Genomic DNA, 123,149 nt, shown 5'->3' with positions numbered 1-123,149 from the left:
AGGGGGAAAGGTGCTCAGCAGCCCCTCCAGCCCATGCCCTGGGCTGCTGTCCATCAGTGCCTGGCAGTGCAGGTTCCCTCCCCAGAGGCTGAGATCTGGCTGCTCTGAGCAGCTCTTCTGCTGTGGAGGAGCCAGGGGATGCTCAACATGCTGAGTGCATAGGGAGCATGAGCCTTGGGACAGGGAGAGAATTCCCTGAGGGAACGGCTGGAGCTGTGCCAGCAGAGGAATAGGCTGGATATCAGGAAAAGGTTCTTTTCCCAGAGGGTGGTCAGGCACTGCCCAGGCTCCCCAGGGAATGGGCACAGCCCCGAGGCTGCCAGAGCTCCAGGAGCGTTTGGACAACGCTCCAAGGCACAGGGTGGGATTGTTGGGGTGTCTGTGCAGGGCCAGGAGTTGGACTCATGATCTTTGTGGGTCCCTTCCAACTCAGGATATTCCATAATTCTATGCTTTGTCTCATGGAATCCTGCTCTCTGAGCTTGTTAATATTGCTTGGAGTTGCCTCTGCAGCAGCAAAGGTGGCAGACTTGGAAGGAAAGAACGGAAGAATGGAGACTTCCATGTCCCTGTCATTCTGAGTTGAAATAAGCTAACACCATATTTTATATGAGAAAATGTCTGGGATGTTTCTGGCAGGATGTGCTGATACTGAGGTGTTCATTGCTGTTGGATCCAGGGTGGCCAAAGGACAAACAAGGATAAGATGCTGGGTTTGGAGGAGCAGTGAGTTTATAAAACATCTCTGGCATAAGAAGACCTCAAGATGCTGACAGCTGGATTTTCTGGGGCTTGATTTGCTTCTGCCAGTGTGGAATGGTCCCAGGTGATCATTGACATCTAGAGACATGGCCTCTCCCCTGAGGAGCTGCCAAGGACAGAGAAGGTGGCACCACCTGAGGAACCGGGACAGTGTGAAGACTGCTGGGGAGATGGGATGCTGTTTGGAAACATGGAGTGTGTCTGCTCTGTCCCTCTGCTCTGTCCCAAGGATCCCAGGAGGGACATGGCGAGGTCTCTCCCCCTTTCTGCCTTTTAAAGACAGTGAAAAGGAATGTGAATATCTGCACAGCCAATGTGGAGCTCCAGGTGTTTGTCCCAGCTCACGTGCCTTGTCCTTGTCCCCATCCCTTCCAAAGGGCAGCAGGATGAGGGAGCCAGGCCTGGGGGTGCTCTCCACTACAGCCCCCAGTTAAAGGTGAGCTTTAATCCCTGCAGCTGGAGCAGAGGGGCAGAGCTGGACATTGTGCACATGGGCAAAGTGTAGAAGTGGAAGATGTCACTCTAGAGGTAGGAATAGTTCATCCTGAAGCCGTTCCTGGGGATTATTTTTCTTGTGGGATCCTTAAAGCCCCAAGCAGTGGAGACCCTTGAGCACGTGGATGTTTTACTGCAGGAGCAGCAGCAGCCCTGGGCTGTAGTTTCTTACATCAGAAGATGCCCATCCTGGGGCTTCCCGGGGACAGAGTGACAGTGCCGGGAGCCCTGCCAACCCAGGGACTTGGGCCCTCAGGCCAGATTTGGGGCTAGGCTGGCATCCTGGAGGATGCTGCGCAAGTTCAGCAGGGCTGTGGTGAGCCCTGGAGGCAGGATGGCTTTTATCCACCTTCAGCGTGGCACTGGGGAGGGCCGAGCCTTGCCAATGGCCTGGATCCTCTCCAGCTCCATTCTGCACAAACATCCCCTCGGCACCTCCACTGCCCTGCAAGGAAACTGGTGAGCTGCCGCCCTGCTGACAGCCAGGGATTCCTCTGGCCTGAGATGAGGGCAGGCAGACCCGCATCCTGTCCGTGGTGCTGGCTGCCAGACCTGCTGGGGCTCGGCGGCTCCGGTGTTCTGCATGCCAGGGTGAGTTGGCACAGGCTGCGGGAGGGAACCTCCACTGCCCTGCCAACCACATCCCTATGCTGGCATCCCTGGTCGTGCCACAGGCTGGAGAGGCAATGCCACGGGACTGGCTGGGGAGCTCCAGAGGGGTTCCCAGCCCCCGCACTGACCTACTTGGGACTCATCCCAGGGTAGCTCATCCCTACCTGGGACTATCCCAAGGGACATCCCAACCCTGCCTGGAAATTTCCTAAGGGACATCCCTGCTTTAGACGTTTTCTAGCACAAACGGTGAGAGTGGGCAGCAATCACCACAGGCAACTCTGCTGGTTTATTTGTGAAGCCCCCAGTCCCTGCTCTGCCTCAGAGAGCACCCACTGCTGCAGATCCCCATGGCTGAGATGACTCTGCCGCTGCAGTGTGGGAAGCAAAGACTAATTTCCAGCTGTGCTGAAGTTCCCCTAATTTGCCCCAGGTGTCTGGGCAAAGCGCAAAGGGATTTTTTAACGCCTTCGAGTCCCCTCTCAGGATTGATGGGAGTGAGCCAGAGTCCTGCCAGTCACTGCAGGTTTGGGGGCTGTTCCAAGGTGGCATTTAATGGGGCACATCCAGGGCTGGTGTCTGTCTGTGTGAGCCCCCATCCCTCTGCCCCACGCTGGCCTGGTCTGGTGCCAGCCCATTGTCTTTTGGCTTTTCCTGCAGGCGCCAAGCTCACTGCTTTGGGAAAACCGGTCATGAGAATGTGAGTGTGACCCCAACCCCACAGTGCATGGGGCTCTGGGGAGCAGGAAACTGGCTTGTTTGGGATCTTATATTCAGAAACACTTCTTTCAGTGAAATGAGATATTTTGAGCAGATGTTTCTGTGGTCTACTGACTTTATAGAAAATAGGCTGATCCTGCTCAATAGAAGGATCAGCAAAGCTGGAAAAGGGGTAGGAGGGCTCAGCATCTCATCCCTGGTCCCCCGTGTACTTAACCCATGAACTGAATAACGGAGCCACAAAGCAGCACAGCACCAGAACAGCTTTTCCTTTAAATCCCTCCCCTTGGGAGGGCTCATGGGAAGCCACGAGATGCATTTTCCATTGGGTCACCTCTTGCCACTTGGCAGTCTGACCGCAGCACCCATGCTCGGGGTTTGGGAGGGTCTGGGAGAGTTTGGAGCAGGCTGCACACCCCAGAGTACACTCCCCTCTGCCTGGCACTGTGGGTGGGCTTTCATCTCTGCTACTGCACCCATGGGCCCCTGCTATCTTCGAAAGAGAGACTCAGACACTGGATTACGGGGATGGTTTTTCTCCTGAAAGTGAAGCCTGGGAGTGTGGGGGAACATGGGCATCTCCACAGTCGTTGCTGTGGGCAGACATCTGCCTCAGCACATGCTGTCCCCATCTCAAGATCTCCAGCAGAGCAGAGGTGACTTGTTCCAGTGTCCCCAGGGGACACACCAGGGACCCCCGTGAGCCTGAGCCTGCACCTGCAGAGCCTCATCTTCCCATTTGGCCTGTCTGTCTGTCCGTCCATCTGCTCTGCTTGGCTCCTGCTCATGGGGCAGTTTGCTGGTGCTGGTGGTTCTCAGATTGTCCTGGGTGGAGGGGCAGGATCCATGCCAGAGAGGCTGGGCGGCTGCTCTCCTTCCCACTGTTGGATATCAGAGCAGAACCACCAGCACTGTCCTGGCTGCTGCATGCTGCCAGTTGCAGCTCCTCAATAAATACAACTGGTAAATCTATTAATTTTACAGCTCTAATTGATGTATTGCTGTAATTACCTTTTATAACAAGGCAATTAAACCCTATTAAAGATTATTAGCTAATTAAAACTCCTCTATGCACACATCCCAACCCCCTTAATGTGCACAGATTGTTGGATGGGGGGAACTGGAAGACCGTTGCAGCTGGGTGTTGAGGTCAGCATGATGCATGGCATGATGTGATGGGTCAGGATGCTGGATGGGGAGATCATGGAATCACAGGCTCATCTGGATTGAAAGAGACCTTAAAGCTCATCTCATTCCACCCCCTGCCATGGGCAGGGACGCCTTCCACTATCCCAGGTTGTTCCAAGCCCCGTCCAACCTGGCTTTGGATACTTCCAGGGATGGGGCAGCCACGGCTCCTCTGGGTAACCTGTGCTGATGCCTCACCACACTCACAGGGAACAATTTCTTCCCAACATCTCATCTAAACCTTCTCTTTTTCAGTTTAAAGCCATTCACCTTTCTGCATGTCCCATTCCTGCCTGTACCACTATCTGTCTCTTCACACTTGGGCATGTCACTTAGCCAGGGCTATAAGGGATTGGGACTGCTGCATGCATCCAACCCAGCAATTTTCAGCTTTCTGGGATCAGATGGGAAAAAATTTTGAGGCTGGGGTCTTCTCCTCCTGGTAGTGAGGTGGGTGGAGGTGTAGGGCTAATGATGCTAGGTCTTCTTGGCCAGAAGAATGGGCTTAAAAGAGAAAAGCCCCGCTTGGAGATGGGGTGTGTCTGCCCTGGAAAGGAGAAGTGGCCCTGTGCTGGGAGCAGGATTGAGGGGAGTACATTGGCTAGGGAGAGAACTTGGAAGGTGTCTGGGGGACTGGGGTGGCTCAGCCCTGGGTTGTTCTGCACCTCCAAAAGCTGTGCAGTCTCTAGGAAGTGAACCCCAGGGTCCTTGCAAAGAGCCTAAAAGACCTGAAAAGCCATCAGAAAAGCAGCCCACAAGGGTTGCCCCAGGGACACTGCCTGACCCCATGGCTCATCCCCTTCCTGCACCCCTCCATGTGGAGCAGCCAGGGAGTGGAGGTCCCTGGAGTTGCAGTTCCTCTTGTCACTCCCAAATCCAGCTTCATTGCTGCCCACGTCATTTGTATCATAATGTTTACAGGTCCCAAAACTGCGCTGTTCTTGGAGGCTAAAGAGCTGGAAGTACATTGAAATTCCAGAGATGTGGCTGCTTTCTGTTTTCTGAGTCACGAGAGTAAGATGCAGCCTCTGCTGAGAGCCTCTCCTCAAGCCCCAGCCTCCGGTCTGTCCCTTGCCCCTCACCTGTCCATTACTCTGCTGCAGTGTTCTGCACCCCGGGTTCCCTTGGTGCCCACAGAACCTGGAGAAATCCATGTTAGTGGGTTGAAGCACAGCGCCGTGCCTCTGCCAGAGCTGTGGAGCACAGCCAGTCCTCCTGCTCATCTGGTTTGTGTTAAGCCCTCCTGCCTTGCACAAGTGCCAAGTGCCTCTTTGGCAGACCCAGTGACCAGCTCAGGGGTGTGCTAGCGCTGGGCTCCCCGTCCCCATGTTGGGTTGGATGCTCTTGCCCCTGGGGGCTGGTGGAGAAGCGGAGCAGCATGGGGCTGTCTGTGCCCGGGTTTGCAGAGGCGCAGTGTGGGGCAGCACTGCCCACCCCGTCCCGGGCCAGCTGTGTGTGGAGCAACTACTGCAAAGGAGCTGAAGTCTGACCCTCCCTGGGGGCTCTCCACTCCAGGCTGCCAGCAGCCCCCGCGGGCTCCAGAGCAAGCAGGCTCCCCCAGGTCCCCCATCCTGTCCTGCTCGCCCAGCCTGAGGGAACCCCCGGGTTGGATCCCCCGGGCAGTGAAGCGTGGGACACCGACTGAGCCGGGGTCCTGTCCAGAGCAGGAGCTTTGTGGGGAGCATGAGGAGCCAGGAGGCGCCAAGAGTGCCAGATCAGGGACAGGCTGTGCCAGTGACCCTTAGCTGTGATTTCCAGCTGTTGCCCAAGCTGGTCCCTCCCTGCCTTTACCCTGGATGCTGTTTCCCACGTTAAGGCAAGGAAGCTTTAGCCCCGCTGTTCGCGTCCCTAGGAACGCTCTGGTCCCCCTGGGTGCTGTGGACCGTGGCAGGCACCTCCTGCTGAGGGAGCACCCTCAGGCCAAAGGCCCTTTCGCTTTCCCTGCCACCCAGGGTTACTTTTAAAACAAAACAGAGCTGCGCGGTGGCGGGCGGCCCGCGCGTCCCACAGTGCCCCGCGGCCTGGCAGCCGGGCCCGCCCTCTTTGTGCCGTGGGGCCTGCGGGGGCCGTGGCTCGCTGCGGGGCCGGGGCCAGGGCCACCGTCCCTGGCTGTTCCCTGCCTCATGGCCGGGCCACAGCGTCCTGCATGCTCTCGCCTGCCTTGCCGTGTGACACGCATGGGGGTTCCCAGAGCTGCGGCGTTCCCCCCACCAGGGAACGGGCTGTGGGCATGGGAGGACAAAGGAAAGGTGTGGGGAAGGAAGGACAGCCCGGGACAGGCAAGGAGGCAGGAAAGGAGGAATTTGCGTGGGGCTGAACAAAGGAGTGGGGTGAAGGAGAACAGATTCCCCCTGGAGACGCAGGGAGACCGGTGCTGGGTGGGTGGTGGCACAGTAACCCCTGCCTACAGCACTGATGGGGGCTTCTCCATGCAGGGGGCTCCCCTGCGAGCCAGGCTGGGGAAGGGGATGTGGCGACGGGGGAGGAGGGGGAACCCCAACCCCTCTGCGTGGCAGTGCCAGGAGGGCTGTGCCCAGCTGACACCCCCCTCATCCCCCCCTTTTCCCCCCTTTCCCCTCGCCTCTCTGACGTGGCGCTGGGGCAGATTCCCGGCACTGAGCTGTTGCTTTTTGAAAGTTTGACCCTGGATTGTGGTCGGGGTCCCTTCCCTACCCCGCTACCGAGCACCGGCAGGCGGGACTGAGCGGCTGCCAGCGGGTTAATCATTGACGGAGAGGGCGAGCAGACACACGTGTGTCCTGTGTGTGCTCTGCGTGTTTGCGTGTGTTGCTCCGTTGCTGTGTGAGTCATTCTCAGCCTGCCTGGGGCTGTGCTGCGCTCCCTGAGCTCAGAAGCAAATTGAGCTTGGATTGCAGCACGGACAGGAGGAGCCGGGCGGCCGTGGCTCGGGTTGGCTGTGCCCTTGACCTTGGACCCCTCTGTTCTCAGGGGATGGTTGGGGGAGGTTGTGCTTTAGGGTGCTCCGGCTCTCACCAGTGTCCCCAGCTGCGAGGTGCAGCTGCCTTTCCAGCTTTCCTTGCCGCAGAGCTCAACTTTCTAAGCAGGAGCTCACAAGGAGGAAGCTGGAGCCCCCGGGACCCCCGCCCACCCCTCAGTTCTAGGGTGTAAAAGGGTTGCTTTTCCATTCCCGTTGACATTTTATTCCCATTTCTCACACGCGGGAGGGTTTGGCTCCACAGCACAATGCAGGGAGGGGGATGAAGTCCAAGGAGGGGACACCCTCTCTGTGGTAGCACTGGGAGTTCCTGGAAGCATTTGGCAGATCTGGAAATCACGAGGTGCCCGAGTCTTGGCAGCCCTTCGAGAGAGGCAGAGCAGTCCGTACCCGCTGGGAGGACTGGGAATCACCCCTGCTGGGAACCAGCGGTACTGGAAGGGTGGTTGAGTGGGTCTGGGAGGGGCTGGAAGTAGGAGGCAGGAGAACAGGAAACAGTGCAGGGAATCGGGCTGGGGGCTCAACTGGTGCTCAGAGTTTGGGAAGTTACAAACTGGCACAGCTGGCACTGAGGAGAGCTGGGAAATGGAGACAACCAGTGCTGAGAGAACTGAGCAAAACCAGTGCAGGAAAGTGGGTAGGTGGGTGGGGATATTCTTTGGTGCCCCAGAGCTCTGTGTTTGGGATTCCTCAGGATTCAGGGAAACCCAGACCAGGGTGTTTTGGGTGACCTGGGACTGTATTTGGGTCCCTGGATCCCAGAGTCCTGTGCAGCCTGTGGCTCCTGCATTCAGGGTGTGCCAGGACCCCCCACACCCTGGGGTCAGCTGCTAGGATGCTGCCTGCCCTGTCCTGTGGGACAGCGATGTCCTGGAGGTGCTCAGCCCAAGGGCCCTGGGGGTGCCTGGCTGCACCCCCTTACTGCAGCCCCTCTCAGGATGCACTTTACCTTGGCCAAGTCCCCCCAGTCTGCAATCCAGCCTCTGCCGGGGGAATCGCCCTAGAAAAGAGTGTGGAAGGGGGTTACCCCGGACTGTGCCCCCAGAGACACCCTCTCAAGGCCTCTTTACCCAGGGATGCTTTCCCAGCCTTTCCTAAGGAAGGGCTGAGCCTGATGCGAGTTGTCTCCACCCAGGTTTTGGATAACTCCACCCGCTGCCGCCTCGCAGCTCCTCCTCCCAGTGAACAGCCCAGCTGGGATATAAGCAAGTCACTCAGACACCAGGAGCTGCCGCGACAGCTGGGCGGGTGGCGTGGGACATCGCGCCGTGACCTGTGCCGTGTCCTTCGCCTCGACGCCGGACCCCATGGCGACGCCTTCCCAGAAAAGGAGCACCCGCAGCGGGGCTTCGGGGACCCCCTTGTCCCCCACACGCATCACTCGCCTGCAGGAGAAGGAGGACCTGCAGGAGCTCAATGACCGCTTGGCCGTCTACATCGACAAGGTGCGCTCGCTGGAGCTGGAGAACGCCGGCCTGCGGCTCCGCATCACAGAGTCCGAGGAGGTGGTGAGCCGTGAGGTCTCGGGCATCAAGGCTGCCTACGAGTCGGAGCTGGCAGATGCCCGCAAGACCTTGGATTCAGTGGCCAAAGAGAGAGCCCGGCTGCAGCTAGAGCTCAGTAAAGTCCGGGAGGAGCACAAGGAGCTGAAAGCCCGGTGAGTGCCCTGGGGATGGGGGGGGACTGCAGTGGGACGGCTGCTGTCGTCATGCTTGGCAGGGAGCCGGGAAGGGAACAAGGAGCGACCTGGAGGAGGCAGGGAGAGGAAAAATCCGTGGCCTAGCCGGGGAGGAGTGTCTGTGGTAGGCACCGAGAGAAGAGAGAAGCTCTCTCGTCATTCCCCCTCTCCCTCCAAGCGCCATCTTTGGCCGGGATGCCCTTGGAGAGGGGATTTGGGAGCAGAGCTGGGGACGCTTGGGGCTGGGGCTGAGCAGACATGCCCTGGGCCCCCGGAGGGTCTGTGTTATGCGGGGCACAAGCGCCAGGCTGGCGGCCCCTCTGCCTTCGTCATGCTGGAGCTATTCCTAAACACGCTCCGGCACAGCCCGGGAAGCGGTGCCAGCCAGCTGGCTCTGTCCTGCCTACAGATTTCGCTTGCTCGTCCTATTTTTCTTTGCTGTCTTTGGCACCGATTAAAGAACCTGCTCCAGGTTTTGTTTGCCTTAACTCTCCCTGTGCCAAGCTGCTCCTACTCTGTGGGGTCCCTGGCTTTGGGGGAAGCAGTGTGTGGGCAGCACCCATGCCTCCCTCCCACCAGCTGTCACTGGGTGACGTGCTCCCAGTCCGCATTGAGGCACGAATCCCTCCAGCCGCTTCCCATCGGGTTCATTTCTTTCCCTCCCTGCCATCAGAAATGCCCCCCCTCGTGGACCCCTCCCTGCTGCCTCTGGGTACCTCTGCCCTCCTCAGGGCTGTCACCGGTTGCCAGCACAGGTCCCCTGAGGACGCGGGGCTCCCTGGCCAATGTCACTGCTGGCCAAGCAGGGGCTGGCACTGGGCTTCCCCCGGGCTCTGCCAGCCCGTGCAGCGTCAGGACGTGTCCCTATGGCACTCAGTTCCCCAAATCCCGTTCCACGGACGGAGCGAGCGGATCCCTTTCCGTCATCAACTTTGGCTCGCAGCCGGATCCGGGCTGGGCAGTGGCGGGACAACCCCTTCTTCTTCCATTTGATCTTTTGCCTCTTATTCTGGACGCCTCATTTTGAGCCTGTACCAAAAGAGGCTAAAATTAACTTCCGTGGTAGATGCCATAAATACTCTACCTGGGAGGGAGGGAGGAAGGGAGGGAGGGAGTGTGCTGCCTGTTTCAGCTGTCTCCGAAAGCCATGTGGGGTTATATTTAGCTATTTCCCGTGCTGCAGCTCCGTCCTCAGATAAGGCGGTTTGCGGCTCGCCAGATCCCTGCTCCCGGATCCCAAGGATCCAGATGCTGGTGAGAGGAGGAGCTGAGCTGTCTAAAGGCTTTTTCTGCGTTATGCAAACCCAGAACTATCTTGGCCGCGATCTTTCAAGGGCTGGAAAAAATGCCCGGCCCGCAGCCGTGGCTGGAGGGGAGCTGGGAGCTGGCTGCGCTGTGGAGCCGGCCGTGTGGAAAACGGATGTGGAATTTTTCCCTGCTATGGGCTGCGCTCCTGGAGCTTCTGTGCTTGTTCCCGAGCTCTGACAAATCCCCTGAAAAAGTGCTGTGACTCGCGGGGGTTCCCGAAGAGTAGCTTGTGGTTGAGAGATGGGTTTCAGTGGGTTTTGGAGAGCAGTTGGTGCGCGGGGCTCTGGGGGACAGGGCTGTTTCTGTGTTTAGTCACCTCTGAGTCACGGTCGATGAGATGGAAGCGCGGAGACGCGGGGGAAGCCAGTGTTGTTCATTCCTGCCTCTAGCGTGTCCCGTCTTCCTAGGGTGTGGTATGAGGGCTGCTCTCCAACCCCCAAAACCTTTGCAAGGAGGCTGCAGCTCATCTTGTGTCCCTGGGGACCTGCTTGATGAGGCAGGGCTGCTGAGAGAGGAGCACAATTGGTGTCTGAGCTGCGATGTTGCTCTTTGGGCTCAGTTTGACTGGGGTGTCCCGAATCTTTGGGGCATGAGGGAATGGGGCAGCCACGAGCCCAACCCTGTGGAGGGGTCAGAACTGTTGGCAGGATCAGGAAGGACCTGTTCAGACCTTGTTCTGCTGCCTGCCATCCAGGTGGGCAGGGATAGGCCTGCTCTGCCGACTCTCCCCACCTACCCTGAGCCCTTGGGTCACCACTTGGTCTGGGGCCACTTCACTGTCCTTGACACAGGGACACTTTGGCTAAAAAGTAACTGGCAGCCCTCTGCACCCATCACTGTGCCCGTCAGCCCTGGGGAAGCACCGGGTATCTCCCGCAGGGCAGGCGCCCAGGGCTGCGTTATCAGCACCCACAGCATTGCCACTGCCCGATGCAAGGGTTGTCTTAGCAGCACAGAGGGAGGGTGGGGGGCCAGGAAGACAGGGCATGACATGTCTGGATGGACACAGTCCTGGCTGCTGGATGCTCTGTCTGGGGAGGGGAAAGAAGTGCTGACTGGAGGGGGACAGGGTGTGCAAACAAGAGACCAGTCAAACCAGTACTGACGCACGAGTGCAAGAGCTGCATGGGTGGAGGAGGGTCTGAGCAGAGCTGAGCTGCCTGCCCTCTCTCTCCTGCTACCCCTCTGTCCCTGGCCAACTGCTCTTCCTTTTGGGGAAGTTCCCAGTGGGATCTTCCCACTGCCTGTTTGGCTGCTTCCAGTGGTGATCCAGGAGGAGTTTCCCAAAGTGCTCACCTGGCTCTTTGCACGGGGACCCTCAGCCCTGTGCAGCCTGATACTGGTTGTGCCCTGGGACAAGGGACCCCTCTGGGCAATTCTGCCTGTCCCGGTGCCACATGTGTCCCCAGCTCTGGATGGCCTCTGGCTATGCCGTAGCCACGCTTCAGGCAAAGCAGAGGGTGCGGTGAGGGTGGCTGGTGACTCAGGGGTGCTGGCAACACTGGCATCATCCCCTCCCAGGCCATGGGTAGAGATAGAACTAGTCTGAAATGCCCCTGTCCCCGGTGTCCTCAGGCTTCTGTCCCTCCTTGGAGGACACCTGGATTCCAGCATGGCACCAGAGGTTGGAGAGATGCTCTGTGCTTGGCCCATTGCCCCCTCTCCTTAAGCTGGCTTCTGACTCACAGGGTGAACAGGAGCCACAGCCCTTGCCTTGTTCCATGAGAATTCATCCCATCCCGCAAGTGGGAGACATTTGTCAGTGCAAGCCCCAGTGTGGTGGTGCAGGGATGTAGAATACAGCTCTTGGGCGCCTTCAATCCTAGGAGAGGCCCCCTGAGGAATTCAGTGCCCACTGCATGGGTGAGGAGCGGCCATGCAGTGGCCATGTGGTGGTCAGCTCCCTTCTCCAAGGCAGGAACCAGCCCTTGTTAGTACCAAAGCTGATGAGCGATGCCTTCCTGAATTGCAGCCCCTAACCTGATTAAGCCAGTGCCTTGGCAGGGCCTCTTCCTCCTGGGGCCCAGATCTCATCCCTGACCCTAATGAGGACAAATCTCTTATTTCCCAAACGTTGTTGTGGAGGGAGGAAGCTCATCCAAGGGCAGAGCAAGAGAGGCAGCATTGGGGTGCCAGGAGGTGAACCCAACCCTTCCCCAGTCCAGAGGGGTTTTACCCCATGCTTTGTTCAGCGATGACCCCTCCAGGCAGGAGCAGGTAAAACAAAACCTGTTTAGTTGAAAAAAAGGGAGGAAAAAGAATTAAGGCTCAGTGCTGCTGGGAGGCCGGGCACTTCCTTCAGCAGCGATGAGCTTGTGCTGGAACATTTTGCGTGGGGTGAAACTTTGGGCTCCTGGGCTGCTCCCCCGTCTGCCTCATGAAATCCCTGCCAGGGAGGGAATGCTTTGGGTGGGAGGAGGCTTTGCCCTTTCGGAGCAAACAAAGAGCAGCTTGTGCAGCTGAGGATACTTTGGGGGAGTCAGCAACACAGAGCTGGGCTGGTCCAGACCCTCGTGGCCCACTGGGACCCTCTTAAACACACCAGCCTGACTCTCCAGCCCTGCAGACACATTGGTTGTCCCTTGACATCTGCAGCCAGCAGCTCGGGCTGGCTGGGCATGCCGGCCCCCCTGGCACACTGCGGGGCTGGAGGGCTCCGTGGCAAAACGTTTCTTCGAGGTGAAGGTTTTCATTAGCTGTTCCCAGTGGAGAGGAATTCTCGCCTGTGCAAACATCCAGCCCCTCTTTTTCCAAGAAAAATTGTGGCAGAGAAACATGCTCCAGCACTTTTGGTGTGTTTTCTCCCATTGCTGTGTTTGCCATTGTCTTCCAGCCACAGCTCATCCCCTCACTTTTCCCAGGGATGAGGGGAGTGAGAGGAAATCCTGTTGCCTTATATATATTTATGATGATAGGATACACTCTGGTTAAATTAAGGACCTTATCCTTGGAGCTGAGGATTAAGGAGAAGTGATTGCAAAGAGAATCAGGGCTGCGTTTGGTGTGGGAAGGGATCCATCCCTGACAGCCCGTCCCAGCCTGCCCCGGTCCCACATGCTGCCACAAGTGTTTTTCAGCCTTGCACGTGTCACTTCACTTGTCTGAATCCCATCAACACTCAAACTCTGGAGCTCAGAGGACGGGGAGTTGTTCTCAGTGTAGTGCTCAGGGATGCAGACAGAGAGGGTGGCACAGCCAGGGTGGGACATGTGGGGTAGCTGCCAGCTCCATGTTCTGCTGAATTTGTGCCCTTTGGGAGGTGCAGTTTCCTTTCATGCTGCTGGCAACCAGGAAAGAACTCACCAGAGTTCTTCCTCTAGTCCTGGCCAAAATTAGGCCTGACATGGAGGATTCCCCAGGAAGTGTCAGCTCAGTGGGTTCAGGATGAGCTGGGAATCACCTTCCACTGTCCCATCACTGGCTGCATTACCTGTTTCGCCATCCTGCTCTTTGTGAGGCTGTTTGCTGAGCCTGTTCCTTTGTGACCAGCTCAGCATGTTCCCAAACAGCTGAGGCTGGTGCCATGTAAAACCTGTCTCTGTCAACAGCTGCCATCAGACAGCATGATGTCGGGGCTGGGTGCCCACCTGCCTCTGCTCCCTTCCCCTCCCTGCCCAGGGTTGAATATCCCCAGTGTGAAGCTGAACAACTGTGGGTGCTGGCACAGCCCCCCAGCCCCACCTGGTGCAGTGGCAGCTGCAGCCCTGACTGCAGAGACATCTGTGTGACAGCCAGGCTCTCGGCCACCCAGGAGAAGCCCTATCCTTCCAGGGATAGGGCAGCCACAGCTTCTCTGAGCAAGCTATGCCAGGGCCTCACCACCCTCACAGGGAAGAGTTTCTTCCTAATACCTTGTCTAAATCTGCCCTCTCACTTTAAAGCCATTCTGCTTTGCCCTGTCACTCCACGTCCTTGATAAGAGTATAATAAAATACACACATTTTTCCTTGTTCCTGTATGTGAAGGATGCCGCAGCGTGTCCATGAAACACGGTGGGATCCAGGGGTGTGGGTGCTGGGGAAAGCCAAAGGGTGTGGAAGTTGGTTAAAGAAGTGCATTGAACTCAGCCCACAGAGATACCACAAAACCCAGCTGGGGTGGGGCACCTCCGTTCCTGGTGAGGCTGAACATTTCACGTTCTCTACCATAAACCAATTACCTTTTTCCAAGGAAGGTGAAGGTGCCCTTGGCTTGGGGTGTCCTCCAAGCTGCAGCCAATGCCCTATTTCTGCCTTCCACGGTTAGTAGAGCTAGGAATTGCAACAGCAGCAGGGACAAAGTTCCCCAGCACACAGGGTGCAGGGTGGGTGCTGCCCTGCCTCTACTGTACCTTCCTTAATTATGGGGTTGCACCATTGCAGGCGTTGGCGCCGTATCCCTGTGGAGAGGTGGCGGAGCCAGGGTAGAAGCAAACATGGGCTCTCCTGAAGCTGTTGAATTTTTGTGTCGGGGCTGTGAGTGGCTCAGAAGCACCTCTGTAGGAGCAAGGTTCTGATAGCAGACGTCTCTCCTCCCTCTTGCACAAAAGCCATCTCCAGCCACTTGCTCTGGCTACTGCTTTCCACACCCATGTCCTCCTGCCATCCAGTCCAGTGCTGCCATCCTGGTCGGACAGAGCTTGGCATCTCCATGCTGCTCAGCTGGAGCTCAGAAGTTCCAGTTTGTTGGGGTTTTTATTCATTAACAGCTTCAGGACACAGTTTTTCTCCCTAAAACCCCACATGAGTCACATGAGCCCAAACAAATGTCCAAGCTCTGGGTGTGGATGTGTAATGTGGGCTTCAAAGGGGTGGGAGCCCAAAGAAAACGTGGCCCCAGCTCCCACGGGCACTGAGGGGTGGCCAGTTGCCCCACTGCGAAGAGCCGCGTGTCCCCCTCTCCTTGCAGTGAGGTGGGCTCGCCATGGCTGTGGCAGGGCTCTGGATGGGCCCTGGCAGAGCGGGGAGATGAGTCACGCTCAGCCGTGTGTCTCTGGGCTGGAGCAGGGTGCGGCACCGCGGGGCCGCGCTTCGGGGGGGCCCCGCCGGTCCGGCAGTCACGCTCTGCCCCTTCCTTCCTGGCGTGACAGCCGATAACCCACTCCCCAGCAGCATCTGTGGGGCGCAAGGATGCTCCCCGCGGGGCACCAGGCTACACTGGGACAAACTGGGGGTGTTTTCTAAGTTGAGCTTCCATGCCCGGGGGCTTCAGGGGAGAAGGGGAGCACTGAGGAGAGCAGCCTCCCCCCTGGGCATCGTGCTTTGCTGTTTGGGTGGCTGCCAGGCCCCTGTTTCAGGGCAGAGATGCTGCTTTGTGCAACCCAGCCTCAGCTCTGCAGTTCCAGAGCAAAAAGCCACTGGACTGGGTTTTCCTGGTGGTGAGTGTGTTGCAGGGACGTGAGGCTGAGCGGAAGGGAGGTGGTGGGGAGGCTGGAGCGTCTCAAGGTGGTCCTGTTCACAGGCTGTTCTGTGCAGGCAGCAATTGGGGCTAAATTGTGCTTTCTAGGGATGCCACAACCGCAGTCCTCGCTCTGGGGAAGTGCTTATTTCCTGCCCACGTGCCAAGCAGGTCTGGGCTCCATCCTGGCACAGTGCAGGCTGGCAGGGAAAGTGGGCAGAGGTGTGCTGGCAGCTCTGCACATGGCACAGCACAGCAAAACATAGGCATTCACCTTGGTTGCTGCTCATCCCTACACTGAGCTGCATTTTCCCAGCGGCATCCTATCTGTACCCATCCCTGCAGCCACTCCAACAGCAGCTGGAGCTCCCGGTGCCGGCAGTGACTCAATATCGGCGGTCGGAGCGCGCAAACAGGCGGCCCCAGCGCAGCCCTTGCCGGCCTCGCTGCCACCGCCACACGCAAACAGACCTTGTGCAGTGTAAACACCTCGTCTGCCTTTATCTGCGCTGCTGGAGCCGGGAGAGCAAACCCTTTTGTTCCCAGGAATACGTGTGGCATCTGGATCCAACAATCCCTCGCTTTGTTTCTTAAGCAAATGTTGCTGGCCGGAAGCTTTGCGTGCCCAATTTATGAAAAACAGGGTGAGCTGCTGCTGCTTCTGAAGAGAAAAAGGAGGCCTTGAACTCCTGCCCTGTTTTGTCAGTCTTGGCTCCTTTCTGCCTTGTCCCGCCTTGCACAGGGACCTGGTTTCCATTGTGGATCAGGATGCAGCAGGTACAGAGCGACATCCTCATCCCTTCCCATCACCCCTTTGTGCTCAGGAACTGCACATGTGAGCAGAGGAAAGGGGAGCTGCAGCCACATCTGCAGTGTTGGCAGCATGTTTCCTTGCTTCTGGGGCTGGGATTGCATCCCTGCTCCTTCTCCACTGCTCCACATCCTGGCTGTGTTGCCAGCTCCTAGCAAAACACAAGCTTATGGCCGTTTTCCGCCAGTGCTCCTGGTCCTGAAGATATGACTAATACAAGTGACTCAGCTCCTTGTTTTTAACTCCATTTGTAAGGCTCCTGCCATGCCCAATCTCCCAGGGAAACACCGGGAATCTCTGCTTTGTCTTTATCCTTCGAGATAGTGGTTTATGGGCTTAGCATTTCTCGTTCATCCGGAGAAGGATGTATTGAAGTGAATGGAATGTTCTGGGGTTTCCATGGAGGGGCAACACTCGGAGCTGTTCTAGGTAGAAAAAAACCCAACCAAACCCACAAGTTTCCCGTTAAGTTTTAGCCCAGTTATTAAAAAACTGGCTTTTGCTGTGTCGGAGTGAGATAGTCAAGGCTGGGCAAAACGCCTTAAATTTCATCCAGTCCAAAACTTAATTGTTAATTTGTCATTACATATAATTTAACTATAATAATGATACAAAACTCACTTGTTACCATGGTGAGTGTTCAGAGTAGTGCCATGAAGACTTGGAATTTCCTTCTTCCCTCCTCTTCCCAAAGGCTTTGGCTTTATTCAGCAATAGACAACTTTGCAAACTGTTAGCAAATTCTGGGTTTGAAAATAAGCTGGCACCACCCTCAAGCACGTGGTGGGATTTTTGGGGCTGTCCTGTGCAGGAGTTGGAATCAATGATCCTTGTGGGTCCCTTCCAACTCAGGATATTCCATGATCTCAAAGTATTTTTCTCGTGTCTCTCCTACCAAAACCTTGTCCTCAGAAGGTGGAATTGAGCAGTGTGGAAGGTGGTGTATTGACATATTTGAGTTGTGTCTAAAAGAATTCTCTTTCCAGCACAACTCCAAGCTTTTTTTAGCAAGTTTCTTTTCCTTGATAAAGGGTGTTATTGCTTTGATCTATATTTAGTATGGTTCAATTCCAGACCATCAAGTATCTTTTAGGTAACCCAATTCAAGATTCCATGGGAAGCTAGGAAAAGGCAGGCTGGCATGTTCAAAATGGATGGGTTTGGGTTGTGCCAAGCCTGGGCTGCGAGTGGGGTTGACCAGTGTTTGATTGTGGTGTTCTAAACAGCTCAGATTTTAGGATTTATAAAGAGATAGAATCAGATCATAGTTTCAGTTGGAAAAGCCCTCCAAGATCATCAAGTTCTCCCAGCCCTGCCAAGGCCACCCCTAAGCCATGTCCCCAAATGCCACGTGTCTGTTAAATCTCTCCAGGGAAGGCAACTCCACCACTGCCCCGAGCAGCCTGTTCAAGTGTTTGGTGACCTTTTTCAGTGGACAATGCAGTTTTTTCAAGCAAGGAACTGGCCTCCCTCTGGAAACCCTGGGCTCAGCCCATCCCCTCAGGACCTGCACAGACACTGGCCAGGTTTTCCCAGTGCCATGCAGACAATTCTCAAGCTCTCCAGGAGCAGTTCTGGTGACAGATGTGGGACTGGGCCAGGTTTGCCCAATCAAGTTTCAACTGGTAGCACTTTGCATGTCACCCCAGTCTGGAGGCTTGTTCCAGGTAGCCCAGGGTTTGGTGGTGGACATTCCCCACAGGGAAATCCTGCCCTCATTTTGCTCAGCCACAAGCAGTGCTGGGCTCTGTGTGCTCCCAGCTCGGGGGTCTCCAGTGGTTGATCCTCCTTGCACTTTTCGTCCTCTTTGCATCAGTCTCCTGGGGCTTGCTGCACCCTGGAAAAGCTACAGGCAGCTGGGAAAAGGGGTTTCACGGGTAACGAGGGGGTCCTACAGGCAGCAAATGGGGTTCCACAGGTTGGCAGGGGGTCTCACAGGCAGCCAGGCACTGTCAGACCTGCTGGAGTGTTGTGATACATGCTCCAAGCTGGGACACTTGTCCATGGAGGATAAATCCTGCCCTTTGTCTGTGCAGACACACAGATTTATGCCTGATACAAACCTCCCCCAAAAACATGTGGGCTGTGGAAAACCAAGTCTTTCCCATTCCCCCCGATGAGTCCCACGTGGCAAAAGGGCAAAACCTCCTTTTCCAGCTCCAAAACCCCTCTGGTAATGCCATCCACCCTCCAAAACCATGGACAGTCCTGTTACTACGGGGGACTCAGCCCAAACAGCAGCGTCAGTTGGTGACTTGGGATTTCCATTCCGAGCTGCTGGTGGAGGCTGGGATGAGTCACCAGCTGGCGTGACAGCCCGGACAGGGAGTGAGCAACTCTGGGGCTCCCCAGACAGCACCAAGCTGCAACATTGTTAATTCTAAACAATTAATACACTATCTATTCTCAGAAATGTGCTGTGAGCTCTTAAACAGCACGTGGCTGTTGGTCCATGCTGCAGCCACCTGCATCAGTTGGTTGTGATGCTGCTGAAGCTGAAGTGCTTCTCCTGTGGTGAGAGGGGAGGCTGAAGGGTGACAGGTCTTTGCTCTGGTGCATCCAGGAGAAGGAGAAAAGCTCCTTCAAACCTTCAGAGGGGTGTGTGTGGCTGGAGGTATTGGTATGGTCAGGTTCCATCACACTTGAACACTCCCAGCAGTGTTCCTGGTGAGGGGAGTTGTGGAGGGACAGGAACATCTTGGGTTTGGGGAATCCTAGACTGGGGGTCCGTTTACCTCCCCATGAAAGGCTTTTTCCTGGCTCCCAACGAAGCAGCAGTTTTGGTTCATTTTAAAGGTGCAAGGAAAGGCCAGATCCCAATTCCAGGAGGGGAAGCCCAGCTCTTGGGAGATGCCAGTGAGCTGTTTTTGCTCCACTGGGGCCACGTGGAGCTGGACAAGCCCCTCAGCCCCATGGATGAGCATGTCAAGAGCGTGTCAGGAGCTTGCGGCGGGGCCGGCACTGACCCTGGCACCAGGAGGGGTCTTTGGCACCACTGATGCCAGAGGGTGGAAGCTGTTTCCATGCATCCGTGAGCCCAGCTGGTGCTGGCATCCCCAGCTGCCTTTGGCAGGGCTCTGGTGCCCAACAGGATGCCGGCTCCGTGCAGATGTTGTCCTCACTATACATCATGCTGGCTATTTCCAGCTCCCCTGCTAGGAGACCGGCCCATGTTTATCCTGGTGATTTGGCAGAGGCGCTGCGGCACAGATGAGTCAGAAGCTGGGAGAAGCTGCTTTGCCACATTCCCATTGCCCCACTGCAGAGGTTTTCCAGGTCCGCCTCTCCTCATGCTGTCTCTGCTGCTTGTCCCGTGGGGCCCTGGTCCCTGGGATGGGGGAACAATCCTTGATGGGGAAACAGTCCCTGGGATTGGGGAACAATCCCTGCAACGGGGCAGTGATCCCTGGGATGGGGGAGTGATCCCTGGGATACGTGTGGTGGTCCTGGGACAGATCCCTGGCACTGGGGGCAGTGCCACAGAGAGCAGCCTGCCCAAGGTGGGGCAAAGCAGGTTTTCTGGGTCCTCCCAGCAATCAGAGACTTCCATGGGCACACACTGCCACTCCTGCCTCAGGTTCCCAAGCTGTAAACATGTCAAAGCCTTTTCTGGGATAGCGTTCTCAGCCTGCGTGGCCGGGAGCCGGGAGTGGCCCCTGGCAGCCAGGTGGGACTGAGACCGGCAGTCCTGGGGAATTTGCAATGTCCATAAAGATTTATGGGTGGGGCAGGAGCCAGCGAGTTCCCTGAGTTGGCACCTTCTCCAAGCTGGGGCAGCTGCGATTTGGAGGCAGGGAAGGAGGGGAATGCCTGCGCCTCCACCAGCTCTATCCCACTCATTGGTCCTCTTCCAGTGTATGAAGCCCAGTGCTGCCCAAGCTTCAGGAACACTTACGGGGTTAATAGTGGAGAGGGAAACCAAGGAGTGTTTCATAAAAATGCATTGAGTGGGCTCTGGCATCTCGGAGAGGGTTGGCATCTTTCCAGCAGCATGGTGGGCTCATGCCTGGAGCTGTTCCAACGAGCTCTGATGACTCTGTCCTGTCTTGACTTTTCCAGAGGGAGAGCCCAGGCCTGCCAGGTTTCCTGGCTGGGATTTTGGGGCAGAGTGGGGGGAAGCAGTAGCAGATGCTGCTCTGCGGGGCTGTCCTGAGCCCTCTCTGAATCCGTCGCGTCGACTTCGCAGCCTCATGTCTGTCTGTGCTGAGCACAGCCAGAGCAGATCCAACTTTCCATTAACATTTGGATTTTCTGGCAGCTCAGCTGCAATTTTCAATCTTTTTTTTTTTTCCTTCTTCCTGCTTTTAAAAGCTAAAAATAAAACGTCTTGAGGCCCCTTTTCCCTCCATCTTTTCTCTTGAGACATTTGTTTCTTGAGGATTTGATGCCTCTGTTGTTTTTTCTTCTCTTGGATTGTTTTTACTCATGGCTCTCCCAGCACAGGGGATCAAATCCTGTGGGATTTGGAGGCACCCAGCCCTCCAGAATGAGTCTCTGCTTCCCTTTTCACTGGAGAATTTGGGATCTTGTAGGCTCTAGCAGGCAGGATGGAGAGGCCAGTGAAAGCCTCTGGGGAGGAGGAGAAGGAAGGTCCGGCTTCGTCCTCCTCTCCAGGGAAGTGGGAGCGACACGGCTGCCATGGAAGTTTTTATTTTTAGCCCAGCGCCAGCTGGAGCCTGTGAGGCTTCCGGGGAATAAAAGCAGGACCTGAGAGCAGGAGAAGGGAAAACTCAAAGCTTGACTGGGCTGGAGCGGGGATCAACAGGGCTGGTGTGAAGCGGTGGGCTGGGGGTCCCCAGGGCCAGAGAGGGCTTGCCTGTGTGCTGATCCCTCATCCAGAGGCTGCTGCCACGTTCGGGGTCAGGGTGTGTTTGGAAGGAGTATGGGGGGAGATGCTCGGGTCCCAGGGAGCCGAGTTCTGCAGACCACTGGAGCAGAGGACAGAAGAGGATTTGTCTCACCCCTCTCCCTCTGGCAGAACTACCCCAAACAGCCCCATGGCTGGAGAGCTCTGAGCTTCTGACTCTGCTCCTCGTGGTGGAATCCAGAGTTGAACACAGGAGGCTTCTAAGGAAAAAGGATTTGTCCTCGAATCATCTGGGGTTTACTATGGGGCTTTCCAGGCGCTGATGCCCAGAGCCCTGGATCCCTCTGGTCCCTGGAGAGGGCAAATCTGCTGCAGACACAAGTGTAACCATCAGGATTTTTCCCTCCGTTTGTCACTTACCAATGGAACTGCTGTCCCTTGACAGAGTCATACGATTCAGGTCTTGCCAGAGCCCCATCCCGAAAAGCCAGTGTGCTCTAGCTGTAGCCAAACCTCCACAGCTGACACGGCGAGCAAAGAGCAGCAGCAAAACACCAGGGATGAGCTCTTCCTGGAGTCACATGGCAGTTCATTCCATCAGGAAGGACAGGACTGGACCCCATCAGGAGTGCTGGGGTGGCCACGCTGGCTGTGGGGATGAGCCAGGGCCAGATGGGAAAACTCGGCCTCAAGCGCTGGTTGCAGTGAGCCTTGGAGCCTCGGATCCCCTCCCAGTTGGCATTCTTGTCCTATGAGTCACTGGCACAAAAGGAGTGGGTTGAACAGGAAGAACCCAGCACAGAGCTCCAGCAGCAGCTCTGGCAAGCGAGACTGTGGTTCCCTGGAAAAGGGGGACCAGCAGCATTTCTTGGTCAGTTATTCCACTGTGGGCTAAAGTCCAAATTCTCTAGACTGCTTAAATGCTATTTAGACATAAAAGAGGCTATTTTATGGAATTTATGGGCTGTGAAATCATACTCTATGCATATCATTGAGACCCTCTTACCTGAGAGTCCCAAACATGAAAATAGAAAATCCAACCACAGAAACATTCTAGAATTCATTACAGATCCAGTATGTTATACTGAGCCCTTTGCACCACAATAAAGAGTGTTCTGGGCTGGGAAAGGAGCTTTCAGAAATGGAAAGAAAGGCAGAAGATAGGTCTTCACACACTTCCAAGAAAAAGTCTGCAAGCTGTTCCTGGATTCCCAGAGGCTCTTGGGCTCTCCTTTTCCTGACAGCAGCACTTTAAGCGGTTCTGAATTTCGTTACTGTACATGTTGAATTGTTACTTTCTTTAACTGTCCTTTCTCAAGTGGAATTCCTACTCTTTTAACATGGAATATCCTGGGATTTGAAGCAAGGTTTTCCTAACATTAAGGAACATAAAAAAACCAACATCACAATACATTCGTAACAATTATGTAACATGCGAAAAGCCAACATCACAATACCATTTATAACACTGTACATATAGGAATTGTTACTTTCTTAAACTGTCCTTCCTCAAGTTAACATGGAATATCCTGGGATTTGAAGCAAGGTTTGCGCTTAAAAACAGTAGCCTAGGATTCTGAAACCTTTGCTTTAGTCTGCAAAATAACAGAATAACTTCTCCATGCTGGCTCGGGTCGGGAAACGGAAAGAAATGCAGGAAAATCTGCTGTTGGCCAATCTAGGAGCTTCTGACATCCCACATCTGCGAGTCTGGGAACACCGTCCCTGCTGGTCCCGGGTCCCGTTGCTGGTGGGTCTGGAGGCTGCCCTGGGATGGGCCGGGTGCCGGCGGTGCCGCAGCCGCTCCCTGGTGTTCGTGAGCCGTGGTGTCCCGGTGCGGGCATGCTGTCCCTGCCCCGGGCGTGCGGCCAGTGCTCCCCCACGGCCCTGGGGCTCCTCGGCTGCTCCTCGGGCGCCTTCCACCTCCGCCAGCCCCACACCCCGTTCTGAGGGAGGTGGGGTAACAATCCCACCCGGGGCTTGGTGGCGGCTGGGGGCCGTTGGCCCTTTTCTTTTTATAGGACCTACCAAAATAGCTCCAGGCTGTGTTTTGGTGGTGCAGTCAGATCAGATTCCCTGGTCACACGGTGGGTCTGTAAGGAATGGCTGTGACCTGCTGTCAGAGGGCTGGAAGAGAGAGGGGAGCAGTGGGTGCTGGGATGGTGCAGGAGTGTGCATGGTGATGCCAGAGGTTGGACTGGGGGGCTGAGGCACCACAGCTCTGCATCCACTGAGCAACAGCTGAGCTCATGGCGAGGCACAGCCACACCAGCGCGGCCCCCAGACCCCACTCATCGCCTGGTGCCCCCTGTCCACTCCAGGAGAGGCACAGAACTATTGGCACTGGCAGGGTGCCACAGACTCCTCTGCCTGCCCACCTCAGGTGGGCAACACTGGCTATGGGGCAGTTTCAGCTCCTCCCCAGCTGCTGCTGCCCCATCCAGCCCCGTGTCACACAATGCCATGCCATGCTGAGCCACACTACACCACGTTTGACTCTATCATGCCATGGGGGGCTCTGCCACACCACGTAGTGCTGCTCCATGTCACGCTGTACCACATTGTGCCACACCCCAACGCGCTCCACAATGTCCCAGTGCACTGCACTGTGTCCCACCATGCCACACTGTGCCACTCCAGCCCCAGCCTCATCAGCACTGGTCTCCTGCGATGCAGCCATGCCGTGGGTGTGCATATTGCCCATGGGAGCTGCACCCTGAGGCTCCTCCTGCTCCCCCAGTCATTCCCAGCCCTTCCTGCTTTCCAGTATCCAAACTAGGGCTGGGTGTGCCAAGTGGCTGGGAAATGCTGGTCCCCTTGGTGGGTGGTTGTTAGGGACAGTGGTGCAGCTCTTTCGGGGGCAGCGTGCCACTCTTTGTGCTTGGGGTACAGTGCACAGGCTTTTCTGAGAACAGCCCTGAGGAGAAGAACTTGGAGGTGTTGGTGGATGAGAAGCTTGACATAACCTTAAGAGTCCCTTCCAGTACCTAAAGGGACCCCAAAATTTCAAGAGGGACTTTGGACAAGGGTCTGGAGTGACAGGACAAAGGGGAATGTCTTCCCACTGCAAGAGGGCAGGGTTAGATGGGATATTGGGAAGGAATTCTTCCCTGTCAGGGTGATGAGGCCCTGGCACAGGTTGCAGAGTGCTGCCCCTGGAAGTGTCCAAGGCCAGGTTGGACAGGGCTTGGAGCAACATGGGATAGTGGAAGATGTCTCTGCCCATGGCAGGGGGTGGAATGAGATGTGCTTTAAGGTCCCTTTGCACCCAAGCAATTCCATCATTTCCCGATGACTATGATTCTTCCTGCCATGCCACTCACCTGTGCCATCCTTTGCCCTGCAGGAATGCCAAGAAGGAAGGGGATCTGCTGACTGCCCAGGCACGCCTTAAGGACGTGGAGGCTTTGCTTAATTCCAAGGAGGCTGCGCTCTCCACGGCCCTGGGTGAGAAGAGGAATCTGGAAACTGAAGTGCGGGACCTGAGGGGACAGGTGGCCAAGGTGAGCAGTGGCAGCTCTGTCTCCAGCTGACCCAGGGGTCCCTTTTATACCCCCCTACCTGGGGGCTGCCAGGTCCTCGCCATGCCAGGGGCTGTGGGGCAGATGCAGGTGGGTGGTGGGTCCCCAGCCGTGCCGGGTGCAGTGCCCAGAGCCCGCTGTGATGGTCCTTCTCAATTCCCTGCCAGCTGGAAAGTGCCTTGGGTGAAGCCAAGAAACAGCTGCAGGATGAGATGCTGCGCCGCGTGGATGCTGAGAACCGGCTGCAGACGCTGAAGGAAGAGCTTGAATTCCAGAAGAACATTTACAGTGAGGTGAGCTGTGGTGTGCTGCAGTGGGGCTGGGATCACTTGTGATAACCCCCACTGCATGTGTTGTGTCCCCTCCCTGAGGTGACACAGTGTCCCCTGGCCTGTCCCCAGGAGCTGCGGGAGACCAAGCGGCGCCACGAGACCCGGCTGGTGGAGATCGACAATGGGCGGCAGCGCGAGTTCGAGAGCAAGCTCTCCGAGGCCCTGCAGGAGCTGCGCAGCCAGCATGAAGCCCAGATCAGGCTTTACAAGGAGGAACTGGAGAAAACCTACGGGGCGAAGGTGAGCAGCCTCCCCACGCCACTCTCCTCTCCCTCCAGCCCCACAGAGCACAGGGGGGCTGTGGGTGCTGAGATGCTGATCCCTGTCCTGTCCCCCAGCTGGAGAATGCCAAGCAGTCAGCTGAGAGGAACAGCAACATGGTGGGTGCTGCCCATGAGGAGCTGCAGCAGACCCGCATCCGCATTGATAACCTCTCCTCAGAAGTCAGCCAGCTGCAGAAGCAGGTGAGTTGAGACCAAAGGGTTCCTTGGGATGTCTGCCCTGGGGATGGTCCCCTTCTGGGCACGGCCCCGGGTGGAGTGGCCGCCCTCACCTTCCCTCCCCGCAGTTGGCTGCCAAGGAAGCGAAGCTGCACGATTTGGAGGATATCCTGGCCAGGGAACGTGAGACCAACCGGCGCCTGCTCTCCGACAAGGAGCGGGAGATGGCCGAGATGCGGGCACGCATGCAGCAGCAGCTGGATGAGTACCAGGAGCTGCTGGACATCAAGCTGGCTCTGGATATGGAGATCAACGCCTACCGCAAGCTGCTGGAGGGCGAGGAGGAGCGGTGAGCACAGGGTGCTGTGCCCAGCTCTGGGCTATGTGAGTCCCAGCCCTTGTGTCGCCCTGGCTTCATCTCCTCTTCTCCCCCTGCCAGGCTGAGGCTGTCCCCCAGCCCTTCATCCCACAAAGGTGCATCCCGAAGCCACCTGTCCACCCCAGGCTCCTCCAAGAAGCGGAAGCTGGAGGACAGTGAGAGCCGGACCAGCTTCTCCCACCATGCCCGGACCAGCGGCCGTGTTGGCGTGGAGGAGGTGGACTTGGAGGGCAAGTTCGTCCGTCTCAGGAACAAGTCCAACGAGGTGAGTTTGCCTTCGGGGAGATCCGTAGAGTCCCTGGGGTGAGGTTCAGCCCTGCTTCACCCTACAGGCAGGAGGTGAATGGGACAAGTTGGAGAGGAACCGGGGTTCTGAGGGTCTCTACTCTCTCTCACAGGACCAGGCGATGGGGAATTGGCAAATCAAGCGGCAAAATGGGGATGATCCCCCCATTACCTACCGCTTCCCCCCAAAGTTCACCCTGAAGGCTGGCCAGGTGGTCACGGTGAGTCACTGCCTGGTGGAGGATCCAGGCAAGATCCCAAACCCTGCCAGGCCACTGGTGACATGGAGTGGTTGGTGTGTCACTTTTTGTGGTGATAGACCCCTGTCCCTGGGCTGGAGTCTGCAGACCTGAGAAGTCCCTTTTCTCCTGCTTTTCTCCCTAGATCTGGGCCTCGGGAGCTGGAGCAACCCACAGCCCTCCCAGCAATGTGGTGTGGAAAGCCCAGAGCAGCTGGGGCTCCGGGGACAGCCTGCGCACCGCCCTCATCAACTCCAATGGGGAGGTGAGAGCCAGAGGCAGCTCGGGCGTGGGCCAGGGGGGTGGCAGGCACTGAACCTCCCAACTCACCTCCTGTCCCCCGCAGGAGGTGGCCATGCGGAAACTGGTCCGCACTGTGATCATCAACGATGATGAGGATGAGGACGATGATGAAATGAGCATCCACCACCGCCATCACCATGTGAGTAGGGCGCTGGGGATGCTGCTGGTCCCAAGGGGTCCGAGGGGATGCAGGTTCAGTCGCAGTCAGGGTGGGAGGCAGCTCAGCATCACACAGGATCAGGCACATAGGAGCAGGCAGCGGGAGGCTGCTGTGGAAACAGCTGCATGAGAGAAGCCAAGAGACCTCTGGCACCTGGAGGAGATTGCTGTTCACTAAAAAAGCTCTGAAGACCTTGCTGGAAGTTGTCTCCAACCCTAAGCAACCCTGACATGCCGTGAAAAGGGCCAGAGGAGTCAGAGGGAGGCTGAGCTGGTACCCAGCATTGCTTGGAGGATAGGATGGTGGGAAGTTGATGGACAACACTTCTTGTCAGCAGCTGCTCTGTCCTCTCTGCTTCATGAGGGTGCTGGAACAAATCCAGAGGTGGCTTTGTCCTTCCTCTCAGCTCATCATTCCTCATACGGAGCTGAAACATGCACCAGGAGGAGCAGCAGGCAGAGAGCAGGCAGTGGGCAGAGAGCAGGCAGCATGCCAGGAGCAGAGCTGCAGCCACTTCTCCCAAAGAAGCATCCCTGGCTGCAGCCCAGCATCCCCCACCAGCCCATCCTGCGGGGTGTGTGTGTCCTGCACACGAGATGCCCACAGGAATCACCTGCAGAGAGGTGCCATCGTGGCCAAGCCGTGCCTCAGTGATGATGAAAAATCTTCTGGATGCCACTTCCAGAGCTCTGCAGGAGCAAAATGGGGCGTCCCTCATGCACTTCCCTTTGAGTTCTCTGGATCTGAAGAGCTGTGCCAAGACTGGTATCAGCAGGTTGAGCTAGTGGATTGTCCCCCTCTACTCTGCCCTTGTGAGACTCACCTGCAGTGCAGGGTCCAGTTCTCAGGCCCCCAGCACAAGGACATGGAATTGCTGGAGCAAGTCCAGAAGCAGCCATGAAGGTGCCCTGAGTCTGGTGCTGGAGTCTCTCTGCTCTGGAGACAGGCTGGGAGAGTTAGGGGCAGCCTGGAGAAAAGAAGACTCCTGGGAGACCTTAGAGTGCCTTCCAGGGCCTAAAGGGGCCCCAAGACATCTGGAAAGGGTCTTTGGACAAGGGCCTGGAGTGACAGGACAAGGGGGATGGCTTCCCACTGACAGAGGGCAGAGTTAGATGGGATACTGGAAGGAAATTGTTCCCTGTGAGGGTGGAGAGGCCCTGGCACAGGGTGCCCAGGAAAGCTGTGGCTGCCCCATCCCTGGAAGTGTGCAAGGCCAGGTTGGATGGGGCTTGGAGCAACCTGGGATAGTGGAAGGTGTCCTGCCCATGGCAGGAAGCTGAAATGAGATCAGCTTTCAAGTCCATTCCAACGCAAACCATTCCATGATTCTGTGATTCTCTTCTATATTGACTATCCCTGGACAGAGGAGCCAAGCTCCTGCAGCCAGTGCTGCCCATTCGTCTGGAGGCTGAATCCTTTCCAAGAGCAAATTTCCCATGGGAAAGCTGCCAGCTCACAAAGTGGCGAGGAAGACGATGTTTTCAGGAGCACAGTTCAGGTGTCTCCCATGTGCTGAGAGCTCAGGGTGCAAGGCCAGGGCAGAAGGGCTGGTCACCCACTGGTAGTGTGCTGGCCCCAGTCACTTGGGATTAGAAACACATAATAAGGATTCTATTTTATTATTTTTAAACCATGTGATGGAGAGGACAGGTGAGTCAGACTCTCTTCAAGGCCTAATGTGAAGAGCTCTCCTGGGTCACACCACTGCTGCCACCATCCTCAGGGCAGGGGCTCAAGGCAGAGGATGCTCTGGCAGGGGCTTGAGGTCGTTTTGTCTGTCCCCCCCATGTCTAGGGTAGCTGCAGTGGCTCTGGGGATCCTGGTGAATACAACCTGCGCTCCCGCACGGTCGTCTGTGGCACGTGTGGTCAGCCGGCTGACAAGTCGGGCACCCAGAATGCCGGCATCAACACCATGTCCTCGGGCTCGTCCTCCTCCAGCGTGACCGTCACCCGCAGCTACCGCAGCATGGGCGACTCTGGCATCGGTCTCGGGGACAGCCTGGTGTCCAGGAACTACCTCCTGGGGAACTCCAGCCCCCGCAGGCAGGTCAGTGCCATTCCCAGTCCCTGGCACTGTCCTGGTGCTGCTGGGTCTCCACCCTGTCCTGGCATTGTCCTTTCCCAACAGTGCTGCAAGGGTCCTATCCTGTCCCACCTCTCCTTCTCCCTGCTTTTCCTCTTCCTCTTTGGGCTGGCACGGGCCTTTATAAGGGATGGGAGATTCTGAGAGGGATTGGAAAGGGATGTTGGCCATAGCAGCTTCCCACCCCATTCCATCTTATGCTTGGTCCCCTTGGCACCCCAGAGCATTCCCCATCCTCCACATCACTCATTCCACTGCTGCTAAGTGTTGTTCATGCTGGTAATGTGAATATTTCAGCACATGAATATATATTTTATATCTGTGTATTGGATTAATATATAATATATTCTATATTGATACTCTTAGTCAATATTATAATCCTCATATATCACATACCCCTAATTCTCAAATTTTAGAGTTATGGACATCCCAGCTTTGGAGGATTCTTTTATCACACCCCAAGGGCCAGGATGGAGGAGGGCACTGTGGGCATCCAAAGGATCCCACTGGACACTTTGCAGTCAGAGCAAATTGATGGTGACACTGAGGTCTTCTTAACTCTCTTTTTTTTCTTTCTCCCTCCTAGGCTCAGGCTGTGCAGAACTGCAGCATCATGTAATTCCGTGGCGCATTCCTGTGGTTCCTGCCCGTCTCCAGCTAGGTTTTTTTTTTCCCAAAGCAAGAGAAATTTTTTTTTTCCCTTGAAAAACAAGATATCAAAAACCAAGGTTGGTTTTTTTTGTTTTCTATAGCAGGAATTTTATATATATATATATATTAAAAGTGCTAAAAGATGCTTTGATTTTTTTTTGTAAAGAAAAAATCTATTTCTATATAAAAAAAACCAAACCAAAAAATAGCTTTTCAGCTTCAAATATTTTTTAGAACTTCAGCCAAAGACAGCAAAGAATTGTGTTTATGGAGCAGCCATGCAGGAGGAGTTCGTAGTTGAAATGCTCCTTAGATTGTACCTTTTTTGCCAAAGCTTTTTACATAGGACAGGGAGAAGTGCAGCCATCCCCACCGGAGCTGCGTGCCACAGGGGCTGCTGTCCTGTCTCAAGTGGAGCACAGTGCCTTTACAACCCTTTTTCTTGGGATCTGAAGCCAAAATTCCCTTTTTCTCTCTTTTTTTGAATCGTGATTCCCGGCGGTGCTGGCGCGGGGGCCCCTGGCAGCTCGCGGGCGATGCCCATGTCTCTCCGTGGCCATTGCCCCCTCCCCAGCCTCCTGCCCGCCTGCACTCCCGGCGCTCTATGTACTGTATTCCCCACATTCCCCATCCCAGGCACCTCTTGCCCTTTGGGTTCCCTTTTTCTTAATCAGCCGAGTTGTGCCTTAGCTGAGGCGGGGGCCGGGCTGGGAACCCCCTTGGACCCCACACGGCATCGATTGGAGATGGAGATGGGGAAGTGAAAACCCACGGGAGCTGCATTCGGGGACCAGATGGATTTGACAGCTGAGGTGATGGACCTGGGTCCCACAAGCTCAGCCCCAGTGGGGCCCCCCAGGCCCCCTCTTTGGGAGCCACTGCATCCAGCAGGGTTCACCCTAGTTTATCTTGGCTGCGGTTATTCGGGCTCACGTCTGGTGGCCAGAGCTCAGGAGCCGTTCCAGGGATAAGGCGAAAGATGCTCAGTCCAGGTCAGAGCTGGTTTGCCAGGAAAGCACCTAGGAAAGCTTTTTGTTCAAGTGAGGTGGATTTTGGGATCTGGTAGGGGCAGTTTCCCCCTTTGCAAGAGTCCATCCAGCCGTTGACGGATATCTTGGCTTTTTGCCTCGATTGGGAAATGCCCACAGCCCCCCCAGCCTCGAGTGCGGGGAGGGGGGCGGGGGGCTGGAGCAGGTGCCAGGACAAGCCCCCCACTCCAGTGGGTTTTGGGGAGGCCGTGTATGTATCCATGCTTGCAAAGCTTCTGTATTACTGCCTATATTTTCTTCCAGAGTCAAAATACAGCTGAACCCTTCCCACTCTGTGTGCTGTCGTCATTGCTGTCCAGGGGGATTTGGGGGTGCTGTGCTGCACCCCAGCAGCAAAGGGACCTCCCCCAGGGATCTCTCTCTGCCCCACAGCCAGGGCTAGGGCTCAGCACCCACCATGGATGGGGGGAAGCAGGGTGGCCCCTTACAGCCTGGCTCACCCGAGGGTGGGTTGCTAAGAACTGAGCCAGCCAGGCAAGGAGCCCCCAAGAGAGGGGGGATGGAATGTGGGGTAAGGACTCGGAGATTCCTCTTGGGGTTTTGGGGACCAGACATTCCCCAGGATGAGATGGACTGGGGTTGGGTGCAGAACTTGAGTGAGCCCCTGAGTGAAGGTTTGCTCCTACCATAGGGATGACCCCCACACTCTGCCAAGGGGACCCCCTGTGCCCCCGGGCCGTGCCAGGCACCGGCGCGAGGCAGGAGGGGATGCTGGGGAGAAGGAGAGCTGTAAAGCCGGTGCATAATCGGCTTTACCAGGCACAGCGCTGCGGAGCCGCGATGTGAGGGACGCAGGCGGGCGGCCGGGGCGCAGGCACAGCCAGGTAGGTGCCCGGGATGCCCAGCTTGGGGGTACCCCCGCCCCAGTGCTTGGATGCCTGAGTCCCCCCATGCTGTGCAGAGCCACATCGCCCCAGATTTGGGTGCAGCAGGGCCGAGGCTCGGGAGGGCAGGGGGTGCCAGGGGGTCGAGGGCATCGCTGCCACCTCCCAGCTTCAAGTGAGCCTGTGGACACCCAGCAGGGTGCCATCTCCCCTCCCAGGAGAGGGGTACAGGGACGTGTCAGAGGCAGGTGCTGCCAGCATGAGAGGGGACACGCTGGCCCCCTCTCTGTGCGCTGTTTGTCTCCCATTTCTGCCAGCTCAGGGATACCCATGCCACAGCGCTGGGGCAGCTACCCCACAGTGCTGCAGCCTGTCCCCTTTTGTGGGGATTCAACCCTACTCCAGGCGTGGCACTGCCAGGCCCCAAAAGTCATGAGGTTGTGCCCAAAATAGTGGATTCCAGAATGATGGGGGAAGTCAACCATGCTGCTGGGATCTCGTGCTGCTGCCTGGACGTGTTCTTGGGAGGAGATGGGTCAGGAGACACGGGAACTGCTATGGGGAACTGCCATGGGGAAATGCAACAGGGAAATAATGCCCTGGATCCCCCCCCATGTCCCCCACAGGACCCCAATGTCCTGGCACTCCTGGGCTGGGTCGTGCTGAGCAAAGGCTGAGCTGGGGACCTATGGGGGTCCCTGCACGGCCCCCAGGTGACATTGCAGAGCCCTGTAGGGACAATACAGACATTGTGGGTTTCTTACAGAGCCACTTGAGGTCTGTACACTCTCCACAGGGACCTTGCACACCCCTGTGTGGACCTTGCATAACCCTGTGGGGATCTTTCACATCCCTGTGGGGCCATGTGCAGCCAGTGGGGACCTCGCGCAGCCCAGCGGGGAGCCACGGCCCACAGAGACCTCACACATCCTTATGGGGACCTTGCAAAAGAGCCTGTGAAATGGCTCCAGCCCCACTTCAGCCAAAGCACTGACTCAAGGTTGGGTTTCTCCCGTGCCTCCTGTTGTCCCGCGGAGCTGAGCCCTGCTTCGGGTCCCCCAGAGTCTGGCAGGAGGGAGATGGGATCCCAGAGCAGGGGCCATGGCCTGGCCTTGCTCACTTGTGCACTGAATGTTGGGGTCTCTTCAGAGACACCCTGGGTGGGCAGGAGCACCGGGGTTTGGGCACATGTTGAGGACCACCAGTTTTGTGGGGGGAAAGTCTAGCACAGGAAGCCTTGGAGCAATCACTGGGATGGGGTAGAGCTGGGACTGACTCCAGTGTCTGGCAGCCACCAGGGTTTATCAGCCAGGGCATGGCCGAGTGGGTGCTGGGGGCCCTGCCAGCCCCACACTGGCCCCTCCAGGCCCCTGCGTGCCCAGGGGGATTAAGGTCAGGCCACCCCGCTAATCCCAAGGGGGGGTTAAGATGTGAGCTTGTGCCCACTGCTACCCCCCAAAGCTGCACCCCAAGGTGCTGCAGGTCATAGGACCCCCACAGGGCACCCTGGGGGAGCCAGGGCAGGGCTGAGGGGCTGCAGCTCAGCCTCGGGGTGGGAGGAGTGTCCACAGCAGGCTCCAGCTAAGCCTCCAGCGCTGGTGGGCACTAGGCACAAGCTCCTTACAGATCTCTATGAAAGGCTCCAACCTCCCGAGCCCTGTGGGAACTGCAGGGGCACTTGGCTCTGCTCTCCAGCCCTGGCAGAGCAACTACCCCAGGCAATGGGCCTGGTGCAGGCTTGCAGCTTTTGGGGGTGCTGGTACCACACCCCAGCTGGTGCAGAGGCCGGTCCCTCTCCGGTGCCTCGGCTGCGGCTGTGCAAGCCTGAGGCCATGCAAGGTGGCTGCAGAGCAGGGAGGAAGTAGTAGCTGGGGATCCTGTTTTGGGACTCATGGCACCCTGCTGTCACACAGAGAGAAGGGGAAGGGGGCAAGTTCCACAGGAGAAGTGGGATCTGCAAGCACCAGCTAGGCCAGGCTTTCTGGCAAAGGAAATTCCAAGGGTGGAAATGCCATAAACCAAAGTTTGTGGATGCTGGGTGGGGGGGACACGCATGCAGCCTGGTGCCAGGACTGCACCCCAAGCCCCCTCCTGGGATCCCCAAGACCACGTAGCACCGGGAGCCAGAGCCAGCAGCACTCATCTGGGACGGGTGAAGTGGGAGGGCTGAGACAGGGATGGGGTGCAGGGATGGGGTGTGGATATGGGGGCACAGGGATGGGGTGCAGGGATGGGGTGTGGATATGGAAGTGCTGAGATGGGGGTGCAGGGACTTGTTTCCAAAAGCTGAGAGCAAAACCGGGGTGAAGGGCCCCATTGTAGTTATGGGGGCACAGGAATGTGTCAGGCAAGGGGTTGGACGGAACACGTGTGGGGGCACAGGGGTGTCCCTGCACCTCGTGGGGGTGTCGGGGGCGTGTGTGGGGTGAGGGGCGGTGGTGTCCACACGTTTACCGGTGGGCGCCCGCCCTCATACGCGGGGCCGTGTCCATCTCCCGGTGCGGGGGGGCTCGGGGTCCGCAGCCCCGTGTCCGTCCGTCAGGGTCTGTCGGTGCGGGGGGGCCGCGGACGGCCGAGGTGCAGCCGTAGCCATGGCGACGTGAGCCGGATGCGGGGCCGGGGGATGCTGCTCCCGCCCGCCCGCCCGCCGCAGGTCGGTACCGCCGCACCGCGACCGGGCCCGGGGCTGCCGGGGGGCCCGGGGGGGTCTGGGGAGGCTCCGCGGGGCCGGGGGGTCGAGAGGGAAGGGGGAAATCGCCACAGTGGGGCTGGGCGTGGGGGACCCTCCAGCGCTGATGCTGCCAGACAGCAACAAAACCGCTGAGGTGCCGGCCCTGGGGAGACCCCCGGCACCCCCCGGCAGTCCCCCGGACTCCCTGCCCTCACATTCCTCCCAACCTCCCCTGTCCCCCATCTCCTGCGCACTCCTCCACTCCTCCTCCACCCCTCCACTCCCTCCTGCGCATCCTCCTCTCTCTTACCTGCACCCCCCCAGCTCTCCCCACCCTTTGTATCGAACACCCCCATGAATCGTCTCCCATTTCCTCTTGCACACACCCCCCAAATTCCTCCCCTTCATCCCCCCATGTCCTTAGTCCACCCCCGCTCCTCCCTTGCTTTCCATCTCACACACACACACCCTGCTCTGGATCTGGGGGGATCAAAGGAGCTTCCCCCAGGCTGAGCTGCCCCAGCCCCTCCTGGGATGTGACATGGGCAGGGGATTGGAGTCCAGCTGCAGAGGACCGAACTCTTCTGTGCTGTGGGAAATTGAGGCACGGGGAAGGTCTGCACAGCTGGGAGAACAGTGCCACAGCTTCACACCTGCCCTGCGCCCGTCACAGCTCAGCTTGCTGAGCACAAGGGCTGGGCCTGGCTTCATCCCGTGGCAGGTGACATGCTCTTTGTAGGGAGTGTGGGTGTTCATTGACAGCACAGTATGCCCTGGCTTAGAGGGAATCCTCCAAGAGGAGATCCAAGCAGGAGCAAGACCCATGAAGCCACAGCTGTGGTCAACCTGAAAGCACCAGGGGAAACTAAACCACCCCAGTGTTGAGAGACCCTTGGTGGCACTCGCTCCCATACACAAATCGCATGCAGGGAGGCTGTAAATTACACCTCCCCACCATGTCACCAGACCACTGTGACCAGGGGACCCATAAAAGAGGAGAGATAGGGCTGAGAAGGGATTCTGGCTTCCCACACTGCTGGAGCAGCCTCGAGGCTGCTGTCACCTCACATCCTGTGTCAGCCCTGGCTCATGCTGGGGAACACTCTGGCGGTTTTCCTCAGCCCCACCACAGCCCCCACCAAGCCTTCAGCCTCGCCAAGGAGCCTCTGCTCTCTTTCCCATCCCTCCTCCCCCTCTGTGGCCTCGGTGGCTCTGGCCCAGGGCAGAACAATGCAGCCGGTCCAAGGCTCCGTGCGGCCCCGTCCCTCAGCCAGCCCTTGGCCAAGTGGGAAATCCGGGGCAGAGTAACCTACTTTCTGTGCTCACAAGGAGCTTCTGTCCCAGCCAAGCAAGGTGGTGAGGACAGCGCTGCCCTCACAGGGCTCTGCGTCCCGGTGGGCTGCTGTGGGGACGGGGGAGGCAGGTAAGGAGGCCCCAACAGGGCGGGATGCTCCTCAGCCTTGTCCACAGAGGGATATTGGAGTACCTCAGGTATGGCTGTGATGCTGAGGAACTCCAGGGCTTCAGCTTTGGGGGGTCTCTTGCCTACAGCCTCCCCAGATCAGCCTGGGGTGAAGGATGGAATCTCCAGCGAGGCGGGTTCCTGGAACAGCTGCGGGAGCTTTGTGGGGCCGATGCTCGGCCCTGGGGGACTGTTTGTGGGGATGATAGCCCCATGGGGCTGTTTGTGGGGAGCAATGCTCAGCCCTGGGGGCTGGTTTTCTGGGCGATGCTTGTCCCCATGGGGCTGGTTTTGGGGCTGATGCTCAGGCCCGCTGTTGGTCCACACAATCCACCGAAAAAATGCCGCTGCTTTCCTCACCCCAAAGATTTCCCCAGCAAGCAAACCCAGGCATCTGAGCACACCTTTCTCCCCCACGTCACCCCCTGGGCACCCAGCTGGAGGAGCAGAGCTCCCTGGTTCCCATCCCAGCTGCCTCCGCCAGGCTTCGCTGCTGTCCCTGCGGGGGTGCGAGGCAGGGGAGGCGGGCACAGGCACCCACTGCCCCAACCTGCCGAGGCTCGTCCTCTTCCAGCAGGACTTTCAGGTTCCCGCAGTCCCGGCGGAGCCACGCAGGGTTGGGCTGGGCCGGGCTGCAGCGAGCCCAGCAGGAGCCGGGCTGGCAGCACGGCCACGCTGCAGCCGGGTGCAGGGCATGGGCCCACGGGGGGCTCGTGGCCACAGCCCCCAGGGCCCGGCGCCTGCCGGGTGCCCGTGCTCCAGGGCTGGAGGTGAGCGGCTCTGTCCTCGCCCGCCAGAGAGGTAATGCCGCTCGCTGGGGACGCGGTGGCCATCAGAAGGGGTCCTGGGCACCGCGAGGTTCTCGAGACGTGGCTCTTTCCCCAGTGCTTCTGGCATGAGCTGCAGAAAGAGCTGCAAGAAGGGGGTTCCCGTGTGTGTTCCCCCATTTTGTGGACACTCTGGTAACTGATGGAGCCAGACAGAGAAATCCCTGATGGGGATGGGCTCTGGGGGCAAAGGCAGGAGCATCTGGTCACCTCTGTGCCGGGGTCCCTGGTGCAGGAGCCCCAGAGGGTGAGGGGACATCTCTGACTGTGCCAGAGATTTTGGTGCAGGAGGCCCGCAGGACTTCTCTGACTGTGCCGGTGGAGCAGTGGGAACTTCGTGCCCGTACTGGGGGGCCACGTGCGCTGAGGCCCCCCCATCCCCCGCCTCTGCGCCGGGTGCTGCTTCCCCTCTCTTGTTTCCGCCGGGTGAAGTGACACGGCAGCCCAGCAGCCTGTGCCCTCACCCTCGCCCTCCCCGCAGGGATGGTTGTGGGACCCTCCTGGGGCGCATCCCTGCCGCCCCCCGCCATGCCCGCCGCCCTTCGCCTGCTCTGCGGGGTGGTGGTGCCGGCTGCCGTGCTCTGCGCAGAGCCCCTGCCCCGCGTCACCTTCCCCAGCGGTGAGTATGGCACCGGGAGCAGGAGGACTGGGAAGAGCTGGGACAGCTGGGGAGGGGGACACACAACATCTGCCTGGGAGAGTGTCCATCCCCAGGGTTGAGCATCCAGCATCAGGAACCTTGGGGTGCCCCCATCACAGCCCCTCCGCCCCATCACTGACCCTCATGTGGGGCTGGAGACAGTGCCAGTGGCCGCAGGTGATGCAGTGGGGGATGAGAGTAGATGAGGCTGCTTGGCACCCCAGCACCCGGTGTGCCAGACCCAACAGCCATTTTGTCACCCACCTGGCACCCGGGGTCTGCTCAGGGTCGCCCTGGGGGGATGAAAAGCTGTCTCTGGAAGGGACAAGGCATGGCATGTCCAGCTGAAAGGCAGGTGGCGAAGCAGGAGCTTGGTGGGGGCTGTGCTGTGGCAGTCGGGCTGCAAGAGGGTCTGTGCCCTATGGTAGGGTCGTGCCATTCCAGCCGTGACTGCACTGTCACTTCCCCTTCCCCATGTAGCCATGCCGAGAATTGCAAAAAATCCCCCACTTTCGGTGCCTGGTGGGGATGAACTAGAAGCTGAAGTCCCTGGTGGCCCCCCCCAGCCTGGCACCTCGGGGGCTTGTAATCCCTCCAGGGTGTCACCCTGGGGCAGTGCATCCCCCAATCGGAGCACTGCCCTTGGCCATGGCCCCAAAGCATCACAGGCACAGCTTGGGGGAAAATGCACCCCATTTCTGGGGCTCTGCAGCTTGAGGATGTTCAGCTCTTGCAGTAGGACCTGGAGGGGACAGGGGGAGGTGGGGACCTGGAGGGGGAATGTGGTGTGGGAGCTGGAGGAGAAGAACTGCACCCCATTTCCTGTGTGAGATGTGACACAAGCCGCAATGGCAGCTGCTGCCACATCCGCCCACGGCTGATGGTGGTGGTGTGTGTGTGTGACCCTCTTGGCCCCGTCACCCCCTCTGCTCCTGCCAGGGGACCCCCGGCGGACCCTCACCCACTTCAGCCAGGACAATGTCTCCCATTACGACGTCTTCCTCCTGGATGAGAGCAAGGAGGAGCTGTACGTGGGGGCACGCGACCGGGTGCTGGCCCTCGCTGTCGGCACCCCCGGCAGCATCCGTGCCAAAGCCTCGGTGAGCAGCCACCACTTTTGGGGAGGTGGAAGTGGGGAGGCCTCCGCTGTGTTTCAGTTTCCCTGCTGGGGCTGGGCCCAACAGCCCAGGAACATCTCCATTCTCTTTGCAGATAACATGGGGACCCACAGCTGAGAAAACCTCCGAATGTGCTTTTAAGAAGAAGAGCCAAGAGGTGAGATGGCCCTGTGGGGGCTCAGGGGTCCCACAAAGCTACTGGGGTGCTCAGCACTCAACTCTGCTCTTTTCCCCTCAGACCGAGTGCTTCAACTTCATCCGAGTCCTGGTGGCCCTGAACCAGACCCATCTCTACGTCTGCGGGACCTATGCCTTCAGCCCCGCGTGCACCTACATCGTGAGTGTCCTCCCCAGGACAGGGCACAGGGGTCTCTGTGCAGGTTGTGGTGTTGCTGTGAGGACCCACAAAATACACTCCCAGAAGTGAATTGCATCATGGGGTGTCCCCAGGAAGGGGGTGCTGGGTGTCCCCGCCAAGGGACATCTTTGTGTCCCATCTGCTAAAGGAGCCCGCGGTGATTCTCACTCAGCTGCCAGCAACTCTTCCTCTGGCAGGGAAACCCCAATTCTGGGTCCCCTCAGGTGACTCCAGGCTCTCTGTCCCTGCCTCAGTTTCCCCCGTGCTGAGCACATGGTGACTGCCAGTCCCCAACAGGAAAATGAGGGAAGGTGACAGGACCCAGGTACCCTCGGCATCCTCTGTCATCACCCCCTGTCATCATCCCTGCACCCACCTTGAAAACATGGACCACCCATGTCTGCAAGATGTTCCGCAGTCATTCCCTACAGATCTGGGGTTGTTTTCACTCCTTTCGCTGATTTTTCTCCCCTTTTCCACAGCACCTGGAAAACTTCACACTCATGTCCAGTGGCAGAGGACAACCCTTCCTGGATGGGAAGGGCCAGTGCCCCTTTGATCCGCAGCACACCTACACGGCCCTGCTGGTGGGTGAGTATGGGGCCAGTGGCCTCACGGGTGGGCACCCACCCCTGCGATGGAGTGGAGGATGAGGGTGGGGGGTCCCCACCGCAGCTCACTCCCCCCACTCTGTCCCCGAGCAGACGGTGAGCTCTACGCCGGCACCATGAACAACTTCCAGGGCAACGAGCCCATCATCTCCCGCTCACTGGGTACCCGCACCCTGCTCAAGACAGACGCCTTCCTCCGCTGGCTCTCGGGTGAGCAGAGGGAAGGTCCTGGGGAGGATCCCCCAGTGCCAGGGGTGCCTGCAGCCCCCCACGGCTCCAGCTTCTCACTCACCTGCCCTGGCTGTGCCTGTAGCCGACGCCGCCTTCGTGGCCTCCTTCAGCATCCCTGGGGACGACAAGGTCTACTTCTTCTTTGAGGAGACAGCGGACGAGTTTGACTTCTTCGAGCGGCTCCTGGTGCCGCGGGTGGCCCGTGTCTGCAAGGTGGGTGCAGGGATGGCAGCAGGGAATGAGGGTGGGCTACAGTGGGGGTACGGTGATGGGGGATGATGAGGATGTGGGACAATGATGGGAGACAATGGTTGTACTATGATCGGCAACGATGACAGGGGACAATGACACGGGATGATGACACCATGATGGGGACAGTGACAGGGGACAAAGGGAGTAACCGGATCTTGTCACCTTGGTAATGAGCACCCTCCGGCTCTGCAGAGTGATGTAGGGGGGGACAAGGTGCTGCAGAAGAAGTGGACAACTTTCCTGAAGGCGCAGCTGGTGTGCTCCCAGGCCGGCCGCTTCCCCTTCAACGTCATCCACCACGCCTTTGCCCTGCCCCGCCACGACGGCCGCGCTGACTTCTACGCCGTCTTCACCTCGCAGTGGTGAGTGCCCAGGGGTGTGGAGGCAGTCGGGGGCCTGTGCCCTGCTGCTGCCCACCTGGCTGTCCCTCCCTGCAGGCAGGCGGGCAGGGCGGGCAGCGCCGCCATCTGCGCCTACAGTCAGGAGGATCTGGAGAAGGTCTTCGAGGGCAAGTACAAGGAGCTGAACAAGGAGAGCTCTCGCTGGACCGTCTACAGTGGCGCCGACATGACTCCCCGGCCTGGCAGCGTGAGTGCTGCCCACTCAGGGGGGCTGGACTCTCTGGGGGACAATGCTGGTCCCCAAGAGAGGGGCCTGTCTATCCCAATTTGCCCTGTGTGCTCGCACTGCAAGCAGGATGAGAAAGGAGGAGGGGCCCTCTGCACCCCACTGACGCTGGCACAGGGCAGTGCAGTGATGCAGCACATCCTCCCCTCCCCATGCCTCAGTTTCCCCACACCAGCACAGACCCCTCTCTCCCCCCACAGTGCGCCATGGGTCCCTCCTCAGACAAAGCCCTCAGCTTCATGAAGGAGCATTTCCTGATGGACGGGAAGGTGTCACCCATCCAGGGGCGGCCTCTCCTGGTGAAGTCAGACGTCACCTACACGCGCATCACAGTGGATGAGACTCGCGGCATCTCAGGGGTCACCTATCGTGTCATGTTCCTGGCCACAGGTGGGCTTTTATGGGGGTGCACGCAGGCTCACCCCTCCGACCCTTCCCTTGGCTCCAAAGCCTCAGTGATGTCCCCTGTGCCCCGCAGCGGAGGGTTTCCTACACAAGGCAGTGGAGCTGCCCAAGGGTCCCCACATCGTGGAGAGCATCCAGCTCTTTGCGATGCCAGAGCCGGTGAAGAACCTGCTGCTGGCCCCAGGGAAGGTAGGGCAGATGCGGTCACCCAGGCCACCCAACAGCCATCCAACGGAGGCTGGGGGGAGGCTCAGCCCTGCGCCTCTCCCTCCCCAGGGCATCCTCTATGTGGGCTACTCCAGAGGCGTCCTGCAGGTCCCGCTGGCCAACTGCAGCCTGCACCAGAGCTGCGCCGAGTGTGTGCTGGCACGGGACCCCTACTGCGCCTGGCACAGCTCCGAGGGCTCCTGCCAGCCTGCCCGCCTCGCCACCGAGGACACGTGAGCAGCGGGACGAGGATGGGAAGGGGGTGTGGAGGTCACCTGGATGCTGATGCTGCTCTCCTGGCCGCAGGAGTGCGTGGCTGCAGGACGTTGAGACAGGGAGCCCGGTCACCACGTGCCACCACAGGAGGAGTGCAGGCATGCCCCGAGCCTGGGGGGCACCAGAGGATCCCACCGTGCAGGGTTGAGTATGGGAGCACAGCGGGATGGGGGCACATGGGGTTGGACGGGGTACATGGGGTGCACCACATCACCCTGCTCTCCACGCCCACAGAGCTCAGCCCTCAGCCGAACACCGTGGTCCAGCTGCCGTGCCCCCGCAACTCTGCACTGGCCACCTACAGCTGGCAGCAGCCCAGCAGCGGCCAGGGGAACATGGTGCTGCTGCCTGACCACACGCTGGTGGTCATCATGCAGGAGGATACGGCTGGCACCTACAAGTGCCAGGCCACAGAGAACGGCTACACCTGGACCGTGGCTCACTACCAGCTCAGGGACCCTGACGAGGCGGCCTCAGGGGATGGGCTGGATGAGGAGGAGTTGGCCGGGGGGCCATCGGGCCCTGGCACCCCCCGGTCATACTGGCCACAGTTTGTCGCGGTGACAGTGCTGCTGGCGGGGACGCTGACCGTGGCTGCCTGCCTGGCCCTCCTCGCCTACCGTGACCAGCTCAAAGCTCGGAGCAAGGTGCGGGGCTGCAGCACGGCCCACAGCCCCCCGTCCCGCCACCGGGAGAAGGTGCCCCTCAATGGGGGCAGCGCAGAGCCCCCAGCACCTGGAGCTGCCACCGAGGAGGAGGAGGAGGATGAAGGCTCCCAGGCTTGCTGCCTCCAGCTTGATGGGGACATCGATGTGGATAACAACCGACTGCATGTGCCAGCGGGGGACACGGCGTGACACTGCCAGCGGGTCAGGGAGACCCTGGGGAGGGGGGATATGGGGAAGGGTGTGAATGTGAAAGGGTTTTTGGTTTGTTTTTTTTTTATTTAATACACCTGTTTTAACATAAGGTTCACGTTCTGGGGGAGGAGGTGGAATGGGCCCTGGGAGCAGCAGCATGGGGCAACAGGGTGGGATGGGGCAGGGGAGTGGGATGGGGAGAGAGTGGAGGGCAAAAGAAAGTCGTAGGGACAGGGAAAGGATGTGGCACAGAGGAGAAATGTGGCCGTGGGGCAAGGACGTGGGGTGGAAATGGTGAATGCTGACACTGGTATTACCCCAGAAAAAACCCCAGGTTCCATAAAAAGCTCAACATGGGACAAAGCGGTGCTCAGTGGGCTCCGTAAGCCAACCCCATGGGCACCCACCCCGCACTGCCACCCGCTCCTCAACACCGCATGATCCCGCCCCTTGGGCCCCCCGGGTGGCAGAGGCCCCCGCCTCTCCCTAGCTGTCCCCCCGACCCCATTTCCAATGTCTTTGATCTGCCTTTTTGAAGTCAAACCAGCTGTACATTTTCCTGCTCTTTGCTTTTTTATTAAAAAAGGAAAACTCAATGCCTCACATTGCTGGGTCCATGGAGCAGCCCCGGGGGGGCTTTTGGGCAATGTGCGTGGGGGCGTGCAAGGCGTGCGGGATCAACACGTGTGCGCACACGAGTGCGTGCAGGGATGCGTGTTCCTGTGCGGTGCGTGCCGGGCGTGCACGTGCAAGGAGAGCGGGAAGCGGGGGACAACTCTCTCACACTCGCCCATCGCTCCCTTCCACTGGGTGCACCCGGGCTGTTTTCCGCTCCTCGCCGTCCCCCGCCCCTCCGGCACGTGCCGCGCAGGTCCCGCACGCGGCCGCTGACGGGCGCTGGCCCTTTAAGAGCCGGAATTCGGCGCGGTCCCTTTAAGGCGCGCGCGCCCCCTCGCGGCTGCCCCGCGCCCCGCGGCCGCCGCCCTCTTTACTGCGGCCGGAAGCGCGCGCGGGGCACTTCCGGCGCGGCCTCTGCCCGTGCCCAAGATGGCGGCGGCGCTCGGGTGCTGACGCCGTCGGGCACTTCCGGCCGGGGAACGGCCATGGGGCGGCGGGGCCGGGCCGGGCCGGGCGTCCTCGGGGGTCCCTCCCGCCGGCGTCAGGTGAGGGGGTGGCGGGGCCGGGCCTGCGGCGGGACGGGGAGAGGCCTGGCCTGGGCCGGCAGCGGCGTGGCACGGCCTAACGGTGGTGACCCGGCCCGGCCCGGCCCGGCCCCGCCGGTGCGGGCGGCGGCGACTGAGCGGGGGCCTGGGCAGGTGTGGAGGCTGCGCGGCCGGACGGGAGGGCGGCGGGTGGGGGAGAGGGGGCGGCTGGCGAGGGGTGCCGGTAAGCCGGGATGGGGGCGAGGGTTGGTGCAGCCCCACTTGGCCTTGAAGGACCCCAGGAGGAGGGGCCGGAGGGTCCCGGGGCAGACGGGGAAGGGCCCGAAGCTCCCCCTCGGCGAGGCCGCCCGGGGCAGGCGGAGCGCGGCTTGAACGGCGGCGGGGAAGGGGGCTGGAGGTCCAGGGACCCTCCCCAGGACAGAGGCCGAAGTCCCCGCAGGGTGGACGGGGAGGCGGCCGGAGCCCCCCGGGGCTGCAGGGGTAAAGCTGCCTCGGGGACGGTGGGGACACCCCGCGATACGGAGCCGCGTCTGGCCCGGCAGTGACCTTGAGCGGATCCCGGACCGAGCTCTGCCCCTGTTCGCGGCCTCAGAGCACGGCCGAGGTTTTGGGGACCAGGGATCAGAGTTGGTGGTTTCGCTCGGGAGGTAGGAGGGTGAGGGGCTCCTGCCCGCCGGGCTGGGGAGAGAAGAGCTGGCATCAGGGTGCCTGTGCCACATCGGTTCCAGAGCGACAGCTGCTCCTCGGAGCTGCGGGCTGTCAGCGGGGCTGGGGTTATAGCCACGACTGCCTCGCGGGTTTGTGTCCGCTCCCACCGTGGGCTGAATTTAAGGAGGGAGCAGTGGATTAGCTTAGCTGGGTGAGTTGGATATGGTGCTAATAACACCAAGGTCAAGGTTCGATCCCCGAATGGGCCATTCACTCCAGAGCTGGACTCGATGGCCCTTCTGGGTCCCGTCCAACTCTGACTATTCTGTGATCCTTTGCTGAAGGAGATGCCAGGCAGCCTCGGTGCTGGCTCCGGATGGTTCCCAGGCGGGTGCTGAGGCATTAGCATGCTGGGCAGGACACATCCCTGGCTGGGGGACACAAAGACCCTGTCTGTGTTTGCCAGAGAATCATCTTTAGCTCCAGCTGCAGCAAAGAGTGGGTTGGGGACCAGGCTGACAGGGTAGCATTAAAAAGACATAAATTGGGGGGGTTTCTACTAAGTTGAGTTCTGTGTATAGGACACTGAGGCTGTGCCCAGACGAGAGAGCAGGGGCAGGGGCAGCCTGCTTGGTGCCCCCTGCTTGGATTTCCAGGCAGAAGTTCAAGAAATGCTGCTTTGTGCATGGTGGGAAGGAACCACTGAGGGATGGTTTTGGCACGGAAGCTGCTCCAGAGTTTAAGGAAGCGTGAGCTGCAGGGAAATCTGGTGCACTTGTACCTTGTTTTGGAGGGCAGGTCAATTCTTAGGAGATGTAGCCATTACTTTTATATCAGCCTCTCTAAAATTGCTTGAAAGATCATCAGAGAGTTGCTTAATGAGTGTGACGGGATCCCTGCCCTGAGCAAGACCTCGGTCTGAATTTCTGGAAGGGTAAATGCTGTGAGCAAAACTCTTTATGTTGGCAAAGTAAGAATTGTGGCCATGCTGGTCATCCTTCGAGCTGCCAGGATGCTTTCCTTCTTCCACACAGGAGGGACTTTGAGCACCTCAGAGCCATGGGGTTAAAGTGACTTTGTCTAATTCGGATCCCAAATGAGAGGAGTTATTGCTAAGAGTCCAGAGAAAGTACAGCTGTTCACTCAAGAAGTTGTGGCTGAAATTCTAAACCCAAAGCACTAGAGCACATAAAACTAAATAAAGATCAAGGATACTTCATCGTTATTTTATTATTTTGTTTTCCATATTGCAGTAATGAGGATGTTTTTTGCAGGCAGCCCTTCCCTTTCCTTTGTGGGGAGCTGAATTCCGTCCCTGGGTGGCAGAGGAGTTTGAAGTATGGACCAGGCTTCACCAGGGAACCACATTGGCTAGACCCTAAAATATTAAGCTAGTGGGACTCCTAACAAGAGCCAAGTCATGTTTTCATAGGTGCTGTGTGCAGATCATTCCTGTGCAGGAAGCTTTGTGTGTCAAATCATGCCAGAATTAGCAAACCCAGTAAGGCTGTAATTGTAACTAAAGCAATCCAGGCTTTGTTTAGCCAGGCTGTGGTGTTTGTTGTGCCTTAACTGTCAAGGCAATTGCCTGGGAGGGTGAAGTGTAGCTCTCTTTGCAATGGTAAAAATGTTGGTGCCCTTGGGGCTTTTTAACTCCCCTGTCCATCTGCAGGAGCTGTGGTAGCCTGCAATGCTTTTGTTGGCCGACAGGCAATGAAATGGTCAGTTAACGGGACACCCACCCCTGATCTGCCATAATTTCATAACGCCAGAGGAGAACAATTTCCAGTTTTGTTATTCTGTTTCTAACAGAATGTCTCTGGCCTCTGTGAGCTCTTCATGAATTCTGACATGTGGAGACATTTCCCCAAGAATCACAGACTGGTTTGAGTTGGAAGGACCTAAAAGCCCATCCCATCCCATCCCACCCCCTGCCATGGGCAGGGACACCTTCCACTAGCCCAGGTTGCTCCAAGCCCCGTCCAACCTGGCCTTGGACACTGCCAGGGATCCAGGGGCAGCCACAGCTTCCCTGGCCAGTCTGTGCCAGGGCCTGCCCACCCTGACAGGGAAGAATTCCCAATATCTCATCTAACCCTGCTCTTGGTCAGTGGGAAGCCATTCCCCCTGTCCTGTCACTCCAGGCCTTGTCCCACGTCCCTCTCCCTTGGAGCTGCTTTAGGCACTGATGTTGTGGCTTGGTAATGGAAAGTGCCCCCAAATCGGTGTGTGGTGGTGACTGCCCGTCCCTTTGAGTTCTCACTTGGTGAATCTGTTTTCAGATCTCAGGGTTTGGCCCCCCTGTTCCTGCTTCTTGCTCTAGCTCTGCTCTCCAGCAGTTCAGCTCGTGCCTGGGCACACGCTTCCAGTACCCATTTGCCAGCGCCTGGAATATGTTATGATCCAGCTGTAGTGAAGCCTTTCCCAAAAGTTTAGCCACCCAAACACCCCAGGGTTTTTTATTTTGATGTGGAAGGTAAGTCCTTACAGGCAGTGAAATGGTCAGTATTGCTCTGGGTGATTCTCTGAGCTGCCCTTCTCTTGTTGCCTGGCCCTGTGTGTAGGTTCCCTTAGCCCAAGCTTGGTTAATCGTGCAGCAAGTTAATTTGCTAATTACAGTAGCTGGAAGTACCAGGAGCCTGGTTGTGGAGAAGCAGTTGGTGCCTGCTGAGACATGGTGATGAGCTGCAGCAGTTGGGGCTGGGGGAGGCTGAACCAGCACCTTCCTCCTCATCCCCCCCCATTCCTGGTGCTCAGCACAGCCAGCAGTGGCAGGGGGGTTATCAGACCAGGAGCAGCAGTGGAGTGTTGGAAGGGAGGGTGAACTTTGCTCGATGTAGCTGACAAGCAGCTCAACAGAGAGATCCTGGGCTGTGGTTTAACCCTTTCTTTTCGGGGTCTTGGTCATCAATGTGGAGACTACATGACTGTTTTGCATGAGCCTTATTTTCCCATTATTGTTCTTCTTTTCACCTTCTCATCACCCTCCAGCTTTAGGAAGATCAGAATGGAAATGCCCAAAGAAATGTGTCTAATTCATGCAGGGAATCTAAGAACACAAACAGAGACTTGTCACTTTCTTCTTTGTACAGATCCCGGAACTGAAAAGTGACGTCCTGACACCTGGGAGCATCACAGACCTGGAATGACCTGGGGAGAAGCTGCTTTGGTTGGCCATCCCTGATCTTGCGTGTCCATTAAAAGGTGTGTGTGCTGCTGGAGTGGTGCTCATCTGCTGGCTCTCAGCCTGCTTCCCAAAGCATGGGAGCTTTGCTTTTCCACAGAGCAGTCTGGGCTGTGGTGAGAGCTGCCACGTGTGCCAGCTGCTGCTGGAGCTCAGAAAACGGCCACGGTGACATCAGAAGGTGTCACCATCGGCCACATGGTAGGGCCCTGCCTCTGGAGGTTACAGTCCCTCTGCTGAGTTGGCACAATGCTGTGCAAGGGCTTGCTGTGTGCTCGAGGAGAGTCAGCAAAGTTTGAGGTGATGTGGGCGGCCGTAGCAAACGGGGGCTTTGTCCTCTACCCAAGAGGTCTCTCATTTCAGGTGCCAGCACTTGCAGTCTGGTTGGTCAAGGCTGGAAGGCTGGGCCTGGATCTGCTCTGTACCTTTGAGGGAGATCTGGACCTCTCCTGCCTGACCCCAAGGAGCCATGGAGGACAAACGCAACATCCCCATCATTGAGTGGGAGCACCTGGACAAAAGGAAATTCTATGTGCTTGGGATTTGCATGACTATGATGATCCGGGTGAGCGTTTACCCCTTCACACTCATCCGGACGCGGTTGCAGGTTCAGAAGGGCAAGAGCCTTTACAACGGGACTTTTGATGCCTTTGTGAAAATCCTGCGGACAGAAGGGATGGCTGGGCTCTACCGTGGCTTTTTGGTCAACACCTTCACCCTGATCTCAGGACAGTGCTATGTGACAACATACGAGCTCACTCGGAAGTACGTGTCACGGTACAACAAGAACAACGCTGTGAAGTCTCTGGTGGCCGGCGGCTCGGCCTCCCTGGTGGCCCAGAGCATCACGGTGCCCATTGATGTCATCTCCCAGCACCTCATGATGCAGAGGAAGGGGGAGAGCATGGGCAGGTTCAAGGTGCAGAACCAAGACGGCAAGCGGCTGCTGGTCTTTGGCCAAACCAAGGACATCATTGTACAGATTTTCAAGGCCGACGGTTTTAGAGGCTTCTACAGGGGCTATGTGGCCTCGCTGCTCACTTATATTCCCAACAGTGCGGTTTGGTGGCCCTTCTACCACTTCTATGCTGGTAAGTGAAAGGAGACTTGAAACGTATCTTATCCCAGGAGACCCAGAAGCCCCTCGGATCGACTCTTGACACTGTGGATTCAGCATGATTCGCTTTCTCTCTCGAGGTGGGAGCAGAACCTGTCCTGAGCTAAAGAGCTGTGTCTGGTTGTGTAGGAATTCTGCAGGTGTTGGGTGGAAGTTTAACAGAGCAGCAGTGTTTCAATGCAAATAATGACCAGGGGTCCAAGTGCTGGAGGATTTTAAACTGGATGGCTCTAGGCAAGTGGGGCTTTATGCATCTGCTTTAACTTTCTCTTCCACTGATCCCAAATAATGCCTTCTCCATGGGAGTGGGCAGGCTCTTGTGTTGGGCAGAGTTTAGGAGCCACCATGTAAGTATAGTTCATCTTTCAGTTCATGTGGACTCAGCAATCTCATATATGGCAAAAGGACTTCTAGAGCCACAAATCTCATGGCAAAACCAAACAACAGGCAGAGACAAAGGCCAAATCTTCCCTGGGTTTCTGTCAGGTGTTGCTTCGGTTTTGGCAGCTTTAAAATTGGCACCAAGTCTTGGGATGAAAAACTGCACTCAGCAGAATGTTCTTTCTCCCTAGCTCAGTTCTCATACTCCTTAAGGTGTTTCCAAAGGCTAAAGGTATTGGCCAGCTAAGGTTTATTTCCACCTCTGGTGATCCTTTAGGTTTCTGCCATACAGCATTGCACATGGTTTTTCTGCGTCTGCTTACCTAATTTCTGCCAAAAGGTGGTGGGAATGAGCAGTTTGGGTTTTTGCTGTACTGGGCCTAAAATATATCTTGGAGGTCACCTGTTCTTCAAAATCCAGATGTCTCAAAGGTCCTGTTTGCTTTCCAGAGTTCTGGTAGCTACAGGGAATGTTGGTTCTGCATTCGGGCTGCATTTAAATGGCAGTGGCAGCTTGGCATGTTGGTCCAGTGTGTACTTTGCGGGAGTGCTCCCATCAGTCTCCATGTCAACTAAGACCAAAACCCACTGTATTAACTGTAAGATTTTCACGCCAAAAGGGCTCAAAGGAGGGCATGTAAGAACAAGGCAGTTGATATGGAGAGACCAGAGCTCTCCACTTCCAGGTGTTTGCTCTTTCCCTGTCTTCTCAGTGGAAATCTAGATTATGGGAAACATAAGCCCCAGCTGTCAGTGAATCTCTGCTTTGGCTGCATTTCCCAGTCCTCTGTCCCTGGAGCAGCAGCGGGGGTCACTGAACCCTCCTCGGGTTCAAAGGACACTGCTGGCCCTGATTCCAATCAATGGACAGAGCTGCTTCCTTCCCTCCTGCCAGGCAGGCTTCCTCATCATCTGAAAAAAATGGGGCTTTTGAACAGTCTTCTGTCCAACTTTAACCATCAGAAGTGTGGGAGATTCAAATCCAATTGGCCAAGCAGCAGGAGCAGAGTGAGGAAATCTGGGATGAGCACTACATGGTGCTTTTCTCCTTAGGGATCCAGAGTGGGATACCAGGGTACCTCCTGGACAGTGTGCCCAGTAGTGACAGCTTCCTGTGCAAATCTCTGCAGACACCTTCCAATAGGGCCTTGTCTTAAGGCTTCCCCCACCTTCCAAAGAGGGTGGGTGTTTTTATACCCTATTTTGGAGACATAGAAGCTCATTCTGTCCAGTTTGCCCCACAGGTGTGGCAGCTGATGGGAGGCTGTGGAAGGAAGCATGGGGAGTGTCCTGAAGCCACTGGTGTGATGAGTCTTGCTCCCTGTGCTGTGCCAGCTTTCTGGTTGGTGTAGGAAGCACCGCCTCGAGATTCTGTGGGAGGAGGTGGCAGGCAGAATCAGGGATTCTGCCCACTGCAAATCGGTTGGAATTAGGGGGTGGAGTTAAGGAAATGGTAAGCGGCCACTGAAAGTCTGAAACTTTCCTCTCTCTCCTGTTCCCAGAACAGCTTTCGAGTTTGACTCCTAAAGACTGTCCCCATCTCCTTCTGCAAGCGATATCGGGGCCGCTTGCGGCTGCAACAGCTTCCACACTCACCAACCCCATGGATGTGGTGAGGGCTCGGGTCCAGGTAAGAGCTCAGCCTGCTTGGCACAGTCCGGGGTGGGGTTCAGCCTCAGCTCCCGGATCTCTGTGGTTTCAGGTGAGCTGCTTCTCTGCTCTCCCTGGCCCTTTCATCCTGGCTATTAGCCGCTTAATTAACCCTCAGCATTAACAAGAGCAGCCCAGGGAGCAAGGCTGGCAGTGCTGGCCTGGCCTGCTCAGACAGGCTTTCTCTTCAGAAAGGGAGAGGTGCTTCCTGCTGCCTCCTTAGGACTCTGTGCTTTTTTTGCTGCCCTCCTCAGGGAATTCTGGAGACCAGATCAAGGCTGTTGGACAGGCTGATCTGTCATCTCCAGAGTCTTCAGTTGCAGCAGAGCCTCAGAGCAGCTCAGTATGGAGTCTGGCAGCTCTGTCAATGTTTGTTCTGGCATTGCAGGTGGAAGGCAAGAGCTCCATCATTCTCACCTTCAAACAGCTCATTGCAGAGGAAGGTCCCTGGGGGCTGACTAAAGGCCTCTCTGCCCGCATCATTTCGGCCACTCCTTCCACCATCGTCATCGTGGTGGGGTATGAAACGCTGAAGAAGCTGAGCCTGCGCCCAGAGCTGGTGGACTCAAGGCACTGGTAGAGGCAGCTGGTGGAGGAGAACCTTCCTGTGAACCCTCTTGAGTTTGGACTGTCACAGGGGAGAGCCTGGGAGGCGGCGCAGCTGCTGTGCCTTTGTCTCTGGCTGGTTTCACAGCACAAGGCAGATGCAAAAGCAACTGCGCTTCACCTCTTTTGATTTGAGCGTCATGCGATGCTCTGCTGCTGGTTTTGCTTAAACCGTGACCTTTGGCAGTGCCGTTTGCCTGGGACAGTCCATTCCAGGTGTGTGAATGCATCCTGGCAAGTTATTAATTCCTTTTATTTTTAATTAAAGACTTACTGGCTTAAGCAAAAAGCCAGTTTATTCTCTTTAAATTATTTTCATCTTTGCCAAACTTCCAAGGAGAGGAGTCTCACAGCCTGCAGCAGGACCCTCTGGTGGGATGTCTCTAAGTGGCAGTTGTGCTGTGGGAAGCTGGAAGCAGAAAATAGACAAGTGAATTTCTCCAATTACCTGCATTTATTTCTAGAAGATGTGAGATGAGAGTAACCTGGAACCACTTCAGACCTGATTTCCTGCGTTTTGAATAGATCTACATACTTGTTTTGTATATTCTTGGAGAACGTGCCCTGTCTCTCATCCTCCAAACAGCAAGCTGGCTGATAGCGAGTCAGGGGCTGAGCTGGCTGTTTGGAATTAGCTGATGGCGGTTTTGACACCTAACCTGTGTTTTTAATCTGTTGTAATTTAATTATTTTAGGGAAGCTTATTCTGATTTCTGGGGAACTGAATGGTTGTCCTGTGGCCTTGTTCAGTGTGTCAATCCTGCATGTTCAGAGTGGCTGCGGCCACTTCCCACCTTAGTTAGTTTAAGCCCAGAAATGCAGTTTGGAAGTGTCCTATTGTGGTGCTGCCGGCAGCTGCATGAGAACTGAATGGGGTTTGAGCTACAATTAGATGCGAGGTGGGGAAGGAAAAACCTTGTGCTGGCTTTTGATCTGGTTCAAACCTGACTGGCATGTTCATATTGAATAAGAAGTGATGGTTCACTAATACTTAATGAGTTTAAATTCTGCTCATCCTGTTTGGGAAGGGCAAGGATAATGTTTTGCACAATTGCTGGATCAGAATCCTGAGCTATGGTCTGTGTATTTTACCAGGTGAAAACTTCAGGAGGATGAAACCAGAGGCTGCTTTTTGGGGAGGGGGAGGGAAGGGATTGTTTGACTGTACTCTGCTGCTCTTGGTGGTTGAGATTTCCCTTTCATACTGCCAGCCCACATGTGGTGCTCAGCCCAGTTAGCCATGTCCAGGGGGGTTTGGGATGCACCTCCAAACAACAGAGTGCACCACCTCCATTCCCCTGCTGCCATAACCAGGAATTTTGGTCGAGGTGTTGATCCTGCCGACCTGCGGCTGTTACTGGCTTCCACTTGGCTGTCTCCTCCTGTGGGGACTCACCATGTGTGGCTCTGCCCTTCATCCCAGTGTTGGCCCTGCCCAGCAGGGACTGGACATGCCACCATATCTGCTGGAGATGGAGAGTGTTGAAGCTGCTGCTGAGGTGGGTTCTCTGCTAAGCGCAGAGCGTGATTCTAAGGTGTGGTGCTGTGATGGGCTGCGGGTGACCCATCAAAGCTCTCTTCATCCCATTCTTGTTTCCTGCAGTGCTCAGAAAGGCACTGGGTGCTGGAGCCACTGGTGGAGCTGTTGGAGCAGCACCTTCTGCACCTGCTCTGGTCACCTGTTTGTGGTTTATAAGTTGACACCAGTCGGCTCTTGCTCTAATAACAGATTCTGCTCTGAAAGGCAGAACAACAGCACCCCAAATCGCAGGGCAGCAGTAACGCTAACATTAACAGGAACAGTAACAATCGACCTCTGCCGAGTGCAGCAGGGCCAATCCCAGTGTGCGGCGTGGAGGGGCGGCAGCACCGGTGTGGGGAGACACTGTCAAACTTAATGGTAACCAGCAACGTTCTTGACAACTAATAAACTTCAGAGACCTTCGGCTTGGTGCCTGCGTTTAAAAGCACATGACTCTCCATGCCAGGGGAGGCGGCTGCTTTGTGTCGTGTCACAGAAAGGTTTCAGCCTTTGCCTTTGGACTAGGGAGTAGGAGAGGGACGTGGCCTGCCTGAGAGCGCAGGGACAGGCGGCTGCTCGGTGGCTGAACGAGCCGGGGAGAACGGGCTGGAGCACGTGGAGCGCCTGCAGTCAGCTGTGACCCAGCCCCGCCCCGAGGTCCTGGTTGGCTGTTACGTGGGAAATGTCGCTTTTTTTCTCCTCTATTCGAGCTGAACTTTGCTGCTGCTTTCCTCGTTGAATTCTTCAGGCTTGATCGTTTCACTAAACGGTCGAGAGCCTCAGTCGCTGGGGGGCAGGGCGGGCATTTCCACGGGGACAGGGGAGGGAAGGACGGTTTCTCACGCTGCTCCGCTTCAGGCCGGCAGCTTCTTGGGGCGGTGGGGTTTGTGGCGGTTTTGTCACGGTTTTGTCGCGGTTTGGGGGCGGCCCCGGGGGCGGCCCCGCGCTCTCCTCGCTGCGCTCTCTTCCCGCGCTTGCGGCCGGCGGGGGCGGGGCCCGGCGCCCCGGCCAATGGCAGCGGCGGCCGCCGTGGCGGCAGCCAATGGGCGGCGGCGGCCGCCGTGGAGGCAGCCAATGGGCGGCGGCGGCCGCCGTGGCGGCAGCCAATGGGCGGCGGCGGCCGCCGTGGAGGCAGCCAATGGGCGGCGCGGCCGCCGTGGAGGCAGCCAATGGGCAGCGGCGGCCGCCGTGGAGGCAGCCAATGGGCAGCGGCGGCCGCGCGCGGGCCGGGCCATGGCGGCGGCGGGCGGCGATGGCGGCGCGGCGGTGGCGGGGGACGGCGGTGCCGATGGCGGTGGAGGCCCGGCCCTATCGGCGGCCCCGGGTCGCGCCCAGGTGTTCACCACCGTGGTGGACACCTTCCTGGAGAAGCTGGTGGCCGCCGGGAGGTGAGGCGGCAGCGGGGTCGGGCGGGGCGGAGCGGGGAGGGATCCCTGATCCCGGTCCCAGCCCTGCCGTGACCATGGGCCCGCCCGGCTCTGAGCCTGGCCCTGACCCCGGGCCCATCTCTAACCCTGCCTCCGACTCCACCGTGACCCCAGTCCTGATCCTGCCCCCCTCGGTCTTGCAGCTACCAGAGGTTTGTCAACTGCTACCGCTGCTTCTACAAGCTGCAGCCCCAGCTGACCCGGAGCATTTACGATCAGTTCGTCTCCCAGCTACAGGCGTCCATAAAGGTGAACAGGGGAGCCACCCGGGTGCCTGGGGGGCTGCTTAGAGAGGCTAAAGGAGATACAAAACCCTGTGAAAAAGTGCTGAACAGGTTGATTTTAAGGGCAGCAAATACATTTCCTAAATGGCAAAAGCAGAAAGCTGCGGCTGCTCTCCAGAGCGCTCTGTCTTCCCCAGAAAGAGCTGTAGAATCATTCAGGTTCGAAAACACTGCTAGGACTGTCGAGTCCAGGCATTTCCCCCGCACTGCCAAGGCCACTACTAAACCATGTCCCTAAGTGCCACATGCACGCATCTGTTAAATGCCCTCAGGGATGGTGATTCTCAGGGCGTAGGCCCTTCATCCAGGACAAAGCTGGAAGGACTTTGGACAAGGACCTGGAGTGACAGGGCAAGGGGGAATGGCTTCCCACTGCCAGAGGGCAGGGATAGGTAGGATATTGGGAAGAAATTCTTCCCTGTCAGGGTGGTGAGGTGCTGGCACAGGGTGCCCAGAGAAGCTGTGGCTGTCCCATCCCTGGAAGTGTTTAAGGCCAGGTTGGATGGGGCTTGGAGCAACCTGGGTTAGTGGAAAGTGGAAAGAGATGGGTTTTAAGGTCTCTTCCAACCCAAACAATTCCCTGATTTCATGACCAGCGGGGGCTCACAAGCAGAGTGGTGCCTGTGTTTGTTCACTTCGGGTCTTGCTGAATCCCTGTCATGTCCTTCCTTTGCAGGAGGAGATCCAGGAAGTGAAAAATGAAGGGAATCTAGAGGGACTCTTTAGTTCATTGGATAAGGTTGTGGAGGAGGCAAAGGACCGGGAAGAGCCAGCATGGTATGGATGGCCAGGGGCAGGGCTCATGTTCCTGCAAGGGCAACATCCTGGGTGATGTTTGGGTGTCCTCTTGGCCTCATGCTGCAAGGGAGGGTCTGAAAGCTGCTGTATCTTTACAGCAATGTCACTGGGTGTCACTGGGCCTGAAACACACAAAAATCAGTTTAATCTGTGCATCTCTGGGTCCAGGATCCATTTCCATTTGCTTCCTTAGTGCAAGGAAGTCAGTGCCACTGAGACGGGGGGACAAGCCAATTCTGACCAATCTGTTGGGCAGAGCTTCTGTCCAACAGCAGAGCCCCCCTGGGTGCTCTTTGTGTTCCTGGCTCAGGGCCTCAGCAGATGCTGCAGGTGCTGTTTGGCCACCTGGGAGACAGACTGGGGACTGTAGCCAGAAACACCAAGATTTTGTGTTTCTGTGCTGAGGGGGCGAATGACATCCTGCCTGCTCCAGGCTTCCACTTATGGCCGGGTTTGAGGAAGGGCTTCCTGTTCCCTCCAGTGGGGCTCCTGCTCTGGCTGTCCTCAGTTCCCTGTGCCAGAGGAAACTGGGGGAGCCGCAGAGCCGATCCCACCTGGCAGCAGTTTGGCACCCGATGGGGCTGCGTGGGGCAGTGTGGGACTGTGTGGGGTTGTGTGGAACAGTGTGGGGCTGTGTGGGACAGTGGGGGGCTGTCTGGGGCAGTGTGGGGCTCTGTGGGGCTGTGTGGGACTGAGGGGGGCTGTGGGGCTGTGTGGGACTGAGGGAGGCTGTGTGGGACTGAGGGGGGCTGTGTGGGACTGAGGGGGGCTGTGGGGCAGTGTGGGACAGTGGGGGGCTGTGTGGGACAGTGAGGGGCTGTGTGGGACAGTGTGGGGCTGTGGGGGGCTCTGTGGGACAGTGTGGGGCTGTGTGGGGGACTGAGGGGGGCTGTGTGGGACTGGGTGGGGCTGTGTGGGGCTCTGTGGGGCTGTGTGGGGCTGTGTGGGACAGTGGGGGCTGTCTGGGGCTGTGTGGGGCTCTGTGGGACAGTGTGGGGCTCTGTGGGGCTGTGGGGGACTGGGTGCGGCTGTGTGGGGCTGTGTGGGGCAGTGTGGGGCTCTGTGGGGGCTCTGTGGGGCAGTGTGGGACAGTGTGGGGCTCTGTGGGGGCTCTGTGGGGCAGTGTGGGACAGTGTGGGGCTCTGTGGGGCTCTGTGTGGGGCAGTGTGGGGCTCTGTGGGGGCTCTGTGGGACAGTGTGGGGCTGTGTGGGGCTGGTGCCGGCCGGGATCCCGGCCCTCCGGCTGCTCCAGGTCGTGCTGTGTGCGCAGGCGGCCCAGCGGGATCCCCGAGGACGACGTCCGCAGCGCCATGGTGCCGTACTTCCTGAAGCACCGCTCCTACCTGCGCAGAGTCCTCAGGGAGAAGGAGGAAGAGAACAGGAAGGTGGCTGAGTCTGTGCTGATGGGGAGGGACAGGATTGCGGAGTTGCAGCAGCTGATCCAGGCTCGCCAACAGGCCTGGCAGGTAAAAACAGATCCAACCAAACCAAACCAAACCAAACCAACCTCCTCCTTGTAGCACCCGCTGGAGGGGGCTCAGTGGGGCCTGGAATGACATTCAAACTCTCCACTTCTCCAAGACCTCCCCAGCAGCCAAGTCCTGCTGAAACTTTAGGCCTGGGCATTTTCTCTGGAGGTCTCAGGTGCTTTTCCCTGTGGAGTGGGTGGGCTGTGGCATGTTCCTGAGGGAGATGAGGGGGTTATGTTCTGTGCATGCAGGGGACAGCAGTGTGTGACACACTCAGCCCACTTTCCTCCCTGAGTGTGGCAGGGTGGGAGAAGCATCATGTTGAGGTCTGTGGGTTGTGTTCCTTCCAGGCAATCAGTAAGGAGCAACGAGAACTCGTCATGACATTCCAGGAGCCCCAGTGAGGCCTCAGAATGTCCCACGGGCTCTGCTGAGACAGTTAATTGTCCCAAAGCACCGATGGGACAGGGTGTGCGCAGAACCCAAACTGAGAATCACCCCATCAGGCCACTGGAGACTGCAGAGGAACCGGAACAGCTGCTGGACTGGCACCATTTGATCAGATTTGGCGAAGAAACAAAAAAAACATTGGGATCTTTGGAAATGGATGGCAATTCCCTATTTCCTACTCAGCTAGACAGAGACAAGGGGCACAAAGTGTGTCTGTGCTCTCATCTGCTCCCCTGAGTGCTGTGACAGGCCTGACTCCAGTTTCCAAAGCCACATTTGGGGTTTTGTAGCTATATTAGCTGTGCATTAGACAGAATTCAGTGCCATAAGCCCCAAGCCACACCGTGCCCAGACCTGAGGAGCCCACGAGCAGGAGCACACATGTTCCTGCCTGTGCTTGCAGGTTCATTCAGTCTCCATGTGCTCAAACCCGTTGCAGATGTGGCAGCAGCTGCTGCACCAGGTTCCTCATTACCATCCGTTCTGTTTTCCACGTTATTTCCAGCCCTGGTCCCCTCCCAGCAGCCTGAGGTATCTGGGGGTCTGTGCAGAGGTTGGAATGGCCCTGCCTCCACTTTGTGGGCTTGTGGCACAGGGGTTTAATGTTCTGTTCTGGAACCAGACTGGTTTTCCCCACCCAGAGTCATCTGTTAAGGGCCTCATCGAAAGTTTGCAGGCTGGGGAAGCGAAGGCTCCCGGGATCTCTCTGCCAGAGCCCCACGAGTGACGTGTGCCTCCAGAGTGAACAGGTTGTTTCTGGGGCTGGCAGGGAATGAGGAGAGTCCCCTCGCACCTGAGGGAGACTGAGAGAGGTTCTGAGTCCAGCAGCCACTGAGGGCAGCAGGTTCCGTGGTCTCCACCCCAAGGAGAGGCCGTGCCCTGTGGCAAACTGGGGAGCAGCAGTGGCTGCTTGCACCACACCCCAACCTCTGTTTGCAATTAGAGCCTGCGACAGAGCGGCTGCAACCATTTCCCCTGTGCCTGCCCTTGTTGTGCTGGAATCTCAATAAATTGGGGCTGTTGTTCCCAGCTTGGCTCCTGCCACGTCCTTGGCCCATGTACTCTATACTTTACGGGTTTGTCTGACAAAGGCTCTGGTTCAGCAGTTCTATCCTCCCTCTGCCCCAAAGCCTCCAAGTTCCGCTTTTCAGGACAGGGCTGGGATTTACAGGATCAAAAAGTGGTCAGGATCCCAAAGAGGAATGTTATTCAGGGGCTCTGACTGCCCTGGCCACGCAGCATCTGCCATGGCATGTGGCAGGGAGGAGCTGTGCGGAGACCAAGGGCATGGGCACCTGCTCACCCTCCTCCAGGGGCCCGGCATGACAATGCCACAAAGGAAGCCTGTGCTGGTCCCTCAAAAGTGGGTCAACAAGTCCCGACCACTGGCCCTGCACATGGACGAAAATCCCAGTTTTTGGCAGGAAAGTCTCCCCGTGTCACAGAAGACAATGCTGGGATCCAGCAGTGGGAACTGGGGCAGGGCAGTGGGTGACTGGGGAGTGCATCAAGGAGCCCCCAGTGCCCCCTCACCCATTCCAGTGGGGACTGGGTGCTGCCATGCCAGCAGGGCTGGGCCCACCAACAAATCCCCCGCTGGCCCAGGGCCACATTTCCCTCCCTTTGTGGGCTCTGGCTGGGCATAGGGGGACCAAGTTCATCCCAAACCACAATTGCCACCTCTGCCGGCAGCTCCAGCCATGGCGGATGTGCTGGAAATAACCCTGGTGGGGCCATGCACCCCCCTTGCCAAGGCCACAGCACCCTATAAAGACACCCAGGGAGCTGGGGCTGTGCTCAGCCCAGCACAGGAAGGCACCATGAAGTCCCTCGTCCTGCTGACCCTCTTGGCCCTGCTCACCCTTGGCCTCTGCCGCAGAGGTACGGGGCTGATGGGGACAGTGGGGGTGGTTCTGTGCCCTGGGAAGGGCTCAGGAGGGAGCAGAAGGACTGGGAGAAATTTGCTGAGCCTTGGGGTGGGGGGGCATGGGGCTGCAACAGGGAGATAGGGAGCAGGACATCCTTCAGCAGTTTGGGGGATCTCAGTGAGGGATCTGAGCCCCAAAAGGAGTGTGGTGAGAGGAGAGCCCACATGGGGCTTTCCTGAGCCCACCCACCCCTCCGTGTCACTCGCAGCTGCAGATGGCTCCACCAGCACCAAGGACTCGCCCAGCTCTGAAGGTGAGTGACCGCAGCTGCTGGGCCCCGCTGCCCTGGGGAGAGGGGGCCATGACCCCCCTGACCCACCACCCTGTCCCTGCAGCCTTCGTCTCCAGACGCGCCAGCGCCGAGGTGGTGCAGAGACAGAAGCGAAATTATGGCTATGACAGGTAGTGCTTGGTCCTGCTGGCCGAGGGATCACGCCCCCCACATGAGGGGAGGCCTGCTGGCTCAGCCCCTCCCCAGGAGCCCCCAGCTCCCATGGGACCTCCCAACACCCCCTGAGTCCCCCATTTGTCCCCAGCAGCACCTATGGAGCCCCGCCTGACCCACTGGAGGCCAAGCGTGAGGTGTGCGAGCTCAACCCCGACTGTGACGAGCTGGCCGACCAGATCGGATTTCAGGAGGCCTATCGGCGCTACTACGGCCTCGTGTAGCCCCAGCCACGCCCTGCTGTGCTGTGGGGCAGGGGCTGAGCTCCCAGAAACCTCCGTCAGCTCCCCGTTTACACCTTCACCCTCTCACCCTTTCTGTTAGCCCTGGAAAGGAATAAATGCAAATGGTGGAGCCAATTCCTTCCCAAGCTTGGGGCGTGGGTGGGTGGGAGGCTGCAGTGGATGTGCCCCATGTCACCCCACCCCACACAGCTGAGGACTCCTGATTTCCTCCCTGTCCCCCCCCAGGCTCCAAGGAGAAGCAGTGCTACCACCCCCAGATCCTGCTCCCAGCAGTGACGAGCCCAGAGCTGCACCATCATTATTCCAGTTTAATTTAAAGCTGCTTCTCCCAAGCATGGGGTTATTGGGGAACAGCAGAGCTGCTCCGTGCACCCTGAGGCCCTGGGGCCTGACCAAGGATATCATCACAAACCACCTTAATTACTCATTAACCTTGACACACACATGCACGCATGCACTGCTGGGTCCCCACATCGGATGACATATTGTCCCTGCCCCAAATTCATGGAATCATTACTGGTTTGCATTGGGAGAACTAAGGCACAGTCGGGGTGCAGAGGGATGAGGTGGGGGAGAGGGACATTGCAAGACACCCGACAGCAGGGTCCACCACAAAGAAGCTGCCAGGATGCTGCGTCCTCCCAGGCTCCGCAGCCCAGCCCCTCACACGGTGTCCCGGGTCCCTCCAGTGCCCAGCCCCAGTGGGGACGCCTGGGGGGGCGGCCAGGGCCACCGGGGGTCTTGGGCAAGGCCACAGTCAAGGCGCTGATGATGGCGGTGTTGCCCACAAGGGCCAGCCCAGCAGTGCTGGAGGTGTTTGGGATCCCATTGGGGCTCAGGTGGCCCCACAGCCAGGCCTGGTGCATGCACACATCACAGAGGATGGCCTCCAGCTGCAAGGGGGGGCCCAGCACAGAACAGATGTGGAACAGCTGGTGGCTGTGTCCTGCCAGGCTGAGAGGCCAGCACCCATGGATGCTGGGGATCCTTGTGCAGCTCCTGCTGCAAGGGGCTGCTTTGGGGGCAGGGGACAGGAGCCATGGCAGTGGGGGGCACGGGGGGTTGCTGCTCACTGGTGCAGTCAGAGCAGCTGGGCACAAGGCACTTGGGCAGGTGAGATGTGAAGAGGAAGCTGGTGAGCAGCACGAAGAGCAGGCGGTGGCAGTACCTGACCACAGCTTCACTCCAGGCACAGTCACACCAGCAGCAGCAGAGGAGCTGTGGGGAGGAGGGTGAGAACCACCCTCTGGAAGCACCCTGGCCACCCCTGTAGTGGGGGCACCCTACTCTTGCCCTGGGCCACCCAACCCACCCGGTAGAAGAGCAGGAGGCTGTCGTAGAGGAAGGGGCACACGAAAGCCGCCTGCAGCACTTTGCTCAGCTGAGGACGCTCCAGCTCAGGGAATTTGTGAAGGGGGAACGGGTGGAGGGGCACAGACCCCTGTCAGCTCCCACAGCGAGGACCCTGCGAAAACCTTGGCTTTGGGCCTCAACAGGGGGAATCACCAAGACAACCAAAAATCTGAGAAGGAGGAAACCTTCAGCACCAGTTTCCTCATCCCAAATGTGCTGGGAATAGCAAGAGAGGCCAGTGCAGATGAAGGAGTTCAAAACAGCCACAGGGACAAAACAACAGTGCCAAACATCGCTGAGCCAGGAGTCTGGCATTGTGTAGGCACCCACAGGCAGACGTGCAGCCTCTGACAGACACGCTTCCATGTCATGGGGCCTGCAGCTCCCTGTCCCTGCCCCAGCGCCATCCCTGTGCCAGCCCGAGATCACTGAGCCTCCCCCAGGCTGTAGAAGCTGAGAGCTCCACAGTCACAGATGCAGCAGATGTGGTGGGCAGGTACCAGGAGCTGAAGAGGTGGGCACAGCTGGGGGCAAAGGGATAGGGGCAGACAAGCAGCAGGCAGATAAGCAGTGGCCAGTGCTGAGGCTCCCAGCAGATCTCCAGGGAGGACAAAAGCACCAGGCAGTGCCGCATGAAACAGCTGCTGGCACAGCATGTTTTGTGATGAGCTGTGTCCCTGTCCCTACCCCCATCCTTGTCCCCATCCTCATCTCCATCCCCTCCTTATCCCTATCCCTGTCCCTGTCTGTGTCCCTAACCCCATCCCTGTCCTCAGCCCTCTCCCTAACCCCATCCCTGTCCCCATCGCCAGCCTTTCTTTGTTCCCATTTCCATCCTCTTCTCATCCCCAACCCTGTCCCCATCTCCACAACCTCCACAACTGTCCCTGTCCCCATTTCCATCCCATCATTTCATCGCCCCCATTCTTGTCCCTGCTCCCATCCCATCTCCATCCCCATGCCCATCACCATTCCTATTCCCATTCTCATCTCCATCCCTGTCCCCATCCCCACCAGGTCAGCAGGAAGTGTGTCCAGATGTTGCCTATCTCATTCATCCTCTGAAAGGAGCTGAGGACACAGTCAATGGCCTAGCTCTAGGGGTGCCAGTACCCCAACATGATCCCATCCTCCCAGAAGATCTGTGGGGACAGCGGGGCTGGTCAGGGGACACCCCAGAGGAAGTGGGGCAGCCCAAGAGCTGCTTTGGAATCGTGGTGGGCGGGGAACTGAGACAGAGTGGTCTGGGAGTATCTCCCCGCTAGAACAAGGTTTCATGGGGAGTCCAGGGGATTTCCCACCTTGGATGAGGGAACCGGGGGAAGAAACCTGGGGACAGAGCCTCCCCTTCCCCCAGCCACACATACCCAAGGCACCTGGTGGACCCTGGAGACCTGCTCCAGCTTTACCTGCAGCATGGTGGGGCCACAGCACTCAGGGTGAGAGAGAGGTTGGGTCTTCAGGACCAAGCCCACCGGGGGATGGGGATTGTGGCTGCAGGAGCCAGGACAGACACACCCAGGAAGGCTCCTGGCTTTTTCCAAGGTTGTAAGCGGCAAAGCCTGCTTTCTGTTTGACTCTCACAGAGAGCTACTGACTGGACAGGATCAGGACCTCAGGCCCAGAATGGGGGAGCAGATCAGGGTCAGGGGCTGGTCAGGGGTCCAGGGTGCTGCAGGAAAGAAGGAGATCCTGCTTCATCCCCCACGCCACTGTACACCCTCCCCCCAGAGAGGCTCCCAACCCTAGGGATGTCCCTGGCAGATGAAGGCTTAGGACCATCACGGCAGGAGCAAGCCCCCAGAGACACCCTGCAGCCCCCCATTCCCCAGCCCAGCAAAGTTGTTATGCAAGGCCTGATGAAGGACACTGAACTGGGCAGCTGGGGAAATTGGGGCAACAGGAGAGCAGCTCAGCAGCACGAGGGGTGCCATAAGCATCCCACTCACCCCTCAGCCCAAAACTCACACAGTGGTTTAGAGGGAGGAAAACCCAAAATGAACCAAAAGTATCTGGAGAAACTTCCTGCTGCTCTGCCCCCAGCAGAAGCCAGAGCAGTGCTGGCGAGAAGCACCAGTGGTACGGTGGCTGCTGCCGTGTGGGCATCCCCTCCTGCAGCTGCCCTGCAGAGCCCCCTCCTCACCACTGCCATGGGCCAGAGGTCTCAGTCCTGCCACTGCTGCTGGCTGCCCTTCTCCTGGCTCCATCCCGGGTCCCTCCCCGGCAGCTCCCACTCACTGCAAAAGGGGCAGACGGGGCCCCTGCAGGGCTCAAAGGCAGCTTTGTGCTGGACAGGTCGCCTACCCTGCCACAGCCTTGCCTTGGCTGAGATCCCCTCAAATTCCTGCTGAAGACACGACCCCTTACCGTGCACGGGGAGCACACGGGAGCCTCCAGCGCTGGAGGGGCCACTGGAAGGCGGTTCTGGGCACTGGACCTTAAATGCCACCAAGCTTGGGAGAGCCAGGGCAGGTGACAAAGCCAAGTGCAGGTCCATGCAGGGGACCTCAAAAACACCCACCGGGGCACAGTGCAGGGTCCCACCAGGGTCCTCCCATCTGGGAGGGAAGAGGTGGAGAAAGCAAGTTTGGGGAAACAAAACTGACCTGGCAGCAGGAGGGCTGGCAGCAGCTCCGGCTTAGCCCATGGGGGCAAATGCCAGCAGAAGGTTCCTGCTGCAGCTGCATGGAGCTCAGGAAAGAGAGGAGCGAGCTGAGAGCAGGATGGATGCTTTCCAAAGCCCCTATCTTTGGGGATTTATTGATCCCCAGAGGACTTGTGTTGAGTGCTGGGCACCGCATGAGCAGCTCAAAAACACCCTATGGCTGTCCCGAAGAGCCCGAGGTGCAGGCTGGTCCACACCAGGGCTCTGCTGTTCTGGTGGCCCCAGCCAAGAGGAAGTCACTTGAACCCAGGGTTGTTGGCAGGAGGCCAAAGGGAGGGCCTAAGATGCAGACCCTGGTGCTGAGCAGTCCCTCCAAAATAACCAACATGAGACACAGCAAACCCAGGCAGGGGAGTGACACATCTGTAGCAGAAGTGGGAAACAGAGGCACAGAAGAGGGGAACAGGCAGTGAGTGGGGTTGGAGAGACAGCGGCTCCTGGGGGTCCTTGAGGATTCAGTTCCCCAACAAGCAGGACCAGGAGCCCCAACACCTGACCAGGGTTGTGGCCTTTTTCTGCTTCAATTTCACCTCAGTCCGTTCCCATGTAAGGGCTGTGGGACAAACCCCCACCCACCGACCCTCCCACAGCAACACCATCCTGCACGGACTGATGATGGAGGCTCAGGGTTTGTTATGGGGCCGGCAGCCTCTTGGCACGGCCCTCCCAAGCTGGAAGAGGCGTTCTCAGCCCTGTTGAAGGGGATGGAGCCAGCAGTGACAGTCCCTTTCTGCCTGCTTGGCGTTGGGACTGGGCAGGTCTTGCCCACAGCCCATTTCCCCGCTGGGGACTGAAGCTGGATTTGCCCTTTCACAACCCCCCTCTCTGACCTTCCTGCCGGTAGCAGCCTCCAAAGAATCCGAGAGGGAGAGAGAATTATGACAGGAGAAGCAAATCAGGGAGCTTTGACGGCAATGAATTCAGGGCAGGAATTTCCTTCCCCTACAGAACACCCCTCAGCTGCCCTTGGCACCAGGCCATGGTGGGACCCTTGCAGAGCCCGATCTCCAGCCTGCAGCCCCCAGCCCACCCTCTCCCAGCGCCTCAACTGGACACTGAAAAGTTACACATTTAGAAAATTTACACTTTCCCTGGCACCTGCTTCTCCACCCCCTTTCCCCTGTTAAGTGAGGGGCCCCAGTGAGCCACGGCAGGTCCTTGTGCAGGGTCAGGGGTGCTCCTGTGGCAGCAGCATGCGGAGTCCTAGCAAGAGGATGAAGTCATCCCAAATCACAGAGGTGGCAAGGGAAATGCTACTCCCATCACAGGGATAAGGAAGGACCCACCTGCACTTCTTTACTGGGAAGTTCAGTCAGCAAAGCATATGCTTGAGAGTGGATTTACAGCTGGAAAATGCACTCAGCTCCAGGGCTGCACAGGAAAGGTGGGATGGGCTGGGAACGACCACAGGACACGAAGTACAAACACCTGGTATTTTATTAAGCCAGTCACCGTGTTCAGACCATGGTCAGACACATGCCAGGAGCCCCAGCCCCTCCTCGCCCAGCTGGGCCCCACATCCCCTCGCCCCTCATTGAGAGCGATCCTCCCTGGCTCTGCAAGCCCGTGTGCCACATGAGGGCTGAGGAGAGGTGATTGTCCCTCGCCTCAAACCCAGTCCCCTCACTGCAGGCGGCAAGGCCAGCGACACAGCCCCTGTGCCAGCCCGCCCTGTCCCCACGCTGGCCGGCCTGGCCACTGCTGCTGCACACCAAGAAGGAAAAGAGCCCTAAATTGAAGATGCGAGACAAAACCCGAGGCATTGCGGGTGGCCTCAAGCCAAGCAAGGATGGGAGCAGAGAAGCTGCTTGGAACAGCCCATGAAACCATGGAGCAGAAGCCCAACAAGCACCAGCGACTGTGTCCACCATGCTGTGGGGACAGCCCAGCCAGCCTCAGCCACCACAGACCTGTGTCCTCCCAGTGTGGGGTCACCCCAAAAACCCCCAACAGCTCAACAGGGTGGTAATGAAGAGAAAAACCAAATCCAAGAAACACACCAAAACACATGAAAACCCTTGTTTTCAGCCCACAAGATGGTTTTTCTGTTTGCTCTCCTTCCCAGAACAGCGGGCACTACCGGACTGACTTACAGCTGCTCCAGGGCAAGCCTGGAGTTGGTGCAGAAGCAGCACTGCAGGGAAGAGCCATGGCCAGAGCCTGCACAGTCTCCATACTGCCTGATGCTCTCTTGATGAGGCAGCTCACAGTTCTGGCTTGGACCAGGTGCACAGGGTGGGGGGCTCTCGGGGAGCCCCCGCTGCAGCACCACAGCAGCCACAGGCTGCACAGAGCCTCCCACAGACCATCCTGTTTGCTTCCACCCCAAGAGCCACGTCGTATCAGCAACCACCATGCCAGGGGAGAAACGCAGTGGCCCTTGGAGAGAGCAGATCTGTTCAATTTATCCCCAGGGAGAAAACTCCAGCTCATCCTGAGTGCTGGGATGGGGGGCTGAGAAGCGCCTTCCTTTACCCCAAGCCTGGGGATGACACGTTTGAGTCCCCTCAGAAGGCCACGCTTGCTGGAGGACACTCCATGCCATCTCCCCAAGGCTGCTCTGCTACCACACTGTGGAGCCTCCCAGTTTTTCAGCTCCAGGTATCTCTGACTGGGGATGCAAATCCAGTAACTATTCACCAGGTCCTCAAGCACGACTGTGTGCTCTGGAGAGGAGGAGGGTGGCATAGGGACCATTCTGGTGCCCCTTTTAAAGGTCACAATCCCTCCCCATCCAGCCCAGAGTGAAAGGGGCCATGGGGGCAGTCAGGATTCCCCATTGCAAGGTGAGGGCATCTTCCTACCCTCCAGGTATGCAAAACCTGGGAATATTAAACCAGCCCCTCAGGGGACTAGAGCAGTGACTAAGGGATAGTTGTGAGCAGCCCCTGCTGTTGCCATGCAGTCCCACATGGGCTCCAAAGCTTTGGTTACAGAAACTGAATCTATTTACTTTTGTTCTTAAACTGCATCCTGTGCCCACACAAGGCCTCAGAACACAGATCCTCCTCAGCCTGCCCAACCGCCCAGCACTTGGCTCCCAGCTGCCACCCTGCACAGCTGCGGGAGCTGCAAGAACCGAAACACTTGCCAACAACTGAAACACTTGCCATCAGTGAGACAGGAATTCCCTCTGGGCTGCTGCTTTACCTGTACTGCTCTCCTCTCCCCTCAAGATCCAGCCAGGACCTAAGGAATGCTCGACCCGGCGTGAAGCTGAGGACTGCCCCAGCTCCTCACTGCTTTGACCATGGCCCAGCAATGCTTCTCTTCACCAATCCCAAGCACGGCCCCAAGGGGGGCACTGAGGCTCTCAGGATGCACACACCGGGCTCAGCCCCAGTGACCCCCAGACTCCTCTGCTGTGCTCAGCAGCCAGGATCGGGGTGGGGTTTCTTCAGTAGCAGGAAAAAGCAGAGTACACCAACTCTCCGTGCCCCCTGCCAGACAAGGAGGGTTTCACCTCAAGAGCAGTCCCACAAGGCGATTCCTTTCTCTTTTTCCACCCCATCAAACAGAAATAATGAGCTACACAAACAAATGGCTTCAAATAAAACCACTGGAGGAAAGAGTGACTGGGAGCTTCACAACCCATCTCAGATCTCCAAGAATCCCCAAGGTGTGCCGTAGTCTCTGACCTGCTGTCCTGCATATGACCTTTTCTTGGCTTAGCCAAGCAAAGTATTGTGAGTTTCAGGAGAAGCTGTAAAAGGGAAAATCCTGCAGGGAAACCCCTGTCCCTCACAACCAGCCTGCCAGCCTCCAGGGATGAACTAGCTGTAGCATGGAGATTGGCATTTCCCTCTGCTGTGCTGCAAAAGAGCTGGAACTGGAATCGAAATGAATCCTCTGGTACTTGTGCTGGTATTTTTAGTTTTTACCTGAAAACAAGGAACATCCCGCCCCTGCAGTACAACACACCATGCTCGGAGCCTGGACAGGGTGGAGTATGTGACTCAGCTTCTCATGTTACACCCTGGCTGTAGCAGCTTCTGGCTGGCCCATGTGAGAACACAGAAGACTCCAGTGGTTTGTACTTGCATAGCTGCTGCTGGTTCATGTGGATGAAGACATCTGTTCCGTGGGCACAGAGAGGCAAGAGGGAGCATGAAGAGACTGCCCAGCCCCTCTCCTGCTGCCCTGCAAGCAACCTGCAGCTTCATATCCGAGCACCGGCCAAGTGACAGCGTGTCAGACACAGGTTGCGTGAGATGCTGTCAGGATGGAGGTCTGTGGGATCCCTCACAGGTCACCTGGGGAACCAGCTCTTCCAGCATCCATCCAGGTAGCATCAGCCCTCCTGTCTGGGATGCAAAAAGCACGGAACAGTCCGTGAGCTCAGTGCTCCCGGGCAGCAGTGGTCACGGCACCGCCTCTGCCAGCCCAGAAGGACGCGAGAAAGGGGGACACAAACACTCCAGCTCTGTCACCATCTCTAGCACGGCATTGCAGCAGTGGTGCATCGAACAACCAGCAGAAAATAATGGCTTTGAGATTCTCCTTCCTCCTCCACATCCTATTGAAAGATTTAGGGGGGAAAAAAAAGGGAAAAAAAAGAAAAGATGAAAAAGAGGCTTTGGGTCCTTTGGAGACATTTGCTCCATCCCAGGGTTGCAGTGCTCAGGCCAAGCATTTGAGCATTAATGGTTTAAATCCCTCCCAGCTTGTCTCTCTCTTCCAGCTCTTATACTGGATTCCTCCTTTTCTCCAAGGTCTAATGCTGGAAGCAAAGTGGGAGAAACTGCGGATGGAGGCACAGAGTCCTGTGGCCTCCCTGGAGCAGCGTGGTCGAGTTCGTGTCGCTCGTGAAGCGTGCAGCTCCCAGGGAGAGTGGAGTGCACAATGTGGGGCTGCTCCCTCCTCACAGACCAACATCCCTTTGCATGGAGCCCACTCCATGGGGGCCTGGGAAAGGAAATAAATATGCTTGTTCTAAGACAAAAAAAATTATATTAAGAGCTTTCCCCCCCTTTTAAATAGCATAAGTGTTTCCTTTTCTTTCTGACATTGGAAGAGTATCCAGAACCTGAAGGGAACTCCTTTTTTTTTTTTTTTTTTAATATTCATATGTATAAAAACTAAAAATTAAAAGGAAAAAACCCTTGAAAAATAATTAATTCAAAAGGGGGGAGGGAAAAATACTATCCGCTTTCCTGTCCCCAGATTGCCGAACAAGAGCAAAACACTCTTTGGATCTTCTTTCCCAAGCCGGAGGGTTCTCTTTCTGCCGCACTGGTTTGGTTTTGCTGAAGTTAAGTCCATGCTTTGAACCACCAGCCTGTTTCTGCTGGCCAAGCAAGCTTTGGGAGGAAGGAGGGGAATGAAGGACTGCCCGTCTCTCGCCCATCTCTGCCGACTGGGAGAAGGGCAGAGCTCTGCCCCGGCCACACCACGGGGCGTCTCTCAGAGCAGTTGGCGCCATCAGAGCTGTACAGCCGTCTGGTCAGGATGCAGGTGGAGGGTGTTGGTGTGCGTGCCCACATTGGATTATTTTTTTTTAATTCGTTTGGGTAGGTATTTTTGTTGCTGTTGCTGCTGCTGCTTCTTCGTGTCTTAAGTGTCGCCCAGATTGTTGTTTCCTTCGTTCAGACGCTGCACGTTCCGAGAGGGGGAGAGAAAGGTTCACCAGCCCGATGCCTTTCTGACCATCAGCCCATCTCTTTCCACTGCTTGTAGAACTCCAGAACATTTTTTATCTCTATGCTGGCATTGGCGGCTGCCTGGATGGCAGACTGCAAGCAAACACAGACAAAACAGGTGGTTAATTTTTAACCTGCCTCGACAAGACAGCTGCCATTCCCAACCCAGGGATTCTCCAGCAGCCTGGCACAGCTGGAAGGCCAAATCCTCCCAATTCTCGTTGCTTTGGTACAAGACACCTGCACAGACATGAAATTCAATTCTCCCACCTTTCCCAGAATACTCTGTACCACAAAATCAAGAAGCCTTGAAGGAATAAAGAATCTCAACGTATAAAGTAACTTTGGGGAAACCAGGCCAGTTATTAGCCAAGGCAACAAAACATTAAAAAAAAAAAATTCTCTTGCCAATGAATCATATTATATCCTTGCTGGGAAGCAGAATGGCTCAGCTTGGCCAGACAAGAGCTACTGACCTGCATGGGCACCGAGAACATGCTCGAGTCCTCCAGCTGGAAGCCCGTGATGATGGTGACCATTCCCGTGGTGTCATCCTCTCCACTGCCCTGGGACACTGTCAATTGTTTGCAGCTGTCCAGTATTTTATAGAGATTCCTGACAGAAAAGAGAAACAGAGGGGAAGGTCAGCGAGAAGACCACGTCTGCTCGGGAGGGTAAGTGGGAAGCAGGGCTGCTTTCTTGTTCCTGTTAAGGACTTTTCTGAGACCCTTTTAAGCACAGAGTGCTTGGTATTACATGCACAGATGGCTGTCCCTGTCTCCAGGGAATTTCATCATTACTCACACAGAACAAGCTCTGCAGTGGGTCCCAGTGCCACCACCTCTCCCCAAAGCCACCTGCCTGCTGGGAATTGGGCTCAGATACCTTCAGATGCTGAAATCTTACCAGGCATCTAGATCTTGTCTCTTCAATTTATGCCTCTCAAAGCTCTTCCCAACATCTTTCTGGCAACGAATGTACCTGAGGAGAGAGCAGAGTCTCTGAGTTCGTATGGAGACCATCACACAGGCTTAAAAGTCAGCACTCCACGGCAGCTCCTCTGGGTGCTGCAGGGCTTCCACTAACCCAAATTTAACACCCAAAGGTCCATCCAAGGAATCCTCTGTGAATCCCTTCGATCACCTCCCTGCCTCACCACCATTCCCACATGCCACTCACAGTACCATGTCTCAAGCCCACCAGCCTCAGAGATGCAGTCTGTCCTCTCAACTGTGCTCCTGCAGAGCACCCAGGCACAATCCGGCTCTTGCAGCACTCCCAGTGCAGTAGCAAAGGTCACCACTCCAGTTTATACAGTGACAGGGATGCAACTCCACCATTCCCCAGAAGCAGCTGTGCTTCACAGCTGAGCACCAACTACCAGCACATCTGAAGAACCAGCTGCTCAATCTGCTCCTTCAACACCTTCCCATTCCTGAAGTCTGGCTTTTCCTCGGCCCACTCCTCACTCTGCTCCAAGTGATCCACAGCCTGCTCCCACCCCAAAGCCCACCCATTCCAAAAGCAAGGGAAAATCCTACCCCTCTCCTGCTCTCACCTGTTTCCCTTTTTAAATTCTGCTTCCAGATACCGAATGCTGTCCCTAGCACCGGCGTTCTCCTTTTTCAGGAAGTCTAGGCCGTCGATAACTAACAGAAAAAACAAAACAAAACAGAAAACCATCTTGCTTACAGTTCTACTTCTGCAAACGAATCCAGAGGCATCAAGTACTCCCCATTCCACAGAACTCTGTCTGATGCATAGCTGCCACAGGAGAAGCAGAGGAGGAACAGGACCTCTCTCCTCTCAGCTGTTCTGACACACTCTGTCAAAATCCCAAGCATGGGCCACACAGAGAACAGGCCTCAAAAGCAACACATCAAAATGGTGTTGCAACTGTTCCAGAAGAAGTCAAGGATAAGAGCAGGAGGAGGAAAAGCCACCACCCATGGCCCCTGGGGCCTGCTCCCAGCACAGAAGGGACGGGGCAGGCAGCCACTGACGGTTACCTGGTGTGGAGTCCCCATACCTGTTCGAGGGATGATGATGATGAACCTCCCACTACTGGCCAGCTGCTTGACAAGAGCCAGGTGCTGGCAGAGGGCCTGGGTGTCCGGAACAAGGTAAGGAGACATGGCTGACTGCGCCTTGGGCTGCTGGAGACTTCCCTCCAGCTGAGACACCTCCAGCTGAAAACACACATGCAGAGACACTCGCTTCACATTTATGCTGAAACACACCACCAAATGGGGCAAGACTTGCCCTGCAAAGTTCCACCAGGCCCTTCCAACCTCCAAGCATACAGAACAGAAGGCTGGATGCAGCAGAGGGTCAGCAAGAGGTGATGGTCCCACTCTGCACTGCCCAGTGCAGTCCTGCCTCGAGTACTGCAAACAGTTTGAGGCACCTTGATGTAGGAGGGGCATCGAAATATTAGAGAGTGTCAGTTTGCTCAGCTTGGAGCAGAGAAGGCTGAGGGTGACATCATCACAGCCTACACCTTCCTCAAGGGGGTCAGCGAGCAGGAGGTGCTGACTAGCAATAGGACATGAGGAAATGGTTCATTTAATTTCCAGCTTCATTGTTGCATCAGGGCAAGTTCAGGCTGAACATTAGAAAAGGTTCTTCGCCCAGAGGGTGGTTGGTTCCTGGAACAAGCTCCCCAGGAAAGCGGTTGTGGTACCAAGCCTGCCAGAGCTCGAGGAGTGCCTCGACAACACTCTTGGGCATTCAGTTTAGTTTTAAGTAGCCCTGTGAGGAGCAGGAACCTGGACTCCATGATCCTTATGGGAGCCCTTCCAACTTGAAATATTCTACAGTTTGATCTATGCAGAATGGACTTACTGCCTCTGTGTGGGATGGGAGCAGAGAGTTCCCCCTTCCCAGGATCTGACATTCCAGCCACTACCCTGCTGTTTTTCAGGCTGGAACCGGCATCTCCTACCTGCAGTCGAAGCTGAGCCATGTCTCTCATGAGCCTGTTCCGACGAGCTTCCTCTGCAGCCTAGTTGCAAAACCAAACTTCCATATCAGTTAGCAGGAAACACACCAGCTGACACTAGCACACACTTCCAGAAACACTTCCAGGGCGAAAAGGGGACACTGGCATAGCTTTAAGAAACAGAACTTTCATCTCCTCTCAAAGATCTGTGATTATAGTTACAACCTAAGAGTAACCTACAGGAAACTGTGCCAAGTACAGAGAATTCATTCACCTCTACCAACTCACCATGTGAAACTGGGCCTGGGCCTGGTGCAGCAAGTTGTCTTGCTCTGACTGTGCTATGCTGATGAAGATCCCAAGCTCCGAGTTGAACTGCAGGATGCTGCCTTGCAAGTGGGTAATGAAGTGGCCAAAGCTCCGAATGCAGCAGATCCGCACGACAGACTGCAAGGAAGCAGCAGGCAGTCACCAGCCACAGCAGCCACGGCGCTGCGGCCTGAGGCAGCGCCGAGCTGCAGCTCACGCTTTTGAAAAAGGCAGGAACTGATATTAAACGCCTAATTCTGATGGATGTTTCTGATCTCTTCTGAAGTCAGAGACTGCAGGAAAGGCTACAGCTAGCCAGAAGGTTCAAGGGTGCCAGCAGTCTGGGCTACCTCAACCCAAGAAAATGTTAGGAAACATCAGCAGCACCCCTCCACACCTGCTCCATAAACCTCTGCTCAAGCCTTCAAGTGCTGGGAGGAGGACCCACACAACACAACAATCCAGGTCTGACTTTTTTCAGGATTTACCCCAACTCACCTCCTCAACTGCTGAGAAAATGGGCCGGTCCTGCTCAAAGTTAAACCTCTTGTGTGCATTTTTCAGAGGCGGAAGATTGCGCAGGGCCACATCTTCAGGGAGCAGCAGGTTGGCCTTCAGGTCTGGGAGCTCAGCATCACTCAGGATGTCCTTGACTTCATCACACAGGGCCAGCCCTGGAGAGGAGGGACAAGAAGGAGAGCAAAACAACTGATGAGGGGGAAAAGAGGAAAACTGCTTTAACACACATGATCTGTAATGGTGACGGGCAGAGGTGTTAATGACACATATGCTGTGAGCACCTGCTTAAGGAGGGACCACAAGACCACTCACAATATAAAGAGCAACTCTCCTAAACAATCTGCCAAGGGACTCTGGGAAATTCCCTGTTTGGAGGGATAGCTTTCCCACCTATTCCAACGGATGAGCAACCCTGTTCAAACTCTGCTTCTCATGAACCATGGGGATCTTCAGACTCAGCCCTGAAGAGGTACAGAGCACATCATAAGCACCTGGAGCTCCAAAACTGTTTTCCAGGATTCCCATGACAAAATCACAGCCTTACTTCTGCTCCTGGCAGTGAATTTCACTCCTGTTGTCCACACATAGATTCTCACATGCTGGTGTCAGTGTTTCAGTATGTTGCCAGCCATATTAATGCATTAATATAGCATTCTTTGTGTGTGACTTTTGGGGTTGTCCTGTCAGGGCCAGGAGTTGAACCGGATTCTGGAGCGAGGGCGTCTCTTCCAACTCAGGATGTTCTATGATTTTATGAGTCTAAAGACTATGGGACAGTATTTAACTGGAATGGTGTTTACACAAAAAAACAACACATGCACGTGTCACTTCCTATTGTGTTTATAAAAACTGCTGCTAGGAAATCTCCCTCCCCGGGCTCTCTCACACACCCTGGGAATCACTGATGACCAGGCTTGGTGAAACATGACACTGCCACTTCCTTCTCCAGTACCTGATTCCTGCAGGTCTGCAGCAGAAGGCAGAAGGTTCAGGAGCACAGACAGCCTGTTCCACAGGCTCTGAGAGCTCTGCAGGAACAGAACACAAAAGGCCACAGAAAATGTCAAGACAGACGTATACAACAACCAGGCTGCTCAGGCCTTCCAGCATCTCCAGCAGCCCTCAGAATGCTTTATGAAGGGCAAACGTCACTATCCTTCTTAGGTGCAGATTAGTTTAATTCAGCTGGTGGGGGATGTAATATCACCCTCCGCCCAGGACTGGGGCCATGGCTGCCACCAGCCCAGGGAAGCTGACCAGACACAACCTTGTAGAGAGCCCCGACACCATCCCCACCTGAGCACACATGATGATGAGGTCCGTGTTTGTCCTCAGCCAGTCCAGGAACACCTTGACAGTAAGCAGCAGCCCTTCATTGGTCACAATCTCCAACTTCTCCTGAAGGGATCGCTCATTTCTGCAGGATCTGTTACTTGAAATGCTTTCTTCGGAGTCAGACACATCATCTGGAAAACAAAGGCAAGCACATGATGGCAGCTGTTAAACCCCCCGAGATGCCAAGCACTGCTGGTGTCAGAACAACACTGGGCTGGTAATAGCTGAGTTGAAATACGTGGTGCCTCCACACATCCTCACAAAACCAATCCCTGTCCCCTGTGCTGTTACTAGAGTGTATCACTCCCACATTTCCTTCTTCCTCGGGAGAAGAGGGTTAAAATCTCCCTGTGAAGGTCTGACCATTGTCTAACCTCTGCAGCAGCCTCCAGGAGGCTCACTGACAGAGTGGGGCAGCACATGCCAGCACAAGGACCAGAGCAGTTCCTGCACAAAACACAGCCATGAGGCCAACACGCTCCCAGCTTTGAGCCAGGCAAGAGAAGGAAATGGCAGGGCTGTCCTATGAGTCAGAGCCCAGAGAATTTTAAATATTGAACATATTCTTTGCACTCTTCTAATTCTCCGGACCTGAGGATCTCAAAGCCGTTGCCAATGGAATCACATGTGACACGAGTGACCTGAGGTCAAGGTGGGAATCAATGACACGTTTTGCTACAGCCCATTATTTCAAGTGCTGCCATTGTTTCCTGTTAGCACAGCCATGGGCATTCCATAAACCCCCGGAATCACAAGGAAGGAAGTGATTTATTCAGAACTCACCCCTGACAGCACCATGAAAAAGCAGTTTGGATACAGCACAGATGAGGAGAGCTCGAAGCTAAAAAGCACACAGTGAACTCATTCCACCTCTCATTTTCTACACCTGTAAAGGTATTGTGGCCACACATTCCTGGAGCTGCAACAGCTAGATAACCACTGAGGGAAAGGGTTAAACAGACCAAAACTCATTTGTTTCTTCCTTTACCCCCCATCTCTTTCATGTGGCCATGGAGCAGTGCCGGGAGCCAGTCAACACTAACATGATTTAATACTGTGCCTTCAAATCCTGGCCCAAGCAAAGCCTGAATCTTGCCAGTGCTGTAGGCCAGCTGGATTTGGCAGCAGGATGCAGAATGTTTCCTTGCTCCAGGGAAGCCGGGAGGAATGACAAGACTGAACAGGCCCATGTAGTTTTATGTGAAACACAAACAACTCCCTGTAGCACATCAGATCCCCATTTCCAGCTGTTTTTGCCCAGAACATCACTCAGTTGTATAAGTTGAGTGGTAATGGAGACATGGTAGCTCCACCTGCTGTGCTTCTCCCAGGGGTTCAGCATGGAACACTCAGTGAGGCACATTCGAGGGGTCACAGGGAGGCCCTCAACGCCTCTCACACACACCTGGGTTACATCTTCCACACAAACTTCTACATGGGCTTTGGGTTGATAATCTGTCATCTCATGGAGAACTTCCTGTCCTCCATCTGCCCTGTCTGTCACCAGAAGCAATAGTAAGTGTCTGATTAGATATTTCACAGGGGAAAAGGGAAGATGCAATCTTGAATACCTGCTGGAATTGTCCTCTGGAGCCAACATGGCTTCACTATGCCAAATTGTGGCATAGTGAAAAATTTATTGGCCTTCTACGATGGGGTTATAGCAGTGGAGGATGAGGGAAGAGCAACTGACCTCATCTACCTGGGTTTGTGCAGAGCATTTGACACTGTTCCCCACAACATCCTTGTCTCTAAACTGGAGAGACACAGATTTGATGGATGGACCACTTAGTGGACAACAACTTGGCTGGACAGTCATAGTTAAAGAGCTGCAGCCAACAGTTCAATGTCCAAGCGGAGAGCAGTGACGAGGGGAGTCCTCACGAGTTTAACATTTTAACATCTTTGTTGGTGTCAGACAGTGAGATCAAGTGCACCCTCAGCCAGTTTGTGACAACACTGAGTTGTGTGGTGGGATCACACACTGGAGGGAAGGGATGGCACCAGAGGAACTTGGACAGGCCGGAAAGGTGGATCTCTGCTAACCCCAGAAGGAACAGCAAGGGCAAGGAGAAATGCTGTACCTGTGTCGGGGCAACTCCAAGCACAAACACAGGCTGGGGGAGAATGGATGGAGAGCAGCCCTGGGAAGAACTGGGGGGGAATGGGTTGACAAGAAGCTCAGCATGCCGTGGCAACATGCACTGGGGGCCCAGAAAGCCAAAACTGTCCTGGGCACCCCCCCAGCAGCATGGGCAGCATGTGAAGGGGGGGGATTCTGCCCCTCTGCTCTGCTGAGACCCCCCTGCAGAGCTGCCTCCAGCTCTGGGGGCCCAGCACAGGAAGGATGTGGAGCTCCTGAAGTGAGTCCAGAGGAGGCCACGGAGATGATCCAGGGGCTGCAGCCCCTCTGCTCTGGAGACAGGCTGGGAGAGCTGGGGGTGCTCAGCTTAGAGAAGTAAAGGCTTCAGGGAGATCTTAGAGCTCCTTCCATTGCCTAAGGGGGCTCCAAGAGAGCTGGTGAGGAACTTTGACAAGGTCCCGGACAAGACAAGGGGAGGAAGGTAAACTGCAGAAAGGTAAATTCAGATGTGGTATTAGGAAGAAATTGTTCTCTGTGAGGGTGGTGAAGCTCTGGCACAGGTTGCCAAGAGAAGCTGTGGCTGTTCCATCTCTGGAAGTGTTCAAGGCCAGGTTGGATGTAGTTTGGTGCAACCTGGTCTAGTGGAAAGGGGATGAAATGACATGGGCTTTAAAGTCCCTTCCAAACAAACCAGCCTGTGAGCCTGTGATTATCAGAGCTGTTTGGCACTTAGTCTGCAGAGCAGTAGTTCTGGTAACCCTGGTTGGCCAAAGGTGTTTCCTTTGCTCAGTGCATATATTCCCACATGCTGGGCAGTAAAAATAAAGCTCCTCCATCAGGAAATGTCCAACCCAAGGCCTGCTCACTACTTGGTCAACCTGCTCCTCCAAACCTGGCCGAAGGAAACCTTGCACCATGGGAAATGGTGAATTAGTAAACAGACTGCTATAATTTGCAGTTTTCTACACAAAATTGCAATAACACAGCCCTTACCTTGCTCTGCCAAGCTGGGCTTCTCCAGATCTCCATTGACACATGGCTTGCTCTCTATCCCGTCCTTCAAGGCAGGTGGTTCACTGTTGGGTTTCAAGAGGATGTTGCTGAACGTGGGAGCCAAGCGAAAGCACCGTTTGGTCTGGAACAGCTGGGTGGACATGGCCTGGAGATTACTGGCTATGCTTGCATCATTAGTGCTCAGGGAAGCCGGCCCATTGACTGCTGGATCCACAGCCTCAATCTTAGAGATGCTTGGGCTCTTGGAGTCCCCCAGCCCACTGCCATCTACACAGTTTTTTAAGGCCTCTTTGGGCCCACTTTTGCCTTGGCTGCTTCCCTCCTCACCCGGTTCATCCTCCATGTCCTCCAAGTCAGACCGAGACTCTTGGCTGTTCATGTCGGAGTCTGTCTCCACATCAAAAGCAGCTTCTGCTTCCTCATCACTCTTCTCTGAACCACTCTCTGAGCCATCACTGCCCTTGATGGAGCCCTGGCTGGAGTCAGAGTCAAAGCCCTCACTCAGGTCGCTCTCATCCACCTTCTGGGGGTGGCGGCGGCGGCGTAGACAGGAGAGACGAGAATATTTTTTGCTTTTCTTGCAGTCGTTCTTCCGCTGTTCCTCGCTGGGCTGATGATTGGCCAACTCAGCTTCAGCTTCCTTCTCAACTGAGTTCACAGGCTCTCGTGGCTCCTGGTCATCTGCATTTACAGGGAGAATATAAGTTCAAGTTACAGCGTGTTCCACAGGCTGCTGCTTGCCAGCCCTGGGCCCAGGGAACCAGGGCTGCAAACTTCAACCATCACTTCCATCAGCGTCTTCCACTGCAGAATAAGCAACCCCAGAAGAAGGACTCACTTTCTAAAAGCACCCAGGAAGCCCTGGGAAGCCGAGACTCCTCCTGCCCGAACTGGGCTACTCTGTTACCAGGCAGCCTCAGGGCTGCATGCTGCTAAACCAGCATAAACCACAGCTGAATTCTAACTCTCCTCCCCAGCTTTCTACAGTCAAAGAGCTGAGTCACCTACCAAGCAGGGCAGGGACATGTGCTCTGTAACCACACTGACCTGACCCAATCCTTTTCTTAACCAACACGCTCAGAACCTTTCTAGCAGCCCTGGATCACCCTGACAGCTTCAGAACCTGCAGAGGAGGGGTCATTCATTGTTGCTTTTACCAGAAACTCCCTCACCCTGCATTCAGTGAAGTATTGCAAATTGACTGTATGCAGGGGAAAGGTTTAGCAGTTTTATTCTCTGCTCAATAATGATGGGCTTGCATCATTATAATGCTAATATAACGATTAATTGCTTCTCTCCCCAGCAATTCAAGAGCCACCCTTGCCTGAGCAGAATTGAGGTATGCTGAGAGGGCCTGTCTCCTTCAGCCCCACTCAGCCCCCTTCTGCCTCCCCCAGCCCAGGTGTTTTACCCGAGATCATCTCCTCAATGGAGGAGGAAAGCAGCCAGTAAACAACAGCAAACAGAGCCAGAGAATAAGGTCTCAGACTGGGGTAAACAGATGATGAATGAGCTGCCATGGGATACAGAAAGGAAACTCCTTATAAGGAAAGCAACCTGTCCATCCTGTGGTGATTCAGACACTCAGAAAGAACATCTAAGTGGAGACGACTCAGCACATCACCCATCTTTGGGGATTCCAGACCAGCAGTGAAAGATCAGTATACCTCTGCACTACAAAACTCATGCCCAGGGGAGAAAGGGGAGAAAGGGGAAATACAGCACTATAGGCAGGCAACCTGTGAGACCCAGGTGCTGCTGTCTCTGCTCTCTTACCTGTGCCATCACTCTGAAAGGCTGGGACAGGATTTTCCCCTTCTTCTAGCTCAGCCTGGAGGCGAATATTGACGTGATTTATCAGGTGAGAGAAGAGGGCCAGCGTGAAGGCAATGGCTGCACTGTACTGCTTGGAACCTGCAACCAGACAGCACAGTGAGACAGAGGAGGTGAGCACCTTACCGCAACGTGAACAGACAGCATCTCCAACAGCAACGTTCAGACAGCATCTCCAGCCTAGCTGTGCTGCTGGATGTTCACAAGATTTCCAAACAAAGCACTGGTTACCTGCCCTCTTGAGACTGTGAACACTCATAAGGCAGATGATCACCATGCGAAAGATCAGGAGATCAGGAAGGAAGGAGTAGCCACTCTCATACTCTTCTTCATCTTCACTAGTTGAGCTCGGGTTAGGAGGAGAGGGCAGGTAGAACAAGCACAGGTTGAAATCCTCCAGCACAGATTGGCAGAGAGACGTCAGCTCAGAATCCAAAGAGCTTAAAAAGAGTGAAAAATAAATAAGAATTATTAAGATTCATGCTCGTGGCAAGTCTGCCCAGAAACTGAACCAAAACTGGCAGTTAGGCTGTCCTTTAGCACTAGGCGGGATGAAGCATCAGGGGATATACTGCAGCTACAGGAAGCAAGTGACATTAATTAGATTATGTTTTCCTCTTTAAAGCTGCTAAACTAAAGACAAATAATACCTCGAGATGGGCCACCAAAAACCAGATGAATTTTCCCCTGGGAGCTCATCAGTGGCCATTAAGATACACAAGGCACTTAAATGCTAAAGGGAGCAAAAGTTCTAGATGCACTGCTCAGTAGAAAGTATTACACTGCCACACACATGGGACTCAGCCTTTCCTCCTCCCACATCTCTCCAGCAGCCCTGTAAGAATATTCCAAAATCCTCCACAGCTATTCAGTGCTTCAAATGAAGCATCCATGAGATCAATCCCATGGGCTGTGGGAGCCTCCTAGTTACAAAACAGTCCTGTCTGTGAAACTTCCAGCAAAGCCTTTTCAGGGGAAAGTGTGCTTAGGAAATTGAAGTAATTCCCAAATTTCTTATGTGCTAAATACTTGTTGAGTGGATATTAGAGGAGCCTTGTAGTTCCACCTCAGTATAAGGCAGGATTGGAAAGCCAATCCCATACTGCGCTGCATGAGCAAGGGCAGAGCCAGCAAGTTGAGGACATGTTCTCCCTCTCCATTTAGCACTCACAAGGTGGCATCTGGAGCACTATATCCAGTCTTGGGGTCCCCAGGACAAAAAAAACCCCACCAAACAAAAACACACTCACAAACTGGACTTAGCCCAGCAGAGGAACAGAGAACATGATGTATGAGAAGAGGCAAAGAATTTGTTCAGCCTGAAGGACAGAAGGCATGAGGGGTGTCTTCCGTTTCCAGATGCCAAACGGGTGATTACAGAGGACTGAGTAAGACTCTCCTTAGGGGTGCAGAGCAAAAGGAAGAGAAATTATGGGTACACACTACAGAAAAGAAAAATGAGACTAGATGAAAGGAGAAAAAAATTCTATGGTAAAGGTGGTCAAACACTGGAAAGGGGACCAGAAAGGTGTGGGATTTCTGTCCTTGGATCCAGTCAAAATTCAGTGTGATGAGGCTCTGAGCAAGCTCATCTGACTTCACATCTGCATCTACCTTCACAGTGACACTACTTTGGGGAAGTACTGGAGCCCCAGAAGGTCCCTTCCAACCTAAACCATTCCATGATGAATTTAACTGCAGCCTGTTATCTAAGCAATTTAAAACACCTGTTCAAGCAGTAAGAGGTTTATTTAAAATCACCTGAAAACCTCCCCAGCAGAGACAGAGAAAATCCAATAAAAAAATCCAAAAGCCCAAAATCACAGAGCTATACAAAGCCTCCCATTTATTCTAACACAACCAGGTTTTGGTGTTTCTGTGAACAAGGTGTTTGGTTACAGACTTCCAAGTGCAGTGAACAGCCCCACACACGTGTGGATGGCAACTCTTTGCTGTCCCATCAGCCTGAACACAGGGCTTGCCAGGAAAAAGCATCTGATGACTGCATCGGGTAAGCAAACACCAAAGGCACAGTACAGCACAGAGACAGCTGCAAGGCTCAGGAGCTCAACACTCACTCAGGCTGGCTTGATTTAGACAAGTCACAAAGTATTTAACCCTTTGGTGTTTCAGCCTCCCCTGGAAACACAATCTACTTCATGCTCCATGCACAGATAGTCCAAAGTCTTGGGCCTTCTGGCAGAAAGCCTCAGCACAGGCACTGTTATCCTACAGGAAACCATCCCTTCCAATTCCAAGGGCCGGCTACTGTGAGTTATCAATAGAAGATACAATCTACCATAAGCTTACCTGCTCTTTGGCTGCAAAAGACTCTGCAGGTACATGAAGCTCACCAGCAACCTCTTAATGTCTTTTCCTCTAAAAAGATGGAGGAGAAAACACTGTAAAGCAGGTGCCCCATCACAGAGATGGGCTGGGCTGACAGAGCTCTATTAACAGGTAAATCAGGTCTCAACTGAAAAGTCCATTCTGATGAAACTGGAGAGAAAGAAGACAGTTTATACACTGCCAACTTTCACCAATATGCCCCAACCCTCATGAACAGTCCCCAACTCCAGGGGAGAGTGAGAAAATCTCTCAATGCAACCTCTACACCCGGCCAGCATTTAGCTTTTCTCCTGAAATTATGACCCAAGAGAGCAAGAATGGGGTCTAGAGTGGGGCTCTCAAAATTCTGGGAACAGTCACCGTGCTGAATGGCCCATCTACCAGCTCCACTTCCCACAAAGACACTACTCTCAACCCAGAGGATACACTAGTGGCACTGCAAACTCTCAGCCTGCACCTCTCCTTTTCTTTCCCTTCTTACCTTTTCTTGCTTGGAGACAACTTCCTGCTTTCACATTTCTTCAGCTGATGATACATCTTGGCTGCTTTGTCATATAGCCGCTTCAGGTTCCCATAGGCACCTTCGAAGGACACTTCAGACTGGATGCTAAAGCACCAAAACAGGCCACAGTGAAAGTTACTTTGCCATAAGGCTGCTCATATTTTATGGCTTTAACTCACTAGTGAGTTATTCAGGCATCGAGGCATGAGGACAGGTACCCAGTGCTGCTGTCTGAACATGCTGGGCAACTTAACTCCCACCGATGGCTACAAACTGCACTTCAGCTGCTTCACAGCTTGCACCTGCCCTGCTTACACATCTTCTCAAATCAGCGTTTTTAAGCCAGGAATTCCACCCAGCTCACGCCACAGGGTGCCTCCCTTAGCACCTCCACCCTGCTTCCAGCCTGGCTCTCCAGCTCACACAAGGGGCTTGGGCAAAGCCCTCTGGGTGCAGCCCTGCACAGGTGATTAGTAACCAGCACAATGCTTTGGTTTGACCGAGGCTTGCTCTCATTACCACCAGCCCTGCTCAAGGGCAAACCAAACTCATCTCTTTCCCTTCCTCTAAAATTCATTTGCTGAAAACAGTGCCAAGCTCAAAGTAAGAAGAGGATCTGGCACCCACAGCAGCAGTGCGTGGGGCTGCCCTGCCTGGGACACCCAGATCCACAGGAACTCACCAGCGTAAGTAGCAGTAGGTCGCTTCCACATTGTAGTATTTGCTCCCTGCCAACGTCCCCAGTTGGTTGAAGGGCATTCCTGTCAGGAAGGAGAGGGGCAATGGATTTCACTCGGAATTCTCCAGTGGCCCTGGCTAGAAAGCGGATCCTTTCCCTTTCACTACATTTCCACACAGGAGGGAAGCCAGGAGACACAAAGAGTAGCAAAGCTGCAGTACAAAGACCTGGACTACTCAATCTTTCCACTATCCAGGGTTTGTTTTCTGTTTTACAGAGCTTTTAGATCCTCCCCACCTTGTGCCAGTTATCTATGTAAGAGAGAAGAGCAAACAATGCCTCCTCCTCTGCATTAACAGTGCTGTGGCCTTGACTCCATATTCCTTGACATAGACATCATCAACATCTGAAAGCTCTGTTCCAGCTCCTGTGGTGCAGAAACTTTTGCCACTTTTATTTGGGAACAGCCTCTCAAACAGTTCAGTGAGAACTCTGCAAAGACAGCGTGTAGAGAACACGTGGCTGGAATCGCACACTCTAAGGTGTGACAGGCCCTCTACTCTGGCACCGATGTGTTCCCAGAAGGAGGCACTTCTGAAGGAGGAAGCAGCACATGAGATTTTTTTTTCAGGGTAAAAGGGGAAGGTGACCAATAATGCTCTGCTCCTGGCAATGGAGAGCTGGATCTGCCCTTAGCCCACAGGTACATCATCACCGCAGTCAGGGAAGTCTGAGTTTCTCTGATGAGTACGGTGAGGTCACTGGCAAAGAGCACCCTGGCTTTAACTCCTCTGTTCAGCTTGCCAGCAAGAGAAGTTCTCAAAGGAAGCAACTTTAACCAGAGGATAAAACCAGTCCTCTCTCAGCTGCAGGATATAAACCTAACCAGTGTAGTACTACATTGTTTTTACGTTGCAGCAACATGATTTTAACAACTATAAATTCATGGTAAGTCACTCACCAATTTGTGGTGCAACAGAAAGGGCTTGATAGTAAAATCGCTCAGCCAGCAGCTCCGTGTCCACACCTGCCAGCTCATTCTGATAGCGAGCTGAAAGGAAACCACACACCATGCATCAGAAACCCAAAGGCAGCATCTGCTGCAGAGCAGCAGTTTCCCTACAGATTAAAAATACCACAAAACTTGAAATACTGGCCAAGTCAACAAATCCACCAAAGAACTGCTCTTGGCAAACACTGCAACACACAGGGTTTGACAGGCCTGTATGAAACACTCTTCTTTCACCTGCTCACACCACACACCACAACTCCTGCCCTTCCAGCCAAGGGCAGAGCCCACCACACTTGCAGCATCACATGAACAAAAGGAAGATGTTCTTCTGATCTATGTGTTAAGTGCTGATTCATCCATCCTTGAAGTAACTCAGAGCTGTGCTCCATTTTCCTGTACCTCAGACTATATTCTAGTACAGCAGGGTGTAAAGCCTAAATCAAGTCAGCTGACTTAATAAAGTACCTGACTGTGTCTAGACTGGACTTTATTCATTTATTGTCTCTTTTTTTTTTTTTTTTTTGACAAATGTAGGCATTTTGGAAACCTTAGGTGACAGCACTGTGAAAAGGTAAGCACACTTCTCTCCCACCGCTCAGGTAAGTCATTCCTACTACCCCCACAAGACATTTATTTGCAATGCCATTTTTAGGCTGATTCATATGAAACACTAATACCAAACAGCTTTCACCAGCTTGGAGGCTGCAGCATCAGACACATGTACCTGCGCCGCAGTTCCAAGAGCTGCTCTCCACACAGCCACGTTTTCTCCCTGCCTTTACTCCCACATGTTCACAATCAAGAAGCTGACACACTTTCCACACGCTTCAGGAGGTCGTGACTGTGGGACAGTCATGCCTGCTTATAAAAAGGATGACACACAGCCAAGCATAATGACAAAGAACCCGGGGCTTTGCAGTGGCAAAACTCTGGACTGATATACAATATTGCCTAAATCTGATTTTCAGTCCCACGGTGCTGATGGCAGTGGCTTTGTAAGGCAAGTCACAACTGTGCAATCTGAACTGAACTCTCTTTGATCCTTCACGCTGTTGAAACAACATAAATAAAAGCAAAGACTTCCACTCTTTCACAGCCATGGCTACAGCTGCTTAGCAGCAGCAAACTCCTCACCCACCTGCCCAAATACAAAGCTCCTGCAACTTGTAGCAGTTCAGCCATGAGGATTTCAGCTTATCCCAGTCTGTGACAAAGATGTCAGAGGGAAACAGAACCTGCAAGTAACCTTGGCTGGTGCCCAACAGCAACAGCCTCACATGGCACAAGCACCATCTTTTTCCCACTTTAAAGGCTGCCCTGAGAGGCAATGCTGTCCTTACCTAGATCTCCCAGATAAACCAGACATCGGTGACATGCCATCTGTGCCCACTCCATCTCCTTCTCTGACGCAGACACGGGTTTCTTGCAGCCTATGAGCAAACACAGAATCACTTAAGAGCACTGGGTGGAGGCTGCTGGGAAGACACAGAAGCTGCCCATGCCGCTGCCCAAGACACCCAAATCAAATCCCACACGGTCAGACCCCACTGCCAGCTGTGCCATCTTGTAGAGCAGCACTGGGTCACTCTTGTCAAAATGTGGAAAATAAATGCAGAAAAATACTTAGAGACTCTGCTGTTCACTCAGTCCCCTTGGACTCCCTGGTGATGGGGGCAGTGCGTGTCACCGCACCACCAACAGGCACTGAAATAAATGACTGTCACCTTGTCTACAAGGTCTGCCACAGAGACCTGGCTCCATCTGCCCTCAGATGAGAGGACAAAGGCCAATTCCTGTCTGTGTGATCGTGTGCTCACATTAGCACTGAACACAAGTAATAAGGCTGTTTTCACATCAGCATGGCTAATGAGGCCTTTGGATGGGAGCAGGCACACATCCCTGGAAACCAGAACAAACTCTGAGCACTGGCACTGGGCAGCAGCACACAATGGGGACAGACCCTCTCCAACACTCAAGATGGAAACAAACTCATTGTCTCAGGACCAAGATGCAGACTCAGGACTGACCAACCAAAAAGGGAAGAAGGTAAGGTAAGCAAAACTAGGACAGAAATCTGCGCTGTAGGCAGGACAGCTGGAGCCAGTTAGGGAGAACTGCCTCTGGACAACAGTGCCTTTTGCAGTGGGTTCAGAAGGGCAACTGAGCTGGTGACAGGGCTGGAAGGCACAACCTGGGAAGAGAGGCCACAGACTTCAGGCTTGTCTAAGTTGGAGAAGAGGAGGCTGAGGGATACCTCATTGTTCTCTGCAGCTTCCTGAGGAGGGGAAGGTGCCAGTCTCTTCTCTTCGGCATCCAGTGATAGGGCACATGGAAATGGTTCAAAGATGCATCAAAGGAGGTTTATATTGGAGATGAGGAAGCCTCTCTTTACCAGAGGGTGGTCACACCCTGGAATGGGTTTCCTAGAAAGCTGGTCAATGCCCCAGACCTATCAGTGTTTAAGAGGCATTTGGAATATGCCCTTGACAACATATTTTAACTCCTGGTCAGCCCTGAGTCATTCAGGCAGTTGGACTGGACAATCATAGGTCCCTTCCAACTGAAATAGTCTTGTCTATTCTATACTAAACTTATAAAAAAAGAGCTGTTCAGGCAGTGGAAAGTGTCAAAAGCAACAGCGGAGGACTGTAGCCAGCTGATCTGAACTAACCAAAGTCATCAAACATGACTGAGTTCCTGTAAAGAGCACATCCCACCTCCCCCTCAGCCAGCAGGGCCACAGTTCAGCCAGAGATCAGGAGGCAAAGGCTGCTGCGTCTGCACTTCCCCTCCGGAGAGCGCCCGCTGCCGCTGGGTCCCCAGCGTCACGGATTCAGCCTGGCTTCAGTCTTCCTGCTGCCAAGGACTCACACCTTCTAGAGGAGAAAGTTCCCTCAAGCAGGAATCCCAAAGAAGATTTTGAAGACCGATCCAGTCTGCGCTCTGCTTCCCTTCTGGCTGAGGCTAAAAGGGTAGACATGAAATCTGGAGGCTGCAGTGACCAGTAAGGAGCTGTTCCCACTTCCCAACAGGTGTTGTACAAGTCACATTGTACAAATACACAGCCTTAAATACGTGTCCACATACACCGCTGGACTCACACTCCCTTTTTTGCTCTGTCTACTCTCGCTCCCATCCATATAACCATCAACCATCCATATAACCATCAAACCCAATCCGTGGTTTATATGGGATCCTTTCAGATCCATCTTTCCCGGATAGGCAAAAGTTCATCTCTGCTCTCCAGTTACGTGCTCACCTGCAGCATCCTTCTAACTGAAGAGCCCAAACACACCAAGAAACCTGAACAAGGGGAGCCTTTCATATGCAATCACCCCTCAGGGTATAAACCCACAAGGGAACATGCATATTGAGGATTTATTAATTCTGCAGTACTGAGATACATTTCAAAACCAACAGTTGCCAAGAACATCAGCCTTTTAAACCAACACTTTGAAGCCAAGAGTGATGCCATCATCTCCCAGAACCAAGAGTAGGATCCCAGAAAGTAAAACCTTCTTTTGCTAAAGACACACTAACTTCCCTTAGCCAGGTGCTGCCATCCTGCCCCCTGCCAGCTTTAAGCACATCAGTTAAACCCTTGCTAATACAGTTCACAAAACAGAGGCTTCATTTCTCACCTGGAAACCCCCCACAACAGAAACACGTACCCTGAGGCCACTGAGTACAACCCTAGGCAAATGAGAACAGACCATTACAAGATAATAGAGGATGTGAATGCACAGGCTGTCTTGGGCTGTTTCAGGACTGTACATACTCTTATTCTTCCTTCCCTAACAGGTACAATACCTCAGACTTCCCTGCACCTAAGGGCACACAGAGGTCACATGGGCCAGCTAACATGAGCTACAGGGCCTTCCTGTGTTCTCAGTCCAAGATTCAATAGCTGTTTCAAAGCCACACAGTGAAGATAGCACAGACAGAAGAGGCACCAAGAGGAGGAACAGTGTCTTACATATAGTGAATAGGATGTACTGACAGAAATCTGTTGATTTCAAGAATCTATTCCCCTGTTTGTCTGCTTTAACTAAGCTTTTAACAACATTCTATACAGCCAGCAATGCTCTTCAATTTTCCATAAAAATCTGCCATCACCAGACAATTTTACTAAAGAACTTTCTCAGACTGTTTTTTTCCTGTTAGAAACCCTTCTTTCTTCCTTAATTTAGTATTATATAAAAAAAAAAAGTGCCACGGAAAAGAGAGCAGGACAGTCTTTTCTAAACAGAGACCTTGCTAATCAGGGAAAAAAAATTCCTTTGAATGCTGAAACAAAGATGGATTACTGCAAGGGGATATCACCTGTGTGGGATTCAGCCTTGCCCATGAGCCAAACACCTTGAGCACAAACCTATGAGAGGGTCCGTCACATGTGTCCAGTCGATGCAGCACTGCAACTCCAGCTGATAATGAGACTGGATGTAGAGCAGAAGATGCTGGTAAAATCCTATGCCAGCCACCAAGTGAGTCCGGTATGCGCACTCCAGGGTGCTGCGGCTGTGGATGTGCTGGGAGAAGGAAAAGGAGCACGTTAACGCAGTCCGGAGCGCGGCTTAGGCTGGGCACCCAAGCTGCACTGAGAGTGAAGCAAGACAGTGGTAGCTCAGCTGGAACTGGTTTTGCACAGCTCTGTACCTGCTCCTGCTCAACAGTGTTCCCTCTAGTGGTATTTACCAAGGGTCAACATCGGGGAGGAATACTTGCAAAAACAAATAAATAAAATCGAAGTATCCAGTTAGAGCACCTTAAATGCACCCAGACCCCTGGAAAGCCAGCAGGGCTCATAGCATCAGAGAGCACTGAGGACCCTCCAGTGATCAACTCTTGTAAAAACAATTAGCACTGACAAAGCTTCTTAAAACTATTGCTCTACCTGGAGAGATCTATCTTATGAAGAGGGGAACACAAAAAATAAGCAAATTCTGTTGAAATGCCTTCTGCAGTGGCAGGTCTCTCAACAGCATGTTAGTGCTTACCTGCCTACTGCCAGACACATAGGACAGCTCCATAGGAATTTGAGAGTGCCCAGCTTCCCACCCTGGGCTCAGATCACAGCTTCTCCAAGCAAATGAAGCTGTAAACTTCACCTCATCCACTGCACAGCCAGAGACCTCCTCATGCCAGAGCCATAGATACCTGCCTTTTTATTTGTTTTAATGAGCTGAATAACTTCATAGTACACCTTTCTCCAGAGCAGTTCTTCTGCTTTTCTTCCATAATCCACTGGATGCAGGAACATCAGCTTCACACACAGCTCCCGCAGCCTGGGACAGAGAGCAGAGCATTCTCAGTGAGCTGCTGCAGCCTCAAACATAGCTGCCACTATAGAAGCACGGAAGAGGAAAACCCCAATCCACTACAATGGCTCAGCCAGGCCATCTGGTGATGGTACAGCCTGGATCACTCCCACACAAGAGCACCTGGAAAAGCCATATACTTAAAACCAGTGCCCACCGGACTCAGATGGCCATCAGTGTCTTCCTGAAGTGCAGTAATGACAAGAATTGGCTTGACAGCTTAAAAAATGATTAAGAATAATCCTCCTTGCTCAGCAACCCCTAAAAGTGATAGAAGATTTTAGACACGTGTAAGAAATTTCTGCCCCACAGTTTTTATTACAAGGAAGGAATTGGCCAACACAAAGACAATTTATTTGTATCAATGGCACCCAGGAAAGCCTCCAGCCATGGACTGTGCTGCTCAAACACAGGTCTGAAATCCAGCCTCTGCTTCCAAAACCTGGAAGGATCCCAGGTCAACAGGCACACTACAAACCAAATAAGCATTAAAACTGCAGATTCAACAGCTCCATGTGTTGCTTCACACAGATTTTCCCCAGCCAAATACAAAACACAAGCACACTGCCCAACTTACTTGTTCCTCAAGCTGATGTTCTCTGGCTTGAACACGTCCTGATAAGCTGCCTTATTGCCAAGGATGAGATCCAGCCGGTGCACGGCCTCAACCACTGCCCTGCATGAGAGCACAGAACCAAGAGTTTCAGGACAGCAGGTCACCTGGGATCACTGCAGATCAGAGGTGTCTGCAAAGAACCACACTGGCCTATTTAGTTCCACTGTCAGCCCACTGCCCTGTACCACTACACCACAGTTACTGATCTCCTTTTTGCATTCTACTTGAAGGTGGTTATGGAAAGCAGAAAAAAACAGAGTTACACACATTATAGGCATTTTGCTGCAGAACAGTGGTTCAATCACCACTTACTGCTGCCTGCCTGATCACATATGTCAATTATTTCTACAGTTGCAAAATCAGAAATGTCTCTGGCCACGTTAGCAACCTCAGTAATTAAACCTGCTATACCTACACTCAGATTAATTTAAATGTCTTAAACGCTGTGATTAAAAAAATTGATTGAATTCTAATAACTACTGTTTTGCTGGGGTAAGTTTTAATGGTGTAAGAATCAAACCTCTACCAATTCCTGTTTCCTTACCAACCTGCCTACGAAAGAAGGCAACACAAGTCTCTCATTTGCCAAAACTTCCCCATCTTCACTACAGGGGTTCACTGGTTAAACCCCTTAAAGTTCTCTCAGTGACAGATAACAGATATTCAAACCCAGCATAAAAGAGGAAATTTGTTCCAAGGTTTTCTCCCCTGAAAGCCAGCCAAAAGACAGAGTGAGCGACCTCTAAACCTCTGAGCCATGCAAAAAAGTACTTTAGTGAATCATTGCCCAAGACCCTCCTGCTAGAGGAAAAATCCCACACCATGTGTAAATCTCATGCACTCAAAAGTTTGTAGCTGTGAACAAATCACACCACAATTCTGAATGCTGCAGTGAAATAAACCCAGGGACTTTCAGCACCATTAGTGCTGAACCTCATCAATACCTCAGGAACAGCTCAATAAAGCACAATCAACCGTCAACCCCTCCCACACAAGAGGTCACCTCCAGCCTCCTCCTTTGCTCTGCCTGTATCCAAGGTCACCAAACCCACTCCTGAAGTTAACTTTCCCCAGCTCTTCTTTAAGCAGTACATCTCCCAAGCCACCAGCTACCAAACTCCAGTGGTCCTTGTTCTCCCCCTCAGCTTCAAGTCTACCGCACCCATTGTCATTCCTCCTTTGCTCCAATACCCGTCCCACCGGGGCTGCTAAGCCTGCTGCACCCAAGAGCTGCTGGAGCAAGGAGCTGAAGACAATCACAATGCGCTGCAAACACAAAAGGCGGGACCAGAGCAAATTCCCACCAAGCAGAGCAGTGAGCTGCTGCAGCCAGTCTGCTCCCCCTCCCGAAATCTCCGTCACCTGCAGATCGGGAACTCCCCCACCACGCTCACAGCACCACACAATGACTGAGCCTGCTACTTCTGCACTGATGGTGGCAAATGGAGCACAGGGCACTCCCAAACCAAAGCCTGGAAGCCCATGTTCTGGGAGGCTGAAACCACCACCACTTCCTTGAAAACTAAAGATATTACTGCAAAGTAACCTACGGTTTCCTATGCCAGCATCTTCCCGGTGAGGCCAATCTCTCTTCACAAACTCACTACACCCAAAGGAACCTCCCTGAAAAAAGCCCCAGGACATTCCGGAGCTCACAAAGAAAATGTCCCATCTCCTGCTGTGCCACAGAAAGCCTCTCACTCAAGGTAAGGAAATCTCACTTGTTTCCAGTAACCACAGAAATTGACAGGAGAAGGGAAGCATGGGGAACAGAGGCATCTCATGCAACGCGCTGGGAGAGCAAAACACCATAGACTTGAACCAACTTCTTCCTGAATAATCATGAAGACGACCATGGAGATAGTAAGAATCACACAAAAAATCCTGTTACATCCTTGACATCCAGTCCCTCCTGCTCACTGCCCTCTTTCTCATACAGCCTGAAGAGCTTTTGCAAAACTCTGACAGCTGCGTACCCTCACAGCAAGGAAAGAAGCAAGTAAAATACATTTTAAGGTAACAGGCACTGAGTATGCAGCATCCAGCCAAGCTCATATTGGGGCTGGGACATTCCAACAAGCCCCCCGGTTTAGTTTCCCCACAAAGCACAGGCAGTGCACATCTCCTTACTGTAACCTGGCACTGCTGTCCTAGCTGTGGCTCTCAAAGTCCCTCCCTCAGCACACCAGGAGCTGACTGGCTTCCTGTGCAAAGGGTGACCAGAGGAAAGGGGAACTGCAGGTTCATTCATTGATTCCCAGAGAGAACTATCCTAAACTACAATTGTTGATTCCTGACATAGGCAGTAAAGCAGCTGTAAAATGACATTCGGTGAGCGCTGAATCTCAGCTGTGCGTGTCCAATACAAGTGCACATGTCCATGACATTCAGTGTAGGAAATGATCCCAGTGGCCTGCCAAACAAGAAGTATGGAAAAGTTTCCTTCTAGGGACAGGCTGAGCAAGGACACTGGAAGGTATTTTACCTTCCCCTCAAGGTGGCCCAGAGGGCATCTGCCATACAACCTAATTTTCTACAACAGCCCTGGATGGGCACATGCACACACTCAGTGTTTCTGCTGTTCTTTCAGGGTTTGTAAAGAAACAGATTTCATGACCGGAGACCAGCAAGGTTGACACATTGGGATGTGGTTCGTGAGCCCTAAGGGAGGCCCCAGCTGAAACATCACCTTGTCCACACAGGTCCCATGGTGCTGCTGGAAGAGAAAGAGGGAGCAGTAAAGCAGAATCTGTGACAGCTGGCCCTCCCAGGATCCCACATCTGAGGTGCTGAGGAAAGAGGACTCAGTGAGGACAAAAGGGACAGGAGCCAGCCTCACTCCAGAAACGTTGGGAAACACCAACACAGGTGCTGTGGACCATGCACTGATGGAAATGCACTTTAGCATCTATACCCTGACTGGCCTGAGACCACAGGTTGAACTTTCCCTAGCAATTAAGAGGACAAATCCTGTCCCAGGACCCATTTTTCTACATGCTGTGCTTAAACATTGCTTTCAGACAGCACATCAGAGCCACAAAGGAGGCACATCAGATGCTAGTCTATTAAAAGAACAAGTACAGCACATGGTGCCAAGCAGGGTGGAAACAGGCCAATACCAAGTCCTCTCGAGCCATACAGACACTGATCTGCCCCCTTTCCTCTGTGCCATTAACAGTCTGGGATGGAGCAGGACAGCGGGGAGAATTATTTGTCCCCTCTGTTTCTTTATTTAGTACATCACTAAGAGCCACAGTGTCTGAGGAGTAAGACATTCCTCAGAGAAAAGACCTGCAGTCATTCATCTCTGCTCTGGCATGTGTCAGTCCACAAATCATACTGTCTGGAACAGGCTCCACACAGGAACAGCAATGCTGAGTCCACAAGCTAATGGTTACCCAGAAACCTATAAAATAAACCTGGTCACCTTATGCTACAACATGCATTGTAAAAGTGGACCCAGGATAATGCAGTTGCCACATTCCAAGGTGAAACCTGGGAACTATCAATCTAGGAAGACTTGGAAAAGATCAAAGAGTACCCTATGAGCAGCGATGGGCACCCGCATCTCTGAAAGGACACTCCAACAGCCAACATGCTGCCAAGGACCTTGGAGACCTGAGCTCAACTCCCACAAGCTGACACAACGCTGATACCATGGGATCACAGTTTAGAGCTGGGACTGTGACATTCACGCATCTGTGACTCAAAGGCGCCACTTAGTGCAATAGTCATGAGTTCCCAGAGACCACAGTCACCACACAACAGGCTGCTTGGAGGGCAGGAAACTCCCACTTCACACAACCCCACTTCAGGCTGAAACAGAGAAGAAGTGACAGGAGACTGTTAAGGTGGGAACTTGCTCAGAGAACTGTCAGCTAGAGAGACGGAAATTTGTGGCCACTGCAGGTACTATAAATCCTGCGCTAAAATCACAATGCTTCCTCCCAGCTAAAGAGCTGTCCCTGCAGGAGGGGGGTGGTTCTTCTTGTGCTGTAAAAACGCTCTAGAGCAACCGCATGCCTTATTCTGCTATAAAAATTCAAACAGAAAACAACCCCTCCCTTGCCTGGATGACAATCCCTCATCTGGCCACAGGCCGTTCTCCTGCCAGCTGCAGCAGAACGTGAGGTTCCACTTGTCAGATGAGCTGAGCAGCACCAGGAACGCAAAGCAGAACAGGTCCTGAACCACAACAAGGATGGTTTCAACAAAACATGTTCTGTTTTGCAGGCAGAAGCACAAACATCCTGTACATCCTCTCTGGCCCTGTCCAGCACTCCTTGGGAGGTGGCGGGCACAGCAGTCTACTGCTCCAGCTCAGCCTCCAGCTGACATGGCTGAGATCACTGCAGGTGTCTCAGCGTGGCAGCAGACACAGAGGTGCCCGAGGTGCTCCAGGCAGGACTGTGCAGCCCATACCTCCAGCACACTGAGCCGCTGGGTCCCACTTCTGACTTCGCACCAAGAAAAGCAACCCACTGAACCTCCACAGTGCAGGAACACGCTTGCACTGAGCACATTGTGCAAACAGAAATAACCACCACCCAAACCTGCAGTTACTGGTGGGGATTCCTGGGCACAGATCCTGCCAGTGGCCCCAACAGGAGGCAAAGCCCTGCCCTGCTGTAGAGGAGGGCAGTGAGGTCCCATGAGGTGAAAGGACACAGTCAATGTCACCAAGACAGAAAGAAATGAACTCCCATGTAAAATTTGTCTCTTGTCTCCATCACTTTGCTCATCTTTGAGACCCAGAGTTGCTGCTGGAACTCCTGTGGATCTGTGGTACTAACAGGGAACCTGAGTCAGAAGGGATCAATTTCTGGGCTGCACTCACAAAACAAATCACAAGCGGAGCAGAGACAGCTTGGGGCTGACAGCGTGACACCTCATCCCATGGGACATCTTGTTCTGGGGGTCTGAGCTCACCAAGACCAGCAAGGAGTGCCCCAATCCTGTTCTCTGACGCCATTTCTAATGGACAGTGTGGAAATGTGGGACCAGAGTCCTAGGGAGTGCTTAACTGGAAAGATCTGCAGCTGGAGCAGTCCTGCCCTCCACGCAACAGCAAAGTGCCCAAGCTCACCCTCCTGCTCCTCACACCCTCTTCTCCTGCACTCCTCATGTAACTCCTGCCTACAGCCAAAGCCAGGGACACCTTCTCCACGCCCCCTCTCCCTGGATGACTCTACATCTCACCCTTATCCCATTGTATCCTAACAACTCCTTTCTCGTCAGCCCCCACCATCCTCCCTGAATCCCGCAGAACTCCTATGTCCTGACCCATCGTCCTGGGTGTCCCCTTACCCCTGACCCCCTTCTTACTCTCCCACCTATCTCCTTTCCCCATGTCTCCATTCTCCCATCTTGACTGGATCTCCCACAGCTCCTTCCTCCACCGTCCCTTGGTCTGACTCATCTGCCCTAGAGCCACCAGACCCCTTTTTCACCAGTGCTGCCCCTCCGTGTGTTGCTTATCCTCTCTGGATCTCATACAACTCCCTTCCCCACATTCCCTTTCCCGGTCTTCCCAAAACCTCCTTCTTCTCCTCTCCCTTTGCACTGCATCTTTTCCCTAGATTTCCCCAACTTCTTCACTTCAATCTTCCCTAAATTCCATCATCTCCTTTCCCCGTCTTCTCTGAACATCCCTCCGATCCCCTTCACCCTCGTTCCCCCCGTCTCCCCTGGATTCAAGAGGTCCCCCCCGCCCCGTTAATCCCTGCTGTTACCTCGATTCCGCCATCTCCTTCCCCAGTCCCCGGAATCCTTCCCTGACAACTGCCCCATCTCCCTTCCTTCCATCTTCCCTAAATCCCCTTCACCTTGGTCGTCTCCAACCTCGCCCAACCTCCCCCGCCCCAATCCCCTTCCCTCCCGTCACCCCCAGTCCCCGCCGGACCCTGCCCAGCCCCATTCTCCCCCTGCTCTCCTCAGGCATCCCCTGTTCCCCTCCCTCCCCAGATCCTTCCCCGTCCCCCTGAGTCACGGCCCGAGCCCTTCCGCGCTGGCCCTCCCCAGCCTCACCTGGAGCCGCCCCGGCTCCTTCCCGACACCAGCTCCCTCCAGTGTCCCCCACCCTCCGCCCCTTCTCGGCCACTCCATCCCCTCTGGCCCCCCTCGCCCCTCTCCTCACCGGTACAGCCGCTTGGTGTGCAGCACCTTGGCCTCCGGCTCGCCGCTCTCGCCGGCGGCCCCGCCACCCTGGCTCATCGCGCCCGCGGCGGGCCCGGCCCGGCCCCGCGGCCCCTCAGCACCGCCCGCGCCGCCGCCGCCGCCGCCCCCGGGCCCGCTCGGCCGCCATGGCTGCCCCCTCGCTGCTCTCGCGAGATTTCCCGCGGCTGCGCCGCGCCGGGCGGGCAGGGCGGCGGCGGGGATGACCTCGCCTCGCGAGAGCGAACTCTCGCCACGCGCCCTCACTTAGTGCTGGCAAACATGGCGGCGGCGGCGGCGTCATCTCGCGAGAGTTCCCCTCGCTCACGCACGCGGCCGCCGTGCCAGCGCTTAGTGCTGGCAAACATGGCGGCGGCGGCGGCGTCATCTCGCGAGAGTTCCCCTCGCTCAGGCACGCGGCCGCCGTGCCAGCGCTTAGTGCTGGCAAACATGGCGGCGGCGGCGGCGTCAGGTGGCCCGGGCCGAGTCCCGGTGCGGGCCCGGCGGGAGCGGCGGGCCGGGGTCCCCCTGCCCGGATCGAGGGCTTCACCAGAGCCCCCCCCCCGTGGCTGTGGGGCCAGGAGCGCGGGGAACGGCGCAGGAATCCCTCGGCGCTCTGGGATCCCGCCGTGCCGGGTGTCCCCAGGCATGCGGGCGGGTCCCGTGGGGTCGCGGCTCCCGCAGTGGTGCCTTCGAGCTGAATTATATGTCTTCAGGCTGAGTCTTCTCACCTTTTGTAAACATAACCGTGCCGTCAGATAATATCTGTAACAAAAGTTGTTCAATAAAATAAAAAGACTTCGTATTTCAAGCATTGTGTTAGGTTACGCCACATGAATATTCAATATGTAGGCGGGGAATATGTACTGGATAGACGCGTTTATGTAAATTTTACTGTATAAAAGATGTAGCTTCGTGTTATTCTTGGTGCGGAAGAAAATGAATACAAAAGCTAAATTTTTTTAGCAATATAATATTGAACATTTATTAGTAGAACAAAGGCAAATCACAGCGCTGGGGCACTTGGCAATATTGCCAGAGGCGCCCTCCATTCATTTCACTGTGGGCTTAAGTACTCTCTTAAACTGTTACATATTCATTAAGCCCAGAAAGTAATTTACACTTCACTCAACTTTCCCCCCTGTCCGGTCTCTGCCCCTTCCCCCAGCACGCCGCCGCCTCGGTGCTCGGGATCGCTTCAGAACGGAAGGCAGGCAGCCCCCTCCGGTGCCTCCCCAGTCTCCAGCCACCTCTGCAGCTGCCAGTTCCCGTGGGAGGTGTGAGTTCTGATGGGAGAACAGTCTTCCTGGGATGCATGAGGTTTATCTTCTTTGTTTCTCTAAGATATCTCGGCTCCTGGCTCTGTAGTTTCTCAGCTCAAAAGACATTTGTTACCATGTATTTATTAATAAATTTCTTAACATAGTACAACTATTTCCAAGTTACAATGTACCTTAATCTAGTTTCCACTTAACTACATTTTACCTTAACACTATTTTTACATAATACATCATCACTTATACATATTAAAGACATATTCACTCATTTATCACAGTGCGCTCGATTTGTGGAAAACTCCACCTCGCACCCTCGCAGAATAAACAAGGACTGACTTGTTTGTCTCCTTTCTAAACTGTGCCTGTGTTTAGGGAGCTCTTTAACTCGGCACAGCCAGAAGGGCCCGGGCAGGGAGGGATCCGGGTGGGTCCCCTGCCTGACATGGGGACAGCACCGGGGCTCCCCGTGTCCCCCCCGCCGGCGCTGCCCGGCCCGGGCTGGGACGGGCGCAGGGTCCGCCCGACTGGGCGAGGCTCCGCGCCCGCCCCTCTGCCCGTCCCACCTGAGCTGGTTCGGCAGGTTAGAGGTGCAGAGGCGGCCGGGAGAGTGCCGGAATCCCGCAGGGTCCCGGCAGAGCTGTCCCGCGGCCCCCATGGCCCCGCGCCTCTGCCCGAGTGAGTCCTGCAGCGAGGGGAGGTGGTGCCGCGGGGGAAGCGGGGCTGGGGGCTGGGAGCGGGGCTGGGATCCGCGATCCGGGCGCTGGAGGTGCGGGAGGCCCAGGAAGCTGTTCAGCCCTACTTCCGTGTGTGGATCTCGGAGGAAGCCCCAAGCGGCTCCGTGCCTCAGTTTCCCCACACCTGTGGCCAGGCCAAGGCTCCTGCTGATGGGGCAGGGATGAATGTGCTGAGAGGAGTGAACTGATCATTGCAGGAGACAGACGGCAGTACCCAGGACGGGCCAAGAGACAGGGTTCCCCTAATGGGTAACAACGTGGGACCTCTGCCTGTACCTCCTGCACCCTATGGAAGGGCACCCAGCAGCCCCTTTTGCCCACCCCACATCAGTCTCAGCTACAAGAAGCAGCAAACCTGGCCGGCTGTAGCCAGGGTTCCTGGAAGTAGACAGGTCACCTCTCGCCAGGGCTTGGCTGGTCCTGGCCCAGGACAGAGCCACAGAGGAGCTGGTTGTATCATCCAGGCTGTGTTCAGCCAGAACCCCCAGGATGTTTGTTCAGTGGGGGAAGCAATCCCCAGGCTGCCCCGTTTTGCAGCCAGACCTGCACCCCCAGGGTTCACCCTGCCTAGGACAGTACCTGATCCCACTGCCAAGGGCCAGAGCACGGGGACACCAGGCACTGCTTTCCCCTCCTAGTGCAAGGACGGGCAGGTGGTGGGGGCTCCAGGGGTGCCAGTTTGCCCCCACTTTGTAACTGGGGCTGTGCACGTGACCCCAGATTTCTCATTTCTGATGTAAATTTTTCTGTCTCCTTTCTCCTGGTCCAGGGTGAAAGCAGGAACTGGAAACAGGACAGGAACTTCATCCCCTCTGAACACTACAAGTGCCCCTAGCTGCATCCCCGGCATTGCAGAACTGGACGCTCTCATGGCTGCTGCGGACCCTGTCCTGCCCTCCGAGGAGGTGGTTTTGCTGGAGCTGGGGAAGGTAGCCCTGGAAACAGTGCCACCAGCCCCAGATGAGCACCTGGGAGACCCTGATGCCACCCTGCCATGGGACCGGTGCCAGCAGAACACCCAGGGCCAGCCGGAGCTTGTGGAGATGAAGAGGCGCTCAAGTCCTGAGGGGGGCCATGAAGACCCAGAGGAAGCTATTCCCACCTGCCCCACAGTTGAGGCTGAAGATGAGGAGGTCCCCCAGTTACCTGTGATGGCGGCCCACGTCTTTGTGCCCATTGACCCGCAGTGCATCGAGCAGAGCCCCTTCAAGCAGAAGCAGCACCCCACCCCATGGGCCCAGGAGGAGGGCAGGGAGGACCATGTTCCCCCCAGTGACAGACCCAGCAGCCTCCATCACAAGCAGGTCTTCCTCCCCCTCGGCCCCTCACGCTACCGGGGCCCAGTGGGCTTTGAGGGGCGCATGGTCAAGCCCCCAGCTGAGCAGTCGCGGTGCCCATATGCCAGGGAGTGTGGCACTGATAACCTCAAGGCCATGGCATCAGTGGCAGGGGCCCTGCTCCTCTGCCCTTGCCTCATCTACGGGGCCTACATCTTCTTGCCCTTCGACGCCCCGCTGCTGCCCACCGTCAGCGCCCGCCTGGTCTACACACTGCGCTGCGCCGCCTTTGCCACCTTCCCCGTCGTGCTGGGTGAGCCATGGGCTTGGAGTATGAGCACTTTGCTCCTGCTCTGGGCTGCATTAGCCCTGGGGCTGAGCTCTTTGTGGTTCCGTTGCTCCCACCAGGAACAGCAGATGGAGTTTTTCTCCCCTCCTGGTGCTCCCCAAACCTCACCATGGCTCCTCTGGGCACCCAGTCAGCCCCTCTCTCTCTCCCTCAGGAATGATCGTCAGCGGCATCTCCCGCCTCTGCTCCTCTGCCCTGGAGCCCTTTGGAGAGCTCCACCGGGAGGTGGAGATCCACCGCACTTACGTCTCCCAGTCCATCCACCTCTTCATCCTCTACTTCTTCAACATGGCTGTGCTGGCTACCTACCTCCCACAGGAGCTCCTCAAGCTCATCCCACTGCTCACAGGACTCTTTGCCATCTCCCGGTAAGTGACTCCTTCACCCTGGGGTGCTGTTGCGCTCTGTGAGCGCCAGCAAACACCATCCCTTGGTGCAAACTCCCACTCTGGCAACACCTCACCCAGCTCACCAGAGCCAGGAGGGGTTCTTCATCCTGCATCCCACTTCCTACAGCAGCCATGTCCGGGAAACCCTCACTGGTCAGAACCACTGAGTGCCAGCCCCATAGCACCATCCTTGGCTGAGCCCGCACTCTCTGCCTTCTCCAGGTTGATTTTCTGGATGTCCTACGCCATCAGCCGCTCCTTCCGTGCCTTCGGCTTCAGCATGACCTTCCTGCCGCTCCTGGCCATGCTGCTCTGGAACCTGTATGGCATGTTTGTCCTGGAGCCCGAGAACCTCCTCTCTGTGGCAGCGGCAAAGCCTGAGGGCCACTCCAAGGAGAGCCAAGCCAAACTCCGGCACTGGGGGTGAGGGAGGCTGGGACGTGGGGCGCCTGGACCCTAAGAGCTTGAGTCCTCCTTGATGCCCTGCCACAGGGGTGCTGGCAGATCCAGCTGGGCCCCTGCTCCTTGCATGGCCACAGTGAGGTTTTGCTGGGCCCACAGAACCAGGCTGCAAACCCTCTGCACCAGGAGACTCCTGCTGGAAGGTGAACAGAGCAAGACACCGCCAGCCCTGTTCCCTGGGGATGGGGTGGGATTTGCTTCCCCTCCTGCTAGAGCCAACTTTACCCAATAAAGCCCTTTACCACGCAGCTCTGTGGCTGGTTTGGGGAGGGTGAGTTAAATTCCGCACAGAATGACTCAGAGCTTCGCCTACAGGATGCAATCATCCAGCCTCAACATTATGTTTCCAAGAGGGAAAAAATGATGTTTCCCCCAGACTGTCCCCCTCCCAACCCTGCATCCCACTCCTGGGTCCCTGCATTGCCAGTCTCACCCTGCTTGTCCCCTCCTCTTCCTCCTGGTGGAGGTTTAGCGCCCAGTTCACAAACCAGTTGGCCAGGCAGGAGGGAGAGAGCCCTCCCCAGGGAGGGATGCAGGGAGAAGCCAGGTTGGGTGACATAGCACCAGGTTTGCCACTGCCCAGGGCTAGGGATGGCCAATCCTCCCCAGGATGGATGCTGAGCCCCTCATTCTGCAGACATGAAGGGGCCCCTGGGAGTCACATGTCTGATGGTCTCAGTTCTCAATCATAACCTAAAGCAGTAAAAAATCCACCCAATCCAGGAAAAGCCACTCCAGGTCCAGATCTGCCAGATGTCTGGCCTGTTCCACCTCCCATCCTGCAATGCTGTATCACAGGAACATCCCACCCAAACCAGAGAACAGGACTCAAGGACCTGGAGGAATGGAATGAAGCTGTATCAGGGGAGGTGTCTTGGTTTGAAAGACAGATGTCTGCCAAGGAAGGCGGGAACCTCCCTTGGAACACAAAATGTGATCCCCTTCCCTCCAAATTATTACAACTTTGAAATCACAGGGCCTTCAGGGAAAGATAAGGGAAAAGTAGTAGCAGTTCTTTACCAGTATGTGTATGTATAACGAGGCAAACAAACCGCGACAGCCGCAGCAGCAGCAGCACCGCCCCGCCCCCGCTGAACGGTCCCTTCCCGCCCGCGGCGCTCCCCCCTCGCTGCAGCTCCGCTCGCGGCCGCCAGGGGCGCTGGCGGCTCCCGCCGGGCAGGGCGGGGGCGATGGCTCCCCGCGCCAGCAGGGGGCGCTGTGCCGCGCGCGCTCCTCCCCGCGGTGATGGCGGCAGGGCCGAGCCCGGGGTCACGGGCGGCCGCGGGCCGTGATTGCCGGCCTACCGCGCAGAGAGGTGCGGGGACACCCCGCGCGGTGGTTCCGGACCCCGCAACTGGACAGGAAACAAAAAAATTAAGCAGACTTGCAGTGCAGGAAAAACGCAGCAGACCGGGATCTCGGAGTCCGACACACAGGAGTGGCCGCGGCAACGCGTCGCGGGCAGAGGGTCCGGCGGGAGCCGGTGCTTTGGCGCCACACGCGCTGGTGTTATAAACGAGGCTTGGACTTTTTTGGGTTCAATAAAAGTCTGCTCGTTTATTAAAAAGAAAACCAGGAGCGGAGACTCAAGGTAAGCCCAAGTCCCACTTGGCAACCCAGAAAAACAAACTGTGCGACGCACAAGATATATCCCTGCACTCAGGTCCCTCAGGAAGACCGGGGGGGCTGGGCCCCGGAGCAGTTCTTATCGTCTCTTTTGATGCTGTGATTGGTGCAGCTCAGATCCTCCCTCTGATGGCTCGTTGCTACGGTTCTCATTGGTATTCAATTCTGTCAGTCTCTGGGGCGTCGAGTGATTGGTTTTCCCCTTAACCAATAATCCTTCAAAGTGTTTATAGCATGATTATTGGGTTGTCTTAAGAACATTCTAGAACATTCTCTTCCTTTCTACAGACCCACTACTTTCTCCCATTGGTGTCCCCATCTAGTGGGTACATGGCAACATTACACCCGTACAATCGCAATAACAATTAACTCATTAACTGCATACCCCCACTCCTCTGACAAGCAACTTTTAACTTCTCAACCGAAAAAACCCCAAACTTTTAACCATTTATTACACTGGTTCTGAGCTCCGAGCGGCCAGGCCGCAGGGCAGACAGCTCCTTCCTCCCCCAAACCCAGAAACAGGACTCTGCAAAAACCCAGCCAAGCCTTGGGGTAGCCCCTGTCATGAGGGACCCGACCCAGGGCACTGAACCAAGAGCTCACAGGCAAAGCCCCCCTGAGCCCCACACGTTCATACAGGGCACAAGTCAGTCCAGGGGCAGGGGCACCTTCGGCTCCTGATGGGCTCCAGCACCATTCCATTCCTGCCAGGCCTGAGAACTCCTTTGATTTCTGGCCCATTCAGTTCTTCAGTGTTAATTACAGGGACCGAGGGCAGTAAACCAGCCCTGTTTGCCCTTTCACGATGTCAGTGCCCAGAAAAGCTTCCACCTCCACACATTTTTCTCCCTCAAATCACTCTGCCCTACAAAAAGGCTTTGTTTTCCCCTCTCACAGTTACTTGGTCCCCTCCAGCTCCCAGGGTGCCAGCAGCTGGCAGCCAGGAAGGAAAATATAGGGAAGGTGTAGGTTGGATGCATTAACCTCTTGACAACCAGATGCTGCACGAGGAAGGTGCTTTGCAGAGAAAGTCAAGTCTCTTCTTTATAAAAAGAGGTTCTCAGGCCCAGGACAGGTGTTGTGTCACTGTTCGGAGACTGGGAACAGCCTGCCCTGTGGAAGGATGGGGTGGGAGAGACAGTTGCAGCCTATGGTTATGTGGCCTCAATGATCAACAGGTAACAAACCTCTGGATTGCTTTCCGTAGTCTGTGGCTTGGAGAAGCTTTGTCTGGGAAAGGAGCAGGGAAAAGATGAAAATAAGGGAGAGAGTAGGAGAAAGTGTTAAGGGTGTTTGGGGCTTATTTGAGGTTTTTAAATTATTTTTTATTTTTTAAAGGCAGACATAGGCATGCTGAGTGCAGTATCACTAAAAGAAGTAGCGATGATGATGTTGATGAGAAACGACTGAGCAATAGTTAACTCATGTAAGCACAGTTAACTATTGGGAGACAGCAAATGTTGATCACAAAACCTAAGAAGCAGGATTTGCCTTAATATTGTCAAGATAAGAGGAACAAGAATCTGTTTGAAACCAGCACAGAAACTGCTGAGTCGTTCCACAAAGGACTGCCCATGCTCCAGAAAGAAAGGTGAAAGTGCACTGTGACGAAGACTACTGATCTTCATCAGAAAGACCCCCGAGGAAGAAGAGGAGCCTTCCTCAGTGCGACCACCAGGGTACACAGGGCATGCGTGGCACGTATGCTAATGATATTAATGACTTCCGAGAACTAATTTGTATAACCACTCCTATCCCAAGGAATACGATGAATATTCATGAATTTTACACATAATGCTGGACTGTATGGAGTGCTCTGTGTATGTGTGTGTGTGTGTGTGTGTGTTGGGAGGAGCACTCCCCCACACGCGACATGCCGAATAAAGCAAATACCCACTTCTCTGTCTCTGAAGTGTCTCTAGGCCTGGTTTGGGGCGATTCATGGATGTCATATTGGACTCTTACAACACTAATGCGATACTGTAATTTTATATATTGGGTTTGGTTATGTGGAGGAGCAGCTGATTCTACCAGTTCTGTTCCAGTCTGCTCATTCCCATCTCCTCAGTTTTCTTCCTGTGATGAAATACAAACGTTTTCCTTAACGTCCAGCTCCCCGAGCCAGCAACTGAATCGCCCTCAACCAGGCCAGGAGACACTTCAGAGACAGAGTCAGAGAAGTGGGTATTTGTTTTATTCGGCGCCGGGTGTGTGGGAATCGCTCCTCCAAACACACACACACCGGCACTTCCTACAACACAATATTATGGGTAAAATTCATGAATATTCATCACATTCCTTGGGATAGGAGTGGTTATACAAATTAGTTCTCGGAAGTCATTAATATCATTAGCATACGTGCCACGCATGCCCTGTGTACCCTGGTGGTCGCACTGAGGAAGGCTCCTCTTCTTCCTCGGGGGTCTTTCTGATGAAGATCAGTAGTCTTCGTCACAATGCACTTTCACCTTTCTTTCTGGAGCATGGGCAGTCCTTTGTGGAACGACTCAGCAGTTTCTGTGCTGGTTTCAAACAGATTCTTGTTCCTCTTATCTTGACAATATTAAGGCAAATCCTGCTTCTTAGGTTTTGTGATCAACATTTGCTGTCTCCCAATAGTTAACTGTGCTTACATGAGTTAACTATTGCTCAGTCGTATCACAACGTGTCCCACACCGTGGTTCTACGGCCTCTCAAAGCTGGGTAATTCAACTTCACCTCTGCCACCATCACGTACCTGGCCCAGGAGGGTGCCCAGGTCGTGGTAAGTGGATGATTTATAGGAGCCCTGCGGCTACAGCTGACCGCGCTGCTGGAGCTGGGTGCTCGGGGAGGATGCGTGTCCCTGTGCTCTCACCCTGCCCAGTTGTGGAGCGAGGAGGAGGAAAGGTGGCAAAGCCTGTCTTTTCCCTGCCTTTTCCAGGTTGGCTTCACTAGTGCTCCCGGGCAGGGAGGAATCCTGGCTCAGCGCGACTTTGACAGGAGGTTCTCCCCTCGCTTTGTAAGTACCTTTCAATTGATAGTGGAAAAGTGCACCACGGCAGCCGCAGCCCAGTGCGCTGGCTTCCTGCTCACCCAGGCCTGGCAGGCAGAGTGGGTGAGTGGCCTGGGGACAGGTGACGTGTTCACCTGCCACTGTCCCTCTCACCACCCCAGCAAAGGAGCAGAGCCCCTGGATGTGGGAGATCTGCAGAACCAATCCCTAGAGCCAGGGGATATCCTGGAGCGGTGCTGGCAGAGAGCCAAAGCCATGGCCAAGGGCTTCCATAGCTGCCCCTGAGAGAAGCCCATCCAGAGCCCTGCACTGCCCCCTTTTTGGGCAGGATGCTCTGAGGGCCAAGAGGAGCCAAGGTGCCACGGACCAGGAATGGCGGCGGCAGCAGGAGCTGGAGCAGGCACAGAGGAAGGTGGAGCTGAAGCAGTGGCTGAGATGGAACTGGCTGGAGCAGGTGGCCCAGAAGGAACAGCACCTGGCCATGCAGATGGAGCAGGAATTCTGAATTGTGCTCAGGTGAGGCACACGGGGCCAAGGGATGGCTGAGGTGGTGGCCGGGAGGCTCCCAGTGCCAGCTGGTGGCTCTGGGGGCTCCAGTGCCAGCCCAGGTGCTGTGCCAGGCATGGGGGGAGTTCAGGTCAGGGGCTGCCAGTGATACTTCCCTGTGCTCCACGGCATCCCATCCTGGGCCACCTCCCAGGTCCCCCTGCATCCTCAACAAACCTGCTGATGGGCCTCAGACACAGAGCCATCAGGATCCTGATGGATTCTTTCCTCTGTCAAGCCCCTGGAATTCCCAGGAAGTACTGTGGCCAAGTGAAACACAGAGTGGAGGGCCTGGAACCGAGCCACCACAGCCCCCAGCTGGGACTAGCCCCAAAAGGAATCAGCTCCAATTTCCCAGGGATTTGGGGGTCCTGTTTCATTGACTTATTTTTCCAGTAACAGATGTTTCTGGAGCAGACAGGGTTTTCCATTCTTCCCTCACCTCAGGGCTGCGAGGAAGGAGCTGGGAGGACAGAGCAGAGTTGGAGAAGTCCTGAGGCTCCTTGTCCCACCTGCCCCACTCTGGGGACAGAGGCTGTCCCTTGCCCTGTCCCCAGATCCACTGAGATAGACTTCTTGGGGGAGGCTGTGTCCTTGGAGGGTGCCCCCAGCCCAGGGCAGGGTCCCCACCAGCCAGCCGGCCTCTTCCCCACCCACAGCCCCACCAGTGCCACCTTGTTACTGTGGTGTCACCTCTGGCCCTGCATCTGGACCTTCCTCAGGGAAAAAGCAAAAGGACCAGAGCATGATGTCAAATCCACAGGGATGGGGACTGGTGGCTTCAGAGGGCCTGAAGCCGTGGGATCCCACAGGAGCAGCTCAGATTAATTTTTATCCATGCACCACAATGTTACCCCTCATATATACATTCATTTCTGCTCCTCCCTCTCTTCTCCCCCTCTGCTACACATGAGCAGCCCAGAAACACTTGGGTACACACTTCCATCCATAGGGATTACACAAAGAGCTCGCACATTAACACAGCATTTTTCACACCCACCTTGCCCAGTGACCTTCTAAAACACAAGCCTTCACAGGTAAGACTTGTACTGAGGACTAACCTATGTCACTTAACCAAGTGCCTTCTGTGATTTCTTTTTATTAGGCTCATTCCCCATTTAAGCATACCCTCGAGCAGCTCAAAGAAACATTATAAAGAAATGCTACCAGTACTACGCAGGCCAGCAAGGCATGTCCTTTCCTAAAGCATCTGCTTCACAAATTGGCTGTGAAGGTGTCAGGGGTTTTTGTTTGGTTTTTCTAAGCATGAAGTCCCCTGCAATTAACCAATGATGTGGGGTTGTTTTAACAAATTGCTGTTTTGAAACAGCTGCTATTTTTCAAAGGAAAGAGTTTATTTAGAAGAATTTTCAGTGAAAAGCGATGCTGAAGAAATTTGTCAAGTAATTAATCTTTTAAATAAAATTATTAGGGTGAGGAAATCCAAAATAATTTTCATATTGACAGCTAAGTTAGAGTTATAGTAGGTAAAAGTGAAAACTTCAATGCAAAATTGTTCTAAATTATCCAAATGCGATTTTTTATATTCCCCAAACATCTGCTTCTCTTCCCCATCCTCATTCACTCAATTTTTGACTTGGGGACGGGAAAAAGGAAAAGAAAAGGTATTGAAAAACTCCTGAAGGACAATGCAGGTGTCTGTCACAGCCAGCACAGCTTCAGGAGGGGAAAGCTCTGCTTGTCAAATCTGATTTCCTTTTATGACACGGTAACCCACTTAGCTAATCAAGGGAAGCCAGTTGATGTAATCTTTTTGGATTTCAGCAAAGCTTTTGATACCATCTCTCATAGTATCCTTCTGGATATTATGCCCAGGACACAGCTGGATAAACACATCATGTGGTGGGGCAGCAACTGGCTCATGGGCCAGGCACAAAGGGTGACAGTGAGTGGGTGACAGTGAGTGGCAACCAGGTACTAGTGGGGTTCCAGGGCTTAGGCCCAGCACTCTTGAACATCTTCATTAACGACTTGGATGCAGGACTGGAGGGGACACTAAATCAGTTTGCAGATGATAAAAAACAGGGAGGAGCTGTCCACTCCCTGAAAAGCAGAGAAGCTTGGACAAATTAGAGGGCTGGGTAATCACCAACTGTATGAAATTTAATAAGGGCAAGTGCCGGACCCCACATCTGGGATGGGGCAACCCTACTTGTGTGTATAAACTCGGGAATGAGAGGCTGGAGAGCAGCTGTGGAAAGGGACCTGAGGGTCCTGGTCCCTGGCAAGTTGGATCTGACTCAGCAGTGCCCTGGCAGCCAGGAGGGCCAGCCATGTTCTGAGGGGCATCAGCCCAGCATTGCCAGCTGGGCAAGGGAGAGGACTGTCCTGCTCTGCTCTGCACTGGGGCCGCTCCAGTCCTAGGGCAGTTTTGGACATCCCAGTATAAAATAGACATTGAGCTATTGGGAAGTGTCCAAAGGAGGGACATGAATATGGTGAAGAGCCTTGAAGGGAAGCCTTATGAGGACTGCCTGAGGTCACTTGGTTTGTTCAGCCTGGAGAAAAGGAGACCAAGGGGAGGCTCATCGGCATCTGCAGCTTCTTCACAAGGGCAAGCAGAGGGGCAGGTACCAATCTCTTCACTCTTGTGACCAGTGACAGGACCCAGGGCAACAGCTGGAGCTGGAGGGGGGGTGGGGGTTTAGGATGGGTATCAGGAAAAGATTCTTCCCCCAGAGGGTGGTCGGGCACTGAAGAGGCTCCCCAGTGTTTGGTCATGGTCCCAAGGCTGCCAGAGATCAAGGAGCTTTTGGACAAGGCTCTCAGGCACATGGTGGAATTGTCAGGGTATTCTGTGCAAGGCCAGGAGTTGGACTCAATGACCCTGATGGGTGCCTTCTGGCTCAGCATATTCTATGATTCTCTATCTCCTACTGCTAGTCACCACTTGATTTTGGCACGTGAAGTTCCAAATGTATCTTGAGTGCCAAGTTAATTTGTGCCTGTGTTTTTTCAGACCATGCTCTGTTGGCATGTGTGGTGGGTTGATGCTGGCTGGATGTCAGGTACCAAAGTCATCACTCCCCCTCCTCAGCTGGAGAGGGTCAGAGAAGAAAATACAACAAAAGGCTCGTGGGTTGAGAGAAGGACAGGAAAAGATCACACACCAATTACAAGCACGGGCAAAACAGACTGGACTTGGGGAAAATTAATTTAATTTGTAACCAATCAAATCAAAGCAGGACACTGAGAAGTAAACCCAAATCTCAAAACACATTCCCCCCAGCCCTCCCTTTGTGCTGGGCTTAAGTTTGCTCCTAATTTTCTTTCCCTCCTCCCAGCAGTGGCACCGGGGGAGGAGGGAAATGGGGGTTGCAGGCAGTTCGTCACACTCACCCGTTGTCTCTGCCACTTCTTCCTCCTCAGAGGGCAGGACTCCACACACTCTTTCCGTGCTCCAACGTGGGGTCCTTCCCACAGGAGACAGTCCTCAATAAATTTTTCCGAAGTGAATTGTTCCCACAAGCTGCAGTTCTGCACAAACTGCTTCAGTGGGGGCCTTTTCCACGGGGTCAGTCATTCAGAAACAGGCTGCTGCTGCAGGGATCTCTTCCATGGGGTCACTCCTTCAGGAACAGGCTGCTGCTCCCAAAAATCTGCACGGAGCAGAGGTTTTGATCCAGCACAACAAAACTGTCTGGGGAGGCAAGATTGATCAGCATGCCTGCTGGAAAAGGGGTGAAATCTTTCCCAAATGAAAGCTGGGAGAGTCAGATTGTGCTGAAATCTTCTAGCATTTTTAATGTGGGGCTGACTAGTTCTGGGGTGTTAGAGGAGGCCCTGGCCATGCCCTGGGCATCCTGACCCCCTGCATCCCAGCCAGGTGCCACTTTCACCCCACTTTCTGTTCCTGCCTCCCTCCAAACCAGGAGAGCCACAGCTGCCCCAGCGCTTCCCGCATTGCTCTGGGCTGACTTGGTGGCCGAGTGGGCAGCTCAGGCAGCTCCGGCAGCTCAGGCAACACAGGGAGCCACTGACCTCTCTCCTGGTGCCCTCCAGCATTCCTGAGGAGAAGCCCCAGGCCTGTCTCATCATTGGGAAAAAGAACTACAAATGGATCAAGGAAGCACCTCCAGCCCTGACCTAGGAGGAGCATGGGGACAGGATGCTGCTTTCATAAGCATCTCGCCTCCTGCTCCCCCTTTTCTCACTCCCTGTCAGGGCTTGGGGATCTCCCAGTGGATCAGAGACATCCAGGCTGGGGCATTCCCAGAGCTCCACTCAGGGACCACCAATATCACCCCTCTCTGGGCTACACTTTGGGGTGCAGAGAAAGCTGTGGAACTCAGGGCTCCTGTGGTCCCTGCCTCAGGGAGGGCCAGGCAGAATCCCTGGGATTTCCAGGTTCATGGGCAGGAAAGGAATCCCACCCTGGTTGTATCCAGGAATCCCTCTAGGGCTGTATCCAGTAATACCACGCTGGTTGGATGCAGCACTCTCACTCTTCCAAGGGAATGGTGTGTCTGACCAGGGGTGTGGGAAGGAGAGCCCATGTCTGTGCCATGGCTGGAGGAACCTGTCATGTGCCCACTCTGGAGGGGCGCAGGGCTCTGGAGCTTGACCGCAGTGAGTCCCAGGAGGAGATCCAGAATTTGGCCATCTCGCCAGGAATGTGGGCACACAAAGTGTGGTACCGGCAAGCCCTCAAGAAGGTACCCAGAATTCAGCAGCACTCCCTGTCTCCACAGGAGGCCCTGAGCCAGGCCCAGAGCACGGAGCAATGCAGGGCTGAGCTGCAGGAGCAGATGGGGCAGTGGAACAAGCCAGAGGAAGAGCAGCAGGAGCAGAAGCAGAAGCTGCTGCAGTGGGGGAGGAGGATGAGGATGGAGCCAGCAAAAAGAGCTGAGGGAACTGAACACAGTAAGGCCAGCGCTCCCTGCTGTTACCTGGCACCTGCCTCAGGTGAGCCTCACAAATTCCTTGCTACTCCCAGGCTCTTCCTCCCCTTCTCCCAGCTCCCTGTGTCCCAGTCTGGCTTGGAGGCCAGAGACTCCTCCTACAGCTGCTCCTCAATGCCAAAGGCTCCCTCTTCTCCATGGAGGCACCCAGCCTTTCCCCTTTCTCAGCCACCCCATCCCTGTTCATGCCAGTATTTCTGCTCTCGGGAGCAGGATGGGGCCAGGGGAACCTTTCGGCTCTCGTATTCCCAGAGCCAGGCAGGTCATACACCAGGCAGAGCAAAGACTGTGGAGCAGGCCCTGAGGGCCGAGGGGCAGTACCAGGAGGCCCAGAGGCAGCTGGAGCACCTGGAGCAGCTGAAGATGGAGGATAAGAAGGGGCGAGGAGTGAACAGGGCAGGTGGAGGAAGGTTGACACCTGGTTGGAAAGGTGTTGGAAGTGCTGGGTCAGCCACATTTGGGGTGTGGAGACAGCAGCCGGCGGGATCAGAGCTCTGCTGCCCTGGGTGGAAAATGCAGGGCGATCTGCTGTCTTGGGGGAAGAAGGCAGGGGTCTCCCTGGTTCTGGCAGCTGAAGGTGGGGTTCTCTGCAGTCTTGGGACGATTGAGGTGGGGGTCTCTGCTGCCCTGGAGGATGGAGGCGGGGGTCTCCACTCAACTGAGGCTGAAAGTGTTGCATGGGATGATGTTGCAGGTGGGGTTCCCTTCTGTCCTGTGTCAGGAAAATTAATCCACAAACACCAGAGGTTTACGTCCAAAAAGGAGACAGAGGAGTCCTGTAACTTTATTCAAACAAAGGGAGAGGCCAAGGGGCATTTCCCATGCGGTCTCTCAAACTGCTGGAGGACGCAGCCTCCTTTTTATCCTCATCTCCCAGCCGCATTTCCCTCTCTCTTTCCCCACTGGCTGAGGTACTTGAGAGGTACAGACTCCCGAATTGCCTAAAGACACCCTTTTTCTTTGTGTCTCTGTTCTTTTGCTCTAAGTCCAGGAATTTAGCAGGGCCTTAGGTGAGCAACAGTCTGTGTCAATTAGTGAATTCCTCTGGAATTTGTGGTTCCTCCCATTGCTTCTTTCACCTCTCTGTATCTGGCTTTATCGACCAGCAGGCCCAGAGTTTGTTTGTGAAGACACATCCCTCTCAGTCCTTTCACCTGGAAGCACAGGTCTGCCCAGTCTTGGACGAACAAGGCTGGGACCTGTGCTGTCCTGGGGGATGGAGACAGGGGTCTCTGCTGCCCAGAGGAATAGAGGTGAAGGTCTCCCTTATGCTGGCAGATGCAGGTAGGTCCTGACTTTCCGGCAGGGGAAGACATGCAGACAATCAATGTGATCGACAGAGCAAGCTTCCATTATTTATGTTTTGTCTTGAGAGATCAAAGATTTTCCTCCCTTCTCATGGTCAGCACATCTTTATCAGAACAGCACTGTACCTCCTAAAAATTCCCTTTTTGTTCTCAGGCCTGTTTCTCACGCAGGCATTTTCTCATGGAGGTTTTTTCTCATGCAGGCATTTGCTTGCAGGCCTTTGCTTTGTACAGTTCTTTTATTGATTTGTCTTTATCAATGATCCATGTCCCTGATCCTCTAACCATTCTCCAACAGGTAGGGGTCTCTATAGGCTTGGACAATTGAGGCAAGAGTCTTTGCTGTCCTGGGAGATGAAGGCGTCTTGGTTCAAGGCAAAGGTCATGGTTGTCTTGAGGGATGAGGGTGGGGCCTCCTGCAACCCGGCAGATGAAAGGAATGAGAAGGAGCCGTCTTTACAAACCAACTGTGGGCCTGCAGGTAGATGAAGCCAGATACTGAGAGGTGAAAGAAGCAATGGGAGAAACCATAAATTCCAGAAGGATTCCACTAATTGACACAGACTGTTACTCAAGACTGCGTCAAATCCCTGGAATTAGAGAAAAAGAACAGAGACACAAGGAAAAAGAAAATAAAGGGGAGGGGGTACACATTAGAAAGGGGGTTTGTATTCAGCAATTCGGGAAGTCTGTACCTCTCAGGTACCTCAGCCAGTGGGGAAAGAGAGAGGGAAATGCGGCCGGGAGATTAGGATAAAAAGGAGGCTGTGTCCTCCAACAATTTGAGAGACCGCATGGGAAATGCCCCTTGGCCTCTCCCTTTGTTTGAATAAAGTTACAGGACTCCTCTGTCTCCTTTTTGGACGTAAACCTCTGGTGTTTGTGGATTAATTTTCCTAACACAGATGAAGGCGGCAGTCTCTGCTTCACTAGGGGAGACCTTCTATGCCATTTTCAGGACCGGGAGCAGAAACAGGAACGGCAAAGGCAAATCCAAGCAGAGATTGAACACAGTAACGATGAGCACCGGAGGCTCAAGGAGCCGGGGCCCAGGGGGTTCCCGGCAGGACAGCGGGTCCCGCCCGAGCCGGGCCGTGAGGGAGCGAGCGCCCGCCCGTGAAGGGAACCACCAGCACGGCGGCGCGGCGGGCGAGCGGCAAAGCGGGCCCGGAGCTCGGCTGTGCCCTCGCCCTCTGCCCAGGGACTCGTGGAGGCGGGGCCGGCAGTGCTCCCTGAGGGCCGGGCCGGGGCGCGGGCCCGTCCTAGCGGTGGCTCGAGCGTGGCGGAACGGTCTGAGAGCCCGGCAGGTGCCGCCTCACGGCACCGGCCCACGCCCGGCACGCCCCGGTTAAGCTCGGCTGTGGAGACCCCTGTCTTCATTTCTCAGGACATCAAAGACCCCCTCCTTCATCCCCACGGCAGCACAGACCCCTGCCTTCATCCCTCAGAGAAGCAGAGACCCCCACCTTTATCTCCCAGGAGAGCAGAAAACCCATCTTCGAGCACCCGGGGCAGAGGAGACCCCTTATCTTTATCCACCAGGACAGCAGATGCCCTCACGTGCATCATCCCTTCACCCTCAGTTCAGTGGAGGCTCCTGCCTCCATCCTCCAGGGTAGCAGAGACCCCCCCCTTCATCTGCCAGGACAAGGGAGATGCTGTCTTCATCCCTCAAGAGAGTGGGATGAAGACACCATCTTCATCCTCCTGCACTTTCCACCTAGGGCAGCAGGGAACACCCTCCTCCATTCCCCAGAGGAGTGACGAACATTCACCATCCTGTCCTCCAGAGACCCCCACCTTCACCACTCTGTATCCTGGAGACACTGCAAGTCGAGCAGAGACCCCCCCACCTCCACTCTCCAGTGCAGCTGCTGCAGCAGAGACCCCTGCAGCAGCTGCTGACAGTGACGCTTCCCTGGGGCCCCTGATGTCCCCAAGTCCTTCCTGGCATCCTACCCTAGGCCACCTGGCAGGTTCCTCTGCAGCCTCATCAAACCCTAACCCTAACTTGCTCCCAGAGCCTTATGGATTCTTTCCTCTGCAGAGCCTCTGAAATCCCTGAGATGTCCTGTGCCAGGTGCAGCGGAGGGCCCGGAGCCGAGCCAGCGCAGTGCCCAGCTAGGCTGATCCCCAACAGGAGCTGAGCTGCAATTGCCACGATTTTGGGTTTCCATTTCCTTATGACTTTTAACAGAGACATTTGTGGAGCAGTGTTTTCCATCCTTCCCTTGCCTCCGGGCTGTGAGGCAGGAGCTGCCCCAGGGCTGGAGGAGCCTGAGGCTCCTCATCCCACCTGCACCGCTTTGGGGACAGAGATTGTCCCTTGCCCTGTCCTCAGACCCACTGGGACAGAGCTGTTGGGGAGAGCTGTGCCCTCGGGAGGTCCCCATGGGCCGGGCAGGCTTTTCCCCACCCATAGCCCCACCAGTGCCACCTTGTCACCATGGTGTCACCTCTGACCCTGTGGCTGAACCTTTCTCAGGGGCAAAGCAAAGGGGTTCAGAGCATAATGCATACATGCCAAATCCATGGGCTGGGGACCAGCAGCTTCAGAGGACCTGCAGCCGCAGGATCCCGCAGGAGTGGCTCTGACTAATTCCAGCTCTCTATCAGAGCAGCTGGAAAACAAAGAGAACTGGGAAAGGTGAGGCTGGCCATGGCAGGACACAGTACAGGGACACTGCTGGGAGCCCGAGCTGCTCCAGGCTGGGAGAGAGGGAGGACAACATGCTGTAGTCCTCTTACCCCTCTTCCCCTCTTAATGCCTCCTGCTCCCCCTCCAGCTCCTGTGTGACTCCATGGTGTGAGGGAGCCAGGCACTGCAGGGCTGTGTGTCCCTTTTGGGCATGGATCTGCCACCTCAGAGCCAGGAACTGGAGCAGCTTATGGCCCTTTGGCGGGGTTTGGCTCGGGGGAGAGCAGCAGAGCCAGCTGGGGCGGTCCTGGAACCTTCTGGAAGTGCTGCATGGTGCTCCAGGGCAGAGCTGGGCTGAGCTGGGCATGACCTGGCCATGGCCATCGAACCAAAGCAGGGACACAGCCTGGAGCAGGGGTACAGCACAGAGAGGGGGGTCACAGCATGGAGTGGGGGGTGACAGCCTGGGGGGGTGATGCCCATAGTGGGGGCTTAGCCCCTCAAGGGACACAGGCATGGACAACGTCCCTGGGTGAGGCTTCCACAGGGCTGAGCCCTGCCTGCCCTGGCTGCCACATGTCCCTGTTCCAGCTACTCCATCCACTGCCACGTCCTTGTCGCAACTCCTCCAAATGCTGCCACGTCTCTGTCCCAGCTCCATCCCCTGCCAGTGTCCCTGTACCAACTCTTTCATCTACTGACAAGTGTCCCCATCCCAACTCCTCCATTCATTCCTGTGCCCCTGCTCCAACTCCTCCATCCTGCTGTGTCCCTGCTGTCCCATCTGAGCATGGCCCCGTTGCTGTCCTTGTTGCTGCCACCACCACCATGTCCCTGTGCAGTGACCCATGGACTTGGTGGGTGCCATGGTCACAACACAGCCTCTGCATCCCCATGTCTGCTGGCCAAAGGGGGCAGGTCTGGAGAAGGGATCTGCTGCATTTAAGCCCATAGTCCAACCACACCTTTAAGCAATTGCCCCAGTCCTGCTCCTAGCCCAGAAGCCTTCAGGATCTGTGGGACTGAGCTGACACCTCCAGGCAGCCTCAGTGCCCAGGCTACTCCTGCTCTGCTGGTCCCAGGTGGCTTTTACCCACTTGCCACATCCAGGTGCTCACACTGGGTTAGCCACCACCGGGTCCAAGGCTGACACCATCCCTGCTCAGGGTGTCCTGGAGAGCTTGGTGCTCCCCTGTCCCTCTGCCCACCGGGGTCCAGCTGGATGGGTGCCCAAACCACAATCATTAGGGGGTAGGAGTGGAGCAGGTGAGCAGGCAGAACATCCATGCACAGCTAAGGCACATCCCACCAGATCTTCTGAGCTTCCCTGGGCCCCCCAGGGTTCTGCCTGCCAGGGATCCCCCCAAACTGCCTTATTTCACCACACAGACCAACTAGTTCCATCCCCTGCCAGTATTGCCAGGAGCAAAGCCTGGTTTTATTATTTTGGTTTGGCGGGGTGAGGGTGGTACCACTGCACCTCCTGCCCAGGGCCCTGGGGGGCCATGGGGCTCCCCAAGCTCCGTGGCCATAATGGAGGGGCACCCTCTCTGCCCCGATAAACGGCGCCTCTTTCCAGGCCTGGATTGTCATGATCCAGGTGGGGCTGGGCTGGGGGCTCCTGCCAGTGCATGAGGGAGTCTCCTGGAGCAAAAAGGTGGGCCCCAGACTGGGGTGTGGGGATCCAATTGCCTCAGCAGGGCAGCAGCAGCCATGAGTGCGGGGTATGCCCGGCCCCTGCCTTGGAGAGAAGCCTGCTGAGATAAGAAGATTGCATAACCTCCCAGCGAGATCCCCTTGGAAAAGGCAGCGCTTCGCGGTGAGGGTGAGAGAAAACAGAACCATGAGCCTCTGGGAGACCCTATGTAGATTCTTTGTAACCCGTTGGCCTCTACCCTCTCACACCCGCCCTTGTATCCCTGTAAGAACTGCAGTATCTTCCCTTAGGAGGGAGAGGTCGTCCCTGGCCTCTCCCCTTTGCGGGGTGCAGATAAATAAAGCTGCCCCGTGTGGAACTGCCAAACGAGCCCCTCGTCTTTCTCCTCCTGGTCTGGCCTGGGATTGCCTCGCAGAACAAGAGCTGAAATCCCTCTCGCTGAATCACTGAAGAGCTGACAGCCTGCTGAGACAGGCACCCCTCTGCAGGATTGTCCCTTGTGGGACGCTCTCTCTGGGTTGGTCACGGCTTCCGGGGTCTGAGCCACAGACCCCAACCCGGCCACAGTAATGAGGAGGGGGTGGGCTGGAACGGAGGGGAGGAGGGGGGGTCACTGATGACTCCCTGCCGGCTCTGGGGGAGGCTGTGGGGGGGATCTGGGCAAGGGGGACACGGGTTGGGACGTGTGTGTGCCACACGTGCATAGTGGTGTCCGGAGAACCAGGCTGTGTGCCTGTGGGTGCTGTGGGTACAGCGGTTTCCAGGGAGCCAGACTGTGTTTCTGTGGTGTAGTGTGGGCATGGCTGGTCTTACCTGGTGTGTGTTTCATGCCCACCCCCGAGAATAATGAAGAAAACCCCAAGCAACCCCCAGGAGCAGCACTTCTGGGACTCTCACAGTTGAACATCTCAAAGTACTTTTCCAAGTCATATAATGTCTTGCAATGGACCATCAGAAGTCAAATGAACCACATTCAAGTTTGTCTTACAGCCTAAAGAAAACCAAATAAACTCCATTTTCCCAGCCCAGACACAGGGAGACCATTTACCCCAGGTGATCAAAGACCAAAGTCTGGGAAAGAACAGGGGGAAGTGCATCTCTCTTGGCTGCTCTTACACACCACTGTCAAGAGATCAAAAATCCAGTGAACTTGACTGCTGCACAGTCAAGTGAACAGCAAACAATCTGGCAATCCAGGGCTAGGACCAGAGAACAGTGCAACCAAAGGACATGAGAGAGGAAGAGGGAGGAAAAGCACAGGGTGGGGGGAAGAACTCTTGAGGAGAGGAGCATGGTATCTCTGGAAAAAGGAAAAGAGTACGTGATTTTATCACCAAAAAAATGGGGCTTGCTGGAGGGAGGAGTGTGGAAGGGGAGTAGTTGCAAGGCTAAAGAAGGAAAATGAGAATAGTTTGACCCAGTCAGTGCTCAGGATCCTCATTATGCCTCAACTGGCTCAACATTTTTAACTAACTTCCCTTCTGGAAGAGGTTCTCACGCAAAGAAGCCCTCCACAGTCTACTGCACCTGAAGTTTATATCCATACAAGACTTCCAAGGGATGGTGTGGAAATACAAGGACAACGAGTGACAGAGTGATGGAAAGGTAAATCTTCATGTCCTGTCCGCAGATGCCTGGCACAGGGAGGTGGACTGCAGAGCCATCCTGAAGCTAGGGGGAAAGTGTGGATACAAAAATGCTGTTAGCAAGGAATTTTCCTGCTTCTTCTAAACCATGGGATACTTTTCTCTCTCATGGAAGATAACAGCAGAAGTTCTGTAAACTAAGAACACCTGCGACCTTGTAGAACTATGTTTATGGTACAGTAGAAAAATATTTTGACAATGGATCTTTTAGGATTTTAGCCAATCACCCCCAAGGGGTGGCCGATCCTTTGTCCAATTAGGCTATGAAGAAAAAGTCTATAAAAGAGTTTGTAAAATAATTAAATAAATCAATCTTGCTGCACAATTCCTGCCTGCTGGATCTGCTCTCCTCCTCCCTATGGCTGCGGGACACGGTGATAGAGGAAAGGAAGCAATCTTCCTGCAAAGCAGTTTACCACCAAAGGGAGAAAGATCATGCTTTGAACTGTTAGCCAATGACAGGTAACAGAACCAGGCAAAATTAACTCTACCCCAGCTGAAATGTGGACACCCCCACCAGAATTAGGCACTTGATATGAGCCTGAACAGGCCTGAAATACAGCAGAGAAGATTTCTATCAATTGCTTAGGACTTAAAAAACCTAAGCTTAAAGAAACATGTATCAAACCATTGTTTCTTTTTTTAGGTAATCAAACTGTCACTCTGACATTCTGCATTGCCTCTATAGTGTCTTGCTTTGTAAAAAATTGGAGTCTGTGACTACATTCATAGTTCCTGAACACATTTAATTTACACTGCCAGGTGCTGAGGCCAGTTGGCACAGAACAACTTGCTCAACAGCTTCATCAGCTTCAAAAACTACATCTAATTCACTGCTGGGGAGTGGTGCCAGGACATCTTCACCTGAAAGTTTTGTCTGGAAATCATTTGCAAGAACACTACTGGGCCCAGAGTGAGTGTGCCAGGGACCTGCACGTGGCCAGGTAAGGAGAGGCTGTGCTGCACATGACTTGTGTGAGAGCTGCCACTACTCCAGTGTCAAAGTTCCAGAATTGCTGCTGTAATTCCTTTTTTCTTGGCCTTTCTATCCAAGTGTCTGGTTTCTCACGTTTCTGAGACCTCTTGGAGCCAGCTCACAGCTACAGGAACTGCAGAAGGAATTGTCTATGGAAACCTTATGGAGAATGTGCACTGACAGACCAGTGCACAGAAAGCCAACACTGTCCTGGGCTGATCCCCCAGCATGGGCAGCAGGTAAAGAGGGGGATTCTGTCCCTCTGCTCTGCTCAGGTGGGAGCCCACCTCCAGAGCTGCCTCCACCTCTGGGGTGCCCAGCACAGGAAGGATGAGGAGCTGCTGGAGCAAGTCCAGAGGCCACAGAGGCTGGAACCCCTCTGCTTTGGAGCCAGGCTGGGAGAGCTGGGGGTGTTCACCTGGAGAAGAGAAGCCTCTGGGGAGACCTTAGAGCCCCTTCCAGGGCCTAAAGGAGTTCCAACAAAGCTGGAGAGGAGCTTTGGACAAGGGCCTGGAGTGCCAGGACAAGGGGGAATGGCTTCCCAATGCCAGAGGGCAGGGTTAGATAGGATATTGGGAAGAAATTTTTCCCTGTGGAGGTTGATGAGGCCCTAGCACAGGTTGCCCAGAGAAGCTGTGACTACCTCATCCCTGGAAGTGTCCACGGGCTTGAAACAACCCGTGAAACAACATTGGAAGGTGTCCCTGCCCACGGCAAAGGGGTGGAATGGGTTGATCTTTGAGGTTCCTCCCAGCCCAAAGCAGTCTGTGAGTCTCTGAACTCTATGGAATATGGCATAACCTGAAGCACAGAGCAGTTTCTTTCACACAGATGTGAACCAGAGTGTTATTTTATGACCTGGGGGACTAGAGAAAAAAATCTGAAGAAAATTACTGCCACCTTTGCCTCTTACCTGCAGAACAGAAAACAGTTCTGTTTTACAATGGTGAGCTATTCTCAGGTTCTGTGAATTGGGAGAAAGTAGAAAGTGTGTTCCCTTCCAAGGAAAACCCAGTGCACTTTCCAAAAATACTCCCAGAATTTTGCATTTCTGTAGTAGTTTGTCATACAGAGGATTTTCGGGGAATATATGGGAATAGAATTGTGTGTGAGGGAGAGACTGAGATAACATCATAGTGTGGGTTAAGTCCCTTCCCACTCTCTCATTTCCTTATTAGTGCTAAAATCTGTAGCACAATTACCCATAGCACTCCATTTGGCAGCTGCTCGTTGTTAAGTAAACACACATTCCCATCACATAAATACACTTTGGTGTCATAAACTTACACAGCCACCACATACAGCTTCACTTCCAGCATCCTCCTGTCTCCTGCACAGATGGTGAAACCTGAAATAAAACACGAGGTTTGCTCCCAAGAGCCATCAACAGTAACTTGGTAACATGCTTTTCATTAAAAAATGCAACTAGTTTTGAAAATTATTAATCTGGGGATTAATAGTAGAAGCATTCCTAAATTGGCTTGGAAACCTAAAAGTTGCATTAGTCTTTGTCCCAGAGCAATGAGAGTGGCAGCAATGCTGATTTCTGTAACAGAAACGTCTTCCTGTTGCTAGAGCCCAGGTTTCAGTGAGGAAGAGAGGACAGGCACAAGGCAGTGGCAGCAGTGGTCACTGTGAAACTCTTCTGGGCAGGAATCAGGGACTGAAGCAAAAGCATTCTCATTCTTCATCCTTTAAGTATCTAAATAATTTGACAACTAATTCCTGAATCCAAACACTCCACGATGAAAAAACCAGCAAGCAGCGGAGAAGTGGCATGAAGGCAATCCTGACACAGGCTTTCCCAGCTCTGGGGCCCACTTCTGTTAGTCTGCAGCTGAGTTAACTACTGTGATTTGGAGAGAAGCCCATCAAGTGGAGAAATGCCAACTTCAGTTTTCAAATCACTGCATTTGAAAATACGCAGGCTGCTCCTGCCTTAAGACTGAGCTGTCCAGTGCCAATGGCGTGGATGCAGATACAAAGGAAGATGATATTCCTGAAGAAAAAGGAGACATAAGGGATTTATAATTGAGCTTATAATTTACTTACTTTCCCAAAAATCCAGCTTCTACAACACAGTGCAGTTAGGAAGAGCAAATGGGCTCTCACATGAACATCCTTATTGTTGTGCAGGAATTCTCTCATTATTTTCATTTTATCAAAAGAGAATAAGGATGTCCTCAGAGCACCCAAGTAACTACTCATGGAAGTTGAAGCATTCGGAGAAACTTGGAATCAGGCTCCAAAATGTCCTGTTTGCCTTTAGTCTCTTTTACTACAAATCAGATTGCTCATACCTGGGAAAGAGGATGGAGACACATTGGGAGATCAGATCCAGCTGGAACTCTGTGTCGAAGGGGACTCCGATGAAGAAAGAAAGAAGTGTTCTGTGCCAGGCACACGGCTTGCACAATGCCCATCCTCACTGCTGAGCTGCTGGAGGAACGCGAGACCCTCGAGGGGCCGTAGCATAGTGGCAGCAATGTTCGAAGTCATAATGTTTAAGGGCAAGTTCTAATTCTGTAAAGGCAGCTGACTGTCCCTCACCTGATGGTCCCCCTACTCCAGGTTTTGGTGTTGACACCGGTCAACAGTAAGAGCTCAGAAAAAGCCCCCCTGCTCTGACTGCACAACCCTGTGTCCCACTGCCCAGCACAGGCAGGACAACAGCCCCTCAGCCCCACTCCCTGTTAGATTTTCAGAAGCCTCTTGGACTGCCAGGCCAGTAAACCAGGTGAGAGCTTCCTGCCTCACAGCCACAGCCATGCCCATTCCCCCATGGGAAGACCCTGAACTCAGAATTTGGGGCTTTTTTCAAGATGGTCCCTTTTTCTCTCCAAACCTTCCCTAGCTCAGGAAAATGCAGCTTTCCAGTGCCTAAAGGGGTTCCAACAAAGCTGGAGAGGGACTTTGGACAAGGGCCTGGAGTGCCAGGACATGGGGGAATGGCTTCACACTGCCAGAGGGCAGGGTTAGATGGGATACTGGGCAGAAAACTTTCCCTGTGAGAATGGTGAGGCCCTGGCACAGATTGCCCAGAGCAGCTGTGACTGCCCCATCCCTGGAAATGTTCAAGGCCAGGTTGGATGGAGCAGCCTGTGGCAGGGCTGGACAACCCTTCCTGTGAAGAAATTTTCTCTAATATCCAATATAAACCTCCCTTGGCACAACCTGAGGCCATTTCCTTTTGTCCTGTCCTTTGTTCTCTAGAAGCAGAGCCTGACCCCCATCTGGCTGCGCCCTCCTGTCAGGGAATTGTGAAAAGTCACAAGGTCCCCCCTGAGCCTCCTTTTCTCCAGGCTGAGCCCCCCCCAGCTCCCTCAGCTGCTCCTGATGCTCCACCCCCTTCCCCAGCTCTGTTCCCTTCTCTGGCCACATTCCAGCCCCTCCAGGTCTCTCTTGTCATGAGGGGTCCAAAACTGACGCCAGGGTTTGAGGTCCCTCAGCAGTGCCCAGCACAGAGGATGGGCACTGCCCTGGTCCCACCACCACACCATGGCTCGTACAGGCCAGGTGACCTTGGCCTCCTGCCCACTTGGGCACACACCACCTTATGTGCAGCTGCTGCCAGCCAGCACTCCCAGGTTGTTTTCCAGCTCTCCAGCCACTTTTCCCTAAGCCTGGAGCACTGCAGTGGGTTATGGTGACCCAAGGACAGTACCTGGCACTTGGCCTTGTTGACTGTCACACCACTGGCCTTGGCCCATTGATCCAGCCTGTACAGACCCCTCTGCAGAGCCTTCCTGCCCTCCAGCAGATCAACACTTCCACCCAGCTCAGTGTCATCTCCAAACTGACTGAGGAACTCATCTCCACAGTCCTGCTTTTGCACTCCAGCCCTGGCAAGTGCTACTTACCCTATGCCTGGTCATGCCCCCAAGAGATGGGCACATACCCCAGTCTTCATCCCCACCCTCATGCCCCCACCAGCCCACATAGTATAGCTCTGCAGCCAGCAGCCAGGTGGAGGGATCAGTTTTTATTTCAAAAGACAGTAACACAATTTTTCAATTTAGTATCAAAACACTGGATAGGGTTTTTGTCTCCAGATTGGCCCCAAAAACTGCTACAACCAAGCAGCATGCTCAAACCACAAGCTACACGCTGTGAGTGTGACATTACCACACTCACACCTCACAACCACGACACATCAGCAATGCACAGCAAGATGGCTTGTACCCAATTAAGACAGTAAGAGCAGTCCTGGCCAGGAGGGAAGGCTTGGCTCCCTCCCTCCAGGTTGGCAAAAACACTTCTCCAAGAACACAAGGCTGTTGTACTTAAGCTGTTAAGTGTAACCCAGTGATGAGCAGTGAAGCTTGGTGCATCAGCACTTAGTGAAGGCAAAGTCAGCCCCAGGGTAGCAATGGGTTACAAGGGGCAGTGGCTTCTCTAAGCCCATCAGTTGTGGAGGGGAAGGGACACAACCCCTGTGAAGGTTCAATTGTTCAGATGACTGGCTTGGCTTAAAAAAAAAAAACAACAAAAAAAACCCAAAAAAGATGCCTTTCACCCAAGTTGTTCCTTCCCAACACATAGTTACCTTAAAGCTGAAAAACTGAACTGCACTTTTGGCAAACAGCTCTTGGAAAGGAAGTTTTCCCAACAGGTTTTCATCCCTAGCCTGGCTACTCTGACTCGCAGCCAGAACCATCACATCCGTTTCCTGCCCTGCCAAAGCAGGGTGGCCCAGAGCCAATTAACAGAAGGTTAATACCAAATTTTAAAGCCAAGAGCTTTGAAGTGTAGCTCACCAGCCTCACATGTTATTTGGAATGTTTATAATGGTTGCTACAAAAAAAGGTAGTTACAAAATGTGTACATCTCAAACATGCTCTCCAAACATTATTGCATTGTTTATTTCCCTTAATGATGCTGTTTGAAGCTCTGCCCAACCTGGTGGCCTTTAACCCTGGAACAAAGGAGATTTGTGTTTGGTCAAGTTGGCAACAGAAAGTAAACTCTGGTCCCCAGGGTCAGAGGGCAGCAGCAGCTGGGCCGGCATCACATGGCAGAGGCAGTGGCAGGGATCCATTACATCTCATTCAGGTCTAGCAGGGTCTGGTCCAGCATTCTTTGCGTGCAGAGATGCTCCTCTTTGGTGGATTTCAGTTTATCTGGCAGAAAGCAAGAGTTGAGAGTTACAAACCAGCATCAAACAACCGAGAGCCCTTTGCCA

General features: G+C 55.0%; 9 protein-coding genes across 26 annotated transcripts in view; 7 read left to right on the top strand and 2 right to left on the bottom strand.

Moving 5' to 3' along the window:
* The first annotated feature begins 7,920 nt into the window (after positions 1–7,920).
* Positions 7,921–29,184, top strand: LMNA (lamin A/C). Its single transcript, XM_048288975.1, has 12 exons — positions 7,921–8,390; positions 24,060–24,216; positions 24,402–24,527; positions 24,636–24,806; positions 24,905–25,030; positions 25,135–25,355; positions 25,446–25,650; positions 25,784–25,891; positions 26,055–26,174; positions 26,256–26,351; positions 28,167–28,421; positions 29,044–29,184. The coding sequence occupies exons 1-12, from the start codon at positions 8,041–8,043 to the stop codon at positions 29,074–29,076; spliced, it is 1,968 nt and encodes a 655-aa protein (XP_048144932.1). The 5' UTR covers positions 7,921–8,040; the 3' UTR covers positions 29,077–29,184.
* A 1,757-nt stretch (positions 29,185–30,941) lies between these two features.
* SEMA4A (semaphorin 4A) lies at positions 30,942–42,122 on the top strand. Of its 4 annotated transcripts, none has more exons than XM_048289012.1 (15): positions 30,942–30,981; positions 36,423–36,560; positions 37,521–37,681; positions 37,794–37,856; positions 37,938–38,036; positions 38,540–38,648; positions 38,762–38,878; positions 38,982–39,112; positions 39,344–39,513; positions 39,589–39,739; positions 39,979–40,168; positions 40,257–40,372; positions 40,460–40,623; positions 40,697–40,809; positions 40,901–42,122. In XM_048289012.1, exons 2-15 carry the CDS (start codon positions 36,425–36,427, stop codon positions 41,521–41,523), a joined length of 2,343 nt encoding a protein of 780 aa, XP_048144969.1. In that variant the 5' UTR covers positions 30,942–30,981; positions 36,423–36,424; the 3' UTR covers positions 41,524–42,122. The 4 variants fall into 4 exon arrangements, with proteins under 4 accessions (XP_048144969.1, XP_048144970.1, XP_048144967.1 ...); XM_048289013.1 differs by lacking the exon at positions 30,942–30,981 and adding an exon at positions 33,972–35,075; XM_048289010.1 differs by lacking the exon at positions 30,942–30,981 and adding an exon at positions 35,106–35,884.
* A 465-nt stretch (positions 42,123–42,587) lies between these two features.
* Positions 42,588–52,220, top strand: SLC25A44 (solute carrier family 25 member 44). Of its 2 annotated transcripts, none has more exons than XM_048288989.1 (5): positions 42,588–42,689; positions 46,430–46,541; positions 46,885–47,612; positions 49,522–49,649; positions 50,058–52,220. In XM_048288989.1, the coding sequence occupies exons 3-5, from the start codon at positions 46,991–46,993 to the stop codon at positions 50,247–50,249; spliced, it is 942 nt and encodes a 313-aa protein (XP_048144946.1). In that variant the 5' UTR covers positions 42,588–42,689; positions 46,430–46,541; positions 46,885–46,990; the 3' UTR covers positions 50,250–52,220. The 2 variants fall into 2 exon arrangements, with proteins under 2 accessions (XP_048144946.1, XP_048144947.1); XM_048288990.1 differs by lacking the exon at positions 42,588–42,689 and adding an exon at positions 45,620–45,813.
* Positions 52,221–53,030: 810 nt separating this feature from the next.
* PMF1 (polyamine modulated factor 1) lies at positions 53,031–57,269 on the top strand. Its single transcript, XM_048288404.1, has 5 exons — positions 53,031–53,185; positions 53,368–53,473; positions 54,185–54,285; positions 55,577–55,772; positions 56,126–57,269. The coding sequence occupies exons 1-5, from the start codon at positions 53,031–53,033 to the stop codon at positions 56,177–56,179; spliced, it is 612 nt and encodes a 203-aa protein (XP_048144361.1). The 3' UTR covers positions 56,180–57,269.
* An 89-nt stretch (positions 57,270–57,358) lies between these two features.
* Positions 57,359–58,927, top strand: LOC125318393 (bone gamma-carboxyglutamate protein). Of its 2 annotated transcripts, none has more exons than XM_048289063.1 (4): positions 57,359–58,106; positions 58,362–58,406; positions 58,489–58,555; positions 58,693–58,927. In XM_048289063.1, exons 1-4 carry the CDS (start codon positions 57,926–57,928, stop codon positions 58,820–58,822), a joined length of 423 nt encoding a protein of 140 aa, XP_048145020.1. In that variant the 5' UTR covers positions 57,359–57,925; the 3' UTR covers positions 58,823–58,927. The 2 variants fall into 2 exon arrangements, with proteins under 2 accessions (XP_048145020.1, XP_048145019.1); XM_048289062.1 differs by having other exon boundaries at positions 58,690–58,927.
* A 5,353-nt stretch (positions 58,928–64,280) lies between these two features.
* SMG5 (SMG5 nonsense mediated mRNA decay factor) lies at positions 64,281–95,248 on the bottom strand. The gene is made up of 22 exons (XM_048288783.1): positions 95,147–95,248; positions 88,972–89,070; positions 88,238–88,361; positions 87,449–87,605; positions 84,417–84,506; positions 83,026–83,115; positions 82,068–82,146; positions 81,365–81,490; positions 80,845–80,913; positions 78,766–78,974; positions 78,478–78,615; positions 76,681–77,382; positions 73,566–73,735; positions 73,222–73,297; positions 72,249–72,424; positions 71,730–71,888; positions 71,445–71,504; positions 70,530–70,689; positions 70,059–70,149; positions 69,407–69,481; positions 68,977–69,115; positions 64,281–68,593 (listed from the first exon to the last, which is right to left on the bottom strand). Exons 1-22 carry the CDS (start codon positions 95,221–95,223, stop codon positions 68,510–68,512), a joined length of 3,150 nt encoding a protein of 1,049 aa, XP_048144740.1. The 5' UTR covers positions 95,224–95,248; the 3' UTR covers positions 64,281–68,509.
* A 1,578-nt stretch (positions 95,249–96,826) lies between these two features.
* TMEM79 (transmembrane protein 79) lies at positions 96,827–99,899 on the top strand. Of its 2 annotated transcripts, none has more exons than XM_048289110.1 (4): positions 96,827–97,115; positions 97,944–98,764; positions 98,955–99,168; positions 99,317–99,504. In XM_048289110.1, the coding sequence occupies exons 1-4, from the start codon at positions 96,883–96,885 to the stop codon at positions 99,354–99,356; spliced, it is 1,308 nt and encodes a 435-aa protein (XP_048145067.1). In that variant the 5' UTR covers positions 96,827–96,882; the 3' UTR covers positions 99,357–99,504. The 2 variants fall into 2 exon arrangements, with proteins under 2 accessions (XP_048145067.1, XP_048145066.1); XM_048289109.1 differs by having other exon boundaries at positions 96,837–97,115; positions 99,412–99,899.
* Positions 99,900–104,273: 4,374 nt separating this feature from the next.
* Positions 104,274–114,108, top strand: LOC125318422. Of its 2 annotated transcripts, none has more exons than XM_048289112.1 (2): positions 104,274–104,791; positions 109,534–111,226. In XM_048289112.1, exons 1-2 carry the CDS (start codon positions 104,648–104,650, stop codon positions 110,686–110,688), a joined length of 1,299 nt encoding a protein of 432 aa, XP_048145069.1. In that variant the 5' UTR covers positions 104,274–104,647; the 3' UTR covers positions 110,689–111,226. The 2 variants fall into 2 exon arrangements, with proteins under 2 accessions (XP_048145069.1, XP_048145070.1); XM_048289113.1 differs by lacking the exon at positions 104,274–104,791 and adding an exon at positions 113,098–114,108 and having other exon boundaries at positions 108,376–109,747.
* Positions 114,109–121,930: 7,822 nt separating this feature from the next.
* The window catches only part of TPM3 (tropomyosin 3), a 20,259-nt gene continuing 19,040 nt past the window's right edge, over positions 121,931–123,149 (bottom strand). For 5 of the 11 annotated variants that reach the window (XR_007200291.1, XM_048288630.1, XM_048288629.1 and 2 more), the window contains one exon: positions 123,002–123,087. Coding sequence is in view for 6 of the 11 variants with exons in the window: in XM_048288637.1 (XP_048144594.1) it covers positions 123,005–123,087 (83 nt within the window). In the remaining 5 variants the exon portion in view is untranslated. Of the gene's footprint in view, positions 123,088–123,149 lie in introns of all 11 variants that reach the window. The other 6 variants (XM_048288637.1, XM_048288636.1, XM_048288648.1 and 3 more) reach the window with 3 other exon arrangements.

Source organism: Corvus hawaiiensis, chromosome 29 (assembly GCF_020740725.1).
Source record: "Corvus hawaiiensis isolate bCorHaw1 chromosome 29, bCorHaw1.pri.cur, whole genome shotgun sequence".
NCBI classification, from domain to species: Eukaryota; Metazoa; Chordata; class Aves; order Passeriformes; family Corvidae; genus Corvus; species Corvus hawaiiensis.
This window is presented reverse-complemented; position numbering and strand designations above follow the sequence as displayed.

Excerpts from the sequence above, each read along its gene's own strand:
- LMNA (XM_048288975.1), top strand. The coding sequence starts at position 8,041 with ATGGCGACGCCTTCCCAGAAAAGGAGCACCCGCAGCGGGGCTTCGGGG. Across the intron at positions 25,892-26,054 it reads AGGCTGGCCAGGTGGTCACG|ATCTGGGCCTCGGGAGCTGG; the intron begins GTGAGTCACTGC and ends TTTTCTCCCTAG. Across the intron at positions 28,422-29,043 it reads ACTCCAGCCCCCGCAGGCAG|GCTCAGGCTGTGCAGAACTG; the intron begins GTCAGTGCCATT and ends TCTCCCTCCTAG.
- SEMA4A (XM_048289010.1), top strand. The coding sequence starts at position 35,809 with ATGGGCCCACGGGGGGCTCGTGGCCACAGCCCCCAGGGCCCGGCGCCT. Across the intron at positions 38,879-38,981 it reads CTTCCTCCGCTGGCTCTCGG|CCGACGCCGCCTTCGTGGCC; the intron begins GTGAGCAGAGGG and ends CTGTGCCTGTAG. Across the intron at positions 39,113-39,343 it reads GGGTGGCCCGTGTCTGCAAG|AGTGATGTAGGGGGGGACAA; the intron begins GTGGGTGCAGGG and ends CCGGCTCTGCAG.
- SLC25A44 (XM_048288989.1), top strand. The coding sequence starts at position 46,991 with ATGGAGGACAAACGCAACATCCCCATCATTGAGTGGGAGCACCTGGAC. Across the intron at positions 47,613-49,521 it reads CTTCTACCACTTCTATGCTG|AACAGCTTTCGAGTTTGACT; the intron begins GTAAGTGAAAGG and ends TCCTGTTCCCAG. Across the intron at positions 49,650-50,057 it reads TGGTGAGGGCTCGGGTCCAG|GTGGAAGGCAAGAGCTCCAT; the intron begins GTAAGAGCTCAG and ends CTGGCATTGCAG.
- PMF1 (XM_048288404.1), top strand. The coding sequence starts at position 53,031 with ATGGCGGCGGCGGGCGGCGATGGCGGCGCGGCGGTGGCGGGGGACGGC. Across the intron at positions 53,186-53,367 it reads AAGCTGGTGGCCGCCGGGAG|CTACCAGAGGTTTGTCAACT; the intron begins GTGAGGCGGCAG and ends TCGGTCTTGCAG. Across the intron at positions 55,773-56,125 it reads CTCGCCAACAGGCCTGGCAG|GCAATCAGTAAGGAGCAACG; the intron begins GTAAAAACAGAT and ends TGTTCCTTCCAG.
- LOC125318393 (XM_048289062.1), top strand. The coding sequence starts at position 57,926 with ATGGCGGATGTGCTGGAAATAACCCTGGTGGGGCCATGCACCCCCCTT. Across the intron at positions 58,107-58,361 it reads CCTTGGCCTCTGCCGCAGAG|CTGCAGATGGCTCCACCAGC; the intron begins GTACGGGGCTGA and ends TGTCACTCGCAG. Across the intron at positions 58,556-58,689 it reads CGAAATTATGGCTATGACAG|CAGCACCTATGGAGCCCCGC; the intron begins GTAGTGCTTGGT and ends ATTTGTCCCCAG.
- SMG5 (XM_048288783.1), bottom strand. The coding sequence starts at position 95,223 with ATGAGCCAGGGTGGCGGGGCCGCCGGCGAGAGCGGCGAGCCGGAGGCC. Across the intron at positions 89,071-95,146 it reads CACACCAAGCGGCTGTACCG|GGCAGTGGTTGAGGCCGTGC; the intron begins GTGAGGAGAGGG and ends GCTCTCATGCAG. Across the intron at positions 73,736-76,680 it reads GCCCAGCTTGGCAGAGCAAG|ATGATGTGTCTGACTCCGAA; the intron begins GTAAGGGCTGTG and ends TTTGTTTTCCAG.
- TMEM79 (XM_048289109.1), top strand. The coding sequence starts at position 96,883 with ATGGGGACAGCACCGGGGCTCCCCGTGTCCCCCCCGCCGGCGCTGCCC. Across the intron at positions 97,116-97,943 it reads GGCCCCGCGCCTCTGCCCGA|GGTGAAAGCAGGAACTGGAA; the intron begins GTGAGTCCTGCA and ends CTCCTGGTCCAG. Across the intron at positions 99,169-99,411 it reads GGACTCTTTGCCATCTCCCG|GTTGATTTTCTGGATGTCCT; the intron begins GTAAGTGACTCC and ends TGCCTTCTCCAG.
- LOC125318422 (XM_048289112.1), top strand. The coding sequence starts at position 104,648 with ATGGCGGCGGCAGCAGGAGCTGGAGCAGGCACAGAGGAAGGTGGAGCT. Across the intron at positions 104,792-109,533 it reads GAATTCTGAATTGTGCTCAG|GAGGCCCTGAGCCAGGCCCA; the intron begins GTGAGGCACACG and ends CTGTCTCCACAG.